General features: G+C 42.0%; 4 protein-coding genes across 6 annotated transcripts in view; 2 read left to right on the top strand and 2 right to left on the bottom strand.

Moving 5' to 3' along the window:
- Positions 1–35,444: 35,444 nt before the first annotated feature.
- On the bottom strand, positions 35,445–38,317 carry LOC139172681 (uncharacterized). 3 transcript variants are annotated; one of them, XM_070761915.1, is made up of 3 exons: positions 38,174–38,317; positions 37,979–37,993; positions 35,445–37,329 (listed from the first exon to the last, which is right to left on the bottom strand). In XM_070761915.1, the coding sequence occupies exons 1-3, from the start codon at positions 38,313–38,315 to the stop codon at positions 36,488–36,490; spliced, it is 999 nt and encodes a 332-aa protein (XP_070618016.1). In that variant the 5' UTR covers positions 38,316–38,317; the 3' UTR covers positions 35,445–36,487. The 3 variants fall into 3 exon arrangements, 1 of the variants encoding a protein (XP_070618016.1); XR_011559910.1 differs by lacking the exon at positions 37,979–37,993 and having other exon boundaries at positions 38,141–38,317; XR_011559912.1 differs by lacking the exon at positions 38,174–38,317 and having other exon boundaries at positions 35,445–37,324; positions 37,979–37,994.
- Positions 38,318–46,393: 8,076 nt separating this feature from the next.
- Positions 46,394–123,315, top strand: BAIAP2L1 (BAR/IMD domain containing adaptor protein 2 like 1). Its single transcript, XM_070761256.1, has 14 exons — positions 46,394–46,729; positions 71,452–71,527; positions 80,375–80,461; positions 98,896–98,957; positions 99,602–99,673; positions 101,633–101,770; positions 105,498–105,650; positions 107,069–107,236; positions 109,722–109,872; positions 111,512–111,710; positions 112,815–112,892; positions 113,770–113,932; positions 119,635–119,675; positions 122,552–123,315. The coding sequence occupies exons 1-14, from the start codon at positions 46,679–46,681 to the stop codon at positions 122,625–122,627; spliced, it is 1,515 nt and encodes a 504-aa protein (XP_070617357.1). The 5' UTR covers positions 46,394–46,678; the 3' UTR covers positions 122,628–123,315.
- A 2,852-nt stretch (positions 123,316–126,167) lies between these two features.
- On the bottom strand, positions 126,168–136,068 carry BRI3 (brain protein I3). The gene is made up of 3 exons (XM_070761255.1): positions 135,636–136,068; positions 130,100–130,217; positions 126,168–126,602 (listed from the first exon to the last, which is right to left on the bottom strand). Exons 1-3 carry the CDS (start codon positions 135,769–135,771, stop codon positions 126,470–126,472), a joined length of 387 nt encoding a protein of 128 aa, XP_070617356.1. The 5' UTR covers positions 135,772–136,068; the 3' UTR covers positions 126,168–126,469.
- A 3,264-nt stretch (positions 136,069–139,332) lies between these two features.
- The window catches only part of TECPR1 (tectonin beta-propeller repeat containing 1), a 45,789-nt gene continuing 40,942 nt past the window's right edge, over positions 139,333–144,179 (top strand). Inside the window, exons 1-2 of the mRNA XM_070761254.1 lie at positions 139,333–139,419; positions 143,580–143,812. Coding sequence (XP_070617355.1) covers positions 143,582–143,812 — 231 coding nt within the window. The 5' untranslated portion in view covers positions 139,333–139,419; positions 143,580–143,581. The remainder of the gene's footprint in view (positions 139,420–143,579; positions 143,813–144,179) is intronic.

The following is a 144,179-nucleotide window of genomic DNA, read 5'->3' as shown; positions in this document are numbered from 1 at the left end:
CAGTCGTTCACAACAAGTCTGCCAAGAAAGGTTGTAAAATCCTTTGAATACCAGCAACGGAAATTTTGGGGTTCGGTTGCGGCCATAAGTCAAGGAACGATCTATATTAAACCTCCAGCTGAAGACATAAAGCAGCCTAATATGAAATGATGACGCTACAAAAAAATCTCTCCGCTTATTTTATTGCATTTATTTAATACTTAATTTCTATGTCATCTTACATTTTATACGCTTTCTTTATTTTATGAAATTCTCCCTCTCTTGGGGCTTTTAAATCTTAATTCCTTTAGAGTTGATTTGGCCTGTATTGTTTTTCTGATCTACGATGGCAATAAAAGAATTCCACTCGATGGCGTGGTCTCGTGTTTTGGCCATCCTTTCTAAACAGTTTGGTTTTTATTTTATTTCTTGGAAAAAAATAATCCTTGTTTTGCTGGCTTTCCTTGACTGTGATTCAATAAATTTTGATTTGAGATGTGGGTCCCACGGAAAGTTTAGATGCCTCTCTGGACACAGGTGGCGTCACCGGAAGGAGTAAAGAGGGGATCATATGTTCTGTTGGGCTCTCTGGTAGACTCCTCCCACAAAGTCCCGTCGACTAAACAATGTTGTCTGGCGGGCCCCAGGGGAAGAGCCTTCTCTGTGGCAGCCCCGGCCCTCTGGAATCAACTCCCCCAGGAGATTAGAACTGCTCCCACCCTCCTTGTCTTCCGTAAACTACTTAAGACCCACCTATACCGCCAGGCATGGGGGATTTGAGACACCTTTCCCCCAGGCTTATTATAATTTATATTTGATATGTATGTGCTGTTTGGTTTTTAATTATGATAGGGTTTTTAGTTTTTGTTAATATTAGATTTGTGCCAGTATAATATTGTTTTTATCGTTGTTGTGAGCCGCCCCGAGTCTTCAGAGAGGGGCGGCATACAAATCTAATAAATTATTATTATTATTATTATTAATTATTATTAAATTCACAGGTACAAATTTCAGACACACACGCGTTTGAAAATTCAAAACAATGTTCTTTATAATGAAAAGTCACTTAAACCAAGCCCTCTTTTGGTATAGCAAAGAGCAGTCATCTCCAAACAAACTGGTAATTTGTACAAGTCCCTGTGATACTTAGCTTGCAGCTGTGAGGCAATTCACAGTCCTTCTTCTTTCACAAAGTGAAACACACTTTGCTCTGGTTTAGTTTCAAAGCGGGGGGGAAATCAGCACACAAAAGGTCAAAGTCAGCAAAGCAGGCATGAAACACAATGATCAGATAATCCTCCACAATGGCCAAACCCACAGGCTGCTATTTATAGCAGCCTCACTAATGACCACAGCCCCACCCAACCACAGGTGGCCTCATTTTCTTTGATAATAATCTCTCAGTTGTTGTTGCCTATGCATCGCTCTCCGCATGCGTGGCTGTATCATTAACTCTTGTTCTGAATCCAAGGAGGAGCTAGATAATTGATCTCCTTCTGAGCTGTTTGCCCCACTCAGTAACCGAGTTGTCAAAGCGTGGAACTCATTACCGGACTCCATAGTGTCATCCCCAAACCCCCAACATGTTACCCTTATTATCTACGGTTGACCTATTCAGATTCCTAAGAGGTCAGTAAGGGGCGAGTACAAGTGCACTAGAGTGCCTTCCGTCCCCTGTCCTATTGCTCTCCTATATCTCCTATACCTTTCTTCTATTCCTATATCTCTTCTTCTATTCTTTCATTGATATGTTCTATTCCTATATCTTCTTTTCTATTATTTCTTAGATATATTTTACTATGAGTATCTCCTCTATAACCTTCATCATGTATTTTACTATGTATATATTGATGTATACCCACTAAAACCCTCATTGTGTATTGGACAAAATAAATAAATAAGTAAAAATAAACTCTCCTCCTCCCTGTCACTCATGTCTTCTTGGTCAGAGGGGCCTTCATCAGCATATTCCACCAGGGGCAAGACATGCCTGCAGCATGTGGATGTCTCCCCCACATCCACAGTCCTTGGGGCAGGAGCTGGGCCAGAGCTAACCACAACATCATGAATTGTGGATGGAGCTGAAGTAATTCCAGACGGCTTGATCAATAATACAAGGAGTTTCTGGTGCTGAGCCATTGTCGGGAGCCTGCAGCAAAATTAAATTGGGTGCAATGCAGAATCCCAGTTAAGTCAAGAAAGGAAATGGAAAGATTTCGAGGCGCCTTCAGACTCGCTCCTAGCCGGCCCCAGGATTTTAATCAGAAAGAGAAAAAAACTGTTTCTCAGAGGCACAACAACCTTTGCAGTTGGGTTGATTTGTTTTTATTTATTTTAGTTATTTATGCATTCGTCAAACAGAGTAGGCCTTCTCCGGGTCCCGTCGACTAAACAATGTCATCTGGCGGGACCCAGGGGAAGAGCCTTCTCTGTGGCGGCTCCGACCCTCTGGAACCAGCTCCCCCCTGAGATTAGGATTGCCCCCACCCTCCTTGCCTTTCGCAAACTCCTTAAAACCCACCTCTGCCGTCAGGCATGGGGGAACTGAAACATCTCCCCCTTGCCCATGTTGTTTTGGTGTTAGATTGATTGTATGCATGTTTTAATATTCTGGGGTTGTTTTTATGAATTTTTAGCTTAAAATTGTAATTGGATTGGTGGGTATTGGATTTGTTATTATGTATTGTTTTTATCTTGTTGTGAGCCGCCCCGAGTTTTCGGAGAGGGGCGGCATATAAATCCAATAAATCTAATCTAATCTAATCTATAAGAGGGTAATTTGTACAAATAAAACATTAGATAAGTAATGATAAAAAAGTAATAGAAACATAGAAACATTGGAGAGTGACGGTGTTCTGTCGGGCTCTCTGGTAGACTCCTCCCAAAAATTCACAGGTACACAAGTCTACCACCATATGGTTTGCTTCTGTGACTTTCTGACGAGTAAAGTCCACGGGGAGCTGACCAGATTCACTTAGCGACTGACCAAACGAAGGCAATGATTCGCTTAACAACCGTGGTAAGAAAATGTGGGACCAACTCACTTCACAAAAGTCTTACTTAGCGACATATATTGCATGCTAGCATGTACGATTGGTTCCTAAATTGGTTTTTTTTAAATTAACTTAAATATTAGATTTGTTTAAATTGTATTATTATTGCTGTGAGCCACCCCGAGTCTGCGGAGAGGGGCGGCATACAAATCTGGTAAATAAATAAATAAATAAATAAATAAGTAAGTAAGTAAGTAAGTAAGCAAGCAAGCAAGTAAGTAAGTAAGTAAGTAAGTAAGTAAGTAAGTAAGTAAATAAATAAATTATAGGAGAGCAATAGGACAGGGGACGTAAGGCACTCTAGTGCACTTATACTCGCCCCTTACTGACCTCTTAGGAATCTATAAAGCCCTTCATGGCACCGGACCAGAATATCTCCGGGACCGCCTTCTGCCGCACGAATCCCAGCGACCAGTTAGGTCCCACAGAGTTGGCCTTCTCCGGGTCCCGTCAACTAAACAATGTCGTTTGGCGGGACCTAGGGGAAGAGCCTTCTCTGTGGCGGCCCCGACCCTTTGGAACCAACTCCCCCCAGATATCAGAGTTGCCCCCACCCTCCTAGCCTTTCGTAAGCTCCTTAAAACCCACCTCTGTCATCAGGCATGGGGGAATTGACATTTTCCCTCACACTAGGCTTATAAAATTTATGTATGGTATGCTGATATGTATAATTGGTTTCTAAATTGGGGTTTTATGGATTAATTAAATATTAGATTTGTTGCATTGTATCATTGTTGCTGTGAGCCGCCCCGAGTCTGCGGAGAGGGGCGGCATACAAATCTGATAAATAAATAAATAAATAAATAAGTCTGGATAGGTCAACCATGGATAGTCTAAGGGTAAAGGGTTGGGGGTTTGGGGATGACACTATGGAGTCCGGTAATGAGTTCCATGCTTCAACAAGGTTTTAGACCATTCAGCTACGTGGTCAAGGTCTTTTTGAAAGGTTTGTAGCCTTCTGCCTCTCAAACGGATGAGAAAACATCCACAACTTATTGGTTTTTTCATTCCCAAGGCCGGGACTCTCTCTTGAGTTCTGAAAAACAGAGCAAAAAGGGGCAGGAAGCGACAGATAGAAAGAGAGAGGAAGAGGAAGAGAGAGACAGAGAGATAGAAAGAGACAGAGAAAAGAGAGACAGTGAGATAGAGAGGAAGACAGAGAAGCTTTCAGCCATAATCAAAATTCTCCTTCCATTCTGCTCCCATTGCTGCATGACCTGAATCTGAATTAAAGCATTAAGAAAATGAAAGAAGGGTGAGGGTTTTATTTTTTCCCCCTCCAGGTTATTTCTATTCAAATCTGCAAGGATTTCACCAGAAGGTTAAAAAAAAAAGCTCACGCATCTATTTTTCAGCAATTTCCTTCTCCGCTCCTGGAAAACAGTGCATGGATATGACAGCATCCTGCTGCTTTTATTTCTCCAACACACAATCTGCTGGCAAAAGACAAGAAATAGAATAGAATTGTGTGGTGCACACAAGACCGAGCAGGGACATTTTTGGCTACACAAATCTTAACACTTTTAATGTAACTTGTGTTTTCTATCCTGAAATATCTATATGGATTTGTGACACTTCTCTCTACCTTAGCCAATCCTTCTCCTGCTTCCTTCTCCTCTTCCTCCTCCTCCTTTTCTCCCATCCCTCCTTCTCCCCTCCTCCTCCTCCTCCCCTTCCTCCTCCTCCTCCTTCTTGTCCTTCTCCTCCATTTCTTCTTCTTCTTCTTCTTCTCCATCTCCTTCTTCTTCTTTTTCTCCTCCTCTTCCTCCTCCTCCTTCTTCTTCTTCCTTCTTCTTCTCCTTCTCCTTCTTGTCCTTCTCCATTATTTCTTCTTCTTCTTCTTCTCCTCCTCCCCTTCTTCTTCTTCTTCTCCTTCTCCTCCTCCTTCTTCTTCTTCCTTCTTCGTCTTCTTCTCCTCTTCCTCCTCCTCCTTCTTCTTCTTCCTTCTTCTTCTCCTTCTCCTTCTCCATTATTTCTTCTCCTCCTCCTCCTCCTCCTTCTTCTTCTTCCTTCTTCTTCTTCTCCTCCTCCTCCTCCTTCTTCTTCTTCTTCCTTCTTCTTCTTCTTCTCCTTCTCCTTCTTGTCCTTCTCCTCCATTTCTTCTTCTCCTTCTCCTTCTTCTTCTTCTCCTTCTCCTCCCCTTCTTCTTCTTCATCTTCCTCTCCTTCTCCTTCTCCTTCTTATATTTATTTATTTAATTAATTTTATGTATCTGCCATCCCTCTCCAAGGACATTTATCATTAAAAGACAAACTTTATATCAAAGTTAGGAAGCTAACACAATGGAGGGAAAGGCTTGAGAAAAGCCGAGATTGATTTTTGTTTGGCTGTTTTGTGGGGGAGACTCAGCAATCTAGGAAGGAAAATTTTTAACAGGTGAGCCAGGGCCACCCGCTTAAATTAATACATAAATATACACATGATTGATGGTGTCAGCTTTGATGACGAAGTGTGTTAAGAGCGGCTGTATCATCAGCCACCCACAAATCATCTGTTTTCCTTCGTTAATAGCCTTGCATTAAAAGGGTTTAGCTCGGAGGCTTCCATTTGTTAAACGGTGACTACTAGACAAGGTAGTTCTCGACTTGCGTCCACAATTGGTCGTAATTCGAGGACCGCCTGTATTTCGAATTAGCGGCATTTTATGGAAATGCAAAATGCAAGCAAAAAAGTTGAGGCACCAGATACAACTTTTACGTTTCCCATCGGCAGCTTTCGAATAAATTGAACGGGTCCAAAGACGGGCTACAAGAATGGTGGAAGGTCTGAAGCATCAAACGTATCAGGAAAGACTTAATGAACTCAATCTGTATAGTCTGGAGGACAGAAGGAAAAGGGGGGACATGATCGAAACATTTAAATATGTCAAAGGGTTAAATAAGGTCCAGGAGGGAAGTGTTTTTAATAGGAAAGTGAACACAAGAACAAGGGGGCACAATCTGAAGTTAGTTGGGGGAAAGATCAGTAGCAAGGTGAGAAAATATTATTTTACCGAAAGAGTAGTAGATGCTTGGAACAAACTTCCAGGAGACGTAGTTGGAAAATCCACAGGAACTGAATTTAAACATGCCTGGGATGAACATATATCCATCATAAGATAAAATACAGGAAATAGTATAAGGGCAGACTAGATGGAGCAGGAGGTCTTTTTCTGACGTCAATCTTCTATGTTTCTAAATTAATGATTGGCAAGGAAAAAGAAAAGAGGAGAGAAAATGAATAGTAGAGGGAAAACTCGTTCTCAGAAGCAAACGAGAACTGAAGAGAATAGTAAAATAGCCGCCTGCTGTTTTTATTTTTCTTTCTTTCATCCACCTGGGCAAAACTTCATTATTCACGGCCACCCAGGGTGATCAGTCATGTTGATCGGCCCCCTACGCGTGTGGGAAATATTGTGGGGGGAGAAAACGAGACATAAATAAGACATAATTAGCGGCATGTCGAGAGCAGGATGAGGCCTCCCCTCATAGAGTGGAGGAGAGGTGGTCCTCATGTTACGACCACAACCGAGCCTAAAATTTATGTCGCTAGGTGAGACTTTTGTGAAGTGAGTTGGTCCTATTTTTTCTTGCCATGGTGGTTAAGCGAATCGTTGCCTTCGTTTGGTCGGTCGCTAAGTGAATCTGGACAGCTCCCCATGTACCTTACTCGTCAGAAAGTCATGAAAGCAAACCATATGGTAGTAGACTTTAGGAGAAACCCTTCCACCCTTCCACCTCTCACAATACTAGACAACACAGTATCAACAGTAGAGGCCTTCAAATTTCTAGGTTCTATTATATCTCAAGACCTAAAATGGTCACCGAACATCAAAAATATCATCAAAAAAGGACAACAAAGAAGGTTCTTTCTGCACCAACTCAGGAAGCTCAAACTGCCCAAGGAGCTGCTGATCCAGTTCTACAGAGGAATCATTGAGTCTGTCATCTGCACCTCTATCACTGTCCGGTTTGGTTCTGCAACCCAACAAGACCGACAGACTTCAGAGGAATCAGAACTGCAGAACAAAACAATGGCTGCCAACCCGCCTTCCATTGAGGACCTGTATACTGCACGAGTCAAAAAGAGGGCGGGGAAAATATTTACTGACCGCTCACATCCTGGACACAAACTGTTTCAACTCCTACCCTCAAAACGTTGCTACAGAGCACTGCACACCAAGACAAGTAGACACAAGGACAGGTTTTTCCCCAAATGCCATCACTCTACTAAACAAATAATTCCCTCAACACTGTCAAACTATTTACTAAGTCTGCACTGCTATTTCTACTAGTTTTTTCTCATCATTCCTATCATCTTTTTCCTCCCACTTAGCACTATATGACTGTAGCTTGTTGCTTGTATCCTAAGATTTTTATTAATATTGATTGCTTCTTCATTGTTTATTTGACCCCTATGACAATCATTGTGTTCTACCACATAATTCTTGACAAATGTATCTTTTTTTTTAATGTCCACTGAGAGCATCTGCACCAAAGACAAATTCCTTGTGTGTCCAATCACACTTGGCCAATAAAGAATTCTATTCTATTCTATATTATCCCAGGAACACGGCGACCATCAGAAATATGTAACCAGTTCCAGTTACATATTTCTTTTCATAAAAGAAAAGAAATATGTAACCAGTTGAATATTAATTGATTGGGTAATATTAACAGAGAATATAGGAAAGTTGATATGAATTTATAATAGAAATAGATAATGTTAGAAGTTATTTTTTATATAAATATATAAGAAAGAAAGGTTTGAAAGGAAGAAGAGGAGAAAGATAGAATAGGAGAAGGAGAAAAAGGATAGAATAGCATAGGAGATTCAGAATTTTATGATATTTGGCAGAAGGTATATATTTGGTGGGATAAAAAGACAAAGATGGTTTGACCGGTAGGACGTTGCAGCGTAATTTAATTTAATTTAATTTTTTATTTTTATTTTTATTTATTTATTTATTATTTACTTACTTACTTACTTACTTACTTACTTACTTACTTACTTACTTATTTATTTATTAGGTTTGTATGCCGCCTCTCTCCATAGACTCGGGGCGGCTCACAACAATAACAAAGACAATGTAAGAACAAATCTAATAATTTTAAAAACACTCAAACCCCCATTATTAAAAGCAAGCATACACACAAACATACCATGTATAAACTGCATAGGCCCGGGGGAGATGTCTCAGTTCCCCCATGCCTGACAGCAGAGATGGTCTTAAGAACTTTACGAAAGGCAAGGAGGGTGGGGGCAGTTCTGATCTCCGGGGGGGAGCTGGTTCCAGAGGGTTGGGGCCGCCACAGAGAAGGCTCTTCTCCTGGGTCCCGCCAAACGACATTGTTTAGTCGACGGGACCCGGAAAAGGCCAACTCTGTGGGACCTAACCGGTCGCTGGGATTCGTGCGGCAGAATGCTTAATGCTTAATTAATGAGGACCAAGCAACTAGGAGCAACTATGTTCCTCTAAACCCCCTTGCATTGTGCCGAGGGAACAACCAAATCCCATTGTCCGCAAGAGAGCTCTTTTATGACAAGTCTCTATTGGAAATTCAAAATGTATCATCTAATTCTCTTTTTTTTTCCCCCGCATCCGATTAAACATCAAAACAAAGCTTGAAATGTGGAGAGAGAAATGAATCGATGCCGGCTTTGTTCCTTTTATTATCTTTGCAGAAGCCTTCAGAAGCACCTACGATGACTTTTTCTGCCACTTTCATAATGAGCAGAGAACTAAAGAGCTCTTCATGTGCAAAAACCGAACATGTCAATGACAATCCCTTTTTTCATAACTATCGTGGTTACAAAGGCCTTTTGGTCTTCGGATTCACGCCTCTGCATGACTAATGATGTTATTGGGAGACCAGGATCTGGGCTCACGTTTCCACCACACATTTCAGCTCAACTGAAGTTTAACCAGGACACAGAGAGAGAGAGAAAGAGAGAGAGTGAGAGAGAGAAAGAGAGAGAGTGAGAGAGAGAGAGAGAAAGAGAGAGAGAGAGAGAAAGAAAGAGAGAGAGAAAGAGAGAGAGTGAGAGAGAGAGAGAGAAAGAGAGAGAGAAAGAGAGAGAGAGAGAGAGAGAAAGAGAGAGTGAGAGAGAGAGAAAGAGAGAGAGAGTGAGAGAGAGAAAGAGAGTGAGAGAGAGAGAGATGTAACATCTTTGGCTTTCTAGTCCTCCTTTTAAAAAGGTGAAGTTTCAGAATTTAGAACAACAGAGTTGGAAGAGACCTTGAAAGTCTAACAACAACAAAACAGAGTTGGAAGGGACCTTGAATGTCTTCTAATCCAACCCCCTGCTTAGGCAGGAGACCCTACATTACTTCTTCAGATAGGTGGTTATCCAACATCTCCCCTTTTTTTTATGTACACTGAGAGCATTTGCACCAAAATAAATTCCTTGTGTGTCCAATCACACTTGGACAATAAAGAATTCTATTCTATTCTGTTTATTTTATTTATTTATTTAGTCCAATACATAATACACATTGAAGAGAATAGATATCTAGTAATATAACTAAAGAAACAAATAGAAGAAAAGATATAAAAGTATAGGTGAACAAATCTGAAAGGAAGAAAAGATAAATGAGATAAGGAGAGACAATTGGACAGGGGACGGAAGGCACACTGGTGCACTTATGCACGCCCCTTACTGACCTCTAAGGAACCTGGAGAGGTCAATCGTGGATAGTCTAAGGGTAAAGTGTTGGGGGTTTGGGGATGACACTACTGAGTCAGGTAATGAGTTCCACGCTTCGACAACTCGGTTGCTGAAGTCATATTTTTTACAGTCAAGTTTGGAGCGGTTAATATTAAGTTTGAATCTGTTGCGTGCTCTTGTGCTGTTGCGGTTGAAGCTGAAGTAGTCATTGACCGGTAGGACGTTGCAGCATATGATCTTGTGGGCAATACTCAAATCGTGTTTTAGGCGCCGTAGTTCTAGGCTTTCTAGGCCCAGGATTGTTAGTCTATTTTCGTAGGGTATTCTGTTTAGAATATCCTACCCAATATGGCATTTTTCAAATAGGGCTTTGCTGTCTTCCTTTCGAATGCTTTCACTCTCATTTATTTCAATAACCAGGCTGCGTTCCTGCTTTGCAGAAAATGCTAATTAACATCAGATTATTACTTCTTCTTTTTTTTTGCACCAATCCCAGAAAACCACCAGCTGGGTCAAGGTGAGAAATTCGGGGAAGGGGAAAGGGGGCAGGATGATGCAAGGGAGGGCTTCATAAAGGAACAAACCTTATTAGTTTCTCACACATTGTCCCGATCTGCTAAATTGATTCTAGCTGTGAAACCGAGCGAGGGGAGAATCTTTTCAAAATCTCTATTAGTTAGAGTTGTGCGGCGGGAGAGAAGTGTGAATCAGCCCTCTGCCGAGGGTTTAATCTATTTTATCATTTCCCTTTGTGATGCCAGGTATAAAATTCCGGCTCGTGTGAAGGAAGATAAATATTATTTTAGCTCCGTCAACTTTGGGGCCCTGCTTTCAATCCCAAAGAGGTACTGTACATCCCAGCCATTATACAGTTGTGGGTTTTTTTCAGCTGTCTGACTCCTGGGATATCACCCAATAATCAAACAAACCGTACTTTCTCAACTTAGCCACCCCGAGTCTTCGGAGAGGGGCGGCATACAAATCTAATAAAACTTAATCTTAATCTTTTATTTATTTATTTATTTATTTATTTATTTATTTATTAGATTTGTATGCCGCCCCTCTCCGAAGACTCGGGGTGGCTAACAACAATAAAGAAAACAATGTAACAAATCTAATATTAAAAAATAATCTAAAATACCCCAATTTAAGAGACCAATCATATAAACAAGCATACCATATATAAATTCTAAAAGCCTAGATGGAAGGGAAAAAAATTCAATTCCCCCATGCCTGACGACAGAGGTGGGTTTTAAGTAATTTGCGAAAGACAAGGAGGGTGGGGGCCGTTCTAATCTCTGTGGGGAGTTGGTTCCAGAGGGCCGGGGCCGCCACAGAGAAGGCTCTTCCCCTGGGGCCCACCAAACGACATTGTTTGGTCGACGGGACCCGGAGAAGGCCAACTTTGCGGGACCTTATCGGCCGCTGGGATTCGTGCGGTAGAAGGCGGTTCCGGATGGATTCTGGCCCAACCTGATAGAGTGCAGACCAGAATCTATATGTCCATATAATCCATATCTATATAAATAAGTGTGGTCAGGCAGTAGGAAAAGCAAATAGAATGCTTGGCTGCATAGCTGGAAGTATAACAAGCAGGAAGAGGGAGATTGTGATCCCGCTGTATAGAGTGCTGGTGAGACCCCATTTGGAATAATACTGTGTTCAGTTCTGGAGACCTCACCTCCAAAAAGATATTGATAAAATTGCACGGGTCCAAAGACGGGCTACAAAAATGGTGGAAGGTCTTAAGCATAAAACCTATCAGGAAAGACTTCGTGAACTCAATCTGTATAATCTGGAGGACAGAAGGGAAAGGGGGGACATGATCGAAACATTTAAATATGTTAAAGGGTTTAAATAAGGTTCAGGAGGGAAGTGTTTTTAATAGGAAAGTGAACCCAAGAACAAGGGGGGCACAATCTGAGGTTAGTTGGGGGAAAGATCAGAAACAACGTGAGAAAATATTATTTTACTGAAAGAGTGGTAGATGCTTGGAACAAACTCCCAGCAGACGTAGTGGGTCAATCCAAAGTCACTAAATTTAAACCCACCTGGGATAAACATTCACTGCTCAAAAAAATATAACTCCAAGTAAATCAAACTTCTGTGATATCAAACTGCCCACTTAGGAAGCAACACTGATTGACAATCAATTTCACATGCTGTTGTGCACATTCAACTTTGTACAGAACAAAAGTATTCAATGAGAATATTTCATTCATTCAGATCTCGGATGTGTTCTTTCAGTGTTCCCTGTAGTCTTTTGAGCAGTATACAGTATATCCATCCTAAGGTAAAATACAGGAAATAGTATAAGGGCAGACTAGATGGACCACGAGGTCTTTTTCTGCCGTCAATCTTCTATCTTTCTATATTTCTCTTGAATTAACTAAGACGCCTTAAACAAGATCTAAGTATTGCCCACAAGATCATATGCTGCAACGTCCTGCCTGTCGGCGACTACTTCAGCTTCAACCACAACAACACAAGAGCACACAACAGATTTAAACTTAATATTAACCGCTCCAAACTTGACTGTAAAAAATATGACTTCAGTAACCGAGTTGTCAAAGCATGGAACTCATTACCGGACTCCATAGTGTCATCCCCAAACCCCCAACACTTTACCCTTAGATTATCTATGGTTGACCTATCCATATTCCTAAGAGGTCAGTAAGGGGCGAGTACAAGTGCACTAGGGTACCTTCCATCCCCTGTCCTATTGCTCTCCTATATCTCCTATACCTTTCCTCTATTCCTATATCTCTTCTTCTATTCTTTCATTGATATATTCTATTACTATACCTTCTTTTCTATTCTTTCTTAGATATATTTTACTATGAGTATCTCTTCCATAACCTTCATCGTGTATTTTACTATGTGTATATTGATATACAGTATACCCACTAAAACCCTCGTTGTGTATTGGACAAAATAAATAAATAAAATAAATAAAATAAAATAAATAAACAAACCAGCCACTGGCTTTCATCCTACATGATGGGGAAAAAGTAAGGAAAGAAAAGGGAGAGAGAAAAACCCAGCTGTGTAACGATGCGTTCTCCTTTGAAAGGGTGTCAAATCTATTCTCACATCGGCGTTGGGGTTCAAAACGGATCGCGGGCTGGCTGAAGTCCCATTAAATCCGTGTCAAGTCACCGCTGTCCCAAGACGAAAGTGTGGATGAGTCACCTCCCAAGGTGGCAACCGTACCTGCTAGAAACCTCATCAAATATCTTGTGTGTCCGAGCTTCTCACTACGTCTGTTCTTCCTCCCTCTGACTCCAACAAGCCCTGACTTCCTCCCTTTAACTGCGTAGGAGGAAATAACATATTCACTCATGACTTAGATGAAGGAATAGAGGGGGAGCTAACAGTGAAGGGCTACCAAAAATTTTTACTACCACACTGTGGGTGTGGCTTATGCAGGACGCTCTGCATTTTCTTTCAACATCTTTCAGTGCAAATTGGTTGCTCTGGGGTGGACGTCCATTTTCGCCACACCACGGCGTTCACCCACCATCCGGGCAGCAGCCTACCCCTGATTATCTACTATATAAAGTGTATGTACACACATGCACGCATAGCTCTTCTAAAATTATACACATTCAACTTTACTTACTTACTTACTTACTTACTTACTTACTTACTTACTTACTTACTTACTTACTTACTTACTTGTTAGATTTGTATGCCGCCCCTCTCCGTAGACTCGGGGCGGCTAACAACAATAATAAGAAACAGCATAAAACAAATCTAATATTTAAATTACTAAAAGCCCTTATTAAAAACCAAACATACTCACAAACATACCATGCACAAATTGTTATAGGCCTAGGGGGAAGGTATATCTCAATTCCCCCATGCCTGACGACAGAGGTGGGTTTTAAGGAGCTTACAAAAGGCGAGGAGGGTGGGGGCAATTCTGATCTCTGGGGGGAGCTGGGTCCAGAGGGTCCGGGCCGCCACAGAGAAGGCTCTTCTCCTGGGTCCCGCCAAACGACATTGTTTAGTCGACGGGACCCGGAGAAGGCCAACTCTGTGGGACCTAACTGGTCGCTGGGATTCGTGTGGCAGAAGGCGGTCCTGGAGATATTCTGGTCCGGTGCCATGAAGGGCTTTATAGGTCATAACCAACACTTTGAATTGTGACCGGAAACTGATCGGCAACCAATGCAGACTGCGGAGTGTTGGTGTAACATGGGCATATTTGGGAAAGCCCATGATTGCTCTCGCAGCTGCATTCTGCACGATCTGAAGTTTCCGAACACTCTTCAAAGGTAGCCCCATGTAGAGAGCGTTACAGTAGTCGAGCCTCGAGGTGATGAGGGCATGAGTGACTGTGAGCAGTGACTCCTGGTCCAAATAGGGCCACAACTGGTGCACCAGGCGAACCTGGGCAAACGCCCCCCTCGCCACAGCTGAAAGATGTTTCTCTAATGTGAGCTGTGGATCGAGGAGGACGCCCATGTTGCGGACCCTCTCTGAGGGGGTCAGTGATTTCCCCCCCAGGGTAATGGACGGACAGATGGAATTGTCCTTGGGAGACAGAACCCACAGCCACTCCGTCTTATCCGGGTTGAGTTTGAGTCTGTTGACACCCATCCAGACCCCAACAGCCTCCAGGCACCGGCACATCACTTCCACTGCTTCGTTGACTGGACATGGGGTGGAGATGTACAACTGGGTATCATCCGCATACTGATGATACCTCACCCCATGCCCAACATGGCTCTGTTAATAAATGGGAACTTTTGAGGAATACTTTGCCTCGGATTCTGATTCAGTTTTGGAATCCTGACATTCAACAAACAAGCAATTTGATATTATTATTATTGTTGCTGTTGTTGTTGTTGTTATTATGTCAGTACAACACATTATTATTATTATTATTATTATTATTATTATTATTATTATTATTATTTAGATTTGTATGCCACCCCTCTCCGTAGACTCGGGGCGGCTCACAACAGTGATAAAAACAATACATAATGACAAATCTAATAATTAGAATCTAAAATAACAATACAGTAGTACATTTAAAAAGTCTAAAAAGCAAGGAAGCCCAATATATAAAAAAAACATACATACAGTCATATCATGCGCAAAAACTACATAGGCAGGGGGAGATGTCTCAGTTCCCCCACGCTTGATGACAGAGGTGGGTTTTAAGGAGTTTACGAAAGACAAGGAGGGTGGGGGCAGTTCTAATCTCTGGAGGGAGCTGATTCCAGAGGGTCGGAGCTGCCACAGAGAAGGCTCTTCCTCTGGGTCCCGCCAAATGACATTGTTTAGTCGACTTGCTAAGACTCCCCCACGGATGGAAAACTCTGTAGACATATTGGCAAATCTGGGTTAGTTTAATCATTGTTGGAGGTTTGTTAAACTTCAAGGAGATGGAGGAGGAAGGGGACATTCTTTAAAAACAAACTTCCAATGCGACTGTTGTGTGATCTCAACTCCCAGGCTAGGAAACCTTTACAGTTCTGTTGGGTTGCCGACATTTCTCATTCATTCTCTTCTTGGTACCGGTAGTAGCCCGAGGCAACTAACATCAAACTGGAAGATTTCCCCGCAGTGTAAGTTAGTTCAGAAATATATTAAAAAAAAGAAGAAAGGACCGGTTGTTTTCTATGCTTCCTTCATCAATCATATATAGAAACAGAGAAACATAGAAGACTGACGGCAGAAAAAGACCTCATGGTCCATCTAGTCTGCCCTTATACTATTTCCTGTATTTTATCTTACAATTGATATATGTTTATCCCAGGCATGTTTAAATTCAGTTACTGTGGATTTACCAACCACGTCTGCTGGAAGTTTGTTCCAAGGATCTACTACTCTTTCAGTAAAATAATATTTTCTCATGTTGCTTTTGATCTTTCCCCCAACTCACCTCAGATTGTGCCCCCTTGTTCTTGTGTCCACTTTCCTATTAAAAACACTTCCCTCCTGGACCTTATTTAACCCTTTGACATATTTAAATGTTTTGATCATGTCCCCACTTTTCCTTCTGTCCTCCAAACTATACAGATTGAGTTCATGAAGTCTTAAGGTGTATTACTTTGAATATTTGAATTTAGTAGTTAAATTGTTTTAGTTGCTGTTTATTTACAACATAAATGTAAATTCTTCCTTCTTCTCTTAAAAATTTCTATATAGATTTTCATAAACTTTTATACTTACTATTTTAAAATTGATAATTTCATATATTTCATAGATGATGTTAAATAACAAAATGACTCTTTTTTTTCCCTTTTCTCTTTTTTATTACAATGATGACTTCCACTTTGAGCGGAGCAACTGTAGCTCCACTAAATGTTGTAGGTCATGTTTGTTATGTTTGTTTTTGAAAATTCATAAAAAATTTTTTTTTTAAAAAAATGGGTTTTCCCCGTTCGAGAGTAACACCACCCCTCCGCACACCTTTATCTCTCATTTGCAACCATTTCTCTGTGCCAAATTCTCCTCTTTCTTCCTCCGCAGTTAAAAAAAAAGAAACAGGAACACGAGAGCAAAAAAAATAAATATCGAATGCGGAGCCCCCCCTGAACTCTTTAACAACTTTACGCTTGCCATTGAAATTTACGTTTCAAGGTCACTCCGCTTGGTAAGATGTTAGGAGGGAGGGAGAGGAAATATAGTATACAATTCCTTTCTGTTGCTAGGAAACATTGTGGGGAGGGGGGGAAAGGAGAAGGGGGGATGAAGGTTGGAAAACAAACCAGTATGCGACTCTGCGTGATGTTAACTGGGAAATTACGCCCCCGTTTTGTGATGAACGGGGAAACGGCTTTCTGGTAGGATTCCATCTCCGATAGCCCACCAGGGGTTGGGAGCAGATGGAAACAAGGCATGGACGGACGAGGGATGCTTATAGAGATTTCGGAGAAGCCAGAATGAGGAACAGGTCATTTATGGATGCTGGATGGTTTTTTCCCCCCATGTGTGTAAACAAGGCTTCTTGAGATGGTTCATCATGCAACCGAAGGCCAGGCTAGGATCGGAGTCTAAAACATACAATGAAACCTTGCAGGAAAGGGGCTGGCTAGCCTAGTGAGGGGAAGGACCAGGAGAGACATGATAGCAGACTTACTTACCCTGTTTCCCCGATAGTAAGACACCCCCGATTGTAAGACGTATTGGGGGTTTCAGGGGGGTCGGCTAATATAAGCCGTACCCCGAAAGTAAGACATATGTCTTACTTTCGGGGAAACACGGGGGTAATGCCGGGGGGGGAGCCCGATGACGTCGCTTCCAAGCTCCCCGCGCACCTCGCCTTCGCCTCGCCACGGCGCCACCGCCTCTTCCCTGGCTTGGCAAAGCGAAGGACGGCGCTGGTCCGAAGCGAGCCGAACGGGCGGCGGCTTGCAGCGAAGGCGCTCGTCCCAGCAACCGAGTCCTGCCGAGGCTTGGCTGCAAGCGGCCAGCGAGGCCGACCAGCTCCGAGGCGAGCGGCCGGAGCTGTGCCCTCCTTCGCCCGCCTCCTTTCCGGCAGGCAGGTGGGGCTGCCCAACTGCGCAGAGCGGCTCCTCCCCTCCAGACACACGCTTCCCCGACACGCGTTTGTGGCTCAACGCGTGCACGCCGCTTGGAGCCCTGAGGTTGAACTTGGAAAAGGGCTCACGAGGCTCCTGTCCCACGGCTGCCCTTCTGGACTCTGGGGAGATGCCTTCGGGAACGCGACCCTTTCAATTTTTTTCCAATGTAAGACATACCCCGAAAGTAAGACATAGTGGGGCTTTTGGGGGTAAAAAGAAAGTAAGACACTGTCTTACTTTCGGGGAAACACGGTACTTACTTACTTACTTACTTACTTACTTACTTACTTACTTACTTACTTACTTACTTACTTACTGTTCTGTCTGGGTCACTCCGGAAGCTATAACCAACCCAAAAAGATAAGCCAGACACACCGGTAAAATTCAAATACAGTTTTATAACATTCAAGGAAAACGAAGCTAACAGAAAATGTCCTTACAAAGCAGGAAAACACTGGAACTCCAAATATATCCACGAAGGTAATTGTCCATGCATCAGCAATGGAAACTGCAGTTTAATGTTTCCAAATGTAAAATAATGCACTTGGGGAAAAGGAATCCTAAATCTGAGTATTGCATTGGCAGTTCTGTGTTAGCAAAAACTTCAGAAGAGAAGGATTTAGGGGTAGTGATTTCTGACAGTCTCAAAATGGGTGAACAGTGTGGTCGGGCGGTAGGAAAGGCAAGTAGGATGCTTGGCTGCATAGCTAGGGGTATAACAAGCAGGAAGAGGGAGATTGTGATCCCCTTATATAGAGCGCTGGTGAGACCACATTTGGAGTACTGTGTTCAGTTCTGGAGACCTCACCTACAAAAAGATATTGACAAAATTGAACGGGTCCAAAGACGGGCTGCAAGAATGGTGGAAGGTCTGAAGTATAAAACGTATCAGGAAAGACTTAATGAACTCAATCTGTATAGTCTGGAGGACAGAAGGAAAAGGGGGGACATGATCGAAACATTTAAATATGTTAAAGGGTTAAATAGGGTTCAGGAGGGAAGTGTTTTTAACAGGAAAGTGAACACAAGAACAAGGGGACACAATCTGAAGTTAGTTGGGGGAAAGATCAAAGGCAACATGAGAAAGTATTATTTTACTGAAAGAGTAGTAGATCCTTGGAACAAACTTCCAGCAGACGTGGTTGGTAAATCCACAGTAACCGAATTTGAACATGCCTGGGATAAACATATATCCATTGTAAGATAAAATACAGGAAATAGTAAAAGGGCAGACTAGATGGACCATGGGGTCTTTTTCTGCCGTCAGTCTTCTATGTTTCTATGTTTCTATCAATATAGGATTCTTGCTGCCAAGACGGTTCTTCAAGACTGCTGGGCCACAAGCCAGGAACAGAGACGCCGAGAAACAAGGCGGGTTACAGGAACTCCAAACTGATAACACTCCACATGGCTTCAATAGCTTGCCTGCCTTATAAACCCTTCCCTGCTAATGAGGACCACACCCAAGCCCTGGTGTTCCTTATTCAATGCTGATAATACTTCCTTAATTGCTCCTTCCTTTGATCTAAACGTCATGTCAATGACAGCTTGTGCCTCGTCACCTAATGACTCCAAGCTACTGGCAGGGGAGGGCCCCTCCCCGGGGCTCCCATGCTGTTCTTCCTCGTCACATTCCTGACTGGACCCTCCCCCCGTCCAACTGCTCAGCCCCCTCCTCTTCGCTGTCAGCCTCCTCCCGGCATGGAGCCAGCAGAGACGCAGCTGGCCTTTGATCTGCCTCAGGCTGAACCACAACACTTACTTACTTACTTATTTATTTATTCCAATACACAATGAGGGTTTTAGTGGGTATATATCTATATACACATAGTAAAATACATGATGAAGGTTATAGAAGAGATACTCATAGTAAAATATATCTAAGAAATAATAGAAAAGAAGATATAGGAATAGAACATATCAATGAAAGAATAGAAGAAGAGATATAGGAATAGAAGAAAGGTATAGGAGATATCGGAGAGCAATAGGACAGGGGACGGAAGGCACTCTAGTGCACTTGTACTCGCCCCTTACTGACCTCTCAGGAATCTGGATAGGTTAACCGTGGATAATCCAAGGGTAAAGTGTTGGGGGTTTGGAGATGACACTATGGAGTCCGGTAATGAGTTCCACGCTTCGACAACTCGGTTACTGAAGTCATATTTTTTACAGTCAAGTTTGGAGCAGTTAATATTAAGTTTAAATCTGTTGTGTGCTCTTGGTGTTGTTGTGGTTGAAGCAGAAGTAGTCACCGATAGGCAGGACGTTGCAGCATATGATCTTGTGGGCAATACTTAGATCTTGTTTAAGGGTCAATGTTCAAAGATACTTCACCAGAAGAGCCCTTCATTCCTCCACTCGAAACAGAATACCCTATGAAAGTAGACTTACAATCCTGGGTCTTGAAAGCTTAGAACTACTACGCCTTAAACATGATCTAAGTATTGCCCACAAGATCTTATGCTGCAACGTCCTGCCTGTCAAAGACTACTTCAGCTTCAACCACAACAACACAAGAGCACACAACAGATTCAAGCTTAACATTCACCGCTCCAAACTTGACTGTAAAAAATACGACTTTCGTAATCGGGTTGTCGAAGCGTGGAACTCCTTACCGGACTCTGTAGTATCATCCCCTAACCCCCAACATCTTACCCTTAGACTGTCCACAGTTGACCTCTCCAGATTCCTAAGAGGTCAGTAAGGGGCATGCATAAGCGTACTAGAGTGCCTTCCGTCCCCTGTCCTATAGTCTCTCCTATACAGTGTTCCCTCGATTTTCGCGGGGTTGCGTTCCAAGACCGCCCGCGAAAGTCGAATTTCCGCAAAATAGCGGTGCGGAAGTAAAAACACCATTTTTGGCTATGGAGAGCCAAAAACTACCCCCACGCACCCTTTTTCAAGGCAGCGCAAGGAGCTGGGCTTGAAGTTGGGGGCGGGGAGCGACGAAAGTGCGGAGGCCGGCAAAGATTGTTTTGAATGTCGGCTGCCCCCGCCCCAGCGCCTCCAGCCCCCTCGCCGCTACCGCCCGCCCGCCCGATCCACCCCTCTCACCGGCTTTCTTGGGACACGGGTCCTCCTGCTGCAGCGCTGGCGGCTACGGCTACTCATCCTCCTCATTCGGCCGGTAGTCGCTCTGAGCACTTTGAGAATGCCCGCCCCGCCCCTCTCACAGTCCCTTAGCTGAGAGCGCTTCGTCCCAGCTGTCAGTGAGGGGGCTGCAGGAGAGGTGGGGCAGGTGTTCTCACAGAGAGGGAGAGAGAGAGGGAGAAAGAGAGAGAGAGCAAGAGGGGGGAGAGTGGAAGGTAGAGAGAGAGAGAAAAATGATAGAAAAAGGGAGAAAAAAAGAGAAATGAGAAAATGATTGAAGCAGAGAATGACAGGAAAGAAAGAGAAAGAGAGAGAGAAGTGACTCTTGGTGATGACGCATGACGTCATCGGGTGGGAAAAACCGTGGTATAGAAAAAAAAACCGCAGAGTATTTTTTAATTAATATTTTTTGAAAAACCGTGGTATAGCCGTTTCGCGAAGTTTGAACCCGCGAAAATCGAGGGATCACTGTATCTTGTATTTCTTCTCTCCTATGTCCTCTATAACCTGTCCTACTGTCCTATTGTCCATTTTTACTGTTACTTTTTTACTTATGTTTCTACCAACTACTACTATCCTATGCATGTTTGACAAATTAAAAAAATAAGGGAGACCTCACATATGGTCTATTCTTGCCAGAGCTGTTGCATAAATTTTTGGCTCGGCCACAACCATTCCCCCCCCCTCCCAGGCATTTCGCTCGTTTCATATTCTGTTTGATTTCGAGTGCCAACCCGATGCTGGAGGAATGCCTTTGATATGTTTCCTGGGCTTTGCATTTCTTCCCTCTTTCTCTATATTTATTGATTTATTTATTTAATTGGATTTGTATGCCGCCCCTCGCCGAGCACTCGGGGTGGCTCACAGCATGTGCAGAAAAACAAGAATAATAGCAATCCAATTAATACATTAAAAATAGTCTTTAAAATTCTAATTTAAAAGGAAAAAAAACATTAATATCATTCATTCAACAATCAAACTAAAGCGTTCATTGGTCAGGGGGGAAAGATCTAAGGAACCCCAGGCCTGGCAGCAAAGATGAGTTTTTTAAACTCTTCCGGACGGTGAGGAGGTTGGGGGCAGTGCGAATCTCCAGGAGGGGAGCTGATTCCAGAGGGCCGGGGCCCCCACAGAGAAGGCTCTTTCCCTAGGCCCCGCCAGCCGACATTGTTTGGTCGACGGGACCCTAAGGAGACCAACTCTGTGGGACCTCACCGGTCGCTGGATTCATGCGGCAGAAGGTGGTCTCATGGTCCTATGCCATGTAGGGCTTTATATACGGTGCTGTTTTGGGTCTGGTTTTCTTTTTTCTTTTTTTCTTTTTTATGTTCTTAATTCTTTGTAAAAGAAAACTTTTTTGATCTATCCAAACTATCCAGAGGGCTGCACACCTCAGCAGTGAAGATTAGACACTGTTGTATAAGTAAACTTCAACTTACGATAAATGAGCGCAAAATTTATGCTGCTAAAGGAGATGTTTTGTTAAGTATTGTATTGGCAGTTCTGCGTTAGCAAAAACTTCAGAAGAGAAGGATTTAGGGGCAGTGATTTCTGAGTCTCAAAATGGTGTGAACAGTGCAGTCAGGCAGTAGGGAAAGCAAGTAGGATGCTTGGCTGCATAGCTAGAGGTATAACAAGCAGGAAGAGGGAGATTGTGATCCCCTTATATAGAGCGCTGGTGAGACCACATTTGAATACTGTGTTCAGTTCTGGAGACCTCACCTACAAAAAGATATTGACAAAATTGAACGGGTCCAAAGACGGGCTACAAGAATGGTGGAAGGTCTTAAGCATAAAACGTATCAGGAAAGACTTCATGAACTCAATCTGTATAGTCTGGAGGACAGAAGGAAAAGGGGGGACATGATCGCAACATTTAAATATGTTAAAGGGTTAAATAAGGTCCAGGAGGGAAGTGTTTTTAATAGGAAAGTGAACACAAGAACAAGGGGACACAATCTGAAGTTAGTTGGGGGAAAGATCAAAAGCAACATGAGAAAATATTATTTTACTGAAAGAGTAGTAGATCCTTGGAACAAACTTCCAGCAGACGTGGTAGATAAATCCACAGTACTGAATTTAAACATGCCTGGGATAAACATATATCCATCCTAAGATAAAATACAGAAAATAGTATAAGGGCAGACTAGATGGACCATGAGGTCTTTTTCTGCCGTCAGACTTCTATGTTTCTATGAGTTTTGCCCCAGTCTGTCATCGCTGGTTTGGGGCTGCAACCCAATAAAGACCGACACACACTTCAGAGGAGGATCAAAACTGCACAACAAAACAATGGCTGCCAACCTGCCTTCCATTGAGGATCTGTAGACTGCATGAGTCAAAAAGAGGGCGGTGAAAATATTGGATGGGTGTGTTTATGACTGTTTATTTGTGTGTGTATGTGTGTATATATATGTGTGTGTGTGTGTGTGTGTGTGTCACATGGTTTTTTTGCTGAATTTGAAAATTAAGGGAGACTAGGATATATTTTGGCCTTATTTTGGCCTCATCAGCTAGCCATACCGACTGGGACTTGAACCTGCAACCTTTGCCTTGTAAGGCAGAGATTATCCTCTAGGCTACAGTATCCAATCCCTTCAGCTCTGCACCAGGGAAAGGTTACATAATTTTGTGTCATATAAATATATATACACCGGCACACACACCACATACAAATACGCATACAGAAAGGCATATATATTTATCCATTTTGAATGCGTAGAGAAAAAAGGAAACTTGAGATCGAGTTCACAAGGTGGATGCTACATGGAATAAAACTGTGACTGAATCCAGATGCAATTAAAGAGCCAGAAGTGGTGGTGTCTCCCCCTGGAGAAAACCCCTTTTCCATTATGTATGGGCACAGTTTGCTCGCCATGGTAAGGATCTTATCCCTGACTGGCATCTCTAAGTTCTAACATAATGCAAATGATCCGACATCATTATTCTTTGGAGCATCGACTGCTTTGGAATAATCAGTCCGAGGCTGTGACATTTCAAACTTTACTGACACTTGCTTTAAAAACATAGAAGACTGACGGCAGAAAAAGACCTCATGGTCCATCTAGTCTGCCCTTATCCTATTTCCTGTATTTTATCTTACAGTGGATATATGTTTATCCCAGGCATATTTAAATTCAGTGACTGTGGATTTACCAACCATGTCTGCTGGAAGTTTGTTCCAAGGATCTACTACTCTTTCAGTCAAATAATATTTTCTCACGTTGCTTTTGATCTTTCCCCCAACTAACTTCAGATTGTGTCCCCTTGTTCTTGTGTTCACTTTCCTATTAAAAAACACTTCCCTCCTGAACCTTTAACATATTTAAATGTTTCGATCATGTCCCCACTTTTCCTTCTGTCCTCCAGACTATACAGATTGAGTTCATTAAGTCTTTCCTGATACGTTTTATGCTTAAGACCTTCCACCATTCTTGTAGCCCGTCTTTGGACCCGTTCAATTTTGTCAATATCTTTTTGTAGGTGAGGTCTCCACAATTGAACACAGTATTCCAAATGTGGTCTCACCAGCGCTCTATATAAGGGGATCACAATCTCCCTCTTCCTGCTTGTTATACCTCTAGCTATGCAGCCAAGCATCCTACTTGCTTTTCCTACCGCCCGACCACACTGCTCACCCATTTTGAGACTGCCAGAAATCACTACCCCTAAATCCTTCTCTTCTCAAGTTTTTGCTAACACAGAACTGCCAATGCAATACTCAGATTGAGGATTCCTTTTCCCCCAAGTGCATTATTTTACATTTGGAAACATTAAACTGCAGTTTCCATTGCTTTGACCATTGATCTAGTAAAGCTAAATCATTTACCATATTACAGACCCCTCCAGGAATATCAACCCTATTGCACACTTTAGAGTCATCGGCAAATAGGCAAACATTCCCTACCAAACCTTCCCCAATGTCACTCACAAACATATTAAAAAGAATAGGACCCAGAACAGACCCTTGTGGCTCTTCCCTCCTCTCCTCTCCTCTGTACTTGGGGAGCTACCTGTCAGAGGTGTCCAAGCACTGGTAGACAAAGCTTAAAGAGATGAAGGGATTCACCTTGTGGGACAGAGGTACAACCCCCTTCACAGAGAAGCAGTCCATTGCAACCCAGGTTCTCTCAAAACCTGGGAAGCAAAAGCTAGCAAATGTCTATAAATTTAAAGAAAAAATGACCCTCATTTGCAACGCTTGCTCACCATCTAGTGGCCTAGGAAGAGAATAAGATTGTAAAGTTTTGCAAATCCTCTCTACAGGCACTTTTTGCAACAAGAAGGGTTGATGTTTCCCTCTTGTTCAAAGATGAGAACGGCTTTTGACTGCTAGGAAGAAAGGGAATATTCAAAATATATTCCCTCCTGCCTTAAAATCTACATCAGCTGGACAGGTAATTATTTTGGGGATTCTCAAATGAAAAAAAGGAGGCCCCAAAAAGTTTACATCTACTGTAATTACTGTTTCTTTTCTAGGTTCGTCGTGAAATTTAAATAAAAATAAAAATTTAAAATAATATCTATTAAATATACATTTTTAAAAAAGAATAAATGATACGCAATATAACAGTAATATAAATTGTACAGAAAAAAGAATAAAGTAATATTAGGGGTAAAAGAATTAAAGTGAGAAAGTTAAAGAAAAGATTAAAGAGAGAAATATTTTGTCAACTATGTAGATGACATTTTGCTCATAAACGACCTTTATTTTCAGTTGTTAAGTGGCTGTAAGTTTCCCTTCGGTTTTGATTATTTGTAGTAATATTGTTAAGTCAATTTGGTATGTCCGTATGATTTTTAAAAGTTAATTATGTTTTATCTAGGTAGTCCAAAAGTGGTCGGAAACTTCAGATCGTGCAGAATGCAGCCGCGAGAGCCATCGTGAGGCTTCCTAGATTTGCCCACGTTTCTGCAACACTCCGCAGCCTGCACTGGCTGCCCATCGGTTTCCGGTCACAATTCAAAGTGTTGGTAATGACCTTTAAAGCCCTACATGGCATTGGGCCAGAATACATCCGGAACCGCCTTCTACCGCACGAATCCCAGCGGCCGATAAGGTCCCACAGTTGGCCTTCTCCGGGTCCCGTCGACCAATGTCGTTTGGCGGGCCCCAGGGGAAGAGCCTTCTTTGTGGCAGCCCCGGTCCTCTGGAATCAACTCCCCCCAGAGATTAGAAGGGCCCCCACCCTCCTTGTCTTTCGCAAACTACTCAAGACCCACCTTTGTCGCCAGGCATGGGGGAGTTAAGATATTCCTTCCCCATGGCCATTACAAGTTATGCATGGTATGTTTGTGTGTATGTTTGGTTTTTATAATAAGGGTTTTTAGTTGTTTTACTAAATTGGATTGTTACATGTTGTTTTTTATCATTGTTGTTAGCTGCCCCGATTCTGCGGAGAGGGGCGCCATACAAATCCAATAAATAAATAAATAAAATAAATAAATAGTGTTATGCACCAAGACTATCAGGTTTAAATTATGAATGGCATCAATGTTTATCAGTAAATTTAAATTATTCCTATTAATATAGATTTGAACAATGGACGTGAGGCTCAGGGCAAAGCAGCAGTTTTAATTCACAAGTTTATCTGTTGCTGGCTGATTTCACCCGATATACCACAAGCACTTGATTCACAGCAATTTCACACACATTTGCCATTTGAATTAAAGATTTATTCTACAAGTTAGATGCTTTAAATATATATTTTTTAAAAATTATGCTATTACTCCAGAGACGCTTAAAAAACAATCAGAGCAATAAGATAAATTATTATTCAAGGGTGCATCTTAAATACACAAACACGCTATAAATTATTCCCAAATGCTTCTGCATAAAATATTTTCCTGAGTTTCACTTAATCATCAGAACTGTACTCACATCCGAAATAAATAGCTTTTTCTCATGTCGGGGCTGTATTTCAAAACACAAAAGTTGTGGCCGTAAAACTCCAAAAAAAGGCAGCAGATTGTTTTAGTAAATACTGTACTTACTGAGCTTTCAGCAATGTTTCCAAGGGAGTAAACATTCCTCAGTGTTTTCATGTCTGAACTAAAACCACTTGAAAAGAAAATGTATTCTTAGCACAGCTTTTTCTGTTGTGCATCTTTTTTTAAAAAAAAAATAAGTTTCTTGACTTAGCACAATGAATTTGTATGCTTGTGAGTGGCATAGGGGAAGGTTTGGTAGGGAAGGTTGGCCTATTTGCCGATGACTCTAAAGTGTGCAATAGGGTTGATATTCCTGGAGGGGTCTGTAATATGGTAAATGATTTAGCTTTACTAGATAAATGGTCAAAGCAATGGATACTGCAGTTTAATGTTTCCAAATGTAAAATAATGCACTTGGGGAAAAGGAATCCTCAATCTGAGTACTGCATTGGCAGTTCTGTGTTAGCAAAAACTTCAGAAGAGGATTTAGGGGTAGTGATTTCTGAGTCTCAAAATGGGTGAGCAGTGTGGTCGGGCGGTAGGAAAAGCAAGTAGGATGCTTGGCTGCATAGCTAGAGGTATAACAAGCAGGAAGAGGGAGATTGTGATCCCGCTATATAGAGCGCTGTGGAGACCATATTTGGAGTACTGTGTTCAGTTCTGGAGACCTCACCTACAAAAAGATATTGACAAAATTGAACGGGTCCAAAGACGGGCTACAAGAATGGTGGAAGGTCTTAAGCATAAAACGTATCAGGAAAGACTTAATGAGCTCAATCTGTAGAGTCTGGAGGACAGAAGGAAAAGGGGGAACATGATCGAAACATTTAAATATGTTAAAGGGTTAAATAAGATTCAGGAGGGAAGTGTTTTTAATAGGAAAGTGAACACAAGAACAAGGGGACACAATCTAAAGTTAGTTGAGGGAAAGATCAAAAGCAACGTGAGGAAATATTATTTTACTGAGAGTAGTAGATGCTTGGAACAAACTTCCAGCAGACGTGGTTGGTAAATCCACAGTAACTGAATTTAAACATGCCTGGGATAAACATATATCTTTTTTTTTTTTTTTTTTAATTTTATTTATTGATTTTTAACAATTTAAAATCACACAACATAAAACAGTGCATAGTGAAATGTGAATTGTGCCCATCACCCCGACATACACACATTCCCCACCACCAAATTGGGGGTATTTCTTTTTTAATCCACTTAACCCAAGAGCAATATATCTGTCTACATATTATAGAGTGATTCTAGTTTATTTCTTGTAGCTTGGTCTCGGATTCTGCTCGTCATATATCGTCTTACCTTGTCCCACCGTCCAATCAGCTGTCCCAAATCAGTTTCATTATCCAAATTTATCCTTTTTTCCATAATTTCAAATTGAATATGATCCACCATGTACCTATACCAATTTTGCATTGTCCATTTTGTCGCATCCTTCCAACCCAAAACTATTACTGCCTGAGCACTTTCTATTGCTGCTTTTTTTATTTCTCTAAATTCTCCCATCGCATTGCTTTTTACTAATACTGCCATTTCCTTAGTGATTGTCCATTGTATATTTAACATTCCATTGATATCCTCTTTCACTTTTTGCCAAAATTCCTGCACTATCGGGCATTCCCAAAACATATGCATAAACACTCCTTTATCTTGACAACCATGCCAACAATTCCCCCTAACATTCTGCTGAAAATGTGCAAATTGAACGGGAGTAAAATACCACTTATGTAATATTTTCCTTCTCATTTCCCTAATTCTTGTATTTTTAATTTTCCTTATATCTTCTACTATATTTTCCATTTCTTGTACCTCTACTAATATCTCATTTTGCCACCATTTAGTCAATCCATCAATCGTGTCCCCATCTGACTGTACTAGCAGTTTGTATATATTAGTTGCTTGCGCCTTTATCCCCTCACTTTTTTCTCTTATTATTTTCTCTAACCCTGTCTCCTCCCGCCATAATACTTCTTTATTCTCCCTTTCATTTAGATATTTACATATTGCATTTATTTGTAGCCACCTTCCCTTACCTAACCACCATTCTATGCGATTTCTACTTGGCCTGCCATCCTTCTCGTATAACTGTTCTATCTTAGTTATCCCTCTTCCCTTCAACTCTCCTATAACCCTGTTTAAGTTAATTTCGTTTTCTCTATTTATTACATAAAGCGATGACAGTTTAGATTTATATAATCCTATTTTCCCTTGCCATTTTTTCCAAATTTCCATAGTCCCTTTCATTGGGCCTATTAATTTTCCTATATCTCTCCTATTCCACTTCCTAAAAATTAATTCTCTATTATTCATCCCGTTTATCTGTTTTTCCAATTTCGCCCATTTATTTTCACTTAATTGCAACTCCATTAACCTTTCCATTTGAAAAGCTTCCCTATACAGCTCCAAACATGGAACACCCCATCCCCCCTCTTTTTCATTCGCAATTAACCACTTTTTTCTTATTCTTGGTCTCTTATCTTCTTCAATCCAATAATTTAATTTTTTGTCCCACTCTTTAACCTTACATACCGATAACCCCCCCGACAGCACCTGAAATAGGTACATCATCTTGGGAGCTATCATCATTTTTAAAGCTCTTATTTTAGAGAGTCTCCTTAGCTTTTTATCTTTCCAGCTCCTCATCTGTTTCAACATTTTCCTCCATGTTATTCTATAATTAATCTCTTCCATTTTCACTGGGTTTTTTAATAACCAAATTCCCAAATATTTTATTTTTTTAAGTCCTAATTTCAACCCTGATTCTTTCCTAATTTCTATCTGTTCTCTCGGATCTGTATTTAAACACATAATCTCTGATTTTTCCATATTAACCGACAGTCCCGATTCCTGCTTAAACTCTTGTAAAATATTTATTATACCTTTAATCATCTCCATCGGGGTCTGGGTCAATATAATTGCATCATCTGCAAATAAATTTATTTTCATTTCTAATTTCCCTATTCTATATCCTGCCCAAGTGTTATCTTGTCTTATCTTATTAGCTAAGATCTCTATTGCTATTACGAATAATTTTGGAGACAGAGGGCATCCCTGCTTGGTGCCGTTTAATATTTTAATACTCTGCGTTCTTTGTCCATTCACTCTTATATATGCTTCATTTCCTTTATAAATCTCTTTTATAGTTTCACAAAATTTTTCCCCCATATTTAATTTGTTACATAATTTATATAAATAACTATGGTTAACTTTATCGAACGCTTTATAAACATCTAATTTCAAAATTCCCAATTTCCTTTTAGTAGCGGTAGCATGGTGCATCACATTCATTACATTTCTAATTGGTTCACTTATTTTCCTTCCCTTCACGAATCCATATTGATCCTCTTCAATTATTTTTGGTAAAATATTTTCTAATCTATTTGCCAGTGTTTTCATAAATATTTTATAATCCTGATTTGCCAAACTGATCGGACGGTAAGACCCAGGCTCTCTTAAATCTCGACCCATCTTCGGAATGGTAACAATTTCTGAAAGCTTCCATGTCTGCGGGATATCACGATTTGACAATATATTATTAAACAATTTCCCCAAATGCGGCAGCAAAACATTCACATAAGTTTTATAAAATTCCCCTGTAAACCCATCTGGGCCCGGTGCTTTGGCTTGTTTTAACCCTTTAATTACTCTAGCAATTTCATCTTGTGTAATTTCTGCATTCAAAATTTGTTTGTCTTCTTCACTTACTATTTTCCCAACCTTGAGGACTTCTATCTTCACTTGCTCCTCTTTATACAAATCTTCATAATATTTCCTCATTATCTCCTCTAACTGGTCATTACCATATCTAACCACTCCACTGGTGTCCCTCAATGCTAAAATACATGATTTTTCTTTCCTCTTCTTCAGATATCTCGCCATTTGCTGCATTGATCTTGTCCCCCAACTCTGTATTTTTTGTCGCATCGCCATTCTCATCTTATTCCATTTAATCTCATCATACACCATCAACTGTTTCTTTTTCAATTTCAGTAAACTATTCCAATCTCTACTTTTCGTCATTCTTAACTGCTCTTGTATCAAATCTATTTCCCTTATCTTCCTTTCCCTCTCTCTACCCCACCTCTTCCTAATATCTGCTTCCATACATATGCATTGTCCCCTCATGAAGGCCTTACATGCATCCCATACAATTGATTGTTTAATACCACCCACATCATTAATTCTAAAATATTCTGATAACTCTGTTTGCAATTTCTCTTTATCTTGTTCCCTAGCAGTTACAACTGCATTATATCTCCAAATTTTTTGATTTCGTTCCTGACCTATTTCCAATTCTGCCAATAGTGGGGCATGATCTGATATCCATATACTTTTAATGTCCACTTTTTTAACTTGTATATTACCTCCCCTGTTCATTAATATGTAGTCTATGCAGCTAAATGTGTGATATCTTGCTGAATAATATGTAGCTCTGTTTAAAATATCTGCATGTAGATCCACCATATTAAGTCTATTTAAATGTAACATCCTGCTATTTGCATTCCCATTTGTTAATTGCATATTAAAATCTCCTGCCAAAAAAGTTGAGCCCTCCTTAAAATTGTCTAACTTCTTCTTAGTATTTATTATAAATTGTTTTGTTTTCCCATTTGGGGCATAAATTGCTGCTAATGTCAACTTCTTTTGATTTATTTTCCCTTTAACAAATATCCACCTTCCTTCTCTGTCTTTCTGAATTCCCACCTCTTCAAAATTAACCCTCTGATGAATCAGAATCGCTGTGCCTCGACTATTTTGCGTTCCTCTTGACTCAAACACCCATTTCCAATTTCTATCATTAATCAAGTTATCCCTTCCTCCCCTTCTTTTATGTGTTTCTGTCAAAATCATAATATCCACCTTATATTGCTTAGCCATCCTTAATATCCTAAAACGTTTCAAATCCGATCCCAAACCATTCACATTTAAAACCATTATCTTACACTCCGTCATAATATACCAAAAACACCCTTTTCCCCTCTTGTTTTGCCCTTGGTTTATATTTTTCCCTTTTCTTTACCCCTATTACCCCCCCCCCAACGTGCCTCCCCCTGTGCTCCCCCCACTGAGAGGGGAGAAGACAAGAAAAAACCTTGCCCATACCTGAGGCACATTTTCTGGATTGCGTTCCCACTCAAACTAGCTCCTCTTTCAACCCTTTTTAATTTTATAAAAGAGAAGATTTCTCCCCCCCTCCTTTCTCCTTTAAATAATTCCTTCTTTAATTTCTTCTTTAATTTTAAATTCTTAAACCCCCTTTTTCTTCCCCTTAGACTTCCCCCACTGATTGACAGATATACAGGAATCCCAAGGCATCTCCAAGAAAAATAATAATAATAATAACAACAATAATAGTAATAGTAATAGTAATAATTCTTTTCCTTTTCCTTTCCCCCCCCCCCCCACAACAAGACAAGGGACCAAACACCATCACTTTCTGGCTCTCTTCTCACGCTGAGCCCGTGTTCTTCTCTGCTCCTTTCTGATGGCCTCCACCTGCCCGCTTAACTCCTTCAGCTGCTCTTCCCTTCGTCTTTCCTCCTCATCAGGGGTACTCCGACCGTCAAAAGCCTCTTCTTCTTCATATGCTAGTGCTCCAGTTTCATCAAACTTAATCCCCAGTTGATCCAGCAAAGCCTTTCCCTCCTCCAATGAGCGTGCTCTGTACATTTTATTGTCCTGGAACACCAAGATGGCCACTGGATAGCCCCAGCTAAATCTGGTTCCACTTTGATATAGCCGGCTTGCAATTGGTTTCAACACAGCTCTCGCTCTCAGGGTTTCCCAGGAAAGATCCCTCAGAACCCTTATCTCATTTCCGTCTTGTTTAAGGCTCGTAGAAGTCTTCAAAGTTTTATAAATCATCTCTGCTTTTTTTTCACTAAGGAAAGCGATGATCACATCTCTCTGTCTGCCGTCTCTCCTGGGGGCTGCCCAATGAACCCGTAACAGCTCCTCCACGCTGACCTCCACGCCTGTCTGTTTATTTAACCAAGCACAGACAGCTTCTGTTAACTTAAATTCAGAGGGCAAATCCATTCTGAACCCTCGTAAACGCAAATTCCTCCTTCTCTGTCTGTCCTCCAAATTTGCGATTCTGTCATTTATTTGTCTTATTTTTCCATCGTAATCCATCACTTGTTTCTCAACTTTCAGTATCTTTCCAGCAGAAGAATCCCCTTCCTTTTTAATTTGTTTAACTTCTAAATCCATCTGTTCCATTTTATTCTCAACTTTGTTGAATCTCTCTTCAAACCCGCTACAAATCTCCAGAAGTTTATCTAACTTCTGCTCAATGTTAGCCAGACTAGAGGGGTCTTTCCCTCCCTCCGCCATTTTAAGATTTATTGTACTCACTTATCACTTCCTTGTTACAGCGAAAGCGCCTCCGTCTTTGCTTGAAATCATAAATCTTCAAACTCACTTTGATGCCGACAGATTCTTGTTTCTTCCTATATTTTTCTAAGGAAGATTTATAGTCTTTTTAAGAGGGAGAAAACTCTTTACATTTTATCTTTGTTCGGAGCCAGAGGTGAAATGCCTAGAAAGCAATTCGGCACATGCGCAATCCCTGGGATAAACATATATCCATTGTAAGATAAAATACAGGAAATAGTATAAGGGCAGACTAGATGGCCCATGAGGTCTTTTTCTGCCGTCAGACTTCTATGTTTCTGAGAGAAAACACACAATTTGCAATACAGTATTTGGAATGGGATGGGATAGAATTAGAATTGAATTAGAGTTGGGAGGCATCTTGAGGTCTGAACCGAACACGGTATTCCAAATGTGGTCTCACTGCTTATTGCTGCCCTTCTCATGCCAGGGACTCTGATTAGCAAAATAATTATAAGCAACTGTCAAAACTTTTGAGTCTTCAGATTCAAAACAATCTGAAAAAGTGACACCAAGCAATTCAGAGAAACACAGCATCATCTCAAACCCTCTGAGATTTAGTAACCTCCCAACAAACCTAGCTTTTGGGGACTTCTATTCTCATCTTGGATTGATGGATCTTCCACATAGTGGTTTACAGAACATAGATAAATAGGTTAGTGATTCTTACCCCAAGGATGGAGCTGGGGGCGGCGGTGGGGGGAGAAGCAGGTGAGATTAGATTGGATTAGATTTATTGGATTTATATGCCGCCCCTCTCCGCAGACTCGGGGCGGCTCACAACAATGGCAAAAACATAGTACATAGTGACAAATCTAATAATTACCAATCTAATTTAATATATTTAAATGTTTTGATCAAGGGGGGACATGATCGAAACATTTAAATATATTAAAGGGTTAAATAAGGTCCAGGAGGGAAGTGTTTTTGATAGGAAAGTGAACACAAGAACAAGGGGACCCAATCTGAAGTTAGTTGGGGGAAAGATCAAAAGCAACATGAGAAAATATTATTTTACTGAAAGAGTAGTAGATCCTTGGAACAAACTTCCAGCAGACGTGGTAGATAAATCCACAGTCACTGAATTTAAACATGCCTGGGATAAACATAGATCCATCCTAAGATAAAATACAGAAAATAGTATAAGGGCAGACTAGATGGACCATGAGGTCTTTTTCTGCCGTCAGACTTCTATGTTTCTATGTTAATTAGTTTTAGGTTAAAAAATTCATAAAAGCAACCCCAATATACTGTATATAAAAAGCAAGCACACAATAAATCAAACACCAAAACAACATGGGCAAGGGGGAGGTGTGTCAAGGGGGAGAGCCACACAAGGAGTGATGAATGGGATGCCCACCCAGACAGCAAGATAACCCAGCTACTCAATGGGGTGGGCAGATGCTACAGCCAGATCAACCCCCTCACCCACCGGGTAAGCCCCCCATGCCTTATGGCGATGTGCAAAGCCAATCTAGGAAAGGTTTAAAAATAAATTTCGAGGCTGGAAGGGATTTACAGATTTACATCTGTTTTACTACCTGTCCCACCTGGACCACCAAGATGAGATCAGCTAAGCAAAAATTGGCAGTCATAAGCTTTTTTTTTCTTTTGCTCTTGATAGCCTGGTCTTTATTACAAAAATGTATTTTACAGGGTGTCCAGGGGGGGGAAAGCATTTTGAAATTCCGATATTTCCCATAACGTGGTTGTAGATGACTTCAAACCAAACGGCTTAGTCATGGAGAAATATTGGTAGTTGAGGAAACACGTTGATGCCACCATTAGGCTCATTTTTTGCTTGAATTTTAAAATATGATTTTTCCCTGACTTTTAAACATTTTAATAGTTTGGGTTCCCCCCCCCCCCCGATTTATTCCGTTGTTTTTACAAATTCCCCGATAATTCCGATATTTCCCAAATCGCCGATTTCCCTGATAATTCCCTGATTTCCAGGTTTGCTGGACACCCTGATTTTAAGTGTGGGGAAGCAGCAGCTTCAATATTCACAATATAGACTGTTCTGTCGGGCTCTCTGGTAGACTCCTCCCAAAAATTCACAGGTACAAATTTCAGACACACACACACGCTTGAAAATTCAAAACAATGTTCTTTATAATGAAAATTCACTTAAACCAAGCCCTCTTTTGGTATAGCAAAGAGCACTCGTCTCCAACCAAACTGGTAATTGGTACAAGTCCCTTATCAGTTCTGTGATATTTAGCTTGCAGCTGGGAGGCAATTCACAGTCCTTCTTCTTTCACAAAGTGAAACACACTTTGCTCTGGTTTAGTTTCAAAGTGGGGAAAAATCAGCACACAAAAGATCAAAGTCAGTAAAGCAGTCACGAAACACAACGATCAGATAATCCACAATGGCCAAACCCACAGGCTGCTATTTATAGCAGCCTAATTACCACAGCCCCACCCAACCACAGGTGGCCTCATTTTCTTTGATAATAATCTCTCAGTTGTTGCTGCCTATGCATCGCTCTCCGCATGCGTGGCTGTATCATTAACTCTTGTTCTGAATCCAAGGAGGAGCTAGATAATTGATCTCCTTCTGAGCTGTCTGCCACACTCTCCTCCTTCCTGTCATTCATGTCTTCTTGGTCAGAGGAGCCTTCATCAGCAGATTCCGGGTGGGGGGGGACAGGCCTGCAGCATGTGGATGTCTCCCCCACATCCACAGTCCTTGGGGCAGGAGCTGGGCCAGAGCTAACCACAACATAGACAAAAATTTAAGTGTAAGCCTGTGTTTTGCGGAGGAGGCAGAAGAAACACACGGACAACAAAGCTGGGTTTTAACGGGTCACTTTAATAACCTTGAACTAACGTGGAACTGTAAAGACAAAAAGCTAAATGGGGCGGAATCCCCACCAATAATATTTCTAAGCAGCTATGGGCAAAGCTCCTTGCTGACCAAGGGGAGGTATCCCTGGCCCTTCTCTTGTTCTCCGCCACGCCACCATGGCATGTGGGGAGGTTCACCCCCAGTTCCCCATCCTGGAGACCTGGTGTAGGTGAGCCCCAAGGGCACTCCCTCTCCATCACTCAGGCCCGACATGCCCATAGCTTCTGGCAAGGAGCCCTAAAGAACACCCAGCTGCTGCTAACACCCATTTCCGCCCCTACCTGCTACTTCAGTGACCAAAGGGAGTTAAGCCAAATGAGAGCCAAATACAGCTAATGATAACAAAGGCGACCAGCAGTCACACTGAAACAAGCGGGAGGACAGGAGGGTGCTTGCCTGTAGATTTGGCGAGGGAAAGGCCCGCAACGTGATGGGCAGGCCTTTTTAAACCATAGGGGATTCCTAAACCTTCCCTGAAATTCCTCAACAATGCCCTAGCACAGGGGTAGGCAAAGCTGGCTCTTCTATGACATGTGGACCTCAACTCCCAGAATTCCTGAGCTAGCATGACTGGCTCAGGAATTCTGGGAGTTGAAGTCCACCAGTCATAGAAAAGCCAGTTTTGCCTACCCGTGACATAGAGCATAGAATAATAGGCCTGGAAGGACCCTTGGACGTCTTCTAATTCAACTTTTTGTTCAAACAGGAGACTCTACATCAGGGATAGGCAAAGTTGGCTCTTCTATGACTTGTGGACTCCAACTCCCAGAATTCCTGAGCCAATCATGCTAGCTCAGGAATTCTGTGAGTTGAAATCCACATGTCATAGAAGAGCCGACTTTGCCTACCTTGGCTTTGGGGTATACCCCTGTAACCATGCCTCGAGGCCAGTTAAGTTAATTAGACTGGGACCCTTTTCCTTGATTGGGATCCTCTTGTTCCTTGACTGCGTTGTCCTGTTCTTTTCCGAACCTGACTCCTCGTCCCCTATTGCAAGCGGACGTGGGGTGCCCTCTGCCACACCGTCCACAACCATGGCGATACTTGCACTGTTGCTTCGAGCAGAAGCCCCGTCTCCCAAACTCGTAACACAGCTGGGATGGGGCGGACTCCCCGCTCCGCTCCGAGGCTGGGCGCCTGTGCTGGGTCGTCTCCGTGGTGGATGAGGTGCCCACTGTCAGTGCGAACGGCATTAGGCAACAGACAAAAATTAAGCCACAAATTGTTAACCCTACAGTCCCAGCGCAGTGATTTGTTCATCTCCGCCCACATCCTGAAAGCTTTATCGTACTGTAACCAGGCATTTCCGCCATACTCGAAATACATTCTGAGGATAATGTTCTGATAGTTCACCAATTCGGGAGACCTGGACAGATCCTTTTCAATGACCACCGCATGATAAATCATAAATGAATATAACCATGCATCCAAATTCTCTTTCACCGTAGGGCGATCGGAATCCTCCTCCTCTTCTCTATACAGCAGAGAGAAAATATCAACGTACTCCCCCCTCCATATTTTTTCTTTTGTGGCGGGGAGTAGGTGGAAACCCAGCGGTGCGTCTATGTCCCACCTACGGGCCGCCTCGCGCCGCACTGCCGCTCTGTCATCCGGGGTGTGTTCCCCTAATTCCCCACTAGGCGCCGGGGGCAAAGCGCATTCATCCCAATCCGGTGCCGCTGCTCTGCTGCTGCACTGCTCCTCGTCTATTGCGGACTCGCGCAGATGATATCTCGGCCATGGATCCTCTACTTCGGCCCTGGTTCGTTTCGGTGGGGCTGGGTCCTTGCCTTTGGAGCCGGGTTGTGTCCTCTTGGGCGCCATCTGAGCTTAATAATGAAGGGAGATTTATTATTTCCAGCTTTTCTTCCCCTCTCTCTGGATCTTATTCTTTTACTAGGCTCTTCACTTTACTAGCCCCCCCCCCTCTGGATCCTATTCCCTTACTAGGCTCTTCCCCCTCCTCTCTCTTATTCCCTTACTAGGCTATCTCCCCCTCCCTGGATCTTATTCCCTTACTAGGCTCTCCCCCCCCCCCTTATTCTCTTACTAGGCTGTGTATCTTACTAGGCTCTCCCCCCTCTCCCTGTATATTATTCCCTTACTAGGCTCTCCCCCCCCTTCCTGGATCCTATTCCCTTAGTAGGCTCTCCCCCCCACCCTTATTCTCTTACTAGGCTGTGTATCTTACTAGGCTCTCCCCTCCTCTCCCTGTATATTATTCCCTTACTAGGCTCTCCCCCCCCCCTTCCTAGACCTATTTCCTTACTAGGCTCTTCCCCCTCCTCTCTCTTATTCCCTTACTAGGCTCTCCCTTCCTTCCCTGGATCTTATTCCCTTACTAGGCTCTGCACCTTACTAGGCTCTCTCCCCACCCCCCCCATACTATTCCTTTACTATCCCCACCCCCCCTATCCTATTCCCTTACTAGACTCTCCTGGCTCGAGTTTAACGATTACCGGCAGCCCTCCGACCCACCCGCTTCGATTGCCCCGGCCAAGCTCCCTCGCCTCAGCCACTCACGGGAACCAGACATGCACACATGCACACACACACACACACACACACACACACATCCAACCTCCGGCCCCTTGTGGCGAGAGCGCCCCAGCTAGGCTTCTTCGCGCCCCGAGTACTCACCCAACTTTCCTCAGGTGGCTGGCTCGATCCTCCTTCCCTGGGCTACTCCCACCGCTGCTTTCCGAGAAGAAAGAGATCCGCCTGGCCTGTAGTAGATTCGGCGAGAGAAAGGCCGATAACGTGGTGGGCAGGCCTTTTTAAAATTTGGCGCCTGCCCCGCCCCCTCTCCCGCCATACTTGTTGTGGGCCTGTTAGGCAAAGTGGGTTCATTTATGACTTGCGGACTTCAACTCCCAGAATTCCTGAGCCTGTGACGCTAGCTCAGGAATTCTGGGGGTTGAAGTCCTCGCGTCAGGTGAGGCAACTTTTTCTACCCCTTGGGCGGTCTCGCTGACTCTCGCGAGATCGCCCTCCTTTCCCCCCCCCACATCCAGATGGCGATTGAGCCCGCCCGCCTACCAATTTTCTCATCTCTGGGCTACTGAATTAAGGAAACTTGTTTCCATTTTTTAAAAATAAATAATCTTTATTAGGTTTCTACCTATAAAAATATAAAGAAAAGAAGAACAATTCAAACAAAAAGAACATACAAAGAAAAAAAGAACAAGAAAAGAATGGACAAATTAAAATATAAAATGAACATATAAACACACACACACACATATAAACAACATATAAAACGTACTTAATTTCAGTGGTGTTCTATATATGCACATAGTTATTTATCATCAATTAATTTTTTTTTCACTACATACATGCTTATATTTATTTGTTACATAGAAGACATAATTTGTCAACCATATTGTTGACTATCACTATTAAGCGACCTGATATTGAGTATTTGTATCTAGTGTGTGGAGTTGCGTGTTTGTTTTCTTTAGTTCTGTATTTATTTATTTATTTATTCATTCATTCATTCATTTGTCCAATACACATACATAGGAAGAAAAATAGACATGTGGTAATATATATAAGAGTAAAAGTGAACTTAAGGAGAGGATATATGAAAGGAAGAGAATATACAGTGTTCCCTCGATTTTCGCGGGTTCAAACTTCGCGAAAAGTCTATACCACGGTTTTTCAAAAATATTAATTAAAAAATACTTCGCAGGTTTTTTCCCTATGGTTTTTCTCGCCCAATGACGTCATATGTCATCGCCAAACTTTCGTCCACCTTTAATATTTTTTAAATAAACTTTAATAAATATATATGGTGATTAAAAATCTAAATGGTTGCTAAGGGAATGGGAAATTGTAATTTAGGGGTTTAAAGTGTTAAGGGAAGGCTTGTGATACTGTTTATAGCCAAAAATAGTTTATTTACTTCCGCATCTCTACTTCACGGAAATTCAACTTTCGCGGGCGGTCTCGGAACGCATCCCCCACGAAAATTGAGGGAACACTGTATATGATAGGTGAAAGAAAGGAAAGACAATTGGACAGGGGATGAAAGGCACACCAGTGCACTTATGTACGCCCCTTACTGGTACTTACTTATATTATATTGTATAATATACTGCTCAATAAAAAAATAAAGGGAACACTTAAACAACATAATATAACTCCCAAGTAAATCAAAATTCTGTGAAATCAAACTGTCCACTTAGGAAGTAACACTGATTGACAATCTATTTCGCATGTTATCAGCACATTCAACTTTGTACAGAATAAAGCATTCAATGAGAATATTTCATTCATTCAGATGGAGGATGTGTTCTTTGAGTGTTCCCTTTATTTATTTTTTTGAGCAGTGTATGAGAGAGCTATTTCCATCAACAGCTTTGAGCCACATGAAAGGCAAATATGGCAATTGCATTTGTTAGCCGCTCTGTGTCTGCTTTGGGATGAGCAGCAAATAAATGAATAAATGAATGAATGAATGAATAAATGAATGAATGTGGTCTATTCTATTAAATTGGGGTGTAGGGGAGGAAGAGGAAGAGAGAAAGCTCATCTGTCTGAAACCCACACCGCATTTCGGACATAAACACTCTAGAAAATGTCCAGAGATACTTTACAAGAAGAGCCCTCCACTCCTCCACTCGCAACGGAATACCCTACACAACTAGACTTACAATCCTAGGTTTAGAAAGCTTAGAACTATGTCACCTTATACACGGACTAAGCATAACCCATAAAATCATCTTCTACAACGTCCTTCCTGTCAATGGCTTCTTCAGCTTCAACCACAACAACACACGAGCACACAACAGATACAAGCTTAATGTAACCCGCTCCAAACTCGACTGCAGGAAATACGACTTTAGTAACCGAGTAGTTGATACATGGAACTCGCTACCTGACTCTGTAGTATCATCACCTAACCTGAAAACCTTCCCCTTAGACCAGTGGTCCTCAACGTTTTTTCCACCAGGGACCAGTTTCAGCAAGACAATTTTTCTATGGCCCAGTGGGGGCAGAAAGGGGCGTGGTTGGGGGCGGGATTAAGCATGGGGGTGCTGGTCCTCCCCGCCCCTCTTTCCCGCCATCGTCCTGTGGCCGGCAGAACCTGCCTCCCAAGCCCTCTTGCCCAGCGGGAGCTAAGCGCTGGAGAGAGGGGGTCATGCTGGCCCTCCTGCCTCCCCCCAACCAAAAACGCAAAAGCGCCCCGCGGCAGAAGCCAAAAGAGGCTTGAGCCTCTCGGTCCTTCCCGCCCCTCTGTCCCATCCATCGTCCTGTGGCCGGCAGAACCTGCCTCCCGAGGCCTCTTGCCCGGCGGGAGGCGAAGCGCTGGAGGGAGGGGGTGGCGGCATGAGGGCCGGCAGCTGCTGACTCCACGGACCGGTGCAACATGCCCCGCGGCCTGGTACTGGTCCGCGGCCCGGTGGTTGGGGACCCCTGCCTTAGACTATCCACTGTTGACCTCTCCCGATTCCTAAGAGGTCAGTAAGGGGCGTGCATAAATGCACCAGAGTGCCTTTCATCCCCTGTCCTAATGTTTCTTTTTTACTAGTATTATGTATATAAATATCTTTGTATACCACCAACACGTACTGTACTTGACAAAACAAATAAATAAAAATAAATAAAGAGCAGGAGGAGGTTGGGTTGGGTTGATCTCTCCATACTTTGCAACAGATTACTCAGGCATTTCTGATTCCCAGCTAGTTCAATCACAACAGCATTTTAAATCAGAGCGTAATTTGTACAGTATACCCGTAAGTGAGAATATTTGTAGTTTAAGGTTGAGGTTCTTGGTGGTTTCTTGGTGGTTTTCTTGCAAATGTTTCATTATCCAACTAGGTAACATCAGTGCTAGAAGGGTGTCAAATATGGTCAAATATGGACGATTCCACCAAGTACCATATTTTGAGAGAACATGCATTTGCGGTGCACCAGAAATAGAAGACATTGCACATGTGCTACTCAATTGTAAACTATACTCCTCAGTAAGACCTCAATATTTACAGCCCCTACTTGACAAAATCATACACTGGGAGTGTAATAAACAATTATCATATTTTCTTCAGGGTACAAATATATATGTAGTTTCTAGAACCGTTAAGTTTATAGTCAGGGCTGTTCAGATGAGAATACGTTTTATAGAACATATTGGGGTGGCATGCAAAGGAGATGAACTCACTTAAGAATATTTTATATCAGTATCTTAGATTTGTATAATCCTTTGCACGAGTTATATCCTCATGCTTTACTACTCAATTTTAGCATATTATAACGCATTTTAACTTATCATTTATTCAAATTCCCTCTATTTTTAGCCAATTTTATTGTATTTTAACCAGTCACAGTTTTATGATGACCGATGTGGTCCTTTTTCTCACTTTGATATGGTTGATTGACTAATCAAATAAAGTTGATATTGATTGATTGCTAGAAGGGTGTGTGGAGAGGAGGGGGAAGGAAGGGAGGGAGGGGAGAGGAAAGAAGGAAGGAAGAAGGGAAGAAAGGAAGAAAGCAAGGAAGGAAGATAGGAACATGGTGATACTGGTTAATAGTCCTTTTTTTATAGAAAATCCACATTTTTATTCTCATGGGGTGAAAAGAATGATCTTTTAAAAATCCAATATCTGAGAAATCAACAGTTCAGTGTCCTAATGAGAACAAGTTAAATAAGGAAATTGTCTTTGATCCTCAAAGGATTTCACTGGAGCATCAGAGAGGTCAAAAGAGAAGTGCCAATCAGAGCACATGATAAGCTGAATGGACACGACAAAGAGCCAGTATAACTGCTCAACGGGAACCACTTGATCAATGGCCAGAATAGAAAACCATCTGAGAACTATGTGTCAGAAACCATTCAAGGAAGAAGGGCATGGGGGAAATATTTTAAATATATAACTCTTTGGCCTGTGCCTACATTCAGTGTTATGTTGCTATGTTGATTTATCAATTCTACTTCCTTTGGTCTACAAGCACTAAAGCTTGAGTTGATTTATTTATTTTTTAAATTTATTTATTTTGTCCAATACATAATACACATTGAAGAGAGTAATATAAATAAAGAAAAGGATAGAAGAAAATATATAAAAGTATAGGAGAACATATATGAAAGGAAGAAAAGATAAATGAGATAAGGAGAGACAATTGGACAGGGACGGAAGGCACACTGGTACATTTATGCACGCCCCTTACTGACCTCTTAGGAACCTGGAGAGGTCAATCGTGGATAGTCTAAGGGGAAAACATTGGGGGTTAGGGGTTGTTACTACTGAGTCAGGTAATGAGTTCCACGCTTTGACCACTCGATTGCTGAAGTCGTATTTTTTACAGTCAAGTTTGGAGTGGTTAATATTAATAATAATAATAATAATAATAATAATAATAATAATAATAATAATTTATTAGATTTGTATGCCGCCCCTCTCCGAAGACTCGGGGCGGCATACAATTAAGTTTGAATCTGTTGCGTGCTCTTGTGTTGTTGGGGTTGAAGCTGAAGTAGTCATTGACAGGTAGAACATTGCAGCATATGATTTTGTGGGCAATACTTAGATCGTGTTTTAGGCGTCGTAGTTCTAAGCTTTCTAGACCTAGGATTGATAGTCCCTATCTCTTTTGGGTATAATCAGTGCATTTAAGAAGAGAGAAAGTTAAAGGTAATTATGGAGTTGGAGCAATAGCACTTAGATTTATATACCTACAGCCCTCTTTATTTACCCTTCATTTTACCGACCTCGGAAGGATAGAAGACTGAACCAACCTTGAGCCAGTCAGGATCAAACTCTTGGCAGTGGGCAGAATTAGCTTGCAATACTTCATTTTAGCCAAGATAAAGGAAGGGAAGGGAAGGAAAGGGAAGGAAAGGAAAAAGGGAATAAGGAAAGGAAAGGAAAATGGGAATAAGGAAAGGAAAAGGGGGAAAGGAAAGGAAAGGAAAAAGGGAATAAGGAAAGGAAAGGAAAACGGAATAAGGAAAGGAAAATGGGAATAAGGAAAGGAAAGGAAAACGGAATAAGGAAAGGAAAATGGGAATAAGGAAAGGAAAAGGGGGAAAGGAAAGGAAAAAAGAAAGGGGAAAGGAAAGGAAAAGAAAGGATAGGAAAGAGTTTTGTCTATGTCCTCAGGATCACTTGAGTGCTGCAAATGGGTGCAGAGCCTCCTTGAAACTGCTTCCAAGTGGCCTCAACGATCCTCTAAAAAGCATGCAAACGACCAGTGCTGTCTGCAAGGGGTATCAACCCTTCCATTCCCCACCATCCAGTCAGAGCTGAAGAAGCTTCTTGGATGAGAAGCGAAACATCTTCAAAGAAAAACCAGAAAATTTTTGGGGTGGGGAAAAAAAAAAGTACCTTTGGGATTCTCCGAGTTGTATCTTTGCAACTAAACCTCTACCTCCACGGCAGAGGTTGAGAGTCTAATTGTGGATTTGGTGATTGATCATTTGGCCCCACCGCAGGTGCAGTGTGTAGTGTCCTTCACACTTGCTTGGTTCACAACGTTGAGCTAACACTTGACTGCTCAGGACTGTACAAGCCGTCCGCCTCTGAACGCACGATGTCTCTCCTTAAAAACACGGGGGGACAAAATGTCTCTCCGAATGAGCCCGCTCGCACGCATGGCTCACTCATAGATCGATGGCAAGTCCTCCAGTGGGAGAACATATAGTTCACCCCCCCAACCACCCACCCCCACACTTTTTTTTTGAATTTTATTCTTATTTTTCTTAGCTCCATATTCATAAATATACTGCTCCAAAAAAATAAAATAAAGGAACACTTAAGCAACACAATATAACTCCAAATCAATCAAACTTCTGTAAAATCAAACTGTCCACTTAGTGTTGTGGTTAGCTCTGGCCCAGCTCCTGCCCCAAGGACTGTGGATGTGGGGAAGACATCCACATGCTGCAGGCCTGTTTTTCCCCCTCCCTCCGGTGGAACCTGCTGATGAAGGCTCCTCTGACCAAGAAGGCATGAGTGACAGGGAGGAGGAGAGTGTGGCAGACAGCTCAGAAGGAGATCAATTATCTAGCTCCTCCTTGGATTCAGAACAAGAGTTAATGATACAGCCACACATGCGGAGAGCGATGCATAGGCAACAACAACTGAGAGATTATTATCAAAGAAAATGAGGCCACCTGTGGTTGGGTGGGGCTGTGGTAATTAGTGAGGCTGCTATAAATAGCAGCCTGTGGGTTTGGCCATTGTGGAGGATTATCTGATCCTTGTGTTTCGTGACTGCTTTACTGACTTTGACCTTTTGTGTGCTGATTTTCCCCCCGCTTTGAAACTAAACCAGGGCAAAGTGTGTTTCACTTTGTGAAAGGAGAAGGACTGTGAATTGCCTCACAGCTGCAAGCTAAGCATCACAGAACTGATAAGGGACTTGTACAAATTACCAGTTTTGTTTGGAGACAAATGCTCTTTGCTATCCCAAAAGAGGGCTTGGTTTAAGTGAACTTTCATTATAAAGAACATTGTTTTGAATTTTCAAACGTGTGTGTGTCTGAAATTGTATCTGTGCATTTTTGGGAGGATTCTACCAGAGACCTCGACAGAACACTTAGGAAGCAACTCTGATTGACAATCAATTTCATGTGCTGTTGTGCCCATTCAACTTTGTACAGAACAAAGTATTCAATGAGAATATTTCATTGGTTCAGATCTAGGATGTGTCATTTGAGTGTTCCCTTTGTGTTTTTTGAGCAGTATAGCGGTACCTCTACTTAAGAACTTTTCTAGATAAGAACCGTGTGTTCAAGATCTTTTTGCCTCTTCTTAAGAACCATTTTTCACTTAAGAACCAGAGCCCGGAAAAATTCCACAGGAAATTTGATAGTGGCATGAAGGCCCGGCCAGTTTCTTGCCATTCCCCCTTTAATCCCAGCTATCTCGGGCTTTCCTGGGCTGCCAGAGGAGCCTTTGGGTGGCGCTTAAGGAGGCTTTGGCAGTCCAGAGTGAACAAAGCATTTTCCTTTCTCTGGGCCCTTGGAGAGGGAATAAACCTCTGCTAATGCCCAGAGAAAAGAAATGCTCCCTTCGCTCTGGGCAGCCGAGGAGTCACCACAGCTTCTTCTTTCAGCAGCGACTGTCCTCCTCCTCCTCTTCTTCCTCCTCTTCCTCCTCCCACCCAAATTCTGAGCTTTTATTTCTTTCCTAATGGGTTTGCACGCATTATTTGCTTTTACATTGATTTCTATGGGAAAAATTGTTTCTGCTTAAGAACATTTCTACTTAAGAACCCGGTCACCGAACGAATTAAGTTCTTAAGTAGAGGTACCAGTATATAAAATAAAAACATCCATTCCCAACCCAAACTAAGGCCTCTTAGCATTAAAACTCCACCAGAGGGCAGCGCCTCTCCTGAAGTGCGCTCCCTTCTCAAAAAGATGCACTAGCAACCAAACAATCTCCTGGTGGTCTCCTTTCCTCCTGCCAATATCACCCTTGCCCAGCTTGGGGCCCTCACCCGCACCCAGAAGGGGAGGAAAGAAGAGGCCGTCCTTGACCTCCTCGGCAACGGGGAAGGAGGAAAAAGAAAAGAGAGAAGAAGAAAAAGACGAGGAAAAAATAGGAATCTCCATTGAGGACTCGGATTGTGGGGGCAATAGGCTGGCTCTGTTAAAAAGTGCTATTGCTAACGCCCTGAGTCTAAGGAGAAGGGCGGCATAAAAATAAAATAAAATAAATAAATAAATAAAATAAATTTCTCCTCAGGGAGGCCCGGCGCCCAGGCTCTTCCCTTTAGGGCAGGGGTAGGCAAAGTTGGTTCTTCTAGGACATGTGGACTTCAACTCCCAGAATCCCTGCGCTAGCATGATTGGCTCAGGAATTCTGGGAGTTGAAGTCCACAAGTCCTAGAAGACCCAACTTAGCCTACCCCTGCAACTAGGGGAGCGCCCCTCCCTCCGCCAGAGCGGCCTCGCCCGGCTCGGCCCCCCCCCCCCCGCCTCGCCTCACCTCAGGGTAGGGCAGGGTGGGCGGGGCCGCGCGCGCCGAGGGAACCGCCCGCCCTCTCCTCCCTCCGCTGAGGTGGCCGGTTCCGCAAGTTTGACAGTTGGCGCGGAGGGCGCCGCCGAGGAAGGAGGGGTTTTCGCGCCGCTACGCCGTTTGCGACCCCCCCCTCAAAAAAAGCCGCCTCACACCTCCCGAGGGTATCCCAGCCGCCGGTTTCGCTCCCCTTTTGGCCGCCGCCGTCATGTCTCGGGCTCCCGAAGAGGTCAAGAAACTGACCGAGAGCACCTATAAGGTGAGGGGGGGGGGGCGAGAGGCAAGGGAGGGGAGGGCGAGAGAGGGGGGGCTCCATCTCCCCCCCCCCAAGAGGAAAAAGGACCCCCGAATTGCAACCAGGCGAGGGCTTTTCTCTCCCTCCCTCCACACCCAGCCTGGCTGACTCAATGCAAACTTCAATTTTTTTAATGCTCTTTTATGGGCTGGGAAGGGTGCAAAGCCAAACTTCTGTTTTGGCTGCTTTCGTGGGAGTTTCGACTTTTTTTTTTAAAGTCATTCCTTGCATTATTGCTCCTTTAAAAGAAAAAAAAATATATGTCCGCAGCTGCTTTCGTAGGATTTTTATTTTTAACCCAGATCATTCCTTGGATTGCTCCTTTAAAAAAAAAAGGATTAAAAATCCGGGATTGTTCCTACTGTCGTTTTAAAAGAAGTCTTTTCTTGCAGTGCTGGGTTTGTTTGTTTGTTTTTTTTAAAAGTTCTATCTGTAACTGCTTTCATGTGGGTGGGTTTTTTTCCTTTATAAAAAAAAAGAAACAAGGCCATGTGTTGTTGAGTTGCTACTTTAAAATAAACCTTTTCCCCAGGCTTGTGATTTTTGTCCCCTTTTGTGTCGTTTTCACCCCCAAAATCCTTTCTTGTTTTTATATATATTTTTTTAAAAGGGGGGGAGCAGTTCCAGAAATGATTTGAAATGAGAGAAAAATCACAGAAATTATTTGAAATAGAGCAAAAAGTCACAGAAATGATTTGAAATGAGAGAAAAATCACAGAAATGGTTTGAAATAGAGAGAAAAGTCACAGAAATGATTTGAAATAGAGAGAAAAGTCACAGAAATTATTTGAAATAGAGAGGAAAGTCACAGAAATTATTTGAAATAAAGTCACAGAAATTATTTGAAATAGAAAAGTCACATAAATGATTTGAAATAAAGTCACAGAAATGATTTGAAATAGAGCAAAAAGTCACAGAAATGATTTGAAATAGAGAGAAAAGTCACAGAAATGATTTGAAATAAAGTCACAGAAATGATTTGAAATAGAGTAAAAAGTCACAGAAACGATTTGAAATAGAGAGAAAAGTCACAGAAATGATTTGAAATAGAGAGAAAAGTCACAGAAATGATTTGAAATAGAGAGGAAAGTCACAGAAATTATTTGAAATAAAGTCACAGAAATTATTTGAAATGGAGAGAAAAGTCACAAAAATGATTTGACATAGAGAGAAAAGTCATATTTTAATGTCTTTTTCTTTTTAAAGCCAGTAGCTATTTGTTTACTGTTACTGCTTTATTGCTCTTTACTTGGTGCGGGGTGGGGATATAATTTTTATTGTTCAATGTTGGGGGTTATGCAATGATATATTTTCATTTCCTGCTCTTGTTTTTTGGATCGGCTGGTCTTGTTTCTTATGGATTGCTGATTGGTTTTTGTAAGGATGGCTATTTGCTTTTGTCGCTGGTTCAAGATTGTGCCGGTAAAAATCGATGCCCTTTAGGGTGTGTTTGTGTGTGTTTCATTTGTGAGTCCTTTTCTCCCCCCCCTTTTCACAATATTTAGAAAGTGAGTCGAAAGCTAGACAACTTCCCCAATTAGATGTAGATCGGACTACGGGTCCCATTGGCTTTCAGCTGGAGAAGATGGGAGTTGTAGTTAGCTAGAAGGGCACACCGTTGACTGAGGATGATGGGAATTTTGGGAGTTGTAGTCTGGCATGCCTGAACTGTGCTCATTACAGTTGAAATTATTTATCCATCTCTTGTCTGGGATGATATAAGATCTCCTACTCAAGAAGAGGGTTCGACTAGAAGACCTCTAAGGTCCCTTCCGACCTTAAGTTCTGACCTTTTCATATATTTTTTTCTTCTTATCAGCATATACTGCCAGTTCTTTTCATAGAAACATAGAAGACTGAAAAAGAAAAAGACCTCATGGTCCATCTAGTCTGACCTTATATTATTTTCTGTATTTTATCTTAGGATGGATCTATGTTTATCCCAGGCATGTTTAAATTCAGTTACTGTGGATTTACCAACCACATCTGCTGGAAGTTTGTTCCAAGGATCTACTATTTCAGTGAAATAATATTTTCTCACGTTGCTTTTGATCTTTCCCCCAACTAACTTCAGATTGTGTCCCCTTGTTCTTGTGTTCACTTTAAAAACACTTCCCTCCTGGACCTTATATAACCCTTTAACATATTTAAATGTTTCGATCATGTCCCCCCTTTTCCTTCTGTCCTCCAGACTCTACAGATTGAGTTCATTAAGTCTTTCCTGATACATTTTGTGTAAGACCTTCCACCATTCTTGTAGCCCGTCTTTGGACCCGTTCAATTTTGTCAATATGTTTTTCCTCCTTGCCTTTCGTAAACTTCTTAAAACCCACCTCTGCCGCCAGGCATGGGGGAACTGAGACATCTCCCCCGGGCCTATACAGTTTATGCATGGTATGCTTGTGTGTATGTTTTATTTTTAATAAGGGTTTTTTTAAATGACTTTTAATTATTAGATTTGTTTTATATTGTGTTATTATTGTTGTGACCCGCCCCGAGTCTACGGAGACGGGCGGCATAAAAATCTAATAAATTGAATTAGAAACGTAGAAACATAGAAGTCTGACGGCAGAAAAAGACCTCATAGTCCATCTAGTCTGCCCTTATACTATTTCCTGTATTTTATCTTACAATGGATATATGTTTATCCCAGGCATGTTCAAATTCGGTTACTGTGGATTTACCAACCACGTCTGCTGGAAGTTTATTCCAAGGATCTACTACTCTTTCAGTGAAATAATATTTTCTCATGTTGCTTTTGATCTTTCCCCCAACTAACTTCAGATTGAATTGAATTGAGGTTGACTGGGGTATGAATGAGGATGAGTGTGAGTGTATGCTTTTAACTGGGTCTTAGATTATTAATTGGGTTTTAAATTATTAACATTGGAATTTGAATTGTTTTATATTTTGTAGTTTTTATATGTTTTAAGCCGTCCCGAGTCCTCACAGAGGGGCAGTGTATAAGTCCAATCAAATAAATCAATAAGTTTACCCAGATTCAGGGTTGGCTGGGGAATTCTGGGAGTTGAAGTCCTCACGTCTTTAAAGTTGGCAAGGTTGAAAAACACGGTCTTAGCCTTGTGTAGTTTAAACCAAGCTATTGTACCTTTGTTTTTATCAGCATGTGCTTTGAGTTCTTTTCGCCAAACCGAGACGTAAGCCCTCGGTGACACTACAAAGGTTAAAATCTGGGAAACGAGAGGACAATTTTATCCTGATAGGTCCCAAGGTCAGGTGAAGGAACTTGGATAACACCAAGCAAACTTGAATACACCGTATTGTCTTCCAGGACTGCCTTATTATTTATGAACAGAGCGACCACAGAAATGTTACCACCATTTTTGCACTGGCAAAAATCCTGCTGCTTCGCTCTCCGTTCTTGGTAGCTGCCAAGGATACTTATAAGAACATAAGAAGAGCTCTGCTGAATCAGGCCAAAGTCCATTGAGTCCAGCATTCTGTGTCACACAGTGGCCCACCAATTGTCCATGGGGATCTTGAGTGGAAAGAGAAGGCAAGACCCTCCCTTTCCCTTGACCCCCAACAAATGGTACTCAAGGGAACCCTGCCTGCCTCAACCAACATAGAAGTGGCATTTGGACATCTGTTTCCATAACCATCAATACACTTGGCATCCATGAATCTGTCTAATCCTGCCTTGAAGCTCTCCAGGCTGACAGCTGTCACGACCTCTTCTGAAAGGGAATTCCATCAACCAAGGACCCTCTGGGTGAAGAAATATTTCCCTTTATTTGTCCTCACTTTCTTACCTATGAGCTTCAGGGAGGGGCCCCTCGTCCTAGGATTGTGTGATAGAGAAAAGGATTTCTCTCTCTCCACCTTTTCTATCCCACGCATGATTTTATACACTTCGGTCAAGTCGCCTCTTTGGAGGCTGAAGAGACCAAGGCATTGCAGCTTGGTTTCGTAAGGGAGGTGCTCCGTTTCCTTGAACATTCCTGTTGCCCTTTTCTGCACCTTTTCCAGTTCCATTATATCCTCCTTGAGGTGCGGTGACCAGAACTGTACACAATACTTATCAGGGATGGCTTGCTTGCTTGCTTGCTTGCTTGCTTGCTTGCTTGCTTGCTTGCTTGCTTGCTTGCTTGCTTGCTTGCTTGCTTGCTTGCTTGCTTGCTTGCTTGCTTGCTTGCTTGCTTGCTTGCTTGCTTGCTTGCTTGCTTGCTTATTTATTTATTTATTTATTTATGTATTTACTTACTTACTTACTTACTTACTTATTTACTTGTTTACTTATTTATTTATTCATTCATTCATTTATTTATTTATGTATTTATGTATGTATTTATGTATTTATTTATTTATGTATTTATTTATTTATTTACTTACTTACTTACTTATTTACTTATTTATTTACTTGTTTGTTTCTTTGTTTCTTTGATTGATTGATTGATTGATTGATTGATTGATTGATTGATTGATATGCCGACCCTCTCCAAGGACTAAAGCAGAGATGGAATTTATGTATGTATGTAGCAGTTCAAATCTCACCACCGGCTCAAGGTGGACTCAGCCTTCCATCCTTCCGAGGTGGGTCAAATGAGGACCCGGATTGTTGGGGGCAAGAGGCTGATTCTGCAAACCCGCTTAGAGAGGGCTATAAAAGCACTATGAAGCGGTATGTAAGTCTAAATGCTATTGCTATTGCCAAGCTCCTGAATTTTAATCTTGTGACCATGGGAGATGTTGCAGCGGACAAAAGTACATCAGTCATTTTTCTCTGGGCTGCCGTAACTTTGAACAGTTTTCATAATAATAATAATAATAATAATAATAATAATAATTATTATTATTATTATTATTATTATTTATTGGATTTGTATGCCGCCCCTCTCCACAGAGTCAGGGCGGCTAACAACAATAATAAACACAACCTGTGCAATCCAATAATAAAAACAACTAAAAACCCCTATTATAAAACCAAACATACACACAAACATACCATGCATAACTTGTAATGGCCTAGGGGGAAGAGCTATCTCAACTCCCCCATGCCTGGCGGTATAAATGAGTCTTGAGTAGTTTACGAAAGACAGGGAGGGTGGGCGCAGTTCTAATCTCCGGGGAGAGTTGGTTCCAGAGGGCCGGGGCCGCCACAGAGAAGGCTCTTCCCCTGGGGCCCGCCAAACGACATTGTTTAGTCGATGGGACCCGGAGAAGGCCAACTCTGTGGGACCTTATCGGACGCTGGGATTCGTGCGGTAGCAGGCGGTTCCAGAGGTAATCTGGTCCATTGCCATGTAGGGCTTTAAAGGTCATGACCAACACTTTGAAATGGTTGCAAGTTGAGAACTACCTATATACAGTTGTGGTTGGCTCAAAGCCAGGCCCTCTGGCAACGGACTTTGAGCCTGATGAACTGGGGCCATCTGGGCATGGTCGGCCTGTGTGGCTGTCAGAGGAGTCTGGGTGTGAGGAGCCTAAAGAGGCTATAGAACCCCCAACTGGGGATTTGCAGCCCCCAACTCCAGCTTTGTCAGGGTCTGAGGAGGAGGAAGATGAGATAAGGGACCCAATCCTGGATGTACGGGTAAGAAGGATGCAGGGGAGGCAGGAGCAGCTACGGAGGCTCAGAAAGAGGAAGTGGGCACAGCTGTGCATAATCTGCACTCCCAGAGAGTATATAAGGGGGAGGAGTTGGAAGGTGGCGCAGCAGGTAGAGTGCTGTACTGCAGCCACTGAAGCTGACTGCAGATCTGTAGGTCAGTGGTTCAAATCTCATCACTGGCTCAAGGTTGACTCAGCCTTCCATCCTTCCGAGGTGGGTAAAATGAGGACCCGGATTGTGGGAGCAATAGCCTTGCTCTGTTAAAAAAGAGCTATTGCTAACATGTTGTAAGCCGCCCTGAGTCTAAGGAGAAGGGCGGCATAAAAATTGAATAAATAAAATAAATAAATAAGGTGCTCTTTGCAAAAAGCCGACGTTAGTGCCTCCAGAGGAGAAGAGCATGTGAAGAGTATTTTTGCCTGATAAACCTTGATACAGTATTGGACATTTATAGAGTTAATATATTTATAGAGTTCCAATAAGTAAGTAGATGTTGGCTAGAGAAGCAACTGTTTGGGAATTTATCAACTTGGCCTCACACCTGGATTTTGGCACTTGAAAGACATTGTTTGGTTCGCGTTTGTGCAGTTCAACAAAGGTCCTTGTAAATAGACTCTTGTTCATTTCAAAACCTTTGTGTTTGAGTTTTAATTTGGGGCTAATTACTGGACGGCTGCCGTACAAGAAAGAACGTATACGGTACTTGAAAAATGGCTCTTCAGCCTGGAGAACCACTGCCAGCCAAGTTGACAGGGCTTTAAACTTAGACCCAGGGTCTGTTTATGTTCACCTGTGCCTTTGGGCCTAATGGGACATAAAGAGAACACTCTTGCACCCAGTAATGGAAAAGACCTCCAAGGTCATGTAGGCCAACCCCTTTCCACCCGGAATCTGCAAAGACAGCAAAAGCATCTCTCTTTCAAGTTCCCCAGGTCCGCTTGACCTATCTAGATTCCTAAGAGGTCAGTAAGGGGCGAGTACAAGTGCACTAGAGTGCCTTCCGTCCCCTGTCCTATTGCTCTCCTATATCTCCTATGCCTTTCTTCTATTCCTATATCTCTTCTTCTATTCTTTCATTGATATGTTCTATTCCTAGATCTTCTTTTCTATTCTTTCTTAGATATATTTTACTATGAGTATCTCCTCTATAACCTTCATCATGTATTTCACTATGTGTATATAGATATATATGCCCACTAAAACCCTCATTGTGTATTGGACAAAATAGATAGATAGATAGATAGATAGATGGATGGATGGATGGATGGATGGATGGATGGATGGATGGATGGATGGATGGATAGATAGATAGATAGATAGATGCCCACTAAAACCCTCATTGTGTATTGGACAAGATAGATAGATAGATAGATAGATAGATAGATAGATAGATAGATAGATAGATAGATACATAGATAGATGCCCACTAAAACCATCATTGTGTATTGGACAAAATAGATAGATAGATAGATAGATAGATAGATAGATAGATAGATAGATAGATAGATTAGATAGATAGATAGATAGATAGATAGATTAGATAGATAGATAGATAGATAGATAGATAGATAGATAGATAGATAGATAGATAGATAGATAGATGCCCACTAAAACTCTCATTGTGTATTGGACAAAATAGATAGATAGATAGATAGATAGATAGATAGATAGATAGATAGATAGATAGATTAGATAGATAGATAGATAGATAGATAGATAGATTAGATAGATAGATAGATAGATAGATAGATAGATAGATAGATAGATAGATAGATAGATAGATGCCCACTAAAACCCTCATTGTGTATTGGACAAAATAGATAGATAGATAGATAGACAGACAGACAGACAGACAGACAGACAGACAGACAGACAGACAAATAAATAAATAAATAAATAAATTTCATCTCTGCTTTAGTCCTTGGAGGAGGGTGGCATATAAATCAAATAAATAATAAATAAACAAACAAACAAACTTCACCTCTGCTTTAAACTTTAGTTTCAAAGTCTCTTCCACCTCTGGGGTCTGTCTCTTTTCTTGCAGATTTTTTTTTTTTAAAAAACTTAAGCTTTTTCTGCCTGAAAAACCGGCAACGGGATCTGGGCCCGTCCTGTTGAGTTGTGAGTCAGCCCCATTTTCCATGCCTTGTTGGCTTCCTTGGCCCCAAAATACCATCTGAATCACACACCGCTGGGTGTGTTTGTTTGGCAGGAGAGAGGCATGAGGTTTTTCACTTTGGGTGGGGTTAGGGAAAATCACCTGCGTATTCCAATCACAATGACACCCCTCCCCCCTGAATCGAGCTGGGGGTGGGGAGAAGACAGCTTCGACCTAACCTTGGTGGGATACAAGGGTGAAATGCTACCAGTTCGGGTGTACCGCTGGTGGTTCAACAAACCCAGTGGATGTGATGTGTCAGTGCCTGGAGGCTGTTAGGGTCTGGATGGGTGTCAACAGACTCAAGCTCAACCCTTATAAGACGGAGTGGCCTCCCAAGGATAATTCCATCTGTCCGTCCATTACCCTGGGGGGGGGGGGAATCACTGACCCCCTCAGAGAGGGTCCGCAACATGGGCGTCCTCCTCGATCCACAGCTCACATTAGAGAAACATCTTTCAGCTGTGGCGAGGGGGGCGTTTGCCCAGGTTCGCCTGGTGCACCAGTTGCGGCCCTATTTAGACCGGGAGTCACTGCTCACAGTCACTCATGCCCTCATCACCTCGAGGCTCGACTACTGTAACGCTCTCTACATGGGACTACCTTTGAAAGTGTTCGGAAACTCCAGATCGTTCAGAATGCAGCTGCGAGAGCAATCATGGGCTTTCCCAAATATGCCCATGTCACACCAACACTCCGCAGTCTGCATTGGTTGCCAATCAGTTTCCGGTCACAATTCAAAGTGTTGGTTATGACCCATAAAGCCCTTCATGGCATCGGACCAGAATATCTCCGGGACCACCTTCTGCCGCACGAATCCCAGCGACCAGTTAGATCCCACAGAGTTGGCCTTCTCCGGGTCCCATCGACTAAACAATGTCGTTTGGCGGGACCCAGGGGAAGAGCCTTCTCTGTGGCGGCCCGGACCCTCTGGACCCAGCTCCCCCCAGAGATCAGAATTGCCTCCATCCTCCTTGCCTTTCGTAAGCCCCTTAAAACCCACCTCTGTCGTCAGGCACGGGGGAATTGAGATATTCCTTTCCCCCCAGGCCTATACAAGTTATGCATAGTATATTTGTGTGTATGTTTGGTTTTTAATAAGGGTTTCTTAGTTATTTTAAATATTAGATTTGTCATATGCTGTTTTTTTAGTCTACGGAGAGGGGCGGCATACAAATCTAATAAATAAATAAGTAAGTAGGTAGGTAGGTAGGTAGGTAGGTAGGTAGATAGATAGATAGATAGATAGATAGATAGATAGATAGATAGATAGATAGATAGATAGACAGATAGACAGATAGACAGATAGATAGATAGATAGATAGATAGATAGCTGGAGGAGGTATGAGCATAATAAAACAATATGGATATTTCTTTACAGTCTTCATGACTCAATGGAGACTGTGTGTTTATTCAGAAAGGGAAGTGGTTTTTAGTCTGCTTTTATAGCCTATCAAATGAGGTGGGGCCACTGTAAGTCCTCCTTAACAAATAGCCTGGTGAGTTACAAGTCTCCACTTTCTATAAGAGCTGGTACGTTCTCTCTAGGATAATGAATGAAAGACCTTGAAAGTCTTTCATTGTATGAAAAGTAAAAAACAAAAAACAAAGGGCCCAGCATTTATGTCGCATTAACGGAATGTTGGTTTGGAAAGTCTTCTGGAATATTTTATTTATTTATTAATAGCATTTAGCATTGGCATTTAGACTTAGATACCGCTTCGTAGAGCTTTTACAGCCCTCTCTAAGCGGCTTGCAGAATCAGCCTCTTGCCCCCAACAATCTGGGTCCTCATTTGACCCACCTCAGAAGGATGGAAGGCTGAGTCCGCCTTGAGACGGTGGTGAGATTCGAACTGCTGAACTACAGCTAGCAGTTAGCTGAAGGAGCCTGCAGTGCTGCACTCTAACCACTGCGCCACCCAGTAAATGCAATAGCATTTAGACTTATATACCACTTCACAGTGCTTTACAGCTTTCTCTAAGTCAGTGTTTCCCAACCTTGGCAACTTGAAGAGATCTGGACTTCAACTCCCAGTTGTCAAGTTTGGGAAACACTGCATCGGACCAAAATATCTCCTGGACCGCCTTCTGCCGCACGAATCCCAGCGACCGATTAGGTCCCACATAGTTGGCCTTCTCCGGGTCCCGTCGACTAAACAATGTCATTTGGCGGGACCCAGGAGAAGAGCCTTCTCTGTGGCGGCCCCGACCCTCTGGAACCAGCTCCCCTCAGATATCAGAGTTGCCCCCACCCTCCTTGCCTTTCGCAAGCTCCTTAAAACCCACCTCTGTTGTCAGGCATGGGCGAATTGAAAAAAATTTCTCCCTTCCCCTTAGGCTTATAGAATTTATACATGGTATGCTTGTATTTATGATTGGTTCTTTAAATTGGGGTTTTTTCTAGATTATTTTTAACATTAGATTTGTTTACATTGTCTTTTTTATTGTTGTTAGCCGCCCCGAGTCTTCGGAGAGGGGCGGCACACAAATCTAATAAATACCAAAAAAATACAAGTGGTTTACTCTCTGCAATAGGCAATAGGCTTATTGCCCCCCAACAACCTGGGTCCTCATTTGACCCACCTTGGAAGGCTGGAAGGCTGAGTCAACCTTGAGCCTACTAAGATTTGAGCCTATGGTGATCAGCAGAAGTAGCTGGCAGTACTGCACTCTAACCACTGCACCACTGAGGCTCTATATAAGATATCCTGCTTGAGCGGGAGGTTTGATTAGAAGGCCTCTGAGGGCCCCTTCCAACTCTCCAATTCTGTATTCAGCTTGACTGGGTAGAACCAGGTCAATGTATTTGGGACGAAGCAGCTTCTTGGGTACCTTGACTGCTTCTATGCCAATAAATGGCTTTAACCAGTGATAACAAACTCCTTGAACGGGACCCAGAAGTAGGGCTTGATTTGATTGAAGGAAGAAGGAAAGCATCCTCAAACTTTTCAATGCAAATAAAGAGAGTAAGCACTTGTGATCCATATCTGCACATACATATCTCCAGTTATTGGCACATTATCTAAGTATCACTTAGGCACGAGGCCAGAATTAAGGACTTTGATAGCGTGGGAAGAATACTTATAATGGCAGGTGTTACTGAGCTCCTCCCTAAGCCAACCAGTGGGTGCTACTGAGATAAGGGAGGTTTGGGAGAATCGACCATCATCAAAAGGCTTTGTGTTCTTCAAGCTGGGCTACTCCTTAAGCTGGGTGGACTTCAACTCCCAGAATTCCCTAGCCCAGGGGTAGGCAAAGTTGGCTCTTCTATGACTTGTGGACCTCAACTCCCAGAATTCCCTAGCCCAGGGGTAGGCAAAGTTGGCTCTTCTATGACTTGTGGACTTCAACTCCCAGAATTCCTGAGTCAATCATGGTAGCTCAGGAATTCTGGGAGTTGAAGTCCACATGTCATAGAAGAGCCAACTTTTCCTACCCATGCCCAGCCCTAGGCAGTTCAAGCAGACGGCACATTTCACTCTGCCTGCTCTTCTGTTGAGAGCCACTAGGTGGCCTAAGAGGGCTACAGGAAAAATCAAACTCTGCTGACATCTAGTGGCAACTCAGATCCTTGTTAGTAGCCCTTCCGTCCAGCTGAAGAAATCTGTATCTAGAGCAGGGGTCCCCAACCACCGGGCCGCGGACCAGTACCGGGCCGCGGGGCATGTTGCACCGGTCCGTGGAGTCAGCAGCTGCCGGCCCTCATGCCGCCACCCCCTCCCTCCAGCGCTTCGCCTCCCGCCGGGCAAGAGGCCTCGGGAGGCAGGTTCTGCCGGCCACAGGACGATGGATGGGACAGAGGGGCGGGAAGAACCGAGAGGCTCAAGCCTCTTTTGGCTGCTGCCGCGGGGCGTTTTTGCGTTTTTGGCTGGGGGGAGGCAGGAGGGCCAGCCTGACCCCCTCTCTCCAGCGTTTAGCTCCCGCTGGGCAAGAGGGCTTGGGAGGCAGGTTCTGCCGGCCACAGGACGATGGCGGGAAAGAGGGGCGGGGAGGACCAGCACCCCCATGCTTAATCCCGCCCCCAACCACGCCCCTTTCCGCCCCCACTGGGCCATAGAAAAATTGTCTTGCTGAAACTGGTCCCTGTTGGAAAAAACGTTGGGGACCACTGATCTAGAGGGATGAACTCTCTGAGCTCAGTTTTTTTTCTCGCAGACCTTTCATTACCCAACTAGGTAACATCATCAATGCTGGAAGAAAGTGCGGTTTGTGGAGTAGAATTAGAATTCTTTATTGGCCAAGTGTGATTGGATACAAAAGGAATTTGTCTTGGTACAGATGCTCTCAGTGTACATAAAAGAAAATAGAGAATAGAGGAGAATTGGTGCTGTCTGAGCTTGGTTGTTGTTGTTTTATTGGGATGTTGTTTTATCTGCTGCACGAATTCCAGCGACCGATTAGGTCCCACAGAGTTGGCCTTCTCCGGGTCCCGTTAACTAAACAATGCCGTTTGGTGGGACCCAGGGGAAGAGCCTTCTCTGTGGTGGCCCCGACCCTCTGGAACCAGCTCCCCCCAGAGATTAGAATTGCCCCCACCCTCCTTGCCTTTCGTAAACTCCTTAAAACCCACGTTTGCCGTCAGGCATGGGGGAATTGAAACATCTCCCCTGAGCCTATACAGTTTATGTATGGTATGTTTGTTTGTGTGTGTGTATGTTTGCTTTTAATAATGGGTTTTTTAGTGTTTCTCTTAAATTATTAGATTTGTTACATATTGTTTATTATTGCTGTGAGCTGCCCCGAGTCTACGGAGAGGGGCGGCATACAAATCTAAATAGATAGATAGATAGTTAGATAGTTAGATAGATAGATAGATAGATAGATAGATAGATAGATAGATAGATAGATAGATAGATAGATAGATAGATAGATAAATGTTTGATTACCCAACTAGGTAACATAATTTGTTTGTTTGTTTGTTTGTTTGTTTGTTTGTTAGATTTGTATGCCACCCCTCTCCGGAGACTCGGGGCGGCTAACAGTGACAATAACACAGTGTACAATAGTAATTTGGTATTAGAAATGATTAAAAATCCATTAATATAAAAACCAAACATACATACAGACATACCATGCATAGAATTGTAAAGGCCTAGGGGGAAAGAGGATCTCAATTCCCCCATGCCTGATGGCAGAGGTGGGTTTTAAGTTGTTTACGAAAGGCAAGGAGGGTGGGGGCAATTCTAATCTCTGGGGGGAGTTGGTTCCAGAGGGCCGGGGCCGCCACAGAGAAGGCTCTTTCCTTGGGTCCCGCCAGGGGAATCTATACCTAATGATCACCATCACTGTCAAAACACCATCCCAACACTGATGATGTTACCAAGTGGGGTGAGGAAAGGTCTGCGAGATGACCACCGATCTCTGAGTGCGCCAACTGAAGGAACAGGTTCCCCTATCACCCTTGAGACGTGTGAGATTTGATCCGCTAGTGCTACTCATAACAAAGAGTGTAGGAAAAAAGTAAGCTGTTGGGCAGGGCCCTTAAGATAATGGATTAAGTTCATTTGCTTTGGCTCTGGGCCAGAGCAAGATAACGAGGCGCATTTTCCTAAGCGATAAAGGACAGAAACTACACGCCATTGCAGGATTTGGGAATCTGCTCCGTCCTTCCCGTCAGTTGCATGTTTACAAGGAGTCCCGTAAGGGAGACCTTTGTTGAGTGAGTTTTGCCCCGTTTTACGACACTTTTTTGCCATTAAGTCATTAAGTGAATCACCGCATTTGTGAAATTAGTAACTCGGGTTGTTGAATGAGCCAGTTGCAGCTCCGTTCCTTCAGCACCGTCGTAAGGTGGAACAATTGCAGAATGAATAGTCATAACTCAAGCACAACCTGTATTTTATAAAAATAATGTGTTTAGTTGTATTCCACCTTTATTATTGTTGTTGTTATTGTTCTTGTTGTTATTATGTGTGCCGATCCCATTAAAGCGGCCTTTTGCAATTGACAGATGGAGATTTTGTCAATTCCAATGGTTTTCAAATGTCCGCTATTATTATTATTATTATTATTATTATTATTATTATTATTATTATTATTATTATTAAAATCCAGACTCCTGGAAATTCCTGCAGTTGGGGAACCCTGTTCTAGCTTTTTTCACCCGATGACTGCACTGGCTGCCGATCGGTTTCCGGTCACAATTCAAAGTGTTGGTAATGACCTTTAAAGCCCTTCATGGCATTGGACCAGAATACATCCGGAACTGCCTTCTACCGCACGAATCCCAGCGGCCGATAAGGTCCCACAGAGTTGGCCTTCTCCGGGTCCCATCGACCAAACAATGTCGTTTGGCAGGCCCCAGGGGAAGAGCCTTCTCTGTGGCGGCCCTGGCCCTCTGGAATCAACTCCCCCACAGAGATTAGAACGGCCCCCACCCTCCTTGTCTTTCGCAAACTACTCAAGACCCACCTATATCGCCAGGCATGGGGGAACTGAGACACATCCCCCAGGCTTTCTTATATTTTATGTTTGGTATGTATGTACTGTATGGTTTTTTAAATTGTTGGGGGTTTTTATATAATTTTATTATTAGACTTGTTCCATTGTTATATTGTTTTTATTATTGTTGTGAGCCGCCCCGAGTCTTCATAGAGGGGCGGCATACAAATCTAATAAATTGAATTGAATTGAATTGACATCTCTAGAAGAATCCCAAGTATTTTTCCTCTTCACCTTTGAATAACCTCTCCGGCTAATGTCAACTTGCTCAGGCAAACCTTCTTGGGGTATCAGGCCCTTGTTTATTTCTGGATTTACGCTACATTGCCTTGTTGACACAAGCCAACATTCAGCCAACCTCTGCTAATTCTGCAGGCCAAACTACGATAAGATGTGGGGGGGAGTCAAAAGGAGCTCTGTGGATTCTGGAGAGTAAATTTACTTTGCAGACCTGTCAGATGTCAGGATCTCCAGAACAGTGATTTTCAACCTTTTTTGAGCAGCGGCACATTTTTTACATTTACAAAACCATGGGGCACATGGGGGGGGGGGGCAAAAAAAGTTTGGACAAAAAAATTCTGTCTTCCTCCCTTTCACTCTATTTCTCTCTCCCTCTTTCTCTCCCTCTTTTTTCTCTCTCTCCATCCCTTTCTTTCTTTCTCACTTCCTTCTTTCCTCTTTTCTGCTCTCTCTCCTTCCCTACTTCCCTCTATGTCTTTCTCTCTCTCTCTTGCTTTCTCTCTCTCTTGTTCTCTTTCTCTCTCTGCTTTCTTTCTTTCTCTCTCTTGCTTTCTTTCTCTCTTGTTTTCTTTCTCTCTCTCTTGCTCTTTCTTTCTCTTTCTTTCTCTTGTTTTCTTTCTCTCTCTGAGCTTCGCGGCACACCTGACCATGTCTCACGGCACACTAGTGTGCCACGGCACACTGGTTGAAAAACACTGCTCCAGAAGGCCCACGTGATATTTGCGGGTGGTTCAGAACTTGAAACCTGAAGAACTTGAAAATAAAACCAAATTTTAGCATCCTATTTGCACAAATACTCCTCAGACTTAACAATGGTTCATTTAGTTGATCGTTAAAACATCGCTGGGGAAAAAAAGCGACTCGGGGCTCTTTTCTCCACACTTATGACCATTGCAGACGCTTTGTGTTTATGACAGTTGTTGCGTGTCCCGGATTCAACCTTCTTAACGGCACGTGGAAGCCAGATTCGCTTACCAATTGCTGTACAGTGTTCCCTCGATTTTCGCAGGGGATGCATTCCGAGACCGCCCGCGAAAGTCGAATTTCCGCGAAGTAGAGATGCGGAAGTAAATACACTATTTTTGGCTATGAACAGTATCCCAAGCCTTCCCTTAACACTTTAAACCCCTAAATTACCATTTCCCATTCCCTTAGCAACCATTTAGATTATTACTCACCATGTTTATTTATTAAACTTTATTATAAAAAATGTTTTTTAAAGGCAGACGAAAGTTTGGCAATGACATATGATGTCATCGGGCAGGAAAACCCGTATTTTTTAATTAATATTTTTGAAAAACCGTGGTATAGACGATTCGCGAAGTTCGAACCCGCGAAAATCAAGGTAACACTGTATTTCACTTAACGACTGCAGCAAGAAAAGTCCTAAAACGGGAGGGAGAAACTCATTTAACAAATGTTTCACTCAGCAACAGATTGATGAGCAGATTCAACATCCAGAATTCCCCAGCCAGTGTGGCCAGCTGGGGAATTCTGGGAATTGAAGTCCGCAAATCTTCAGGTTGCCAAGGTTGAGAATTTGTAGTCTAGAAAACACTCTTCTACTCGAAACAGAATACCTACAAAACAAAATTTACAATCCTGGGCCTAGAAAGCTTAGAACTACGTCGCCTTAAACATGATCTAAACATTGCCCACAAAATCATCTGCTACAACGTCCTCCCTGTCAATGACCACTTCAGCTTCAACCGCAACAACACACGAGCACACAACATGTGTAAACCGCTCCAAACTTGACTGCAAAAAGTACGATTTTAGTAATCGAGTAGTCGAAGCATGGAACTCACTGCCAGACTATGAAGTGTCATCCCCTAACCCCCAAAATTTTACACTTAGACTGTCCACTCTTGACCTCTCCAAATTCCTAAGAGGTCAGTAAGGGGCGTGCATAAGTGCACCAGCGTGCCTTCCGTCCCCTGTCCTAAAGCCTCCTTATGTTTTACCAACATCATGAATATGAACTCTATTATTTCCAATGATTATTTCTTCTCTATTACTTCTAATGTTTTTATAATCATTTACTCATGTTTTTTAATACGTATGATTATATCCTTACATATATCCTTGATAAATGTAAGTCTTGACTTACCACCAACAATGGAGACCAAAATTTTTGTTTGTTTCTTTGTTTGTTTGCTTGCTTGCTTGCTTATCTATCTATCTATCTATCTATCTATCTATCTATCTATCTATCTATCATCTATCTCATCTATCTATCATCTATCTCATCTATCTATCTAACTATCTATCTATCTATCTATCTATCTATCATCTATCTATCTATCTATCTATCTATATCTATCTATCTATCTATCTACCTACCTATCTATCTATCTATCTATCTATCTATCATCTATCTCATCTATCTATCATCTATCTCATCTATCTATCTAACTAACTATCTATCTATCTATCTATCTATCTATCTATCTATCTCTCATCTATCTCATCTATCTATCTATCTATCTATCTTTCTATCTATCTATCTATTTATTTATTTATTAGATTTCTATGCCGCCCTTCTCGAGGCAACTCTAATAATAAAATTAAAAATAAAATAAAATCTCCATATTCCTGCTAGAACAGGGTGTTGGACTACAGGACCTTCAAGGCTCCCTTCCAGCTCTTAAGTCTGCTATTCGTATCCCTTTATTCTCCGCAAGGACAGAAGGATGGGTCCCTCCGCCCAGGAAGAACCCCGATCGCCATCAACCATATAAATCCCGAGATTGGTAGTCATAACAAAAGTTCCCAAAGTCCCAGCGATGCAGAGAGCTCTAAAAGGAAATAAACTCTGTTTGCGCTTCGTTCGGTGACTCTTCTCTCTTCACAGGGCCGAGCGCCAGTTGACTTTATCACGTGGTCCCTTTTATTGGCTTCGTATCAGAAGATATTTATTCCTGTTGCACAACATTCCTCACACATACTTTGAAAAGAATGAAAATATGTATATAGAGGGGGAATTTGAACCTTATTGCATTGGGGTCACGCTTTGCTTACCCTAGTTCGCCACAATGCGGCGTTTCTCAACCAGGCCAACTTGTGGACTTCAACTCCCAGAATTCCCTAGTCAGCATGGCTGGCTGGAGAATTCTGGGAGTTGAAGTCCACAAATGGCTGGCTGTGGAATTCTGGGAGTTGAAGTACAAATGGCTGGCTGTGGAATTCTGGGAGTTGAAGTACAAATGGCCGGCCGTGGAATTCTGGGAGTTGAAGTCCACAAATTCCTGGCTGTGGAATTCTGGGAGTTGAAGTACAAATGCCTGGCTATGGAATTCTGGGAGTTGAAGTACAAATGCCTGGCTGTGGAATTCTGGGAGTTGAAGTACAAATGGCTGGCCGTGGAATTCTGGGAGTTGAAGTACAAATGGTTGACTGTGGAATTCTGGGAGTTGAAGTACAAATGGTTGACTGTGGAATTCTGGGAGTTGAAGTACAAATGGTTGACTGTGGAATTCTGGGAGTTGAAGTACAAATGGTTGACTGTGGAATTCTGGGAGTTGAAGTACAAATGGTTGACTGTGGAATTCTGGGAGTTGAAGTACAAATGGTTGGCTGTGGAATTCTGGGAGTGGAAGCACAAATGCCTGGCCGTGGAATTCTGGGAGTTGAAGTACAAATGGTTGACTGTGGAATTCTGGGAGTTGAAGTACAAATGGCTGGCCGTGGAATTCTGGGAGTTGAAGTACAAATTCATGTCTTGGGCGGGCTGGGGGATTCTGGGAGTTGAAGTCCACTGATCTTAGAGTTGCGAAGATTGGAGACCCCTTGTGTAGGGGTTAAGGCGTCAGGCAGGAAACTGGGAGAGTTTTAGAGTTCTAGTTCTGCCTAGGGCACAAAGCCAGCTAGGTGACCTCGGGCCAGCCACTCTCTCTCAGCCCTAAGAAGGAGGCAACGGCAAACCTCTTCCAATAAAACCTTGCCAAAAAAATTGCAGGGACCAGTCCAGGCAGTGTCCGAAAATCGGACGCAATATAGAATGGAAGGAGAGAAACTATAGAAAACTATAGAAAACAAATTAATTGATTTAGTTAAGCTGTTGTAAGGATTCCAAACGGAATTTAAAACTAGCAACCTCAGGCCTCCTGGATTGTTGTCAGAAGGGAGCTAGCAACTGTCATTTCAGGGGTGTGTGCTATGTCTTAAGGAACAAAGAGAAGGATTTCTGTTTGAGCAGCAAAACCTTCTCTAATACGAGCAGGAGAACCCTTTAATCTATAAACTGAACTTTCATTATCTCAGATTTACTTTGCCATCTGAAATCTAAGCTTCCCCTTGATCCTTTCAGTTTTATAAAAAGGCCTCCGGGGTGCTACTTTAAGACCAGACATAAAGTGTCATGACTAAATATAATATTTGAGGCTAATGCTTTGCAACAAATCAGTTGTCCCTATTGTTATTCTTGTTTAGAAGTAAGGTACTCTTTGACGTAAGACTACAATTTAGCCCAAAATTTATGTTGTTAAATGAGAGAGTTGTTAAGTGATTTTTGCCCCATTTTACAACGTCCCTTGGTTACGTGAATCACTGCAGTTAAGTTAGCAACACCACAACTGTCATAAATATTATTATTATTATTATTATTATTATTATTATTATTATTATTTATTACATTTGTATGCCGCCCCTCTCCGCAGACTCGGGGCGGCTCACAGCAATAATAAAAACAATATACAATGACAAATCTAATATATAAAAAAATATCTAAAACCCCTTATTTAAAAACGAAACATACACACACAAACATACCATACATAAATTATATAGGCCTGGGGAAGATGTCTCAATTTCCCCATGCCTGACGGCAGAGGTGAGTTTTAAGAAGTTTATGAAAGGCAAGTTGTCAATCATCTGAATTTTGATCATGTGGGATGCTGCAACCATCATAAGTGTGAAATTTTTTTCCCCCAGTGCCGCTGTAACTTCAAACAGTCACTAACCGAACTGTTATTAGTCAAGGACTACCTGTAAAGTAAAGTAAAATCCCATTTATTGTTTTTAAATCTTATGGGCTAGGCTCCGTATTTGAATTGTGATCTGAAAGCAGTGATTGGCTGCCACAGTGGGCGTGGTTTATTTTGTAGGTGTGGCTTTCCGGCCATGTGACCAGGTGGGAGTGGCTTGACAATCATGTGACCGGGGTGGCTTAAAGGTCACGTGACCAGGTGAGAGTGGCTTGCCAGCCATGTGACCAGGTGGGAGTGGCTTGACAATCATGTGACCGAGGGTGGCTTAAAGGTCATGTGACCGATCAAGATAAGTTTTCAAATAGGTGTTTGGACTCTTTTTCAGTTGATAAAGTCCCATTATTTGAATAGCCACAAAAAGGACAAATGATAGACGGCATTATTTGTTGAGGAGCACAGTAACATTTAAAGATTTTGTACTGAACCCACAGATTAGGCAAGTGGCTCAATTTTCTTGAACTGCTATAAAAGTTCAGTTCTAGATAATGATTAAAATGATTAAAGCATTTATGGGTAGAAACATACTATTTAATTATTTCCTATTTTCAAAGTAATTAAGGATCATACTAAGGTACTAGAGAAGGAAGGACAATAAAAAAACTATTAAGTATTCAATAAATAATGCATAAACTTACTATTTGTATATTATTATTTCTTTAAAAAAATATATATATATTATTAAATACAGTGATACCTTGTCTTACAAACTTAATTGGTTCCGGGACGAGGTTCTTAAGGTGAAAAGTTTGTAAGACGAAACAATGTTTCCCATAGGAATCAATGGAAAAGAAATTAATGCGTGCAAGCCCAAAATTCACCCCTTTTGCCAGCCGCTTGAAGCGCCCATTTTTGTGCTGCTGGGATTCCCCTGAGGCTCCCCTCCATGGGAAACCCCACCTCCATATTTCTGTGTTTTTGCGATGCATCACAAAAACACCGAAGTCCTCGAAATCCCATTTGTGTTTGCAATGCTGCAATTTCACTGATGCTCCCTTCGCTGGGAAACCTCACCTCCGGACTTCTGTTGCCAGCGAAGCGCCCGTTTTTGCAGTGCTGGGATTCTCCTGCAGCACCAGAAAAACACGGACGTCCGGAGGTGGGGTTTCCCATGGAGGGGAGCCTCAGGGAAATCCCAGCAGCGCAAAAACAGGTGCTTCGCTGGCAACGGAAGTCCGGAGGTGGGGCATCCCAGCGGCGGCAGTGGGTTTGTAAGGTGAAAATAGTTTGTAAGAAGAGGCAAAAAAATCTTAAACCCCGGGTTTGTATCTCGAAAAGTTTGTATGACGAGGCGTTTGTAAGACGAGGTATCACTGTATATACATTAAAAATGAAGCAGAGATAAATATAAGTATAATACATGACATATCAATCATATATGTTGTATTTTGACAGAAATAGAAGAAAAGAGAAAAGGAAGAAAGAGACAACATAGGAAAGACATAATAGAAAGAGGAAGTTGGGAGGGGGAAGAAAAGGGGGATTGAGGAAGAAGTGAGAAAAGGAGAAGACATGCCGGCTATTTAGCTGGCACGGATTTTATTATTTCATACAGGCGAGTGCCTGTGGAAAAAATAAAATAAAATTGCCATCTCTACTACAGTATTTGTTTACGGTTTCAAAAATGAAGGTGCGGACAATATCGTTTGGCGGGCCCCAGGGAAAGAGCCTTCTCTGTGGTGGCCCCAGCCCTCTGGAATCAACTCCCCCCAGAGATTAGAACGGCCCCCACCCTCCTTGTCTTTCGCAAGTTACTCAAGACCCACCTATATCGCCAGGTATGGGGGAATTAAGACATCTCCCCCAGGCTTTCTTATATTTTATGTTTGGTATGTATGTGTTGTATGGTTTTTAAATTGTTGGGGTTTTTTACACAATTTTATTATTAGATTTGTTCCATTGTTATACTGTTTTTTATTACTGTTGTGAGCCGCCCCGAGTCTTCGGAGAGGGGCGGCATACAAATCTAATAAATTGAATTGAATTCTTCACAATAGCGGCTTCTTGCATTGATCCTCTTGAACGAGAGGTCGAAGTCCTCAAGACCGTTCAAAAGGTTATTTCGCGTCTTCTATGGTGTTTATCCAGAGAGTTTATGCCAGTTTTCCCTTCCCTGGGCTTAAGACTCAGCAGAGAGCTGTGTTTACCCAGCAAAGCTCAGAACAGTCACTGTGAAATAGGATTGGCCGAGATAAGACATCCTGTTCAGGTGTGCATGATGCAACATGATGGTTCGTGTGGCAAAAGGGGTGTATGGGTGCGCTAGCATGTGTGCATGTCCCCACAGTCCTTCCCTATCTCCCACCACCACCATACACTCACACACATTTCCCCTGGTGTTAGGAACTAAAGCTTTTATTCTGGCGCCTTGCAATATATTTTTTACAATCCGACCAATCAGGCGTTTACAGTGGGTGTGCCCTTCTAACCTTCCTGCCAATCAGCTTAAAGCTCTGTTGGGAGAATTGGCACTAGACTTATGGTTGGGGGCCACCACAACATGAGGAACTGCATTAAAACGGTTGTTTGACCCCTCCAAAGGGGTCCCGACCCCCAGGTTGAGAACCACTGAAGATGGAAGAACTGGGTAATCGACTCACAGAATCAGATAAAACATAGAAACATAGAAACATAGACAATTGACGGCAGAAAAAGACCTCATGGTCCATCTAGTCTGCCCTTATACTCTTTCCTGTATTTTATTTTAGGATGGATATACTGTATATGTTTATCCCAGTCATGTTTAAATTCAGTTACCGTGGATTTACCAACCATGTCTGCTGGAAGTTTGTTCCAAGCATCTACTACTCTTTCAGTCAAATAATATTTTCTCATGTTGCTTCTGATCTTTCCCCCAACTAACCTCAAATTGTGCCCCCTTGTTCTTGGGTTCACTTTCCTATTAAAAACCCCTCCTGAACCTTATTTAACCCTTTAACACATTTCTTTCCTCCAGACTATACAGATTGAGTTCATGAAGTCTTTCCTGATAAGTTTTGTGCTTAAGACATTGCATCATTTTTGTAGCCCGTCTTTGGACCCGTTCAATTTGATCCATATCTTTTTGTAGGTGAGGTCTCCAGAACTGAACACAGTATTCCAAATGTGGTATCACTAGCGCTCTATACAGCGGGATCACAATCTCCATCTTTCTGCTTGTTATATCTCTAGCTATGCAGCCAAGCATTCTACTTGCTTTCCCTACCGCTTGACCGCACTGTTCACCCATTTTGAGACTGTCAAAAATCACGACCCCTAAATCTTTCTCTTCTGAAGTTTTTGCTAATATAGAACTGGCAGGACAGGACAGGAGAGGACACTTATAACATTAGAAAAGGATTACAGTATTTGATATTCTAATGTTTCTCAACCTTTTGACCATGTGAAGATGTTTGGACTTCAACTCCCGGAATTCCTCATCGCTGGCTGGGGAATTCTAGGAGTTGAAGTCCATCCATGTTCACATTGCCAAGGTTGAGGAACAAGATTGATGAAACATTTGACTTGTCTAGATGTTTCATGCCAGTAGGTGTGTGAGAGTTGAGTTCAACCAGGAAGGGCTTCCGTAAAATACTTTCACCCTGTTGCACTTTTAATGCCCGCTGTATAGGAGTGAGTGGTTTAAGATCAACTTTATGGCCACATAAGGAAGTGTTGATGGAAATCCCCAAACCTGAGCCACTGAACCTGTAATGGGAAAAGGTGGGGAGAAGCCTCCGTGGGGCCTCTCTATGAATCTCCTGGAAGAAAAAATGGCTGGAAAAGGCAGGGAGAAGCCTCTGTGGGGCCTCTCTAGGAATCTCCTGGAAGGAAAAAGGGCTGGAAAAGGCAGGGAGAAGCCTCCGTGGGGCCTCTCTAGGAATCTCTTTGAAGGAAAAGGGGCCTGAAAAGGCAGGGAGAAGCCACTGTGGGGCCTCTCTAGGAATCTCCTGGAAGGAAAAAGGGACAGAAAAGGTGGGGAGAAGCCTCCGTGGGGCCTCTCTAGGAATCTCCTGGGAGGAAACAGGGCCTCCACCCTCCCTGTGGTTTCCCCAATCGCACGCATTCTTTGCTTTTACATTGATTCCTATGGGGAAAATTGCTCCTTCTTACAAACTTTTCTACTTAAGAACCTGGTCATGGAAAGGAATTAAGTTTGTAAGTAGAGGTACCACTGTATTTTAAGACAAATTGCAATATTAAATGTTTTCCTCACCCCAGATTTGAAACTATATTTCCTAAGGCTTTGCTAATTATCTCTTTATATGCTAATAAATTATAGAATCTGCAGTGCTATCCTATCTGAAGGTGGATGGAAACATTACAACCATTTTTCCAATTCTGTTTATGTTTATAACTATTGCAACCTTCGTATTCTTCCTTTATTTATTTATGTTTTCATTTTAAAGCTCTTAGTTTTATTTTAAAAACACATCAGATCACAGATGCAACTGTATTGTTATTTCAATGTGTCTTTTTTCTCAGTGTAAAGAATTATGTTTAAGGTAACATAGTTCTTTGTTTCAAGAGGATACTTTGCAAGTTTTTATTTTGATTGGGGGGGGAAATGTGTCTTTTTTCTCAGTGGAAAGAATTATGTTTTAGGTAACAGGGTAGCTCTTGGTTTCAAGATGATACTTTGCAAGTTTTTATTTTGACTGGGGGGAAAAACAATCACAAAATACGTATTCTGAAATAGGCTGGTAAAAAATTAATCTGAAGTCTCTTGCAGCTTCCTACTGAAAGATTTTAATCACATTTGGACTGAAGTTCATCTTGGCTTCTTGCTAAGAATGTGAGCAAGTTGACACACCAGATTCAGGAAATATCCTTTCTCTGCGAAATCAGCATTAACTATGTTTATTATTGTCCTTAAGCTTAAGATTAATTGGTTATGAGAAACACAGAAGGTCTTAACCACAGCCAAACACTTGGGGCAAACTTTTTTTGGAATAAGTCATGGGAAAACAATGGACTTAATTCCTGAAAATGAGTTTATTTTCATTTATATGTGCTCAATTTTTGTTTAGTAGTCATGTTGTCACAAATGCATCATTTAGTGGAAAGCATTTAAACTGAGAATAAAACAATTGCTACCAACCTTCCCTCCATTGAGGACCTGTATAGTGCCCGAGTCAAAAAGAGGGCTGTGAATATATTTACTGACCCTTCGCATCCTGGACATAAACTGTTTCAACTCCTACCCTCAAAACGACGCTACAGAGCCCTGCACACCAAGACAACTAGACAGCTAGAATTTTCTTTTAATTTCAGGAAAGACTTTAACTCGTTTTCTTTTTGATCCTCAGAATGTTATGGAACAATTCAATCCAGGGCTGCGGAATTTAATAAACCTGGGCAAAAACTATGAAAAAGCCGTTAACGGTAAGTCTCCAGTACATCCATTTAATGTTGTCTAGTCCAGTGTTTCCCAACCTTGGCAACTTGAAGATATCTGGACTTCAACTCCCAGAATTCCCCAGCCAGCATTCGCCTTCTGCTGCACGAATCCCAGCGACCAGTTACGTCCCACAGAGTGGGTCTCCTCCAGGTCCCGTCAACTAAACAATACCGCTTGGCGGGACCCAGGGGAAGAGCCTTCTCTGTGGCGGCCCTGGCCCTCTGGAACCAACTCCCCCCAGAGATTAGAATTGCCCCTACCCTCCTTGCCTTTTGTAAGCTACTTAAAACCCACCTCTGCCGCCAGGCATGGGGGAATTGAGAGACTCTTTCCCCCTAGGCCTTTACAATTTTATGCATGGTATGTCTGTATGTATGTTTGGTTTTTATATTAATGGGTTTTTAATCATTTTTAGTATTGGATTATTATTGTACACTGTCTTGTTATTGCTGTTAGCCACCCCGAGTCTTCCGAGAGGGGCAGCATACAAATCCAATAAATGAATGAATGAATGAATGAACGAAGGAAGGAAGGAAGGAAGGAAGGAAGAAAGAAAGAAAGAAAGAAAGAAAGAATCAAACCTTTGTTAAGTGAATCCAACTGCTCCAGTCATTGATGGAAGCCAGCCGAGAAGGTTAAAAATGGCGATCACATGACGCAGTCCAGCGGTCATCAATAAATGCTAGTGGCCAAGTGCCCGAATTTTGATCACGTGACCACAGGGGATGCCTAAAGTGCGGGGGGGAAAGTCACTTTCAGGACCCTTGTAACTGCGAATAGTCCCTAAACAAATCACTGTAAACCGAGGAACTATCGGTTTATGTATGCGAGTAACATCAGTCATCTGGAGTAAACACTTCAGAATGTTTTTCCAAACGAGGAACTCAAATAGTCATATTTTGAGATTGAAAGCTTTGCGGCTTCCTCGTTCCATCCATAAATATTTGGTCTGCTCTGCCGATCGTCAAGTTTTATGAGGCTTGTAAAAAAAAAACACCCCCGTCATCTGAGAGAAACATCCAGGTGATCAGCTATGAAATATTAGCAAAAGCCTCTTTTTTTTTCGTTCCCTGCATTATAGGAAAATCTTGACGCATCAGCAGGAGTTTAATGTACTTTATGGGTTGCACAGCTGGACGATCGCTGTTGCAAAGGGACAACATGCCGACCTCAATATGAGTCATTGCTGATCTTATTGGGATCTTTATTTATTTATTGTCAGGGATCCAAATTCATTCCGCAGTAGCTTTAAAATAAATAAATGTAAACCGGAGCAGCCCGCTTCCCCAAAAATCAAAACAGTAGCCACCCATATTTAGGAGGTGCCTGAGAAAGTCCAAAATTCACATGTAAATTTGGACCTGCTGCTGTGGGAGAGGATTTTACTGGGCTTTTATTGATGCTATTTTTAAAAAAATCTCATAGTTGTTATTTTATCAATAATCGAAGGCCGCAAACATATATAATACTCCTTCCTTCTATTTTCCCCCCACAGCAAGCCTGCGAGGTGGGTTGGGCTGAGGGAATCAATGGTCCAAAGTCACCCACCCAAAATCAACTAGTTGGGTTTCATATCTAAAGTGGTACTAGAACTCACCATCACCCTAGTGATGGGCATAAAGTCACCCAGCCAGCTTTGACGCCTAAGGCGGGACTGGAACTCAAAACACTGACTGATTTCTGACAGTCTCAAAATGGGTGAACAGTGCAGTCAGGCGGTATGGAAAGCAAGTAGGATGCTTGGCTGCATAGCTAGAGGTATAACAAGCAGGAAGAGGGAGATTATGATCCCGCTATATAGAATGCTAGTGAGACCACATTTGGAATACTGTGTTCAGTTCTGGAGACCTCACCTACAAAAAGATATTGACAAAATTGAACGGGTCCAAAGACGGGCTACAAGAATGGTGGAAGGTCTTAAGCATAAAAAGTATCAGGAAAGACTTCATGAACTCAATCTGGATAGTCTGGAGGACAGAAGGAAAAGGGGGGACATGATCGAAACATTTAAATATATTAAAGGGTTAAATAAGGTCCAGGAGGGAAGTGTTTTTAATAGGAAAGTGAACACAAGGACAAGGGGACACAATCTGAAGTTAGTTGGGGGAAAGATCAAAAGCAACATGAGAAAATATTATTTTACTGAAAGAGTAGTATGTAGATCCTTGGAACAAACTTCCAGCAGACGGGGTTGGTAAATCCCCAGTAACTGATTTTAAACATGCCTGGGATAAACATATATCCATCCTAAGATAAAATACAGAAAATAGTATAAGGGCAGACTAGATGGACCATGGGGTCTTTTTCTGCCGTCAATCTTCTATGTTTCTATTACCCCCTGGTCATTGGCCCAAAGTCACCCAGTCAACATTCATAGCTAAAGTGGTACTAGAACTCACTATTTCCTTTTTTTTTTTTTAAAGATTTTATTAAATATATACATTAAAAACATATAACAAAAAACGACATGGTGACAATATAAACATATAAGAAAGAGGAAAAAAGGGGAAAGAAAAAGAAAAGAGAAGAAGAAAAAGGAAAAAGGAATAAAGCATCTTGCTTTATACATAACATATTTGGTATCATTATTTAAGATTGCACTACCTAAAGGGTAGTGTAATTGGCATGCAGCTTATGTCTAATATACAAAGGAAAATCTTCCTTTTAATAATTGTTACATATTTAATACGTAAATACAACCTTATAATTTTCTTGTTATTATATCAATCATTTATCATTTTTTTCAATGGTATAATAGTGCTTGATTTGTTGATATTTGTTGATATTAGTTAAGCTTTTCTCTCTAAATTTGAGTTTAGGGTTCCACTATTTCCTAATGATTGGCCCAAAGACACCCAATCAACGTTCATATCTAAAATGGTACTAGAACTCGCCATCTCCTGGTGATTGGCACCAAGTCACCCAGCCAGCTTTCATGCCTAAGGCGAGACTAGAACTCACTGTCTCCTAGTGACTGGCCCAAAGTCACCCAGCTTGCTTTCCTGCCTAAAATGGGACTAGAACTCGCTGTTTCCTGGTGACTGGCCCAAAGTCACCCAGTCAGTTTTCATATCTAAAGTGGTACTAGAACTCACTGTCTCTTGGCGATTGGCCCAAAATCACCCAGCCTTCATTCATGTCTAAGGCAAGACTAGAACTCACAGTCTCCTGGTTTATTTTATTTATTTATTTATTTATTCATTCATTCATTCATTCATTCATTCATTCATTTATTTATTTATTTATTTATTTATTTATTTATTCATTTGTCCAATACACAAATACATAGGAAGAAAAATAGACATGTGGTAATATATATAAGGGTAAAAGTGAACTTAGAGGAGAGGATGTATGAAAGGAAGAGAATATATATGATAAGTGAGAGAAAGGAAAGACAATTGGACAGGGGACGAAAGGCACACCAGTGCACCTACGTACGCCCCTTACTGGCCTCTTAGGAACCTGGAGAGGTCAATCGTGGAGAGTCTAAGGGAGAAGTGTTGGGGGTTAGGGGTTGACACAATTGAGTCCGGCAATGAGTTCCACGCTTCGATAACTCGATTGTTGAAATCATATTTTTTACAGTCAAGTTTGGAGTGGTTCGTATTAAGTTTGAATCTGTTGCGTGCTCTTGTGTTGTTGCGGTTGAAGCTGAAGTAGTCATTGACCGGTAGGACATTGCAGCATATGATCTTGTGGGCAATATTCAAATCGTCTTTGCCAGCATCTTAACCACTTACCTAGATCACTGAGATTTTTCTGTTTTGACTTGTCTTCAAGCTTATTTCTCTTCTGCTAGTGAAAGCAAGCATTAAATCCAACAGTTAGATTCCAATTTTTTTAAAATTTTGTCGGGGAGAGTGGTGGGTGTCTCACTTGAATTTTATTTGCTCCACAAGGGGCTGCAGGAGACCGGAGAAAGGGTGGGTGGGATTCCATTTGCTGGCCGATCACGGAAGTTGCCCCACTTTGGCATGATATCAAAAGACGGTCTATTCTTGGAGATGATGGTCTTGTTTGGGACTCGCATAATTTTAGATTATTATTTTTTTCTCTTCCTCGCGGTGCAATTCGGGACTTTAAAGGCAGCTCGTCAAGATGTAATACATGTGGCTTCCCTCCAGTCCGCCTGCGAGACATATTTTTCCACTCAAACAGCTTTTTTGGAAAGCAGCAAAATTAAAAACATGATGGAAACGGATTGAAGGAGCCTTCGAAACCTCCATTTACATCCATTTGATTTAACACTGCACTCTGTTTAAAGGAAAGCCCTGCCAATTGCATCATTTAAATATAACGCAGGGTATTTTTATGTGCTCTTTGCAAATCGATTATATGTATGCTTTTGGCTATTTGTTTGTTTGTTTGTTTGTATATTTATTATTGGTTTCTTTCTTTCTTTCTTTCTTTCTTTCTTTCTTTCTTTCTTTCTTTCTTTCTTTCTTTCTTTCTTTCTTTCTTGATTGGATTTGTATGCCGCCCCTCTACGGCGACTCGGGGCGGCTAACAACAGTAATAAAACAGCATATAATAATAATCCAATACTAAAAAAAACCCAAACCCATTATAATAAAAACCAAACATACATTCAGACATACCATGCATAAAATTGTAAAGGCCTAGGGGAAAAGGGTATCTCAATTCCCCCATGCCTGGTGGCAGAGGTGGGTTTTAAGTAGCTTACGAAAGGCAAGGAGGGTGGGGGCAATTCTAATCTCTGGGGGGAGTTGGTTCCAGAGGGCCGGGGCCGCCACAGAGAAGGCTCTTCCCCTGGGTCCCGCCAAACGACATTGTTTAGTTGATGGGACCCGGAGAAGACCCACTCTGTGGGATCTAACTGGTCGCTGGGATTTGTGCGGCAGAAGGCGGTCCCGGAGATATTCTGGTCCGGTGCCATGAAGGGCTTTATAGGTCATAACCAACACTTTGAATTGTGACCGGAAACTGATCGGCAGCCAGTGCAGACTGCGGAGTGTTGGTGTAACATGGGCATATAATGCATGGTATTTTTATGTGCTCTATGCAAATTGATTCTTACCAAATAGCTTTTGGCTATTTGGTAAGACACTGACTATAGTCTCAATGGTCTTGACTGGAGTCCTCAATTTATGACCAAAATTGGAATGGTCATAAAGTGAATCGTCATCTGACTGGGCCCAATTTTATAGCCGTTTTAAACACCAGTGTTTAATCACTACAGTAGTTGAGCAAATCACTTGGCCAATAAGTGAAACCAGCTGACTTTTTCTGTCAGCATCTGGCTGGGAAAATTTAACAGTAGAAGCACAGAATTATTCTTAGAAACATAGAAGATTGACGGCAGAAAAAGACCTCATGGTCCATCTAGTCTGGCAGGCCTGTAGAGTGCGCCTGGGAGTTGGGGGAAGCCAAAAACACCCTCGTTTTTGTGAAAAAACCAGTTGGAAAATGGACCATTTTTTGCAAAAATGGGGGCGCTTTTATTTAATTATTATTATTATTATTATTATTATTATTATTATTATTATTTATTAGATTTGTATGCCGCCCATCTCCGTAGACTCGGGGCGGCTCACAACAGTGATAAAAACAATATATAATGACAAATCTAATAGTTAGAATCTAAAATAAGAATAGTACATTTAAAAGTCTAAAAAGGAAGAAACCCCAATATATAAAAACATACCTACAGTCATATCATGCACAAAAACTACATAGGCAGGGGGAGATGTCTCAGTTCCCCCACGCTTGACAGCAGAGGTGTGTTTTAAGGAGTTTACGAAAGGCAAGGAGGGTGGGGCAGTTCTAATCTCTGGAGGGAGCTGATTCCAGAGGGTCGGAGCCGCCACAGAGAAGGCTCTTCCCCTGGGTCCTGCCAGACGACATTGTTTAGTCAACGGGACTCGGAGAAGACCAACTCTGTGGGACCTAACTGGTTGCTGGGATTCGTGCGGCAGGAGGCGGTCTCGTAGATACACTGGTCCAGTGCCATGAAGGGCTTTATAGGTGATGACCAACACTTTGAATTGTGACCGGGTGCGCAGAGGGTTTGGGAGGCCTGCGGAGCACTCCTGGGAGGCGGGGAGGACACAAAAAAATGTTTTTCTTACTTACCTCTTTGAAATATCGGTGCGTCTTATAATCTGAAAAATACAGTATCTCCCAGGGCAGGGGTAGGCTAAGTTGGCTCTTTTACGGCATGTGGACTTCAATTCCCAGAATTCCTGAGCTAGCATGATTGGCTCAGGAATTCTGGGAGTTGAAGTCCACATGTCATAGAAGAGCCAACTTTGCCTACCCCTGGGTTAGGGTGATTGATGGCAGACCAGATAATAATAATAATAATAATAATAATAATAATAATAATAATAATAATAATAATATATTAGATTTGTATGCTGTCCCTCTCCGAAGACTCGGGGTGGCTCACAACAATGATAAAAACAATATTATTATAATTATCGTAATTAATTGGATCAAATTGTTTTACTATGTATTCTATGTTTGTTGTGAGCCGCCCTGAGTCCATGGAGAGGGTTGGCATACAAATACAATTAATAAATAAAATAATAAATAATAAATTAATAAATTATAGTAGCACAAATCTAATATTAAAAGAAATAACTAAAACCCTATCATATTAAAACGAAACAACACATACAGATAAGCGGAAGCAACCGAGATCCTGAATTAACAAGGCAAGATATGATTCTAATAAATTAACATCACGTGCAGACGTATTTATGGAAATAATGAGCACTCTGGCTTCATTAAAACGTCGAACTGGTTCGGCTTTGATGTGAAGCAGAACTAGACCCTTCCTCCAGAAAGATTAAAATCTCCACTCTGGCTGAGAAGGAAAATTATAGACTTCCTACTCCGTGGGAGCCGTTTCTCGTCAATGTTTAAAAAACACCAGTTGCTTAGCAAACATGACAACGTCCAATTCATTTGTTCTCCGTTCAAGGAATGGAGGGTAAAGGGAGTGCTAGAATTGTAAATAGGATTTAGATCCTGCCATCTTAAGCCACTTGGAAGCCTCTACCCGTAACAGAATACCATACGAAACTAGACTTACAATCCTGGGTCTTGAAAGCTTAGAACGACGACGCCTTAAACAAGTATTGCCCACAAGATCATATGCTGCAATGTCCTGCCTGTCAAAGACTACTTCAGCTTCAGCCACAACAACACAAGAGCACACAACAGATTCAAGCTTAATGTTAACCGCTCCAAACTTGACTGTAAAGAATACGACTTTAGTAATCGGGTTGTCGAAGCGTGGAACTCATTACCGGACTCTGTAGTATCATCCCCTAATCCCCAACATTTTACCCTTAGACTATCCATGGTTGACCTCTCCAGGTTCCTAAAAGGTCAGTAAGGGGGCGTACATAAGCGCACTAGAGTGCCTTCCATCCCCTGTCCTATAGTCTCTCCTATATCTCCTATATCTTCTCTACTATATCTATAACCTTCATTGTGTATTATTGTGTATTGGACAAAATAAATAAGTAAAAAGTGGGGGATAGCCACTGATGGGCAGTAGCCCAGCTCCGGTAGGAAAATTCCAGATGCGTGCACAGCTGGGCATCCCCAACACACCCCCATATGAGATTTGGCTTTTGCGTGAGAGCGAGATTTTGGATATTTTCGCCTATTTTTTTTGTGTTTGTGTGTGTGTATTAATTCATTAATAAAAAATTAATTAACTGCTTCGACAATGGCTCTGGGAAGCAATACGTTCCTCCCATATTTGGGTATACCAGGGTGATTCAATAGAAAAAACATATAACACTTCCCTGGTAGAAAGCTGAAAGGATGAGATCCTGCGGCCTAGAGGTTAATGGTCAAGGCACAGAGGCTGCAGGATCAAATCCCAGGGAGGGATGTTTGCAAGTTTATGAATCCAGCTGAATCAGTTGTGTGTGCTTCTGGGAATCGATTTTTCGGGACGTTCCTCAGAGAACGTGTTGATTGGGCACATCATATCGGCACAGCTAGTGAAACCCAACTCTAAAAGTTTCCCATGGCTAACCATGGAGTTAAAAGAGCAAATGGTTCCCTCCCCAAGTGTCATAGGTCACATGGTCCAATCAGGCGACGGGCTCCCTCGGTCACTTCTGCTCCTCCTCCTACCACCTGCTACCTGTTGAGATTGATTGATTGATTGATTCATTCATTCATTCATTCATTCATTTATTGGATTTGTATGCCTCCCCTCTCCGTAGACTCGGGGCGGCTAACAACAGTAAAAAGACAATATGAACAAATCTAATATTAAAAGTAATGTAAAAAAACCCAATTTGAGGAACCAATCATACATACAGGCATACCATGCATAAATTTTATAAGCCTAGGGGGAAGGGAATATCTCAATTCCCCCATGCCTGACGACAGAGGTGGGTTTATGAAGGGCAAGGAGGGTGGGGGCAACTCTGATATCTGGGGGGAGTTGGTTCCAGAGGGCCGGGGTCACCAGAGAGAAGGCTGTTCCCCTGGGTCCCGCCAAACGACATTGTTTAGTCAACGGGACCCGGAGAAGGCCAACTGGTTGCAGGGATTCGTGCATCAGAAGACGGTCCCGGAGATATCCCGGGATGACCTTGGTTCCTATGCAAGAGCTCTATATTATGATGGTAATGATTACTACTATTATTATTAATTGTTATTATTTATTATATTTCTATGCTGCCCTTCTCAGATGACTCAGGGCGGCATAGAAATCTAACAAATAATACCTTACTTTGTCTACAAGACGGTTTAGCTATTTCCCCTTGTGTAGTAGTAGAAGATGGCTTCCGAGTTGACAATAAGCTTTCCTTCCCCTTCCTCCCTTTTTCTTTAATTAGGTATGGTCCTTGCCGGAAGAGCTTATTATGACGGTATTGCAAAAGTAGGCGATATTGCTGTTGCGTCACCCGTGTCGAAAGAGTTGGGTAAGTATACCAAATCATCCATATACACCGCGCGAATCTTGCCACCGAACTATTCTTGCCATTTTGAAGCTCGACTAAACTGGCAATGTCTAATTTAGGGGTGTCCAATTCGTGATGACACCTACAAAAAGATATTGACAAAATTGAACGGGTCCAAAGACGGGCTACAAGAATGGTGGAAGGTCTTAAGCATAAAACGTATCAGGAAAGATTTAATGAACTCAATCTGTATAGTCTGGAGGACAGAAGGAAAAGGGGGGACAAGATCGAAACATTTAAATATGTCAAAGGGTTAAATAAGGTCCAGGAGGGAAGTGTTTTTAATAGGAAAATGAACACAAGAACAAGGGGACACAATCTGAAGTTAGTTGGGGGAAAGATCAAAAGCAACGTGAGAAAATATTATTTCACTGAAAGAGTAGTAGATGCTTGGAACAAACTTCCAGCAGACGTGGTTGGTAAATCCACAGTCACTGAATTTAAACATGCCTGGGATAAACATATATCCATTGTAAGATGAAATACAGGAAATAGTATAAGGGCAGACTAGATGGCCCATGAGGTCTTTTTCTGCCGTCAGTCTTCTATGTTTCTGTGTTTCTATGAGATTCTCAGTCATCCAAACCATGGTTGTCCCAAAGGTGCTTTTCCATAAAAACACCTGGGTTTTTTTTTAAGGTGGAGGTCTGTGGGGTTCATTGGAAAAAAAAAACCTGAAGAAGAAGAAAATAAACGATGTTTCTTGGATGGGAACTGAAACCTTTTCTTCCTTTTTTAAAATTACTTTATAATACATAATAAATAAAAAAAATAGAGAAGAAAAGAGTGGGAAAGAGGAAGGGGAAAATAGAATAGAGAATAGAATAGATTTCTTTATTGGCCAAGTGTGATTGGACACACAAGGGATTTGTCTTTGGTGCAGATGCTCTCAGTGGACATAAAAGAAAAAGAGACATTTGTCAAGAATCAGGAGGTACAACACTTAATGATTGTCACAGAATTCAAATAAGTAAACAAATAATATTAGGAACCAGTCAATATAAATTGTGAGGATACAAGCCACAAAGTTACAGTCATACAATCATTAGTGGGAAGTTATGGGCAATGGGAACAATAGAGAAGATTAATAGTAGTGCAGTCTTAAGTAAATAGTTTGACAGTGTTGAGGGAATTATTTGTTTAGCAGAGTGATGGCGTTTGGGGGGAAAACTTATCTTCTGTCTAGTTCTGGGGTGCTGTACAACGTAGTTTTGAGGGTAGGAGTTAAAACAGTTTATGTCCAGGATGGGAGGGGTCAGTAAATATTTTCACAGCCCTCTTTTTGACTTGTGCAGATCTTCAAGGGAAGGCAGGTTGGTAGCAATTGTTTCTTCTGCAGTTCTGATTCTCCTCTGAAGTCTGTGTTGGTTTTGTTGGGTTGCAGAACCAACCCAGATGGTTATAGGGGTGTAGATAACAGACTCATGTAGGGCAAGTTGAAGCGTGGAACATTCATTTAGTTATTTATTTATTTATCTATCTATCTATCTATCTATCTATCTATCTATCTATCTATCTATCTGTCTGTCTATCTATCTATCTATCTATTGGATTTGTATGCCGCCCCTCTCTGTAGACTCGGGGCGGCTAACAACAGTAATAAAAACAGCATATAACAATCCAATATTAAAACAGTTAAAAACCCTTATTATAAAACCAAACATACATAGAGACATACCATGCATAAAATTGTAAAGGCCTAGGGGGAAAGAGTAGCTCAATTCCCCCATGCCTGGTGGCAGAGGTGGGTTTTAAGAAGCTTACGAAAGGCAAGGAGGGTGGGGGCAATTCTAATCTCTGGGGGGAGTTGGTTCCAGAGGGCAAGGGCCGCCACAGAGAAGGCTCTTCCCCTGGGTCCCGCCAAGCGACATTGTTTAGTTGACGGGACCCGGAGAAGACCCACTCTGTGGGACCTAACTGGTCGCTGGGATTCATGCAGCAGAAGGCGGTCCCTGAGATAATCTGGTCCGGTGCCATGAAGGACTTTATAGGTCATTACCAGACTCCATAGTGTCATCCCCAAACCCCCAACACTTTACCCTTAGATTATCCACGGTTGACCTCTCCAGATTCCTAAGAGGTCAGTAAGGGGCGAGTACAAGTGCACTAGAGTGCCTTCCGTCCCCTGTCCTATTGCTCTCCTATATCTCCTATACCTTTCTTCTATTCCTATATCTCTTCTTCTATTCTTTCATTGATATGTTCTATTCCTATATCTTCTCTTCTATTTTTTCTTAGATATATTTTACTATGAGTATCTCCTCTATAACCTTCATTATGTATTTTACTATGTGTATAGAAACATAGAAGACTGACGGCAGAAAAAGACCTCATGGTCCATCTAGTCTGCCCTTATACTATTTCCTGTATTTTATCTTACAATGGATATTGTAAGATAAAATACAGGAAATAGTATAAGGGCAGACTAGATGGACCATGAGGTCTTTTTCTGCCGTCAGTCTTCTATGTTTCTATACACATAGTAAAATACTTGTTTATCCCAGGCATGTTTAAATTCAGTTACTGTGGATTTACCAACCACGTCTGCTGGAAATTTGTTCCAAGGATCTACTACTCTTTCAGTGAAATAATATTTTCTCACGTTGCTTTTGATCTTTCCCCCAACTAACTTCAGATTGTGTCCCCTTGTTCTTGGGTTCACTTTCCTATTAAAAACACTTCCCTCCTGAACCTTTAACATATTTAAATGCTTCGATCATGTCCCCCTAAATGCCCTACATGTATACCCACTAAAACCCTCATTGTGTATTGGACAAAATCAATCAATCAATCAATCAATCAAAGACGAAAAAAGAAACAAGAGATGTTGTCTTCCAACTCCCTTTGGTGCAATAGGAGAAGAGCAACAAACCTCAACTTTTTACTTAGTAACATCAACTAACCATTTCTATAGCAACACCCTATCTGATTGGTAAAACTCCAAATCACAGTTTGGGGTTTTTTCCCCCCACCCACAAAGCACAAAACCCAGAAGTGGTTTCCAAGTTAAAAACAAAAGCAAATTGTGTGTGTTTTTCTCTTTAATCCAAGCGGTCTAATTTCAACAACTTTGGCAGCCCTTTGTCCATTGTGGGAATTCCGTTTTTCTGCAAAACATCATCTTACTGCCATCAACAATAACATCAAAGTTCCAAATTCGAAGTGTATCCAAAGGAAAAGAAAACCCCAAGATAATCCAGATAATTAGAAAAAGCATCTTTTGCAACATCCCAGCCCCTAGTCGTTGCCAGCTGAAGAGAGTCAATGTTTTGATTTATTTTTATATTAAATGTATTATTCTGCTGATATCCCCATGCTATGGAGCGGAGAGAATGCATTCCTTCCTATGGGATCATTTCAAGTACAGTGGTACCTCTACCTAAGAACACCTCCAACAAAAACTTCAGAAGAAAAGGATTTAGGGGTCGTGATTTCTGACAGTCTCAAAATGGGTGAACAGTGCAGTCAGGCGGTAGGGAAAGCGAGTAGGATGCTTGGCTGCATAGCTAGATGTATAACAAGCAGGAAGAGGGAGATTGTGATTCCGCTATATAGAGCGCTCATGAGACCACGTTTGGAGTACTGTGTTCAGTTCTGGAGACCTCACCTACAAAAAGATATTGATAAAATTGAACAGGTCCAAAGACGGGCTACAAGAATGGTGGAAGGTCTTAAGCATAAAACGTATCAGGAAAGACTGAATGAACTCAATCTGTATAGTCTGGAGGACAGAAGGAAAAGGGGGGACATGATCGAAACATTTAAATATGTTAAAGGGTTAAATAAGGTCCAGGAGGGAAGTGTTTTTAATAGGAAACTGAACACAAGAACAAGGGGACACAATCTGAACTTAGTTGGGGGAAAGATCAAAAGCAACATGAGAAAATACTATTTTACTGAAAGAGTAGTAGATCCTTGGAACAAACTTCCAGCAGACGTGGTTGGTAAATCCACAGTAACTGAATTCAAACATGCCTGAGATAAACATAAATCCATCCTAAGATAAAATACAGAAAATAGTATAAGGGCAGACTAGATGGACCATGAGGTCTTTTTCTGCCGTCAGACTTCTATGTTTCTACTTACGAACTTTTCTAGATAAGAACCGGGTGTTCAAGATTTTATTGTCTCTTCTCAAGAACCATTTCCCACTTACAAACCCGAGCCTCCGAAACTGTAACTGGAAGAGGCAGGGAGAAGCCTCCGTGGGGCCTATTTAGGAATATCCTGGGAGGAAACAGGGGCGGAAAAGGCGGGGAGAAGCCTCCATGGGGCCTCTCTAGGAATATCCTGGGAGGACTCAGGGCCTCCACCCTTCCTGTGGTTTCCCCAATCGCACGCATTATTTGCTTTCACATTGATTCCTATGGGAAAAATTGCTTCTTCTTACAAACTTTTCTACTTAAGAACCTGGTCACGGAACGAATTAAGTTCGTAAGTAGAGGCACCGCTGTAATTCTGTTTTGTTCGGCCAAGAATCATCACAGGCAGTTTCTGAGCAAAAGGTTTATCGAGGAAAATAAATCAACCAAACTCAGAAGAGAAATCGGTGAATGCCACGCAATAAGTTTGTCCCTTGCCGTACTGAAAGGTACAAATTATTGGAAGACTGTCACTCCGATGGTTTTGTAATAGAGGCTTAAAATAGTCCCTAACAGTTCCGGTAGGACTTTTTATTTTCTGTTTTTTTTAATGTCCATTGAAAAGACAGCCTTTGGATTCTCTCCAAGTTAATTTCGGATGAAGTCCTTGCTGTGAAAAAAACACAAAAGGTCAGAGACCTTTGAGCAAAGCGCTGTCATATTTTTAGTCGTTTGCAAATGAACCCTTCAAACAACTTTCAAAAGTCAAAAGCAAGTCATCCTTAAATCCGGAAGGCTGGTTTCTACGTTCTTTTAACAACAGAAGGTTAACCAGGCTTAAATTCAGCTTGCGTCTGGGTGTTTTCCCAAGGAATCTTAAGATCTCTTCCTTAAATCTGCAGGTTTAATCTTTGATGTGCCTTTATAGGTAGCTAAAGATAGGTGGAATAAAAGAGGGTTTGTTCCCTTGTAAAATAAAAGAGATTTCATTCCCTTTGGTGGCTTATAATATATTTTTTTTTGAACTAGTTCAAAGATTTAAGTTTTTAAATCAAGAATATAAGTTTGGGGGGAAGGAAGGAAGGAAGGCGATGAGAATGAGGAATAGGGAAGGTGATTGAAGGAAGGAAAGAAGGAACAAAGGAAGGAAGGAAGGAAGGAAGGAAAGATATAGACAGAGATGTTAGACAGATAGATACAGTAGATAGATAGATAGATAGATAGATAGATAGATAGATAGATAGATAGATAGATAGATAGATAGATAGATAGATGACAGTGTGTGTGTGTGCGCACACACATGCATATGTACAAGCTGATTTGGAGGAGAGCCTGTAGCCTAGAGGTTAAAATCCTGCCTTGCAGGGAGAAGTCTACAGGTTCAAATCCTGGTAAGGGTATGTTTAGCTGACGAGAGCATAATAAGCTCGAAATAGAGCTATACTAGTCTTCCTTCCTTTTCAGTTATCAGCAAAAATATGTTACACACACACCCGCATAAAGAGAGAGATGTACTATGTGTTGCTGGTTTCATGGCTATATAAATCATACAAGAATGACGAGTTCCTTAAAATACATTTAGATTAATGCTTTTTCTAAATCAATATTTGAAAAAAGAACTGAGCTATTTTCTGCCTAGGTAGTAAGTAAGATAAAAACTTTCTAGCTGCCTGTCCTCCGAGAAAGCAAAGACTGTTCTTTGCCTTACTATAAAGTTACACAATTGTTTGCTTTTATTTATTTATTTATTTATTTATTAAATTTGTATGACGCCCCTCTCCGTAGACTCGGGGCGGCTCACAACAGTAATAGAAAAAACAATGTAGAATACAAATCTAATAATTAAAACTAAAAACCCATAATTTAAAAAGCATGCACACAACATACCATACATAAACAGTAGAGGCCTGGGGAAGTTATATCAGTTCCCCCATGCCTGACGACAGAGGTGGGTTTTAAGGAGTTTACGAAAGGCAAGGAGGGTGGGGGCAGTTCTAATCTCAGGGGGGAGCTGGTTCCAGAGGGTCGGGGCCGCCACAGAGAAGGCTCTTCCCCTGGGACCCGCCAAATGACATTGTTTAGTCGACGGGACCCAGAGAAGGCCAACTCTGTGGGACCTAATCAGTCGCTGGGATTCGTGCGGCAGAATAGTAAAAAATGTTCTTCATTCCAAATGGTTGCTAAAGGTAACTTCTGAATTCTCTATTGGAAAAATACATTAAAAAAATGAAACAGACCTAATTGATTTTGCCTTTCAAAATTATGCAAATATTTACACTGCCTTGGACAGAATGCAAAGCAGGCAATACGTTTACCTGACTTTTTGCTGCTCACGAGGCAGGTGATTTAAATGCCGTTATCGCTAAGAAGGCCTCAAGAGTTGTTAATCTAATCCTACGTAGCTTCTGCTCTGGAAATCTCACACTACTTACCAGAGCTTACAAAACTTTTGCCAGACCCATCCTCGAATACAGCTTCATCTGTCTGGAACCCATACCACATCTCAGACATTAACACCCTTGAAAATGTCCAAAGATACTTCACCAGAAGAGCCCTTCACTCCTCCACTCGAAACAGAATACCCTACGAAACTAGACTTACAATCCTGGGTCTTGAAAGCTTAGAACTACGACGCCTTAAACATGATCTAAGTATTGCCCACAAGATCATATGTTGCAATGTCCTGCCTGTTAAAAACTACTTCAGCTTCAACCTCAACAACACAAGAGCACACAACAGATTCAAGCTCAACATTAACCGCTCCAAACTTGACTGTAAAAAATATGACTTTAGTAATTGGGTTGTTGAAGCATGGAACTCATTACCGGACTCCGTAGTGTCATCCCCTAACCCCCAACATTTTACCCTTAGACTATCCACGGTTGACCTCTCCAGATTCCTAAGAGGTCAGTAAGGGGTGTACATAAGCACACTAGAGTGCCTTCCATCCCCTGTCCTATAGTCTCTCCTATATCTCATATTTCTTCTCTACTATAGCCTCTATAACCGTCATTGGGGCTACCTTTGAAAAGTGTTCGGAAACTTCAGATCGTGCAGAATGCAGCTGCGAGAGCAATCATGGGCTTCCCTAAATATGCCCATGTCACACCAACACTCTGCAGTCTGCATTGGTTGCCAATCAGTTTCCGGTCACAATTCAAAGTGTTGTTTATGACCTATAAAGCCCTTCATGGCACCGGGCCAGATTATCTCCGGGACCGCCTTCTGCCGCACGAATCCCAGCGACCAGTTAGGTCCCACAGAGTGGGCCTTCTCCAGGTCCCGTCAACTAAACAATGTCGGTTGGCGGGGCCCAGGGGAAGAGCCTTCTCTGTGGCGGCCCCGACCCTCTGGAACCAACTCCCCCCAAAGATTAGAATAGCCCCCACCCTCCTTGCCTTTCGTAAGCTCCTCAAAACCACCTCTGCCGTCAGGCATGGGGGAATTAAGATAATCTTTCCCCCTAGGCTTCTACAATTTATGCATGGTATGTTTGTATGTATGATTGGTTTTATAACAAGGGTTTTTAGCTGTTGTAGTATTGGATTTTTACATTCTGTTTTTTGTCACTGTTGTTAGCCACCCCGAGTCCACGGAGAGGGGCGGCATACAAATCCAATAAATAATAATAATAATAATAATAATAATAATAATAATAATAATAATTGTGTATTATTGTGTATTGGACAAAATAAATAAATAGATAAATAGATAGATAGATAGATAGATAGATAGATAGATAGATAGATAGATGATAGATAGATAGATAGATAGACAGATAAAAAATAATAAAATAAAATAATAAAATAAATAAAATAAATAAAATAAATAAAATAAATAAAATAAATAAAATAAATAAAATAAATAAAATAATAAAATAATAAAATAATAAAATAATAAAATAAAATAATAAAATAATAAAATAAAATAAAATGAAATAAAATAAAATAAAATAAAATAAAAATTTCCACACATAGCCCCCAAAAATGTACAAGGATCCCACGTAGTGAAATCCTAATTGTGCCACTGCTCTGCCAAGGATTCAGCCAGTGGAAAAACCTCTCTCTGCCTTTGTTCCATTTCCACGTCTGTTCTTGAAATTGTGATTAGTTTTCCTTTTTGTTATGGCCATCTGACCATAAAGGACAAATTTTACTTTGGCTCTTTATGTTGGATAAGCATGAATTGGAGCCAGCATTATGGACTGGACAATTGAAAGGTTTGACATTAATTTTACTCTACGTTGGTCATTGCTTCCTGGTCAAAGAAGAATTGTGGATCCTTCTCCATTAACCCTTGGTGTTCCCTATTGGAAGTAGGGTTTCCTACGTTGCAACTCCAGATAGAACAATACATGCGAGGGGCTACGAGGAAATTTTGCAGCCCTTCCCTGGGTCATAGGTGTGAAAACTACGGCGCCTTAAACACGATCTAAGTATTGCCCACAAGATCATATGCTGCAACGTCCTACCTGACAATGACTACTTCAGCTTCAATCGCAACAACACAAGAGCACGCAACAGATTCAAACTTAATATTAACCGCTCCAAACTTGACTGTAAAAAATATGACTTCAGCAACCGAGTTGTCGAAGCGTGGAACTCATTACCGGACTCAATAGTGTCAACCCCTAACCCCCAACATTTTCCCCTTAGACTATCCACGATTGACCTCTCCAGGTTCCTTAGAGGTCAGTAAGGGGCGTGCATAAGTGCACCAGTGTGCCTTCCGTCCCCTGTCCAATTGTCTCTCCTTATCTCATTTATCTTTTCTTCCTTTCAAATTTGTTCACCTATGCTTTTATATCTTTTCTTCTATTTGTTTCTTTAGTTATATTACTACATATCTATTCTCTTCAATGTGTATTATGTATTGGACTAAATAAATAAAATAAATAAATAAAAAACAGTCGTGTCCCTTTTTCCAATGCCTTTGCAACTTTGAGCAGTCACTAAACAAGCTGTTGTAAGACTGAAGACTGCCTGCATTTATTTTATTTTTTATTTATTCATTTGTCCAATACATAAATACATAGGAAGAAAATAGACATGTGATAATATAAAAGAGGGTGAAGGTGAACTTAGAGGAGAGGATATATGAAAGGAAGAGAATATGTATAAGTACCACATGATTCTTGCCAAATGTATATTTTATTTTATGTACGTTGAAAGCATATGCACCAAGACAAATTCTTTGTGTGTCCAATCACACTTGGCCAATAAAAATTCTATTTTATTCTATTCTATATATAAGATAGGTGAAAGAAAGGAAAGACAATTGGCCAGGGGACGAAAGGCACACCAGTGCACTTATGTACGCCCCTTACTGGCCTCTTAGGAACCTGGAGAGGTCAATCGTGGATAGTCTAAGGGAGAAGTGTTGGGGGTTAGGGGTTGACACAATTGAGTCCGGTAGTGAGTTCCAAGCTTGTAATCATATTTTTTACAGTCAAGTTTGGCGCGGTTCGTATTAAGTTTGAATCTGTTGCGTGCTCTTGTGTTATTGCGGTTGAAGCTGAAGTAGTCATTGACTGGTAAGACATTGCAGCATATGATCTTGTGGGCAATGCTCACAAGATCACATTGTATCGGTCGTCAGATCCTCTTGAGACGCAAAATATTTTAAGGCTGCTTGAACGTCTGTGCCTTCTCCTAACAGATGCTTAAACAGAGAAGTGACATGACAGGACAAGAACCCCCAAGAGATAGGAGTCTGTCCCCCATTTCCACCTCCTCCTCCTCCTCCAGCCTGGAGGAATTCGTCTGTGCGTTGTGACACCCTGGTGATTGAGGCCTTATCTTCCCTCGGTTTCCCCTGAGATTCATCGGCCAGGAATTCCAAGATTTTAACCACATCCTGCTTCTAATCACCATCGAAAGTCACTTCTCTTCCTTTTGAGAACCTCAACCGAGGGGGAAATAAGGAAGAACCGCCAGAGAGAATCAGGGTGCAAAGGTTGCAACAAACGTGGTTGATGACTCTGGCCCCGTAACGTGGTTAAGAACAGCCCAGCCAAAGTTTCCGCTTCAAAGAAACAGAGTAGGAATACGGGAACGGCCCCACCCAGATAATATTTTGGTCTTCCCGTCCGTTGCTCTCAAACCGCCTCGCCCCACCACGAGCAGTGGCGATGAGTTCGATAAGCTTGCTCAAGGGCACCCACTCACCGCCTTAGAATGCCTCGACAGCGTTGTGCAAAATGACACACACACCCTCTGGCAAGAAGAAGAAGGGGAAAAAACCTTCAGCACCTGCAGATGGTGATTTGGCTTGTTATCAACTCCGTGGGTGTCTTCTTGCCTTGTGGGTATTTCGTTGGGTTGAACTTGTATTGAGTGAGCCTCTGTTTCTGCAAGGTGGTCATTGTTGTTTGGGGAGTGACTGTTTATATCAATGATCCACATTTATCATCTATACCAGGAGAAGGCAAAATTGGCTCTTCTATGACATGGGGACTTCAACTCCCAGAATTCCTGAGCTAGCATAATTGGCTCAGGAATTCTGGGAGTTGAAGTCCACAAGTCATAGAAGAACCAACTTTGCCTACTCCTGATCTATACCATACATCATTTATATATCATCTATCCATCCATCCATCCATCTACCTACCTACCTACCTATCTAACATTTGTCAATGTATCTGTCTGTCTTTCTACTTTTCTATCTATCTCTCTATCTATCTCTCTATCTATCTATCTATCTATCTATCTATCTATCTATTGTTATATATCTAAAAATAATTAATAATAGTAAGAGAAAATAGTATAAGGGCATAGTATAAGGGCAGACTAGATGGACCATGAGGTCTTTTTCTGCCGTCAGTCTTCTATGTTTCTATATTTAATAATAATTAATAATTAATAATAATAATAATAATAATAATAATAATAATAATAATAATAATAAATAATTAGATTTGTATACCGCCCCTCTCCAAGGACTTGGAGCGGCTCACAACAAAAATACACAATATACAAATCTAATGTTAAAAACAATTTAAAATCCTTCTTCTAAAAAAACTATCACACAACCTAACGAACCATACATAAACCCCATATCTATCTATCATTATATATCTATCGTTATCTGTCTGTCTGTCTATCTACTTACCTCCCTATCATTTGTCAACTATCAATGTATCTGTCTGTCTTTTATATCTATCTATCTATCTATCTATCTATCTATCTATCTATCTATCTATCTATCTATCTATCTATCTATCACATTTCTGCTGTCTTCTTCCCAGCCTTCACAAATCTTTCTCCTCCTGTAACTGGGATTCCACATTCTTCAATGTGTCTTTTTAACCTCCATATATTTGCAGATATTATTTCCTTAATAGTGGTGTGGAAGATAAGAGGTTTGTCAACTGCGGAGAGCTTTAAGTTACCAATATAAAATTACTAAACATTTTGTAAGGAACAAACAAATAATTCAAGGGGGGTGGGGGGGGGGAGAGAAAGAGAGAGAGAAAGGCGACAGAGAGTGGAAGAAAGAAAGAGCCCATAGGTGGGAGCATTCTTCTAATACAAAATAGTTTTTTTTTCTTCTACTGAGAGTAAGGGCTCACATTTTCATAGGAATGTTAAAGCAAAGTTAAGATAAAAAGGCAGCTGTTGAATCTGTTACTTTGATCAATCAAGGGACTCTCAATCCATTTCTGGTGTTCATTGGTATTGCCAGTAAGTCAGTAAACCGCTTTTTGACTGAGTTTGTTTTTTCAAGGGCAATAGACTCTAAATCATGGTGCTTAAGAGCTTACGTCTTGGATGCTATGTAGGAGAAGACAGATCTCACATACTCAGCAGTTTCTCAACGGCAGACAGCTCATCCAAGGCAGCCTTGAGCAACATCCAAATCTCCAGGCTTGCAGCCCGGGGAAAAAACGGATAAAGGCTTGAATCACAGCAGAGGGGTGGGTGGGAAAGAACTCCCCACCCTCCAACTTCTCATTTGCTGCAAATTAATTTGTTAGCCAAGACAAATTTCTTAAAAATCAATTACCTTTATTTTAGTGCTAATTCTCAAGTTTCGTTGGACACATTTAGTGCGATTGATTTAATCCTGCTTTGCATGTTTGTTATACGGCCTTTTGTATAATTTTAAATAACTTCCTTATACATGGTTTTCATGAATTCGTGCAGAGGTTTGTGTGGAATCTACAAAATGTTATATATTAATATGCTTACTTTCTGTGAACTGCTTAGAGAGGGCTGTAAAGCACTGTGAAGCAGTATATAAGCCTAAATGCTGTTGTTATTGCTAAGGGAAGGAAGGAGGGAGGGAAGGAGGGAGGGAGGGAAGGAAGGAAGGAAGAAGGAAGGAAGGAAGGAAGAAGGAAGGAAGGATTGATTTAGTGGGGCATGTAGTTAGAATGCAGTGTTGCAGGAAGGACAGAAAGAGAAAGAAAGAAGGAAAGGAAGGAGGGAGGGAGGGAAGGATGGAAGGATGGAAGGAAGGAAGGAAGGGAGGAAAGAAGGAAGGAAGGAAGGATTTAGTGGGGCATGTAGTTAGAATGCAGCGTTGCAGGAAGGATAGAAAGAGAAAGAAAGAAGGAAAGGAAGGAAGGAAGGCGGGAGGGAGGGAAGGAAGGATGGAAGGAAGGATGGATGGATGGATTTAGTGGGGCATGTAGTTAGAATGCAGCGTTGCAGGAAGGACAGAAAGAGAAAGAAAGAAGGAAAGGAAAGGAAGGAAGGAAGGATTTAGTGGGGCATGTAGTTAGAATGCAGCGTTGCAGGAAGGATAGAAAGAGAAAGAAAGAAGGAAAGGAAGGAAGGAAGGAAGGCGGGAGGGAGGGAAGGAAGGATGGAAGGAAGGAAGGATGGATGGATTTAGTGGGGGCATGTAGTTAGAATGCAGCGTTGCAGGAAGGACAGAAAGAGAAAGAAAGAAGGAAAGGAAGGGAGGGAAGGAAGGAAGGAAGGAATGAATAGTGGGACCATTATTACAATGCAAAGTTGCAGGCTATCTCTGCCCACTGCCAGGAGTTCAATACTGACTCAGCCTTCCATCCTTCCAAGGTGGACAAAATGAGGACCCAGATTGTTGGGGACAAGAGGTTTAGACAGGACTTTAAAGCACTGTAAATGGTATATAAGTCTAAATGCTATTGTATGTTATCGAGAAGCAAAATAACAGTACACAGTACAGCAGGGTTTTTTCCCAACCTTCCTCTGCCAGGTAAATTCATTGTTCATTTCCTGAACGTCGCCGTGTGACAAATAGTGAAGACAGGAAAAGCCCTTTTCAGAATCGTCAGAACGTTAAGTCCCCGATTCTGACATGTTAATCTTTGCAAACACAGTAAATCGCCGGACTGGTTGCGTTGCTGTTAGCAGCCCATTCTGCAGAGCACTTGCCCTGTGACCGTAATCGGAACGTTGAAATAAGCTCTTAAGAAATTTCCCACGCACTTTCCACAAAGTTTACTCTCCGTGGAACTGGGGCTCGGGTTAAGCTGCTTCTCCGTGGCAGAGGGAGGGTTTCCTCATTGCTTCATTCCGCCTAGAGGTAGGTATGAAAGAGGTGGTGACCTCTTTCATACCTATCGATGTGTTAACCGATGTGTAAGTTCCCATTTAAATAGGTGGGACCTATCCGTGCATAACCGTAATCAGGCCACACCTTATTGTTTTCCTCTTTCCATTTGTAGCTTGAGGGGTAGAGCTAGTCCTATTTTTTTTTTAAAAAAATTTAGAATAGAATAGAATTCTTTATTGGTCAAGTGGGATTGGACACACAAGGAATTTGTCTTGGTGCAGATGCTCTCAGCGTACATTAAAAAAAAAAGATACATTTGTCAAGAATCATAAGGTATAGCCGCAAATGATTGTCATAGGGCAGCGGTCCCCAAACTACGGCCCGTGGGCCACATGCGGCCCACTGAGGCCATTTATCCGGCCCGGTGGTGAGTGACAAGAGCAGAGGGAAAAGAGTGAGAGAAGGAAAGAAAAGGGAAAGAGAGGGAGGGAAGGAGAAGTGGAGAGGAATGAAGGAGGGAAGGAAGGAAGGAGAAATGGAGGGAACAAGGAAGGAAGGAAAGAAGGAAGAATGAAATGAATGGAGGGACAGAGGAAGGAAGGACTGTTTTGGGGGGGATAATTTTTTTTTAATTTTCTCTCAACATACATTCAAACAACACAGTGTACCATCTAATTTTCTATGAATAAAATGCAGTATTTTGTTAGTAACTAATATCAATCATCAAAAAAGTTGCAAAAGGTTTTTTTCCTAATTTTGTCATCCAGTTACATTCATTTTCTTTTAATTTAATTTAATTTCCTCCTTTTCCTTCAAAAAGTGCAACACCAATTATATTTCTAACTTATTAACCATTATGCCAAAGTGCTTCCTTCTTTCTTTATACATTTTTCTATAAGCCAAGAAAACCTTGTATAGCCAATCAGATGTCAACAAAAGAAAATTAAAAACAAAACATAAACATATATGAATTTCAGACTTCTTCCCCCCTTCTAAATAGTACGTTCCCATTTTGTGTTTTACTTTAAAATAAGGTATGTGCAGTGTGCATAGGGATTTGTTCATAGTTTTTTTTTATAGACCGGCCCTCCAACAGTCCGAGGGACTGTGAACTGGCCCCCTGTGTAAAACGTTTGAAGACCCCTGTCATAGGGGGTCAAATAAGCAATGAAGAAACAATCAGTATTAATGTCGTCTGGCGGGACCCAGGGGAAGAGCCTTCTCTGTGGCGGCCCCAACTCTCTGGAACCAACTCCCCCCAGATATCAGAGTTGCCCCCACCCTCCTTGCCTTTCGCAAGCTCCTTAAAACCCACCTCTGTCGTCAGGCATGTGGGAATTGAAATTTCCCCTTCCCCCCTAGGCTTATAGAATTTATACATGGTATGCTTGTATGTATGATTGGTTCTTTAAATTGGGGGTTTTTTAAGATTATTTTTAATATTAGATTTGTTTACATTGTCTTTTTATTGTTGTTAGCCGCCCCGAGTCTTCGGAGAGGGGCGGCATACAAATCTAATAAATCAATTAATAAATTAATTAATTAATACAAATCTTAAGGACACACGCAACAAGTTACAGTCATACAGTCCTAAGTGGGAGGAAAAAGATGATAGGAATGATGAGAAAAACTAGTAGAAATAGAAGTGCAGACTTAGTAAATAGTTTGACAGTGTTGAGGGAATTATTTGTTTAGCAGAGTGATGGCATTCAGGAAAAAACTGTTCTTGTGTCTAGTTGTCTTGGTGTGCAGGGCTCTGTAGCAACGTTTTGAGGGTAGGAGTTGAAACAATTTATATCCAGGATGTGAGGGGTCAGTAAATATTTTCACCACCCTCTTTTTGACTCATGCAGTATACAGGTCCTCAATGGAAGGCAGATTGGCAGCCGTTGTTTTGTTCTGCAGTTCTGATTCTCCTCTGAAGTCTGTGTCGGTCTTGTCGGGTTGCAGAACCAAACCAGACAGTGATAGAGGTGCAGGTGACAGACTCAATGATTCCTCTGTAGAACTGGATCAACAGCTCCTTGGGCAGTTTGAGCTCCCTGAGTTGGCGCAGAAAGAACCTTCTTTGTTGTGCTTTTTTGATGATGCTTTTGATGTTAGGTGACCATTTTAGGTCTTGAGATGTGGTCGAACCTAGAAATGTGAAGGCCTCTACTGTTGATACTGTGTTGTCTAGTATTGTGTGAGAGGTGGAAGGATGGAAGGGATTCTCCTAAAGGAGGAGGCCTCTGAGCTTGGTGGTCTTTTTACAGTTGGGTAATGAAATGTTTGTAAGAAACAATCAAGCTTTGATAGCATCCAATGATTGTGTTGACTTTAGTCTCCCTATTTTTGTAGGCTCTGGTTTCATCTGAAATGCTAACATACTCCGGCATACTAACATTTTAAATACTTACCAAAGGACAGGAAGATTTATTGAGGAGAAAATGCCTTTATAATTAGCAAAATCAGATGATGGTCTACCCTGGGTGGCCACCACTAACTAAGGGGTTAGGCAGCTAGAGATCTTTCCCACGACTGTCGGGAACCAACGCCAGAGCCTTCAGCATGCCAACAACATGTTTTCTCTCTGAGTAAGCGTCGAAGGATGTCATATCAGGACAACTTTCATAGTGGTACAGCTAAGGGTAGCTTAAACTCTCTCCTGATTCTTGGGTTGAGTTGAAGGAGAGAAAATAAAGGGGGAAGTTGTGAGCCCGGGTCTTCTATATAGTTATAATAAAGAGCTGTTTGTCTTAAGCCTGTCGTATTATTATTATTATTATTATTATTATTATTATTATTATTATTAATATTATTATTATTATTATTATTATTATTATTATTATTATTGACCAGATTACCTCCGGAACCGCCTGTTACCACATGAATCCCAGCGACCGATAAGGTCCCACAGAGTTGGCCTTCTCCGGGTCCCGTCGACGAAAAAATGTCGTTTGGCGGGCCCCAGGGGAAGAGCCTTCTCTGTGGCGGCCCCGGCCCTCTGGAACCAACTCCCCCCGGAGATTAGAACTGCCCCCACCCTCCCTGTCTTTCGTAAACTACTCAAGACTCATTTATACCGCCAGGCATGGGGGAACTGAGATATTCCTTCCCCCTAGGCCATTACAAGTTATGCATGGTATGTTTGTGTGTATGTCTGGTTTATAATAAGGGTTTTTAGTTGTTTTTTATTATTGGATTGTACATGTTGTGTTTATTATTGTTGTTAGCCGCCCCGAGTCTATGGAGAGGGACAGCATACAAATCCAATAAATTATTATTATTTATTATTATTATTATTATTATTATTATTATTATTATTATTATCATTATTAATTGGATTTGTATGCTGCCCTTCTCCGTGGACTCGGGGCAGCTCACAACATATCAATAGAAAACACAATATATAAATATATCTAAATCCAATTAACATAAATAATTAGTTTAAAATATTCTAATGTACAGGCCTCTTCAGTCCCAGGACTCAACATAGATGACAGTTTAATAATTTGCAAATAGATTTAACAGTTGGATGGGGGACACCTGTTTTGCAAGGGGTGAGAATCTAATATTGTCCAGAGCAGTGAAGGGCTACAAATATTTTTACTAACACCCTGCGGGCATGGCTTATTTTGTGGGTGTGGCTTGCTGGCCAGGAGGGAGTGGCTTGATGATCATGTGACCGAGGGGTGTCTTAAAGGTCATGTGACTGATTTAAAGGTGGCCAACTTGATGTTACTCACGTCAAGGGTTTGGGTTAGGGTTAGGGTGCCTGGCCTCTCCTCGCCTCTATTTGCTATTACTGAACATCCAAAATATACTCTTTAATTCTATGTATCTATGCCCTATGTGTACATACATATTACACACAGGCACACAAAAATATACATTATCTACTATATAAAGTGTATGTACACACATGCACGCACAGCTGTTCTAAACTTATACACATTCAACCTCATTTACTGCAATAGGAAAAACATACCCAGAGCCCAAAAGGGAAAAAAAGAAAAAAAATCAATTTTTTTCTACAGGTTCTGCATACCTGACCATTAGATTAGTTTAGATTTATTGGATTTATATGCTGCCCCTCTAGACCATAGACCATACCTGTAGGAGCCATACCTAGGTAGACCATACCTGTGGGAGCCATATCTAGGTAGACCATACCTGTAGGAGCCATACCTAGGTAGACCATACCTGTAGGAGCCATACCTAGGTAGACCATACCTGTGGGAGCCATACCTGTAGGAGCCATACCTAGGTAGACCATACCTGTAGGAGCCCACCACTGGGCCACAGTGGCCCAAAGTCACCAGCCAGCTTTCATGTCTAAGGTGGGACTAGAACTCACTGCCTTCTGGTGATTGGCCCAAATTCTGGGGGTTGAAGTCCACAAGTCTTTAAGTGGCCAATTTTGGGGACCTCTGTATTAAACAGTATTCAAGTAGGGGGGATAATATATGTGTTTTTTAATGCACTTTTTAATATCTGGTGTTTTTTTCTTTGTTTTAAAAAAATGGAGATTTTGTATATCATCTTTTAAAAATAAAATAAAGAGCAGTTAAAAGGTTAGCAGATATATAAGGTCTTTTAAAGTCGGATGTTTCCGTGTTTCTCTTCAATGTATATAAAGAACGATTGTCTCTGTAAAATATATATTGTCCAAAAAAAAGAAAAGAAAACCAACTCAGTTCCTTATAACCCAAGCCGGATTCCTACAAAGCTTCTTGTGTTGTTTTTGGCGAGGAGTTCGAAAAAGGAATCAAGATATTTGACCTTTCTTTCTTTGTGTTTGAAGGGCCCAAGGAACCAGAAATAAAATTCAATCTTGTTTGTCAACAGGGCACGTCCTCATCGAGATTTCTATCGCTCAAAAGAAACTCAACGACAAGCTAGAAGAACATGTAAGTAAACCTCCCCGCGGTGCTTTAAAACAGTGTTTTTCAACCAGTGTGCCGCGGCACACTAGTGTGCCGCGAGACATGGTCAGGTGTGCCGCGAAGCTCAGAGAGAAAGAAAGCAAGAGAGAGAGAAAATAAGAGAAAGAAAGCAAGAGAGAGAGAGAAAGAAAGAGAGAGAGAGAGAGAGAAAGAGAAAGAAAGCAAGAGAGAAAGAGAACAAGAGAAAGAAAGAGAGAGAGAGAAAGAGAGAGAAAGAAAGAGAGAGAAAGAGGGAGGGAAGGAGGGAGAGAAAGACATAGAGGGAGGTAGGGAGGGGGAGAGAAAAAGAGCAAAAAAGAGGAAGGAAGGAAGAGAAAGAAAGGGATGGAGAGAGAGAGAGAAAGAAAGAGGAAGGAAGGGAGAGAAAGAGGGAGGGAGAAAGAAATAGAGCGAAGGGGAGGAAGAGAGAGAGAGAGAGAGAATTTTTTTGTCCAAACTTTTTTTACACCCCCCCCCCCAGCTCAATGTGCCCCAGGGTTTCGTAAATGTAAAAAATGTGCCGCGGCTCAAAAAAGGTTGAAAATCACTGCTTTAAAATATTGCACAAATATTTTCATACGAAGATATACTAACCTTCTCGCCCTTCTGTGGACTTCTCGTGACTACAGTTCAAGAAATTCCATAAAGAAATTATATTGGAGCTGGAGAAGAAAACCGAACTTGATGTAAAATATATGAACGTAAGTTTGCTTTGTTTTCTTAAGCGCCGGAAAGAAGGTTAAATGTTAAGAATTTGCTAGTTTCTTGGTTGCCTTGCCTCCGAGGTGACCACCAACCTTCCTCAACCTCTGTAAAACCCAGGAATTTAATCTTTCGGGAGTAACATAGTTTTACGCTAGCCCTGATGATGTTACCTAGCTGGGTCATAAAACGTCGGCAAGAAGCTGTGGATTCCTTATTTGGTTCCTTCTGCCAAACGTTCTCCAGTTTTGATGCCAGCCAAAGCTAGGAATCCCATTTTTCAGTCCGCAAGGTTAGATAAGATCTCAGTGCACCCATAAAATAAATTTTAAAAAAGGTAGCAAGAGATTTGAAGACCCTCAAGTTTTCTACGAACAACTTCTTGACTTCTATTTTTTCTGTGTTTTCTCATGCATGTTCCTTTCGTAATTTTTCAACAGGTTGAAGCATGTCCTAATAAACTATAATAACTATAATAATAATAATAATGTTATTCCCTACAGTTTCGGAAACAGTAGGGAACAATCTCCTATTTTTATTTTTATTTATTTTTAGCATGCCATTGTCAGCCTCCTCCCCTAAGTAGGAACACGGCAGATACCAGATTCCCAACCTCACAACAGCAATAGCACTTAAGTCTTTCTTTCTTTCTTTCTTTCTTTCTTTCTTTCTTTCATTTATTTGTCAAACAAGTACAGTATAGTATTATAGCACATATTAACATAACATATGTTATGTTATGTTAATATAACATAACTTATTGATAACCCTCAATTTGTCAAAGACCTTGGAGTACTCATATCCAATGACCTAAGTCCTAGAGCCCAATGCAACAACATTGCCAAAAAGGGTTTAAGAGTTGTGAACCTAATCCTTCGCAGCTTCTTCTCTGGTAATTTTGAACTGCTAACAAGAGCTTACAAAACATTTGTAAGACCAATCCTAGAGTACAGCTCACCTGTATGGAACCCACATTGCATATCTGACATCAACACAATTGAGAGAGTCCAGAAATATTTCACAAGAAGAGTCCTTCATTCCTCTTCTCACAACAAAATGCCTTACTCCGCCAGACTTGAAATTCTTGGTTTAGACAACTTACAACTCCGTCGTCTCCGTTCCGACTTAATTATAGTTCATAAAATCATATACCAAAATGTCCTACCTGTTAACGACTACTTCACCTTCAACTGCAACAACACACAAGCACGAAATCGATTTTTTTTAATTATTATTATTATTATTATTATTATTATTATTATTATTATTACTATTATTATTATTATTTATTAGATCAACCGCTCCAAACTTGACTGCAAAAAATATGATTTCAGCAACAGAGTAATCAATGCCTGGAATGCACTACCTGATTCTGAGGTTTCTACTCCTAACCCCAAAACCTTTAGCCTTAGACTATCTACAATTGATCTCTCCTCCTTTCTAAGAGGTCTGTAAGGGGCGTGCATAAGCGCACCATTGTGCCTACCATCCCTGTCCTATTGTCTACTTTTTATCATTACTTATCTAATGTTTTATATGTACAAGTTATCACCCTATAATTCTTTGACAAATAAATAAATAAATAAATAAATAAAATGAATAAATAAATAAAAACATAAGTAGAACGTAGTAATAGAAAGGATAATAAGACAGTAGGCACAAAAGTGCACTTATGCACGCACCTTACAGACCTCTTAGATACCGCTTCCCAGTGCTTTACAGCCCCCTCTAAGCGATTTACAGATTGTTGCCCCCAACAACCTGGGTCCTCATTTGACCCACCTTGGAAGGATGGAAGGCTGAGTCAAACTTGAGCCTACTGAGATTCGATCTGCCAAACTGTTGGCAGCCGGTGATCAGCAGAAATAGCCTGCAGGACTGCACTCTAACCACTGCGTCGCCGAGGCTCTATGATGGACTTCTTCCTGCAAAGACCTCTGTACATTTTCTCCTTACAGGCTACTCTGAAGAGGTACCAGAACGAACACCGGAGCAAGTTAGATTCTTTGGAAAAATCTCAGGCCGAGCTGAAGAAAATCAGGCGGAAAAGCCAAGGCGGACGGAACGCCACCAAATACGAAATTAGAGAATCCGAGGTTGGTCCCTTCTTCACCTCGAGTCCTTGCGGTATTAGTTTGAACGTCATGTCAAGCTTACTTCACACATTGGTTCAAATTCAAACTTTTAAAGAGGCTGAGCGTTTTGTAATTTGGTGAAGTGAAATGTTGACACCCATTCGCATCTACAGTAACCCCTCGCGACTTCGCGGTTTATCTTTCGCGGATTCACTACTTCACGGGTTTTCAAAGGGGGCTTAAATCCATTGAAAATTTTAAATCCATTAAAAATGCATACAATTCTTCTACAGTGCTACTGTACTCTGTTAAAGAAACTGGTAGGATATCACATGTAGTTCCAGCTAAGAAACATTACAGAATGACTGTTTGTTTGTTTATTTGTTTATTTGTTTATTTGTTTGTTTATTTACTTACTTACTTACTTAGTTACTTACTTACTTACTTACTTACTTACTTACTTACTTACTTACTTACTTACTTACTTACTTACTTACTTATTAGATTTGTATGCCGCCCCTCTCCGTAGACTCGGGGCGGCTAACAACAGTAATAAACAGCATGTAACAAATCTAATGCTTAAAATAATTTAAAAACCTTTATTAAAACCAAACATACACACAAACATACCATGCATAAATTGTATAGGCCATACCAACACACAAACGTACCATGCACAAATTGTTTAATGCAAAGGGTGGGTTTTAAAAGTCCAGATACTCGTTAAATATATTAAAAAATCTTTCCTCTAGTTCACGGAAATTCGTTTTTCACGGGTGGTCTTGGAATGCATCCCCTGCGAAAAATGAGGGATCGCTGTAATCCAGACTCAAACATGCACTTGGGGAAAAGGAATCCTCAATCTGAGTATTGTATTGGCAGTTCTGTGTTAGCAAATACTTCAGAAGAAAAGGATTTAGGGGTCGTGATTTCTGACAGTGTCAAAATGGGTGAACAGTGCAGTCAGGCAGTAGGGAAAGCAAGTAGAATGCTTGGCTGCATAGCTAGAGGTATAACGAGCAGAAAGAAGGAGATTGGGATCCCGCTATATAAAGTGCTGGTGAGACCCCATTTGGAATACTGTGTCCAGTTCTGGAGACCTCACCTACAAAAAGATATTGACAAAATTGAACGGGTCCAAAGACGGGCTACAAGAATGGTGGAAGGTCTTAAGCATAAAACGTATCAGATAAGACTTAATGAACTCAATCTGTATAGTCTGGAGGACAGAAGGAAAAGGGGGGACATGATCGAAACATTTAAATATGTTAAAGGGTTAAATAAGGTTCAGGAGGGAAGTGTTTTTAATAGGAAAGTGAACACAAGAACAAGGGGACACAATCTGAAGTTAGTTGGGGGAAAGATCAAAAGCAACATGAGAAAATATTATTTTACTGAAAGAGTAGTAGATCCTTGGAACAAACTTCCAGCAGACGTGGTTGGTAAATCCACAGTAACTGAATTTAAACATGCCTGGGATAAACATATATCCATTGTAAGATAAAATACAGGAAATAGTATAAGGGCAGACTAGATGGACCAGGAGGTCTTTTTCTGCCGTCAGTCTTCTATGTTTCTATGTTTCTATGCCTCTTTCTACTTGGGGTACCTCAAAGTGCCTTAAGACTTTTTTAAAAAAAACAAAAACCCAACCATGCATTTGGGGCTAAAGTTAGTCTCTTGACATGAGGTGGCAAGAATATTTATAGGTTTTTGCATGTCAACAGATAATCTCTCTCTCCTGGAAAAATTAATTGGCTATTGTGTAAATCGGCAGCCTTATCAAGGGAATTCATGCCTTGAAAGAGAAATGATGTTTGTGCATATTAATACAGGGTGACAGAATGCGACCCGGACTGGGCACTTCTGTTTGAGAAAAATTGAGAGTTTGAAACCACCTTCAACTCAAGTTATACAAGAAACCCTGTTTGCCAGACTGAATACAGTGTTGTTTGTACAGTGATACCTCGTCTTACAAACGCCTCGTCATACAAACTTTTCGAGATACAAACCCAGGGTTTAAGATTTTTTTTCCTCGTTTTACAAACTATTTTCATCTTACAAACCCACCACCGCTGCTGGGATGCCCCGCCTCCGGACTTCCATTGCCAGCGAAGCGCCCGTTTTTGCGCTGCTGGGATTCCCCTGAGGCTCCCCTCCAAGGGAAACCCCCCTCCGGACTTCCATGTTTTTGTGATGCGGCAAGGGAATCCCAGCAGTGCAAAAACGGGTGCTTCGCTGGCAACGGAAGTCTGGAGGTGGGGTTTCCCAGCGAGGGGAGCCTCAGTGAAATCGCAGCATCGCAAAAACAGAGAGGTCCGGAGGTGGGGTTTCGAGGACATCAGTGTTTTTGCTGCGATTTCACTGATGCTCCCTTCGATAGGAAACCCCACCTCCGGACTTCCGTTGCCAGCGATGCGCTTGTTTTTGCAATGCTGGGATTCCCCTGCAGCATCGCAAAAACACAAAAGTCCGGAGGTGGGGTTTCCCATGGAGGGGAGCCTCAGGGAAATCCCAGCAGTGCAAAAACGGGCGCTTCGGCTGGCAAAAGGGGTGAATTTTGGGCTTGCACACATTAATCGCTTTTCCATTGATTCTTATGGGAAACATTGTTTTGTCTTACAAACTTTTCACCTTAAGAACCTCATCCCAGAACCAATTAAGTTTGTAAGACAAGGTATCACTGTATTCTGCTTCTCTTTACTATTTTAATACACGCAGTATTCCGTCCATCTCATTGGTTCTAGTTTTTATATAGTGCCGTACAATTGTTTTTACTTGTTGTACACAGCCCAGAGTCCGTAAGGAGTTGGGCGGCTTGTGAATTTAATTAATTTAATTTAATAAATGAAATTGCTATTTCCGCACTTATCTTTTCCCAGCTTCCCAGAGTTGTCTTATCAGTATGAGGGGTGGCATATAAATTGCATAAATAAATAACAGACTAACAAAGTTGGAAGGGACCTCCAGGCTCAGAGGTCTTATAGTTCAGCCCCCTGCTCAAGGAGGAGACCCTATACCATTTCAGATGGGTGGTTGTCCCAACCTGTTTCAAAAACCAGAAGTTGTGAGTGATGGAGCCATTCACAACTTCTGAAGGCAAGCCATTGCACTGAATAATTGTTCTCGCTGTCAGGAAATTTCCCCTTGGTTCTAGGTTGGTTGAGAAGGGTAGCATACAAATGAAATGGAATAATGTATAGATAGAGATAGATGGATGGATGGATGGATGGATGGATGGATGGATAGAAGGATGGATGGAAATGTAGAAGGAAGGAAGGAAGGGTGGAAAGATGGAGGGATGGATAGAAAGATGGATGGATGGATGGAAGGAAGGATGGAAAGATGGAGGGATGGATAGAAAGACAGATGGAGGGATAGATAGAAGGATAGATGGAAATGTAGAAGGAAGGAAGGAATGGTGGAAAGATGGAGGAATGGATGGAGGGATGGATAGAAAGATGGGTGGGTGGAAGGAAGGAAGGAAGGGTGGAAAGACGGATGGATGGATGGATGGAAAGAAAGATAGATAGACAGACAGACAAACAGACAGATAGATGATAGATGATGGATGGATGGATAGAAATTTAGAAAGATAGGATAGGTAGGTAGGTTGGTAGATAGATTATTGGACTGTTGAGAGATGGAATTTCCTAGAAAATGAACTGGTAATAGCCTAAACAAATAGCACAGCAATTGTGTGTGTGTGTGTGATTGTCTGAATCTGGTCTTTTCCCACTTTATATAGTTCTTGGAAACCGTAAGCTCCCGACAGAGCGATATCCAAAGGTTCATTGCGGAGGGCTGCCGAGAGGCCTTACTTGAAGAGAAGAAAAGATTTTGCTTCCTGGTTGACAAGCACTGCAGTTTTTCTCAAGGCCTGTTCCATTACCATGTGGAGGTGAGTGTGGAAGAAGGACCTCTCCAAAGTCGGTCTAAAAACATTTGAACAGGTCCAAAGACGGGCTACAAAAATGGTGGGAGGTCTTAAACATAAAACCTATCAGGAAAGACTTGATGAACTCATCCTGTATAGTCTGGAGCAGTGTTTCCCAACCTTGGCAACTTGAAGATGTTTGGACTTCAACTCCCAGAACTCTGGGAGTTGAAGTCCAAATATCTTCAAGTTGCCAAGGTTGGGAAACACTGGTCTGGAGGACAGAAGGGAAAAGGGGGATAAGATCGAAACATTTAAATATATTAAAGGATTAAATAAGGTTCAGGAGGGAAGTGTTTTTAATAGGAAAGTGAACCCAAGAACAAGGAGGCACAATCTGAGGTTAGTTGCGGGGAAGTTCAGAAGCAACATGAGAAAATATGATTTTACTGAAAAGGTAGTAGATGCTTGGAACAAACTTCCAGCAGACGTGGTTGGTTAATCCACAGGAACTGAATTAAAACATGCCTGGGATAAACCTATATCCATCCCAAGATAAAATACAGGAAAGAGTATAAGGGCAGACTAGATGGACCAGGAGGTCTTTTTCAGCCGTCAATCTTCTATGTTTCTATTTGCCCTCACGGAACAAAATTTCTTTCTTTATTTATTTATTAGGTTTGTATGCCGCCCCTCTCCATAGACTCGGGGCGGCTCACAACACAATAAAACAGTTCATGACAAATCTAATAATTATAATTTAAAATATTTTTTAAAAAACCATTACTAAGCAAACATACATACAAACATACCATGCATAAATTGTATATGCCCGGGGGAGATGTCTCAGTTCCCCCATGCCTGACGACAAAGGTGGGTTTTAAGGAGCTTACGAAAGGCAAGGAGAGTAGGGGCAGTTCTAATCTCTGGGGGGAGCTGGTTCCAGAGAGTCGGGGCCGCCACAGAGAAGGCTCTTCCCCTGGGGCCCGCCAAACGACATTGTTTAGTTGACGGGACCCGGAGAAGGCCCACTCTGTGGGACCTAATCGGTCGCTGGGATTCGTGCGGCAGAAGGCGGTCCCTGAGATATTCTGGTCCGATGCCATGAAGGGCTTTATAGGTCATAACCAACACTTTGAATTGGGACCGGAAACTGATCGGCAACCAGTGCAGACTGCGGAGTGTTGGTGTAACATGGGCATATCTTGGAAAGCCCATGATTGCTCTCGCAGCTGCATTCTGCACGATCTGAACTTTCCGAACACTTTTCAAAGGTAGCCCCATGTAGAGAGCGTTATAGTAGTCGAGCCTTGAGGTGATGAGGGCATAGTAAATCCAAACCAGTAAATCCAAACCAGGGCCCATCCTCACATTTGCTTGAGAGAAGTGTGTTTGTTCCCCATTGATGAAATCGCTCTATTCCTCTTCTTCTTCTCCGTTAGTGCTCAGAGATACTTAGCAACAAGTTGCCGTCGTGGTTGGAAACCTGCAGCGATGCAACCAGAGTCCCAGAGAACGTCATGAATATGATCGAAGAGATCAAGGCACCAGCATCCGTTTTGATATCGGGGACTCCCTTGCCTTCCCCAATGATCGAGAGGAATAACCTGGTGAGAACCTCTCTTCCCCTTCTGTTTCACCTTAGCAGCCGAGTAGGGAAAATCTCTTCCGAGTAGGAAGAATCAACAGGGTGGCTCCAAGTCTATAATTCAAGCAATTATTATTATTATTATTATTATTATTATTATTATTATTATTATTTTATTACAATTTCCTTCCCCCTTTATTACTTGTTGTTCTGTCGGGCTCTCTGGTAGACTCCTCCCAAAAATTCACAGGTACAAATTTCAGACACACACACGTTTGAAAATTCAAAACAATGTTCTTTATAATGAAACGTCCCTTAAACCAAGCCCTCTTTTGGTATAGCAAAGAGCACTCGTCTCCAAACAAACTGGTAATTTGTACAAGTCCCTTATCAGTTCTGTGATACTTAGCTTGCAGCTGTGAGGCAATTCACAGTCCTTCTTCTTTCACAAAGTGAAACATACTTTGCTCTGGTTTAGTTTCAAAGCGGGGAAAAATCAGCACACAAAAGGTCAAAGTCAGTAAAGCAGTCACGAAACACCACAATCAGATAATCCTCCACAATGGCCAAACCCACAAGCTGCTATTTATAGCAGCCTCACTAATGACCACAGCCCCACCCAACCACAGGTGGCCTCATTTTCTTTGATAATAATCTCTCAGTTGTTGCTGCCTATGCATCGCTCTCCGCATGCGTGGCTGTATCATTAACTCTTGTTCTGAATCCAAGGAGGAGCTAGATAATTGATCTCCTTCTGAGCTGTCTGCCCCACTCTCCTCCTCCCTGTCACTCATGTCTTCTTGGTCAGAGGAGCCTTCATCAGCAAATTCCACCGGGGGCAAAACAGGCCTGCTGCATGTGGATGTCTCCCCCACATCACAGTCCTTGGGGCAGGAGCTGGGCCAGAGCTAACCACAACACTTGTGCTAAATATACAGAACATTCCTTTCTCGACCTTTTTCTCTACAACAGCCATGTGAGGTGGGTTGGGCTGTCCCTTGGACTGTCCAAGTTCACCCAGTCGGCTTTCATGGCTAAAGTGGGACTAGAACTCACAATCTCCTGGTGACTGGTCCAAAGTCACCCAGCCAGCTTTCATGCCTAAAATGGGACTAGAACTCACAGTCTCCTGGTGATAGGCCCAAAATCATCCAGTTGACTTTCATGTCTACGTTTGGACTAGAACTCACTATCTCCTGGTGATAGGTCCAAAGTCATCCAGTTGACTAAGTTTGGACCAGAACTCACAATCTCCTAGTTTCTACTCTGGCACCTTAAATTCCACATGGAAACACACTTGTTACTTTATGAATGTCTCAAATTGCGCTAGCAGCATTTAGCGTTTATAGCATTTAGACTTATATACCGCTTCATAGCCCTCTCTAGGCGGTTTACAGAATCAGCCCTTTGCCCCCAACAATCTGGGTCCTCATTTGACCCACCTCGGGAGGATGAGTCGACCTTGAGCCAGTGATGAGATTTGAACTGCTGAACTACAGCTAGCAGTTAGTTGAAGTAGCCTGCAATGCTGCACTCTAACCACTGCGCCACCCTGGCTGGTGCCTCTGATTTTACCTTGTAGTCTAGTTTGTATCCATTCCCGGATTGAGATTCCGTGTATTCTGGGATAGAATCTGTTGTGGTTAGCTCTGGCCCAGCTCCTGCCCCAAGGACTGTGGATGTAAGGGAGACATCCAGATGCTACAGGCCTGTTTTGCCCCCGGTGGAATCTGCTGATGAAGGTTCCTCTGACCAAGAAGACATGAGTGACAGGGAGGAGGAGAGTGGGGCAGACAGCTCAGAAGGAGATCAATTATCTAGCTCCTCCTTGGATTCGGAACAAGAGTTAATGATACAGCCACGCATGCGGAGAGCGATGCATAGGCAGCAACAACTGAGAGATTATTATCAAAGAAAATGAGGCCACCTGTGGTTGGGTGGGGCTGTGGTCATTAGTGAGGCTGCTATAAATAGCAGCCTGTGGGTTTGGCCATTGTGGAGGATTATCTGATCGTTGTGTTTCGTGACTGCTTTACTGACTTTGACCTTCTGTGTGCTGATTTTCCCCCGCTTTGAAACTAAACCAGAGCAAAGTGTGTTTCACTTTGTGAAAGAAGGACTGTGAATTGCCTCACAGCTGCAAGATAAGTATCACAGAACTGATAAGGGACTTGTACAAATTACCAGTTTGTTTGGAGACCAGTGCTCTTTGCTATACCAAAAGAGGGCTTGGTTTAAGTGAATTTTCATTATAAAGAACATTGTTTTGAATTTTCAAACGTGTGTGTGTCTGAAATTTGTACCTGTGAATTTTTGGGAGGATTCTACCAGAGAGCCCGACAGAACAGAATCAAGCTGGAAAAAAAAACTGTGAGTGAACCTAATTAAAGGGAAAAACCTTTCAGAGGAAGGAATTCAATTTGGATAAACCAATAAACTCGCCGGTCTTTTATCACCCCTTCGTGCATCGTTTCACAACGTTGACACTCTTACCTTTCGGTCGACAGATTGGAAATAATTACGACTCCCTCCGAAGGCCTTCTCCGAAGTTGCCCCCAGCGCCCCCCGGGAGAGCTTACACCAGCCCTTTGGTTGATATGTTCAACAACCCCCCCGTCCTACCAAAGGCCTCGTCCGAGAAGTTAAGCAATGCAGCAGGTAAGCGGAGCACCTGTTAGTCGGTCAAGGTGATCGTTTTGCCTACAGGGAATCCTTGACTTGCAACCATTTATTTAGTCAGTGTTCGAAGTTACAACTGATTTCTGATCGCTTTTCACACCAACAGTGGGGGGGGACGGGGACAGAGGGGACTCACTTAACAACTGTCTTAGCAATGGAAATTTTCGGTTCACTTGTGGTCGTAAGTGAAAGACAACCTATACATTGCAGAGATAGATGATAGGTATATATGACGGTCTTGGTATATTCGGGTTTCTTCCCATGTAGGATTTAGAAATTTCTGGCGACGTTTCGACAAGGTCCCACTCGTCATCTTCAGGCTGGTGTTTCTGTCCTTGTTCTAAGGCGAACACTGCGAGACCCAGTATCATCGGGAGGTATCATCCCCAAAATATGAACAAGCGGGATGATACCTCCCGCTTACCAGACATCTGGAAACCAGCCCTCAAACGTATCCCAGCCATAGAAACCAGACTCAGAACACACATTGCAAAACAACCAAGTAGCCTGCAAGTTCGAACTACTCAGGATATCACGCCTAATCTACAACCATTAACTAATCAGCATACCTCAGTTACATCAACGACCCCAGGTGTTACCCCACTGACTCACCAGGAAGTTTCTACACAGCAGGCAATTGCTGAGCCATCAAACCACACCCAGCCACCAGTATTTATAGAAGGAAGGCAGCTCAGGTCTCCCAGTGTTCGCCCTAGAACAAGGACAGAAACACCAGCCTGAAGATGACGAGTGGGACCTCGTCGAAACGTCGCCAGAAATTTCTAAATCCTACACGGGAAGAAACTCGAATATACCAAGACCTTCATGCCTGTACCCGTGAAAATCTACGAAAACACACACACACACACACATATATATAGAGAGAGAGGGAGGGAGGGAGGGAGGGAGAGAGAGAGAGAGAGAGAGATGATGGATGGAAGAGATAGAGTGAGAGACATTAGAGAAAGATATAGAGATTAGAAAGATAGATAAGTGGATAGATGTAGATAAGAGAGAGAGATGATAGATACATGGATGGATGGGTGGGTGGGGTGGGTGGGTGGGTGGGTGGAAGAAATAGTGAGAGTGATTGGAGAAAGATAGATCAGAAAGAGGTAGGTAGTTAGGTGGATAGATGTAGATAAGAGAGAGATGATGGATGGATGGATGGATGGATGGATGGAAGGGATAGAGTGAGAGAGATTAGAGAAAGTTAGATTAGAAAGATAGGTAGGTAGTTAGGTGGATAGATATAGATGAGAGACAGATGAATGGATGGTAGGTAGGTAGGTACGGAAGGGAAAGAAAAAGAAAGGAATGAAGGAAGGAGAGAGAGAAAGAAAGAAAGAAAGAAAGAAAGAAAGAAAACTAGACTTTCACCCAGAAGGGCATGGACTACATTGACAAGCGCATTGCAGTGAGCCCTTTCTGAAGGATCCAAAATCCAGACGCCACCCAGGCTGACCATCCTGAGCTCTGATTTGTGGCCACTAAACTTCTAGGAGCACATGGCTCGCTTGATGCTCTCCGCTGTGCCATCCCGTGATTGAATGACGCTTTCTTTATTTTCCCCGTCTCTTTCTGTCCCTTGCTTTCCCTTCCTCGCCATCCCGCGCAGACGATTCCAGCTTATCGCGATCCACCTCCATGGCCACCGGACTGAACATCATGAAGCGTCAGAAAGTCAAGACCATCTTCCCGCACACCGCTGGAAATAACGAGACGCTCCTTAGTTTCGCCCAGGGCGACTTGATCACGCTGCTGGTCTCGGAGGAAAGAGACGGATGGCTGTACGGAGAACACGACCTCACCAAAGTGTACGTCGGAGCTTCCCAAGCTTTTTCTTTCTTTTTTCTTTTTTAAAAATAACTTTTATTAGCTTTAAAAAAAAACAATAACACAAAAAAAAAAAGGCATTGGCAAAATATTCTAGATATTTTGAGTTATTCCGAGTCTACGGAGAGAGGCAGCATACAAATCTAATAAATAATAATAATAATAATAATAATAATAATAATAATATTCAAGTATCCATTCGTTTACATTTCTGTAACATCAGCATATCAATTTCAATGTGTTATTGTCCGACTCTCCAAACGGAAATCTTTTCCTGTTCGTATTTACCATTTATGTTGATATTTGCAATTGCTAATTACTAGTGATTAATATTTAATAATAATTTAATAATTTAATAATAATTTAATAATTAATTTAATAATAATGGTTTCAAAGTCATGAAAAATCAACAAACAAAGTCTGGAAACAGCAAGGCACGGTCCTGAAGAAACAACGATCAGATAATCTTCCACAACGGCCAAACCCACACGCTGCTATTTGTATCAGCAGCTCTAATTACTGGAGCCTCACCCAAACACAGGTGGCCTCTCTTATCTCCTGTAATATTTCCTCAATTGGTCTCTTCGATGCATAATTCTGCGCCTGCGTGGGTCTAACACTTCCTCATCCGAATCGACCGAAGATAATGGAGATTGGCTTCCTGGGCTGTGTGCCAAGCCCCCCTCTTCCAACTCACCCCCACCTTCTTCTTCGTCCGAGGAAACTGCACTACCTGACTCTGCCGGCAATAAAACAGGCATATGACATGTTGATGTTTCCCCTGCATCCACCTCCACATTCCTTGGGGCAGGAGCTGGGCCAGAGCCAACCACAACACCCATATTATGAAAAAAATGGGGTGTGGATTGGGAGGAGGAGGTGGAGGAGCAGGAGAACCGAGCTCAGAGAGCACCAAAGATCCCACAAATAATAATATTAATAATAATAATAATAATAATAATAATAATAATTTATTAGATTTGTATGCCACCCCTCTGCAAAGACAAAAATGTTGTCGTTTGTTGTATACAGCCCATCTTATGGGTTTCTACAAATCGATAACTTACTACAATATTGCCTTGTAGGAAAGGCTGGTTCCCATCCTCTTATACGAAGCCCTTCGAAAGTTCCTCGGATGAAACCCTGCGTATTCCGGTGCCAAGGTAATGCTGGTTTGGTCTAGAAGCTGTTGAGCTGAAGAATCTGTTGCTTCTTGTTGGTTTATGGAAAACTGGTGGTGCGGTGGTTAGATTGTGGCATTGCAGGCTCACTCTGCCGACTGCCAGCAGTTTGATCCTCACTGGCTCAAGGTGGACTCAGCCTTTCATCCTTCCGAGGTTGGTAAAGTGAGGACCCAGATTGTTGGGGGCGATTGGCTGATTCTGTAAACTGCCCAGAGGGTGCTATAAAGCATAATAAAGTGGTATATGGGAAGGAAGGAAGGAAACATAGAAACATAGAAGTCTGACGGCAGAAAAAGACCTCCTAGTCCATCTAGTCTGCCCTTATACTATTTTCTGTATTTTATCTTAGGATGGATATATGTTTATCCCAGGCATGTTTAAATTCAGTTACTGTGGATTTATCTACCATGTCTGCTGGAAGTTTGTTCCAAGGATCTACAAGGATCTTCCAAGGAAGGAAGGAAGGAAGGAAGGAAGGAGGGAGGGAGGGAGGGAGGGAGGGAGAAAGGAAGGAAGGAAGGGAAGGGGAGGGAGGGAGGGGAGGGAGGGGAGTGAAGGAAGGGAAGGAAGGGAAGGGGAGGGAGGGAAGGAAAAAAGGAAGGAAAAAGGAAGGGAGGGGAGGGGAGGGAAGGAAGGAAGGAAGGAAGGAAGGAAGGAAGGAAGGAAGGAAGGAAGGAAGGAAGGAAGGAAGGAAGGAAGGGCTCAAAATTGACTCAGCCAACCATCCTTTGGAAGCGGGTAAAATGCAGATTGTTGGAAGCGAGAGGCTGACTCTGTAAACTGCTTAGAGAGGGCTGTCAAGCACTATAAAGCGGTATAGGACTATTGTTATTAACAGCAGTTTGCTTTTCTTTAGCCCTGCGCCCACCCGAAGTGTCAGCTCAGTCAACTTGAGCAACAGAGAAAACCCCATCCTGCCCCCACCAGATTATGTCTTAACTGGGCCTATCAAACCAGCTTCAGAACCAAACCTTCAAAGTTCTAAAACTACAGCAGTTCAAGGAGAAAGCATCTCTCTTGTGAGTAGATTAACCAGTTTTGCCATTAAAAAAAAAAAACAACTCAGCTTTTCAAAATACTTTTGCTGATGGTGGTTTTACCCAGCTATCTGAGTAATGCCAAGCTGAACTTAAATTGCTATGCCATTCATTTATATTTTAGTAATTACAGGTTAGTCCTTGTCTTACAACAACCATAGTCCTAATTTAACAATTGCAAACCAGTTTAAAGCAGATATTTCTCTCTCTATATATATATTCTCATTGAGAATATTATCTGCTGAACAAAACTCCGTAATGGCAACAGGGCGGGCATCCGGCCAGTAAAAACTGTGCTAGCTCCATTCAGTTGCCCAGACTCCACCCCGCAAGGGATTATGGGATTGTTAAATGATGATGATAATAGCTGAGAAGACATGGAATGCAAACTGCAAAATTACAAAATCAGTTGCATTTAAAGAAAATTGTTACAAGATGTTTTATAGATGGTATTTGTCACCGTCAAGATTGGCAAAAATAAAATGATACCATCAAAAGATACCACCCTCATCACCTCGAGGCTCGACTTCTGTAACGCTCTCTACATGGGGCTACCTTTGAAAAATGTTCGGAAACTTCAGATTGTGCAGAATGCAGCTGCGAGAGCAATCATGGGCTTCCCCAAATATGCCCATGTTACACCAACACTCCGCAGTCTGCATTGGTTGCCGATCAGTTTCCGGTCACAATTCAAAGTGTTGGTTATGACCTATAAAGCCCTTCATGGCACCGGACCAGAATATCTCAGGGACCGCCTTCTGCTGCACGAATACCAGCGACCAGTTAGGTCCCACATAGTTGGCCTTCTCCGGGTCCCGTCGACTAAACAATGTCGTTTGGAGGGCCCAGGGGAAGAGCCTTCTCTGTGGCGGCCCCGGCCCTCTGGAACCAACTCCCCCCAGAGATTAGAATTGCCCCCACCCTCCTTGCCTTTCGTAAGCTGCTTAAAACCCACCTCTGCCATCAGGCATGGGGGAATTGAGATCCTCTTTCCCCCCTAGGCCTTTACAATTCTATGCATGGTATGTATGTATGTATGTTTTGTTTTTATATTAATGGGTTTTTTAATCGTTTTTAGTATTGAATTACTATTGTACACTGTTTTATTGTTGCTGTTAGCTGCCCCGAGTCTCCGGAGAGGGGCGGCATACAAATCCAATAAATAAATAAATAAACAAAGCAATACAATTGATAAAATATATAGATGCGCTGAAATGAACAAAACGACCGTGGAAACAAGTGATTCAGAATTTATTTATTATTATTTATTAATCTGATTTGTATGCTGTGATACTTGGCATACATGGTACAAGTGGATGGAGAATAGAAATAAGGTATCGTGGTATAATGTGCAATGGCATACAAAAACAGATAAACATATAAAATGCAATAAATAGGATGTAAAGATAAATATAAATGGATAGATATATAAATACAAATATATTGTATTTAAAAATGGAAATATAAGATATAATGAAATGGGTAAGATCTGTAAAAAAAGTTATTGTGATGTCTATATTTTTAGTTTGTAAAATTCAATAAACAAAACTTAAAAATAAAGATTGGCAAAAATTTATCCAAATTCAAATCCGAACTGTTGGGAATATTAAAAAAAGAGTTAGGCACCTTCTTTCATTTGTAGTGGACATTTATTTATTGATTGATTTTGTCCATTACACAATGAGGGTTATATTGGGTATATATATATAGTAAATACATAATGAAGGTTATAGAGGATATACTCATAGAGAAATATATCTAAGAAAGAATAGAAAAAATAGGAATAAAATATATCAATGAAAGAATAGAAGAAGAGATATAGGAATAGAAGAAAGGTATAGGAGATATAGGAGAGCAATAGGACCGGGGACGGAAGGCACTCTAGTGCACTTATACTCGCCCCTTACTGACCTCTTAGGAATCTGGATAGGTCAACCGTGGATAATCTAAGGGTAAAGTGTTGGGGGTTTGAGGATGACACTATGGAGTCTGGTAATTAATTCCACACTTCGACAACTTGGTTACTGAAGTCGTATTTTTTACAGTCAAGTTTGGAGCGGTTAATATTAAGTTTAAATCTGTTGCGTGCTCTTGTGTTGTTGTGGTTGAAGCTGAAGTAGTCGCCGACAGGCAGGACGTTGCAGCATATGATCTTGTGAACAATACTTAGATCGTGTTTAAGATGTTTTAGTTCTAAGCCTTGCAGACCCAGGATTGAAAGTCTAGTCTCCTAGGCTATTCTCGTAGGGTGTTCATGTCCCAAAATGTAGCAACAAAAGTCGGAAAATGGGGCGCAAACTCACTTAACACATTTCTCACTTAACAACGTAAATTCTGGGCTTAAATGCAGTTGTAAGATGATGAGTACCTGTAATTATTGAGTGGGGTGGGGGAGAAACCCATTCCTTCTTTCAGTTGCATTTCACAAACTCGGCATCACAGTGTCGATTATACCGGCCCAGTGTTGCATCGGACTTTTGTGTTGCACAGAGTTGAAGGACAAACATTTGGTTCAGATGCATTTTAAACGTTTCAAATGACGTTTCGGGGTCCGAGAGGCCAAGAGACGGCTTGTAAATTCAGATCTTGTAATTCCCGTTTGTTCAAGAGTTACTACGTCAAATGAACCAGCTGCTGTAAATCAGGCTGGAAACTAGCCGATAAATTAATGGCATTTTGTAAACATCTGGATTCTTTTTAGCAGTTTTTGCCCCTTTTCAAACAACGAGGCTGTTTTGCAGCGAAAGGCACTGAAAGCATTTTAGGCCTTGATTTAAAGAATTAATTAAATATCGCGTCGGTCTGAAAAAAAAATGGACGGATTTATATACTATATTTTACCTAACTTTACCTATACAGTGTTCCATCGATTTTCGCAGGTTCGAACTTCGCGAATAACTTATACCACGGTTTTTCAAAAAATATTAATTAAAAAATACTTCGCGGTTTTTTCCCCTATACCACGGTTTTTCCCATCCGATGACGTCATACGTCATCGCCAAACTAATAATTTTTGCAAATAAATAACAAGAAAAATATTTATTGTAAATAAATAATTATGTTTATAAATATCAGGATCACTAAGTGCCTTATTCAATGGTGAGTACCAGTAATAATGGTGAGTAAATGGTTGTTAAGGGAATGGGAAATGGTAATTTAGGGGTTTAAAGTGTTAAGAGAAGCTTGTGATACTGTCCATAGCCAAAAATGGTGTATTTACTTCTGCATCTCTACTTCGCGGAAATTCAACTTTCGTGGGCGGTCTCAGAACGCATCCCCCGCGGAAATCGAGGGAACACTGTACTGCTGAGGTCTTATTGGGAAAGCTGGAGCGCCCCCTCCTGGTCTCGAGGGGCCATTGCAGTTTAGATGTTAGTGAAAGTGGAATAAATGAAATTAGGAAGAGGAAATTGACATCCTTTGAAATCATAAGCCTTTGTGATGAGGCAATTTTCCTGAAGCACACCCTCATTACTCAAAACAAGAATCAATTATGCAGGAGGTCGGAAATGATGACAAAGGATCCTCCTGCAAAGCTTGTTTATTGCTTCTTTTTTCTTTTTGGTCCTAAAACTAATAACAGTCTAAACTACAAATTAAAAAAAAAATGCTGCATTAGTAGACCAAAATAAAGTAAAAATACAAAGTCATTAGCATAGAATGACCAAGTGCAGGGACTACAAATTGTGTTTGAGAGTGTGACTGTTTTATGTCTTTTTTTTAAAAAATGTAATTTTTTTTTATTAACAAACCTACAAACAAAAAACATTTAAAAACATTGGACATTACATGGCAGATCTGTTTTACTTTTCTCACAATACTAATTTTATACTTATTCATTAGTAAGAAATTAATATTTACAGATTCTTTACATTTCTGTACATTATTCTCTCAAGAGGATCTTTTCTATTTCCTAATAATAATAATAATAATAATAATAATAATAATAATAATAATAATAATTTATTAGATTTGTATGCCGCCCTTCTCCGAAGACTCGGGGCGGCTCACAATTTTCCTTCTTAATTTTCTTTCTTATCAATCATTGGTTCTATTATTTTGACTGCTTTATGTCAAGGGTTTTTCCAACCTTGGCAACTTCAAAATCTATGCCAGGGGTCCCCAAACGTTTTATACAGGGGGCCAGTTCACTGCCCCTAGGACTGTTGGCGGGCCGGACTATAAAAAAAAACTATGAACAAATCCCTATGCACTCTGCACATACCTTATTTTATAGTAAAAATCAAAATGGGAACGTACTACTTAGAAGGGGGAAAGAAGTCTGAAATTCATATATGTTTATGTTTTGTTTTTAATTTTCTTTTGTTAACATCTGATTGGCTATACAAGGTTTTCTTGGCTTATGGAAAAATGTATAAAGAAAGAAGGAAGCACTTTGGCATAATGGTTAATAAGTTAGAAATATAATTGGTGGTGTACTTTTTGAAGGAACATTAAGGAGGAGATTTAATTAAAAGAAAAGTATGTGCCTGGTTGACAACATTAGGGGAAAAAACTTTTGCAACTTTTTTGATGATTGATATTAGTTAGTAACAAAATACCGAAGCAGTGGAAGTGATGTGCCGGTGTCTGGAGGCTGTTGGGGCCTGGATGGCTGCCAACAGACTCAAACTCAACCCTGATAAGACGGAGTGGCTGTGGGTTTTGCCTCCCAAGGACAATCCCACCTGTCCGTCCATCACCCTGGGGGAGGAATTATTGACCCCCTCGGAGAGGGTCCGCAACTTGGGCGTCCTCCTCGATCCACAGCTCACATTAGAGAACCATCTTTCAGCTGTGGTGAGGGGGGCGTTTGCCCAGGTTCGCCTGGTGCACCAGTTGCAGCCCTATTTGGACCAGGAGTCACTGCTCACAGTCACTCATGCCCTCATCACCTCGAGGTTCGACTACTGTAACGCTCTCTACATGGGGCTCCCTTTGAAAAGTGTTCGGAAACTTCAGATCGTGCAGAATGTAGCTGCGAGAGCAATCATGGGCTTCCCTAAATATGCCCATGTTACACCAACACTCCGCAGTCTGCATTGGTTGCCGATCAATTTCCGGTCACAATTCAAAGTATTGCTTATGACCTATAAAGCCCTTCATGGCATTGCACCAGAATATCTCCGGGACCGTCTTCTGCCGCACGAATCCCAGCGACCGGTTAGGTCCCACAGAGTTGGCCTTCTCCGGGTCCCGTCGACTAAGCAATGTCGTTTGGCGGGACCCAGGACAAGAGCCTTCTCTGTGGCGGCCCCGTCCCTCTGGAACCAGCTCCCCCCAGATATCAGGGTTGCCCCCACCCTCGTTGCCTTTCGCAAGCTCCTTAAAACCCACCTCTGTTGTCAGGCATGGGGGAATTGAAATTTCCCTTCCCCCTAGGCTTATAGAATTTATATATGGTATGCTTGTTTGTATGAGTGGTTCTTTAAATTGGTTTTTTTTTAGATTATCTTTTAATATTAGATTTGTTTACATTGTCTTTTTATATTGTTGTTAGCCGCCCCGAGTCTTCGGAGAGGGGCGGCATACAAATCTAATAAATAATAATAATAATAATAATAATAATAATAATAATAATAATAATAATATTTAAATCCCCCTTCCTGCTTATTCCTTTTTTGTTTGAATTGCCTTCCTTTTCTTCTGTACTCAACAATTGTGTCTTTTTTCTCCTTCCTCAGAAACCTAATATGAACGGCATTGTGAAGCCACCTTTCCTAAGGTAAGTTGGAATTGTGCAATTGTATCATTGAAAACATGCAACAGGCTTTTTAAAAAAACCACACACCACAACCTTGGTTTATCTTTCATTGAGGTCATTTTGGTGAACAATTTGGGTGGTCTTAAATCACATTCCTGGACACGGATCGACATCGTCTTTGTGAAAATTAACGTACAGTGGTACCTCTACTTACAAACTTCACTTGTTCCGTGACCAGGTTCTTAAGTAGAAAAGTTTCACACATTGTACTGTATTGTACAGTGATACCTCATCTTACGAACTTAATTGGTTCCGGGACGAGGTCCTTAGGGTGAAAAGTTCGTAAGACAAAACAATGTTTCCCATAGGAATCAATGAAAAAACAATTAATGCGTGCAAGCCTAAAATTCACCCCTTTTGCCAGCCGAAGCACCCGTTTTTGTGCTGCTGGGATTTCCCTGAGGCTCCCCTCCATGGGAAACCCCACCTCTGGACTTCTGTGTTTTTGCGATGCTGCAGGGGAATCCCATCATCGCAAAAACAAGGGCTTCGCTGGCAATGGAAGTCTGGAGGTGGGGTTTCCCAGCGAAGGGAGCCTTAGTGAAATTGCAGCATTGCAAAAACACCAAAGTCCTCAAAACCCCACCTCCAGACCTCTGTGTTTTTGCGATGCTGCAATTTCACTGAGGCTCCCCTCGCTGGGAAACCCCACCTCCAGACAAAAACAGCTGCTTCACTGGCAACAGAAGTCTGGAGGCAGGGCATCCCAGTGGCAGCGGCAGGTTTGTAAGGTGAAAATAGTTTGTAAGAAGAGGCAAAAAAATCTTAAACCCCGGGTTTGTATCTCGAAAAGTTTGTAAGACGAGGTATCACTGTATTTTATTCCTTTGTTTATAAGTCGCCCTGAGTCTGCGGAGAAGGGGGGCATAGAAATACAGTGGAACCTCGGCTAACGGCCACAATCTGTTCTGGAAAGTTGGTCGGTACCCAAAATGTTTGGTATTTTAAACAATTTTCCCCATAAGAAATAAAGGAAATAGATTTAATTGGTTCCCAGCCCGTTGACTCGCTAATACTGTATATGAAACTCACTCCTTTAAGCTTCTTTAAGCTGCCATATTTGGGAGTGATATCCGACACACGCATTCCTCCTTCATATTTTGAAATCATTTCCTTTTTTAATTCAATTGTTGGCTGCTTCCTTTTCATTACTTTGCTACTATTGCTTTTAATCTTCCTTGGAGCCATGATTGAGGGCTATATTATTAAAATAAAGCAATTGTAACTGTGTCTCGAGTGGGTGATGTGATTGTTTGGTATCCAGTGCAAATTTTTAACAAAATTTTTGGTTGTTGTTCTGCTGGCGTGTTTCAACCTCCCGTAATTACAGGGTAATTAGTCCAGGAAGACACACACCACACAATAAAAGGAAAACCCAAAAGTTTTTATAAACCGTAAAACAGAAACAGCTCCCTTTTTAAATGTCAAAGGGATTTTCTGGTACACACAAGGCACAGGTTAAATGCAATCCAATTGCTTACCCAATAACTGGGAAATTGAGTCCAATTCTAAAGTCCAGAGAGTCCACACACAATCTTGAACAGCACAAAAACCACGATCTTGACAAAACAATGAATCAGATAAACTACCATGAGGCTAAAACACCAGGCTGCACTTTTATCTGTAGCACTAATTACAGCAGCCCCACCCAACCACAGGTGGCCTCATTTTCTCTTGTAATAATCCTTCAGTTATTGTCTCCTATGCATCACTCTACACATGCGTGGATGTGTCATTAATACTTGTTCAGAATCCAAGGTTGATACAGATGATTGATCTCCTCCTGGGCTGTCTGCCAAACTCCCCTCTTCCCTGTCACTCACCCTTCCTTGGTCAGAGGAGGCTTCGTCGGCAGATTCCATCGGGAGCAAAACAGGCCTGCGGCATGTGGATGTTTCCCCCACACCCACCTGCACATTCCTTGGGGCAGGAGCTGGGTCAGAGCTAACCACAACAGTTGTTATCTGAAATGTTCGCTATTGAAGGCGTTAGCTAGCCGAGGTTCCACTGTATGGCCAAATAAATAAATAAATACTCTGGTGCGTCTTATAGTCTGCTGTGGTTAGCTCTGGCCCAGCTCCTTCCCCAAGGACTGTGGATGTGGGGGAGACATCCACATGCTGCAGGCCTGTTTTGCCCCCGGTGGAATCTGCTGATGAAGGCTCCTCTGACCAAGAAGACATGAGTGACAGGGAGGAGGAGAGTGTGGCAGACAGCTCAGAAGGAGATCAATTATCTAGCTCCTCCTTGGATTCAGAACAAGAGTTAATGATACAGCCACGCATGTGGAGAGCGATGCATAGGCAACAACAACTGAGAGATTATTAACAAAGAAAATGTGGCCACCTGTGGTTGGGTGGGGCTGTGATAATTAGTGAGGCTGCTATAAAGAGCAGCCTGTGGGTTTGGCCATTGTGGAGGATTATCTGATCGTTGTGTTTCGTGCCTGCTTTATTGACTTTGACCTTTTGTGCGCTGATTTTTCCCCGCTTTGAAACTAAACCAGAGCAAAGTGTGTGTCACTTTGTGAAAGAAGAAGGACTGTGAATTGCCTCACAGCTGCAAGCGAAGTATCACAGAACTGATAAGGGACTTGTACAAATTACCAGTTTGTTTGGAGACGAGTGCTCTTTGCTATACCAAAAGAGGGCTTGGTTTAAGTGAATTTTCATTATAAAGAACATTGTTTTGAATTTTCAAATGTGTGTGTGTCTGAAATTGTATCTGTGCATTTTTGGGAGGAGTCTACCAGAGAGCTCGACAGAACATAGTCTGGTAGTTTTATCATCACAAGTCTTCTAATTGTGCTTCAATTTGTGTGTCTCCTTTCTTAACAGTGGAGAAAACCCCTTCGCAACCGTCAAACTCCGACCGACAGTCACAAACGACAGATCGGCGCCAATCCTTCGATGAGCTGCATTGGTGGGGGGCGGGGGGAACCGATTTATTTTTATTTTTTGTGATTCTACTACCATGTCAAGATTGCACAACCTGCCCCAGCCCACGGTCCTTCAGGTGTTGGGTTGGGATGGTTTCCGAATTTCTCCGCCCGCTCGGCAAATGGAGGCGCCGCTAGTTGGCGGCGGCCCTACTGTCTCCGGCAATATGATTTCTTACATACCTGTCCTAAAGTTGTTTTTAAACCTTTATTTAAATGTAATTAATGTGTACAGCAGCTGCAAATTCGCCAAAGTTTCTGACTTTTTAAAAAGGAACTTATTCTCTTTTTTTTGGCTTCTGGTTTCTGCTGATGTTCGATGCCGATTTGCTTTGATTTTAGAAGCGTGCCTTGTTTAGAAGACTGAAATTATCTTTAGAAAAGCAGAAATAAGCCAAATAGGAAAACCAGCCGATCTCTTCCTTTTCGCCTTCGTCGCTGCTTAAGATTTCTGTGCCAATGGTGTGGTTTAAATCCTATGGATAAGTTCCATTGGGTTTTTTGCTCGTGCAATTGACTTAGGTGGAATACGAGAATAGCTGCTTTCTAAACAGGCCAACCGTTTAAGGATGACCTAACAGAATATCATGCCAAATAATGTTTTCATTACGTAAAATAAAAATGTCTTAGGAATAAAGTAATAATAAAATACTCTGATCAGAACAATGGGGCATTTCTTTCATTGGTTTGCAGTGCGTAAAAGCTGAATCTATTACGGGGGCGGGGGGGGGGTATACTTTATTTTTTATTTATTTATTTATTTTGTCCAATACATAATACACATTGCAGAGAATAGATATGTAATAATATAAGTAAAGAAAAGAATAGAGGAAAAGATATAAAAGTATAGGTGAACATATTAGAAAGGAAGAAAAGATAAATGAGATAAGGAGAGACAATTGGACAGGGGACGGAAGGCACACTGGTGCACTTATGCACGCCCCTTACTGACCTCTAAGGAACCTGGAGAGGTCAATCGTGGATAGTCTAAGGGAAAAATGTTGGGGGTTAGGGGTTGACACTACTGAGTCAGGTAATGAGTTCCATGCTTTGACAACTCGGTTGCTGAAGTCATATTTTTTACAGTCAAGTTTGGAGCGGTTGATATTAAGTTTGAATCTGTTGCGTGCTCTTGTGTTGTTGTGATTGAAGCTGAAGTAGTCATTGACAGGTAGAACGTTGCAGCATATTGTGGGCAATACTTAGATCGTGTTTTAGGTGACGTAGTTCTAAGCTTTCTAGACATAGGATTGATAGTCTGCTTTCGTAGGGTATTCTGTTTCGAGTGGAGGAGTGAAGGGCTCTTCTGGTGAAGTATCTTTGGACATTTTCAAGGGTGTTGATGTCCGAGATGTGGTATGGGTTCCAGACAGATGAACTGTATTCAAGGATGGGTCTGGCAAAGGTTTTGTAGGCTCTGGTGAGTAGCGTGAGATTGCCAGAGCAGAAGCTGCGTAGGGTCAGGTTAACTGCTCAAAAAAATAAAGGGAACGCTTAAACAACACAATATAACCCAAAGTAAATCAAACGTCTGTGAAGTCAAACTGTCCACTTAGGAAGCAACATTGATTGACCATCAATTTCATTTTGTTCTCAGCACATTGAACTTCGTAAAGAGCAAATATTCAATGAGGATATTTCACCCATTCAGGTCTAGGATGTGTTATTTGAGTGTTCCCTTTATTTATTTTTGAGCAGTGTATTTAATCAGACCCCAATTGTGCAAGTTCTCCCACTTAAAGAGAGAGGCCTGTAACTGACATCATAGGTAGACCTCAACTGCGGGAGACAAAGTGAGAACACAAATCCAGACAATCACATTGTCAATTTTTTTGCCTTGAGTAGGGTCTTATTTGAGGGGTTCCCGGGGATCTCTAAAAGTTTGGTTGTTCTCTTGCCGATGTTTCAATGCCCAAGTTAGTAACATTATCCGTGCCAACACTGATGGGTCCTGAAATTTGCACGTTTGCAAGAAAGCCACCGAGCACTCGAGGACTCCTCCTCTGGGCTACAAATATTCTCCTTTTATTGGATGCTGTTTGAAAGGGTTGTCTGAAACCAGCCTTTTTTTGACCTTGGATCGTTGGAAAGGAAATGTTGAAAGGCACTTTTCCCACGCCTCAGTCTCATTCTCAGACACAGCATGGAAAAGTCCCTTCATTTTACTTGGCAAGGTTTTTCAGAAATGGTTTGTTGCCTTCTTCCTAAAGGCTGAGAAAAAGTGAGAAAATGTCACCAAGAAGGCTTTAGTGCCTAAGGTGGGACTAGAACTCCCAGTCTCCTGGTGATTGGCCCAAAGTCGCCCAACTGGCTTTCATATCTAGGGGTGGGACTAGAACTCCCGGTTTCCTGGTGATTGGCCCAAAGGGCTTTCATATCTAGGAGTGGGACTAGAACTCCCGGTTTCCTGGTGATTGGCCCAAAGTCGCCCAACTGGCTTTCATATCTAGGGGTGGGACTAGAACTCCTGGTTTCCTGGTGATTGGCCCAAAGTCGCCCAACTGGCTTTCATATCTAGGGGTGGGACTAGAACTCCTGGTTTCCTGGTGATTGGCCCAAAGTCACCCAACTGGCTCTCATATCTAGGGGTGGGACTAGAACTCCCAGTCTCCTGGTGATTGGCCCAAAGTCGCCCAACTGGCTCTCATATCTAGGGGTGGGACTAGAACTCCCAGTCTCCTGGTGATTGGCCCAACTGGCTCTCATATCTAGGGGTGGGACTAGAACTCCTGGTCTCCCGGTGATTGTCCCAAAGTCACCCAACTGGTTTTCATATCTAGGAGTCAAACTAGAACTCCCAGTCTCCTGATGATCGGCCTGAATGTCACCCTGCAGCTTTCATACCTACGGTGGGACTAAAACTCCATCTCCTGGTGATCGGCCCAAAGTTGCCGAACTGGCTTTCATATCTAGGGGTGGGACTAGAACTCCCAGCATTCCGGTGAATGGGCCAAAGTCACCCAACTGGCTTTCAAACCTAAGGTGGGACTAGAACTCACAACCTCCTAGTTTCTAGTCTGGCACCTTAAATTCCACATGGAAGCACACTTGTTAACTTTATGAATGCCTCAAATTGCACCAGCGCCTCTGCTGGCTTTCATGCCTGAGGTGGGACTAGAACTCCCCATCTCCTGGTGATCGGCCCGAAACTCACCCTGCAGCTTTCATACCTAAGGTGGGGCTAGAACTTACCATCTCCCAATTTCTACCGTGAGCCAGACACCGACCCTGGCTCGCTCTTTATTGCAAAAACTTTGTCATATTCACCCTGTATTTTTCACCGGGCTCTTTAAAATTACAGTCTGGTTGGAGAAGAACAATTGACACTTAAGTCTATAAATGTCCAAAAGAAGCGTTAACATTCGATACACGATTCAGATCAAGCTCTTTTTTTTTTCCTTTTAATTTCTCTACGGGTTCAAGTCTGACTCAAAATCTACATGCTCTCCACCCCGAACGTCGCAAGATAATTTTTCTCTTTAATTCGGAGGACAGGTGGAAAGGCTGTTGGCCTCTTTGCGAAGTTTGAAAAAAAGTGCTTTTATTGGAAAAGGTGCGTTTTAAACAGGAAAACCCCAAAACGGAGAAGCTTCATAATCGACGTGCCCAAATATCAGTTAAGTTTTCACGCGTGGAAAGAGAGAAGGACGCCCGACGCTTGGTAGTTAATTGTATTTCTTTACAAAAATCAGCTCCCGATGCATAAACCTGATTGTACATGACATTTACATTAGAAAAACAAGGGGTGGGGTGGGTAACAGCTGCTTCAAAAGCCTCTGGGGGTGGGGGGTTGGTGGTGGTGGTGGCTGCTGATCCCTTAACCGAAGGTCGCCCCGCAGTTAGGACACGTCCGTTGTCTCAAGGCGAGGCAAAAGATGATCCCCACGGGGAAGAAGAAGATGGCGCAGAGGATGCCCAGGCAGGTAAAGGTGTCTTCCAGCACGCCGACTCTGCAGAAAGGAAATCAAACGACAGGGAGAAAGGAGTTGACGACAAGGGTGGATAAAAAAAAATCAAAGGCCAGTAAACGCACGAGATGTACGCGTTAATAGGGAGTCCTTGACTTACAACGGTTCCATTTAGTGACCAAAGTTACAACAGCACTGAGGATGATTAGGGGACTGGAAGTTAAAACACATGAAAAATGGTTGCAGGATAGAATCTATCTATCTATCTATCTATCTATCTATCTATCTATCTATCTAATCTATCTAATCTATCTATTTTATCTATCTATATCTAATCTATCTAATCTATCTATCACCTATCTATCACCTATCTATCTATCTATCTATCTATCTATCTATCTATCTATCTATCTAATCTATCTATCTATCTATATCTTATCTATCTATCTAATCTATCTATCTCTATATCTAAACTATCTAATCTATCTAATCTATCTATCTATCTAATCTATCATCTATCTATCTATCTAATCTATCTATCTATCCTATCTATATCTAAACTATCTAATCTATCTATCTAATCTATCTATCTATCTAATCTATCATCTATCTATCTAATCTATCTATCTATCTATCTATCTATCTATCTAATCAATACTGTGTTCAGTTCTGGAGACCTCACCTACAAAAAGATATTGACAAAATTGAACAGGTCCAAAGACGGGCTCCAAGAATGGTGGAAGGTCTTAAGCATAAAACGTATCAGGAAAGACTTCATGAACTCAATCTGTATAGTCTGGAGGACAGAAGGGAAAGGGGGGACATGATCGAAACATTTAAATATGTTAAAAGGGTTAAATAAGGTCCAGGAGGGAAGTGTTTTTAATAGGAAAGTGAACACAAGGACAAGGGGACACAATCTGAAGTTAGTTGGGGGAAAGATCAAAAGCAACATGAGAAAATATTATTTTACTGAAAATATTATTTTACTGAATGAGTAGTAGTAGTAGTAGTAGTAGTAGTAGTAGTAATAATAATAATAATAATAATAATAATAATAATTTATTAGATTTGTATGCCGCCCCTCTAGATCCTTGGAACAAACTTCCAGCAGACGTGGCTGGTAAATCCACAGTAACTGAATTTAAACATGCCTGGGATAAACATATATCCATCCTAAGATAAAAATACAGGAAATAGTATAAGGGCAGACTAGATGGACCATGAGGTCTTTTTCTGCCGTCAGTCTTCTATGTTTCTTTCTATCTATCTATCTATCTATCTATCTATCTATCTATCTATCTATCTATCTATCTATCTATCTATCTATCTATCTAGTATCTATGTATCTATCTATGTATCTATCTATCTATGTATCTATCTATGTATATCTATGTATCTATCTATGTATCTCTATGTATCTATGTATCTATGTATCTGTCTGTCTGCCTGCCTGCCTGCCTGCCTGCCTATCTATCTCTATCTATCTATCTATCTATCTATCTATCTATCTATCTATCTATCTATCCATCCATCCATCCATCCATCCATCTATTGCATAGGGCAGTGTTTCCCAACCTTGAAGATATCTGGACTTCAACTCCCAGAATGCTGGCTGGAGAATTCTGGGAGTTGAAGTCCAAATATCTTCAAATGGCCAAGGTTGGGAAACACTGGCGTAGGGTATTCTGTTGCGAGTGGAGGAGAGACAAAAAAACCCCAGCCTCGTGCTGATCTTGTGCGATTAACTTGGTGAAAGGAAAATTGGGTGTGGATATTAAAAGAAAAATATGCACTTTGAGTCTTGCAGACATTTTCTTAACAAAGATCACAGGTTCGGTTGGAAGGTCAAGAGCCATAAAACTTTCCAATTAGAGAAAGGCTAATGTTAGCTAATACAGTAAGAATTAGCCGGCTCTCCAGGCCGTCTAAAAATAGAAAATGAATGTTTACATTCCAGTTTAAAGCTGGGCTTGCCCTACTCAGAGTCAGACACTTAAAATCTGCAAGAAAATCCCCTCTTTAGGGTTTAATTAATTTAGCGTGAATCGAGGATGAAAGGTTTATTTCGAGTCTTCGGAGAATGGCAGCATACAATCTAATAAATTATTATTATTATTATTAGATTAGATTTATTGGATTTATATGCCACCCCTCTCCGCAAACTCGGGGCAGCTCACAACAATAATAGAAAAAACAGTACATAATAACAAATCCAATGCCCACCAATCTAATTACAATTTAAAATTAGTAATTTCATAAAACAATCCCAATATATATAAAAAACAGGCACACAGTCAATCAATCAACCAACGGCAAAACAACATGGGCAAAGGGGGAGATGTTTTAGTTCCCCCATGCCTGACGGCAGAGGTGGGTTTTAAGGAGTTTACGAAAGGCAGGGAGGGTGGGGGCAATCCTAATCTCAGGGGGGAGCGGGTTCCAGAGGGTCGGCCCCCCCACAGAGAAGGCTCTTCCCCTGGGTCCCGCCAAACGACATTGTTTAGTCGACGGGACCCGAAGAAGGCTGACTCTGTGGGACCTAACCGGTCACTGGGATTCGTGCGGCAGGAGGCGGTCCCAAAGATATTCTGGTCCGGTGCCATGAAGGGCTTTATAGGTCATAACCAACACTTTGAATTGTGACCGGAAACTGATCAGCAACCAATGCAGACTGCGGAGTGTTGGAGTAACATGGGCATACTTAGAGAAGCCCATAATTGCTCTCGCAGTTGCATTCTGCACGATCTGAAGTTTCCGAACACTTTTCAAAGGTAGCCCCATGTAGAGAGCGTTACAGTAGTCGAGCCTCGAGGTGATGAGGGCATGAGTGACTGTGAGTAATGACTCCCGGTCCAAATAGGGCCGCAACTGGTGCACCAGGCAAACCTGGGCAAACGCCCCCCTCGCCACAGCTGAAAGGTGTTTCTCTAATGTGAGCTGCGGATCGAGGAGGACGCCCAAGTTGCGGACCCTCTCTGAGGGGGTCAATAATTCCCCCCCCCCAGGGTAATGGACAGACAGATAGAATTGTCCTATTATTATTATTATTATTATTATTATTATTATTATTATTATTATTTTATTTTTTTAAATGGAGCTTTTGACTCAGCTATTTTACTTTAAAAAATTTTTTTTAAAGGACAGCATGGAAAAAATGATCATATAAGGAAATACACCATGATAAAACAGGATGTTTGGTGTCCAGTGGTGAAATCCAATTTTTTTTCCCAACTACCGGATTTGTGGGTGTGACTTGGTGGGCGTGGCATGGCGGGTGTGGCTTCTGGGCATGGCAGGGGAAGGATACTGCAAAATCCCCATTCCCTCCCCAGGAAGTGAATTTTAGCATTGGGAATTCCGTTTATTTTATTTATTTACTCGTTGGATATATATGCTGTCCCTCTCAGAGGACTCAGGGTAGCTTTTAATTAATTGGCTAAATCCAATTAATTTAAAACTAAATAAACTAATCTAAAATCCCCAATTTCCTCCCACCCACCCACCCACGCACCCAACCCCCTAAAAAGAAAACTGACCTGCAAGCTGGACAGCCACCCACGACTATGACCGATGTGGTGGGAGGGGGCTGCTGGATTATTGTATATGTAGTATTGGGATAGTTGTGCGGCTGCGAACTACTTGGAGCGGTATATCCTGGACGAGAGGAACGAAAAATGGAAAGAGAAATGTTTTGTTTATTTTTTTTAAAGAGTCTTTATTAAATATTTTAAAAAAGAACATACAAACAATTTTATTTATTTATTCATTTATTTATTTATTAGATTTGTATGCCGCCCCTCTCCGCAGACTCAGGGTGGCTCACAGCAATAATAAACAATATATAACAAATCTAATAATTTAAGAGAAAAGCTAAAAAACCCATTATTAAAAGCAAACATACACACAAACATACCATATATATTATATAAACTGTATAGGCCCGGGAGAGATGTTTCAATTCCCCCATGCCTGACGGCAGAGGTGGGTTTTAAGGAGTTTACGAAAGGCGAGGAGGGTGGGGGCAATTCTAATCTCAGGGGGTAGCTGGTTCCAGAGGGTTGGGGCCGCCACAGAGAAGGCTCTTCCCCTGGGTCCCGCCAAACGGCATTGTTTAGTTGACCGGACCCGGAGAAGGCCAACTCTGTGGGACCTAATCGGTTGCTGGGATTCGTACAGAAAGAAGAAATATACACAGTACATAATAAAACTGAAAAGAAAAAAGACAAATATATACGGTATATATATATACAGTACTATATCAGTGTAATTTACTAAATTGGCAACCTTTTTGTTGACTATCATATCAGATAGCCTTTTAGTAGTTGATTATAACTATTCTAGGTATATTCTACTATATTTGTATATTATTTGTTTCATTTGATCTGTGTTTTCCTGTTTCATCTTAAATATAAATATAAATTATATTAATTAAATAATTTTTTTTACTATAAATATAAGTATAATTAAATATAAATATAATTTTATTTTAACATTTTGGTTAGGTTATCAACCACGATTCGTTTTAACATCAAATTGCGTGATTCAGTTCAGATATTTCGTTCTTGGGTATATCCTGGACAGGAGAAACCAAAGTGGACAGAGAAACATTTTGTTTAATGACCATTACGACGTCGTTTAAATATTTTTATTTGTTAATTAGTTGGAGGGATGAAGTTATGGGAAATGAAAACAGAAAGCAAAGAAGCTCCATTAAGTGTATGAATTATATGAAGCTTTTATATACAGTATGTATTTTGTTAGATATTGGTATTGTGTTTTTACTTGCATATGTCTTAAGGTGGAGAAAAATAATTAAAAATAATTATGCTCAGAAGAAGCCATGGAGAAGAGCTGAGGTCCAAAGCTTGGAAGATATTAACACCACCGTACAAGATCTCCCACCAATGCAAAAATAAAAAATGGACCACCAGAGTCCTTTTGAGCCTTAAGCGACTCCTTAAGTTGTTATAGTTGTGACCTATAAGCATTGCTTCTCCCAAATTAAATCAAGGCCACAATTCTACTCAACACCACAAAAAAACAACCCTCAAAGTATTCCCAACCCTTTTAAAGCTAAAAGCCCCTTTCCCAGAAGTTCTTGTAACCTGGCCCAAGGCCTAATGACATGGTTCTAGAGTTAATGTTTAACTTCTCCAAACAGATCTGCTGGCAGGACCAGAGCAGGGAAAAAAAATATATTACCGTATTTTTCAGACCGTAAGACGCACTGGTGCATAAAATGCACTGAGATTTTGAAGACGTAAGAAAGAAAAAAAAAGTTTTTGTCCTCTCTAGCCCCCAGGAGCACTCTGCAGGCCCAATTTTTTTGCAAAAAAGGGTGTAAATGGGCCTTTTTCCACATATTTTTGCAAAAAAAACAGGGCATGTAGAGGGTTTGGGAAGCCTGCAGAGTGCTTCTGGGGACTGGGGGAAGGCAAAAATAGACATTCGGAGAGGGGCGGCATACAAATCTAATAAATAATAATAATAATAATAATAATAATAATTATTATTATTATTATTATTATTATTATTATTTTTGCAAAAAACAGGCCAATTTCCACAAAAATGGGGTGCAGGGGTGGGTTTTTGGGAAGCCAAAAATGGCTATATCCAGGGGAGGATTGCAATTACTGTTGCTACTGGTGCGCTGTGCGTGCAACTTTGGTTCCCTTTCGTGCGCGCGGGCCAGTGTGTTTTTGCATGCACAAGAAGCAAAAACACTGAAATCTTGTGAGGGGGATGTGTGCATGAGATTTTGCTTCCGTGCATGCGCAGAAGCAAAAAACCCATCAAAATCTCTCTCGTGCATGGCACCCCCTTGCGAGATTCTGCTTCTGCACATGTGCACAAAGGGAAAATACACTGGGCGGTGTGCCCATGCATGCAAGAGGAATGTAAATGTGCATGCAGCGCACCATTTGCTAACCATTTGCTCAGCCTTTTCCCAAACCGTTTTGCTCGGTTGCTTTCTTGCAGAGGTTTCATTCCCCAAAGGACCCCTTATTTCAATCCTCCTTTATTAGCACTTTTTTCCAAAGCAGACAAGGAAAAAAGCCAAATCTTATTAGATGCACTCAAAAGTTAAATACAGTGGTACCTCTGCTTAAGAACGTCTCTACTTAAGAACTTTTCTAGATAAGAACCGGGTGTACAATATTTTTTTGCCTCTTCTTAAGAACCATTTTCTACTTAAGAACCCGAGCCTGGAAAAATTTCCCAAGAAATTTTCCCAAGAAATTTAAGAGCAGAATGAAGGCCCGGCCAGTTTCCTGCCATTCCCCCTTTAATCCCGGCCATCTTGGGCTTTTCTGGGCTGCCAGAGGAGCCTTTCGGTGGCGCTTAAGGAGGCTTTGGCAGCCCAGAGCGAACGAAGCATTTTCCTTTCTCTGGGCGCTTGGAGAGGGAATAAACCTCTGCCAGCACCCAGAGAAAAGAAACGCTGCCTTCGCTCTGGGCAGCGACTGTTCTCCTCGTCCTCTTCCTCCTCCGCCTCCCACCCAAATTCCGAGCTTTTATTTCTTTCCTAATGGGTTTGCACGCATTATTTGCTTTTACATTGATTCCTATGGGAAAAATTGCTTCTACTTACAAACTTTTCTACTTAAGAACCTGGTCACGGAACAAATTAAGTTCTTAAGTAGAGGTACCACTGTATTCTCCAGTTCGCTGCATCCAACTATCTTTATAAGTCACGCCGCAATTATCTTGGTGGGCAACAAACAACAGACCACAATTCATATGTACAAATCATGGTTTCCACACTAAAGGGAGGCACAAATGCAATCGGTTGTGGTTTAATCTACAAACCATGATCAAAGCAAAGCCAGGTGAGTTTGATGGAGAAAAAGTTTCTTAGAAACATAGAAACATATTCTTCGCGGGACATGGTAGTGGGAGAGGTTGTAGCCCTAAATCGGGAGTTTTGTAAACTCTTTTCATATTAATTATTATTATTATTATTATGCCTTGCTTATTACTCCTGGCTGGGGAATTCTGGGAGTTGAAGTCCACCCATTTTAAAAGTTGCCAAATTCGAGGAAAAAAACCCTCGGTAAGTCCTTACTATATGGCTTCAACATGTTTCCAAACCATAACCATGGTTACATATTTGTTCTTTGGCAATAATTATGACTTATTAATGATTTCTGCATTATATAGAAAAGGTATGGTTTGTATTGCTTTTAAGGTTACGTGTTATCTTTGCCAGCCTGGTGATTTAAAAAAAACATAGATGGTTACCAATCCTTGCACTCCACACTGGCCAAGTTCACACCTTACACTAAACCAGGAGTAAATCTCAGGATATTTGAACCCTTCCTCCTCCTGTACCATCAGCCTGACTCCCAACGAAAAAAGGAACTTTACTCATTTTCGAAAGTGACAGCTGAATTCAAAGGCTGGTTTTTACCAAAGGAAGTGATTACAAAACAAAGTTGGGGTTTTTTTTTAAAGTCCTTGAAAGTTTCAAATGAATCATCACAAATTTCAACCATGTTACCCAAGGGTTTTTTTTCCTTTTTAAAATGAGTAAATTCACAAGGCCTCTGAATCACTGCTGCTTCCGTCAACAGAACTCAAGTTTCCCAATTTTTAAGCTTAAAACAACAATACCAATGGTTTCCTTGGTAGGGAAGTGGGGGAGTTTGGTAGAAGTTTTTGGAAGGAAAAAAAAAGTCCTTTCAACCCAAACCAGTTTTCCACTTGGTTCTTTCTTTCTTTCTTTCTTTCTTTCTTTCTTTCTTTCTTTCCTTCTTTCCTTCCTGCCTTTCTTTCCTCCTTCCTTTTTTTCTTCTTCATTTTCTTTCTTTATTTCTTCCTCCTTTCCCTTTCTTTCCTTCTCTCTTCCTTTCTTTCTCTTCTTTCTTTCCTTCTTTCCTCCTTCCTATTTTTCTTCATTTTCTTTCTTTATTTCTTCCTTCTTTCCCTTTCTTTCCTTCCCTCTTCCTTTATTCCTTTCTTTCTCTTCTCTCCTTCCTAACAAATTCCTTTCTTCCTCCCTCCCTTCTAAAAAACCCGTTCCTTCCCATTTTTCTTTCCTTCATTCCATTTTTTCCTTCCCTCCTTCCCACCCTGTCGCCAACCCTCTTCTCTAACAGATCGCTCCCCCCATCAGGTATGTCTGGACCGCAATCCTCAACCCTTGATGGGAGCTGTAGTCCCGTGGGCCTGCTGTAAACTGGGTTGCAGGAGAGAAAGAAGAGGAGGAGGAGGAAGGCCTTCAACACCTCCCTCCATTCACCCCACTTTCGCAAGAGCTGGGCTTCCCCTTCTCCAGCTGCCAAGCCCGCAATGCCACCTTCGCCCTCCCCTCCCAAGGCGAGAAACTTCAGGTAAGCCTCCCCACTCCTTCTCCTTCCTACCTCACACCAGATAGGCACTCTGTCTGTGCTCAGAGGCACTCTTTGCCCAGGCAGCACCTTGTCTTCTTCTAAAGGGGGATCCCTAGTAGAGGGGGATCCTGCCTGGGAAATCCACTCTCCCACCCTTCCTTCTTTCCTTCCTCCTTCCCTCTCTTCTCTCTATCCTACTTTCTTCTCTCTATCCTTCCTTCCTTCCCCTCTCCTACTTTCTTCTCTATCCTTCTATTCTTCCTTCCTTCTCTATCCTAACTTCTTTTCTCTATGCTTCCTTCTTCTATCCTACTTTCTCCTTCCTTCCCTATCCTTTCTCCCTATCCTCCCTTCCTCCCCCTATCCTACTTTCTTCTCTCTATCCTTCCTTCCGCCCTCTATCCTTTCTCCTTCCTTCCTTTCTCCTATTTTCTTCTCTCTGTCCTCCCTCCCTTCCTCTATCCTACTTTCTTCTCTCTCCTTCCTTCCTCCCTCTATCCTACTTTCTTCTCTCTCTCCTTCCTTCCTTCTCTCTCCTTCATTCCTCCCTCTATCCTACTTTCTTCTCTCTCCTTCCTTCCTTCTCTATCCTTCCTTCCTTCCTCTATCCTACTTTCTCTTTCCTTCTCTATCCTTTCTCTCTATCCTTCCTTCCTCCCTCTATCCTACTTTCTTCTCTCTCTCCCTCCCTCCCTCCTTCCTCCCTCCCCTCCCCCTTCTCCCCTCTCCTCCTCCTCACCGGTTCCGGCGCCCGCGGGGAACGGGTAGGGCGGCGCCGGCGGGATGGCCCCATAGCCCGGGGCTGCATAGTTGCCCGCCGGCCCGTATGGGCTGTAGGGCGGCGGCCGGTCCTGCAGCAGGGGCTTGTTGTCCATGGCGCCGGGCCGAAGACCGCAGCTGGGATTCTGTCTCTGGAGGGAGGCGGCTCAGACCCGCGAAGGCGGCGGGCTCCCCACTTGCACCCAGAGCCGGCGGGGCATGTGGGGTGGGGGGAGGCGGGTAGGGGGGGAGGGGCCAGCCGGGGGGAGGGGAGGAAGCGCCTCTCGGAGAGTTTTGCCGCCCCGCAGTAGCAGCACCAACGCAACCCGCTTTGTGCCTGCGGGCGGCGGTGGCGGCGACTCCGGCCGGTCACAAGACTGGTGGTCACGTGACTTCCTCGGATTGCAACACGCGCCCCATCCACCCCCTCCTCTCTCCTCTTTCCCCTCCCCGCCCGCCGGTCACGCCTCCGGAGAGGAGGGAGGGGGGAAGAGGGGGAACGCCTCTTAAAGGGGACGCGGAGTAAAAGAAAATATCATTACTCTTACTGTTACTCTTACTATTACCGGTATTGTTACTATTGCTGTTACTATTGCTTTTACTGTTACTATTATGTAATAAACAGGGCTGTGGAAATATTTACTGACCCCTCACATCCTGGACATAAACTGGTTCAACTCCTACCCTCAGAGCCCTGCACACCAAGACAAGTAGACACAAGGAGTTTCCCCCAAATGCCCTCACTCCGCTAAAGAAATAATTCCCTCAACACTGTCAAACTTTTTACTATGTCTGCACTACTATTCCTACTAGTTTTTTTCTCATCATTCCCATCATCCTTTTCCTCCCACTTAGGACTGTACGAGTGTAACTTGTTGCTTGTATCCTAAGATTTTTATTAATATTGTTTCCTCATTGCTTCTTTGACCCCTATGGCAATCATTCAGTGTTTTTTACCTCATGATTCTTGACAAATGTATCTTTTATTTATTTATTGGATTTGTATGCCGCCCCTCTGCTTTTATGTACACTGAGAGCATGAGAAAAAACTAGTAGTAATAGTAGTGCAACCTTAGTAAATAGTTTGACAGTGTTGAGGGAATTGTTTAGCAGAGTGAGGGCATTCGGGGAAAAACTTCTTCTGTCTAGTTTTTGGTGTGCAGGCTCTGTGGCAACGTTTTGAGGGCAGGGGTTGAAACAGTTTGTGTCTGGGATGTGAGGGGTCAGTCAATATTTTCACCACCCTCTTTTTGAATCGTGCAGTCTACAGGTCCTCAATGGAAGGCAGGTTGGCAGCCATTGTTTTTCTGAAGTCTGTGTCGGTCCTATTGGGTTGCAGAACCAAACCAGACAGTTATAGAGGTGCAGGTGACAGACTCAATGATTCCTCTGTAGAACTGGATCAGCAGCTCCTTGGGCAGTTTGAGCTTCCTGAGTTGGCACAGAAAGAACATTCCTTGTTGTGCTTTTTTTACATAGAAACATAGAAGACTGACGGCAGAAAAAGACCTCATGGTCCATCTAGTCTGCCCTTATACTATTTCCTGTATTTTATCTTAGAATGGATGTATGTTTATCCCAGGCATGTTTAAATTCAGTTACTGTGGATTTATCCACCACGTCTGCTGGAAGTTTGTTCCAAGGATCTACTACTCTTTCAGTAAAATAATATTTTCTCATGTTGCTTTTGATCTTTCCCCCAACTAACTTCAGATTGTGTCCCCTTGTTCTTGTGTTCACTTTCCTATTAAAAACACTTCCCTCCTGGACCTTATTTAACCCTTTAACATATTTAAATGTTTCGATCATGTCCCCCCTTTTCCTTCTGTCCTCCAGACTATACAGATTGAGTTCATGAAGTCTTTCCTGATACGTTTTATGCTCAAGACCTTCCACCATTCTTGTAGCCTGTCTTTGGACCCGTTCAATTTTGTCAATATCTTTTTGTAGGTGAGTCTCCAGAACTGAACACAGTCTTCCAAATGGGGTCTCACCAGCAGTGTTCCCTCTAATTTTTTTTTGGGGGGGGGCGGAAAAGTATAGTGTCTGAGCGGCAGTCCCTTCGGGACTGGGCGGCACAGAAATAATAAATAAATAAACAAACAAACAAAAAACCCACCCTGTTTTGCCTCAGAGAATTTCAAAATAAAATACTGTACTGTGTGTCTATAACAGTGAGCTCATAATAGGGCAACTCTATCAATATCAAAATGCCACTTAAATAGTTGAGCTAGTTTCAAACTAGATTTTGATTTTCTTTCTCTCTTCCTTACTCCCATTCTTTTTCTTTCTCTTTTTCTTCCTCTCTTTTTTCTATCTGTTTCTCTCTCTTCCTCTCTTCCTCTCTCTCTCCTTCCCTCTCGGCTTCTGGGCAGGTTTGGAAAACTCTGAGTTGATGATGATTTTTAAGTGAGCGATTGCTCACTGCTCAGCTTAGAGGGAACTATGCTCACCAGCACTCTATATAGCGGGACCATAATCTCCCTCTTCCTGCTTGTTATACCTCTAGCCATGCAGCCAAGCTGAATGACGTTTTTGATGTTAGGTGTCCAATTTAGGTCTTGAACCTAGAAATATGAAGGTCTGTACTATTGATATGTGAAAGCGGCTGTTGAGCTTATGGGCCAGATTACTTATGGAACCACCTTTTGCCGTATGAATCCCATAGAGTTGGTCTTCTCCAGGTCCCTTCAACCAGACAATGTCGCTTGGCGGGGCCTTAGGGGAAGAGCCTTCTCTGTGTGGGGCCCAGCTCTCTGGAATCAGCTCCCCCGAGAGATTCATACTGCCCCCATCCTCCTTGCCTTTCACAAGAGTCTTAAGACTCATTTATGTCACCAGGCCTGCAATGAATGCAATCTATAATTGAGATTTGAATCTGTATGATTGGTTTTTAATATATTGGGATTTTAGATTATATAATTTTAATTGATTAGATCTGTCTTTGTATTTCATTGTTTTATATTATATGCTGTGAGCTGCCTCGAGTCTTTAGATAGGGGCGGTATACAAATGTAATTAATAATAATAATAATAATAATAATAATAATAATAATAATAAACAAATTATTATTATATCAATACAACGCAGCAAACGATATCACTATGCTGGATTTCGTATTTCATCACCAGTCGGGCGCTTCCCAAGCACCTAGGACTGTGTGATGTATAACAACAACAATAACAACAACAACAACAATAATGGATAATCCGTGGCCTGTAATATAGCAGGTGGGCGAACCCGGCTAGTTTTAAATTTATGGAAGAGACCACCCTTAAATACAGCAGGGTTTGTCACCCTTACTGAACTCATCCTGTGTGTTTATGCCAGCAGCAAACACGAAAAAAAACATTCTATTTGTTAGGCTTGAATCTTCCTGCTCCAAAAAAAAGGGGGGGAGAGAAACCTCCAAGTTTCAGAAGACCCTGCCTTGGAGATCCTCCGTTCCCACGACCTACACGACACGCGTCCGTCCCGGCTCTTCCGCGAGGCGTGACGTCACCACGGCCCCAAGCGAAACAGCTGCTGCTTCTATCCGCCCGCAAAGAAGGGGGCGGGGAGAGTGGAACGCCGTGTAACCATCTGATTCTGCAGCCGGCCAATCGGAGCCGAGGCTTCCACGCCGCCGGCCAATCAGCGGGCGCCCCTTCGTGGCAGTGTGTGTGTGTGGGGGAAATATTCTATTTCCTTGTATTGCAGCTTTTGCAGCGCGTTTCTCTCCGTTGCAGGAAGAAGCGAAGCGAAAATCGGGTCTGAGGCTCAGGTAGGAAAAGAGACGGTCGGAGCTCTGTAAGGAGCAAAAGAGGGAGCCGGTGCGGCCTTTCCTTTCTGCAGCCATCGATTAGAGGCCGCCCCCCCTTGCAGAGCCCCCTTGGTTGAGATAGGCGCCTATAGAAATCAAACAATTAAAATTAAATTAAATTATTTTTTTAAAAAAATCAAGGTCCACTTTGGGCCGACTAGCATCCGGACGTTGCTATTCCCGCTCCCCCCCCTCCAGAGATCGCCTCGGTTTTGCAGGGTGTGTGGATATTTTTATTTTTATAATTATTTTATTATAATTATTTTTATTGTTTCATTTTATTTGATTCCGCCTTTGTTATTTTCTAGCGCCCCCCCTCCCCGCGAGGGTTTGCATCCCTCCCACCCCTATCCCTCTTAATTTCTCACGTCCCCCCCCCCTTTCTGATAATAATAGAATCGCAGATGGGAGGTGGGCAGCGTTTAATTGAATCAAATAATATGCCCCCCCTTTTGTTCCATGGAGACTTTCCTCTCTCCCCCCAAAAAATCTGGAGAGCAACCCTCTCCCCCCCCAACCCCTTTGCAATGATCGGCTTAAAAGACCTTATTAAAATTTTACATATAAAAATACACTGCTCAAAAAAATAAAGGGAACACTTAAACAACACAATATAACTCCAAGTAAATCAAACTTCTGTGAAATCAAACTGTCCACTTGGGAAGCTACACTGATTGACAAGCAATTTCACCTGCTGTGGTGCCCATTCAACTTTGCACAGAACCAAGTATTCAGTGAGAATATTTCATTCATTCAGATCTAGGATGTGTTCTTTGAGTGTTGCCTTTGTTTTTATTTTTTTAGCAGTATACAAAGAAAGGGTGTGTGAAATTAAACTGACAGAAGGTACAAAGAAAAAAAGAAAGGAAGGAAAAACAGACGAATGAACATATAAATGTACCATATAATATGTATTCGGTTTCCAGTAATGTCCTTTATATGCACGTAGATATATTTGCTTAGCATCAATTAATATTTTCTTTCACTGTCTGGCTTTTCATTGGAAAGGAGCCAGCTGTGTCTTTGGGAATGACAACAACATCCAAGCTTTGTTTTAATTCTGGATTGAAGTCCAGTTGGATTGCAGGGGGAGGGAGAGGCGTAGATCCGGCTTTCCTGCCAATGAGATTAAAAAATAGAAAGGGAATCTAATCCGGAGCGCTACCCTGGAGCTCCAGGATAAGAGATATAGGGTTTATTTTATTTTTTTTATTTATTATTTGGATTTGTATGCCGCCCCTCTCCGAAGACTCCTAAGGGTTGCCAAGGCGACAAATCAAAGCACTTGTTTTCAGGGATAATCAATGAGCATCATTGAAGAAATGGGTTTTTTACTACTAGTTATATTGTTTCTGCTTGTTCCTTTGATCTGACCCGTTTCTGTGAATTTGGTGACCTTTTTTCCCTATTGCAGTCACTCCCCCAGACCCCAATAATAAAACTGCATTTGGGAGAAACTATACTGCTAAAAAAAAAATAATAATAATAATAATAATAATAATAATAATAATAATAATAAAGGGAACACTCAAAATTTGAACACTCAAATTTGAATGAATGAAACATTCTCATGGAATACTTTGTTCTGGGTCTTCTCCGGGGCCCGTCAACTAAACAATGCCGCTTGGCGGGACCCAGGGGAAGAGCCTTCTCTGTGGCGGCCCCGGCCCTCTGGAACCAACTCCCCCCAGAGATTAGAATTGCCCCCACCCTCCTTGCCTTTCGTAAGCTGCCAGAAATGGGGGAATTGAGATGCTCTTTCCCCCTGGGCCTTTACAATTTCATGTGTGGTATGTCTGTATGTATGTTTGGTTTTTTATATTAATGGGTTTTTAAATCATTTTTAGTATTTATTGGATTATTATTGTACATTGTTTTATTACTGTTGTTAGCCGCCCCGAGTCTCCGGAGAGGGGCGGCATACAAATCCAATAAATAAAGTAAAATAATAAAATAAATTTGAATGTGCTGACAACATGTGAAACTGATGGTCAGTCAGTGTTGCTTCCTAAGTGGACAGTTTGACTTCACAGAAGTTTGATTTTCTTGGAGTTATATTCTGTTGTTTAAGGACTCCCTTTATTTTTTTTGAGCAGTGTAGATTAGGGATCAGTGCTGTGTAAGCCCCCCTAAAATAGAATGTTTGTAGCATAGGGTTAAATTGTAAGCTCCTGGGTTGTCTCTGGCCTTGGTGGTTTTTTAGAAGATGTTTCATGATCCGACTAGGTAACACCATCACTGCTAGAAGAGGAGGAGGTGTAGGGGGCAAAACTGTAGGGTCCTTGCTGCTCTCTGAGCTTAGTGGGTTTCTTGTAGACGTTTTGTGACCCAACTAGATAACACCATCAGTGCTAGAAGGTAGTGAAGTTGCTCTCTGTTTATCTACAAGTGGTTTGTCCTGTCAGTATCCTTATGGGTGTTCATGCTGGTTCCTTAATTACAGTGCGGTCTATTGTTTCAATAAAGGAGAATATTTGTAATTGGGGTTTGAAAGAGGGGTCCAGTTTGCCCTTTGAGCTTGATTGTTTGTCCTACAGACAGTTTATTACCAAACTAGGTAACATCAATGTTAGTGTTTATTATATGATTGTTTGAGTTGGTAGTTCCTTGATTAGAGTCTTAATTGTTGGTCAGGTATTAATCTTGATGTTTATTTGGATGTTGAGTTCAGGGAATTTTGATTTTTATCATCTCTTTTGAATGGTGTGTAAATATTGTTTATCTCTCTGTGCCTGTTGATGGCTGATTTGTCTAAGGCAGTGATGCCAACCAAGCCTATGGCATGGGTGCCATAAGAACCTAAGAAGAACCCTGCTGAATCAGGCCAAAGCCCATCAAGTCCAGCATTCTGTGTCACACAGTGGCCCACCATGGTCCATGGGGATCTTGAGCAGAAAGAGAAGGCAAGACCCTCCCTTTCCCCTGACCCCCAACAAATGGTACTCAAGGGAATCCTGCCTGCCTCAACCAACATAGAGGCGGCACATGGACATCCGTTTCAATAACCACTGATACACTTGGCATCCATGAATCTGTCTAATCCTGCCTTGAAGCTCTCAAGGCTGACAGCTGGAAGGGAACTCCATAAACCAACAACCTTCTGGGTGAAGAAATATTTCCCTTTATTTGTCCTCACTTTCTTACCTATGAGCTTTAGGGAGGACCCCCTCGTCCTAGTATTGTGTGATAGAGAAAAGAATTCTTCTCCATCCACCTTTTCTATCCCCTGCATGATTTTATACACTTCAATCAAGTCACCCGTTAAATGCCATCTTTCAAGGCTGAAGAGACCAAGGCGTTGCAACCTGGTATCATAAGGGAGGGGCTCCATTTCCTTGATCATTCTTGTTGCCCTTTTTTGCACCGTTTCCAGTTCCATTGTCACAGGTGGCACACAAAGCCATATCTGTCGGCACATGAGCCATTGCCCTAGCTCAGTTCCAACATGCATGTGTGTGCTGGCCAGCTGATTTTTGGCTTGCACAGAGGCCCTGGTAGGGCGTTTTTGGCTTCCAGAGAGCCTCCAGGGGGATGGAGGAGGGCAGTTTTACCCTCCCCGGGTCTAGGGAAGCCTTTGGAACCTAGGGAGGGCGAAACACGAGCCTACTGGGCCTACCAAAAGTTGGGAAACAAGCAGTTTAGGGCCTCCAAGGGGTGGGGAAGCTGTTTTCAACCTCCCCAGGCATTGAATTATGGGTGTGGGCACTTGCGCATGCTATTTCGGCACCCGAGAAAAAAAAGGTTTGCCATCACTGGTCTAAGGCTTCCATGAATCTGCTAAAGTTTTGGGGACTTCTGATGCTCACAGCTTCCTGATTGAAAAATGGCGAAGTCTTTCCATGTGTTGTACAATTAAAGAGTAAACCCCTTACCTTTGTAGAGCCGGCGTGGCGCAGTGGTTAAAGTGCAGCCATGCAGGCTACTTCAGCTAACTGCTAGCTCTAGTTCAGCAGTTCAAATCCCACCACCGGCTCAAGCCTTCCATCCTTCCAAGGTGGGTCAAATGAGGACCCAGATTGTTGGGGGCAAATATGCTGATTCTGTAAACCACTTAGAGAAGGTTGTAAAAGCACCATGAAGCGGTATATAAGTCTAAATGCTATTGCAATTGTGTTTTCCAGCCATGAGTGGCTCCCAATCGCTCCTGTGGGCCGTGGATATTTTTGGGAGAGTGTACACCTTATCCACCACCGGCCAATACTGGGAGCTATGCAAAGATGGAGAACTGGAATTGAAGCGAGTTTCGGCCGTCAAGCAATGCTGTTGGGGACTCGCCTGCGATCACCAACTCTATGTTTATGTCCACTCCATTGACGTCCCCATCCGCTTCAAAGAGGAAACCTATGAGAATCAGGTACGGAGAGCGCAGACTTCGGGAAGGGATTTCGGGGGAGTCATCCAACCCAACCCTTGTTTTTTTTGTGGTCCGTGCAGACGTTGCTAAAGAATTTTGAGCCGTCTGGCGTGAAGATCTCCGTCAAGGAGAATCTCCACTTCAAGTGGCAGCCTGTTCCGCTGGCTGACGGCTTGTAGAGTCAGAAAGTAGCCTCTAAATTCTAAGGCAATAGAGTAGAATTCTTTACTGGCCAAGTGTGATTGGACACACCAGGAATTTGTCTTTGGTGCATCTGCTATCAGTGTACATAAAAGAAAATATAGATTTGTCAAGGATCATGAGGTACAACACTTAATGATTGTCATAGGGGTCAAATAAGCAATAA

This window comes from Erythrolamprus reginae, chromosome 9 (genome assembly GCF_031021105.1).
Source record: "Erythrolamprus reginae isolate rEryReg1 chromosome 9, rEryReg1.hap1, whole genome shotgun sequence".
In the NCBI taxonomy this organism is placed as follows: Eukaryota; Metazoa; Chordata; class Lepidosauria; order Squamata; family Dipsadidae; genus Erythrolamprus; species Erythrolamprus reginae.
The sequence above is the reverse complement of the archived record's forward strand: the minus strand, read 5'-3'. Positions and strand labels throughout refer to the sequence as shown.

Coding starts and splice junctions, on each gene's coding strand:
- BAIAP2L1 (XM_070761256.1), top strand. CDS start 46,679: ATGTCTCGGGCTCCCGAAGAGGTCAAGAAACTGACCGAGAGCACCTAT. Junction 101,771..105,497: donor ACGAAATTAGAGAATCCGAG/GTTGGTCCCTTC, acceptor CACTTTATATAG/TTCTTGGAAACCGTAAGCTC. Junction 105,651..107,068: donor TGTTCCATTACCATGTGGAG/GTGAGTGTGGAA, acceptor CTTCTCCGTTAG/TGCTCAGAGATACTTAGCAA.
- BRI3 (XM_070761255.1), bottom strand. CDS start 135,771: ATGGACAACAAGCCCCTGCTGCAGGACCGGCCGCCGCCCTACAGCCCA. Junction 130,218..135,635: donor CCCCGCGGGCGCCGGAACCG/GTGAGGAGGAGG, acceptor CCTCTCGTCCAG/GATATACCGCTCCAAGTAGT. Junction 126,603..130,099: donor GGTGGCTGTCCAGCTTGCAG/GTCAGTTTTCTT, acceptor TCCTTTCTGCAG/AGTCGGCGTGCTGGAAGACA.
- LOC139172681 (XM_070761915.1), bottom strand. CDS start 38,315: ATGGCGGGAGAGGGGGCGGGGCAGGCGCCAAATTTTAAAAAGGCCTGC.